General features: G+C 44.3%; 2 protein-coding genes and 1 long non-coding RNA gene across 3 annotated transcripts in view; all 3 read left to right on the forward strand.

Annotated features, from left to right (window-relative positions):
- The window catches only part of LOC115190911 (protein MTSS 1), a gene marked incomplete at its 5' end in the record, with an annotated part of 45,661 nt that extends 23,524 nt beyond the window's left edge, over positions 1 to 22,137 (forward strand). The window contains 7 exons of the mRNA XM_029748948.1: positions 1,701 to 1,798; positions 2,914 to 3,145; positions 8,329 to 8,430; positions 10,653 to 10,937; positions 11,369 to 11,626; positions 14,243 to 14,408; positions 20,039 to 22,137. Of these exons, the coding sequence (XP_029604808.1) occupies positions 1,701 to 1,798; positions 2,914 to 3,145; positions 8,329 to 8,430; positions 10,653 to 10,937; positions 11,369 to 11,626; positions 14,243 to 14,408; positions 20,039 to 20,661 (1,764 nt within the window). The remainder of the gene's footprint in view (positions 1 to 1,700; positions 1,799 to 2,913; positions 3,146 to 8,328; positions 8,431 to 10,652; positions 10,938 to 11,368; positions 11,627 to 14,242; positions 14,409 to 20,038) is intronic.
- Positions 8,661 to 9,148, forward strand: LOC115190922 (uncharacterized). The gene is made up of 2 exons (XR_003877476.1): positions 8,661 to 8,814; positions 8,947 to 9,148. It is a non-coding gene; the product is annotated as an uncharacterized LOC115190922 (long non-coding RNA).
- Positions 22,138 to 31,836: 9,699 nt separating the features above from the next.
- Positions 31,837 to 121,190, forward strand: LOC115190903 (transmembrane protein 65). The gene is made up of 8 exons (XM_029748934.1): positions 31,837 to 32,281; positions 32,499 to 32,816; positions 80,048 to 80,092; positions 82,166 to 82,233; positions 83,300 to 83,354; positions 102,407 to 102,449; positions 118,218 to 118,323; positions 120,764 to 121,190. Exons 2-8 carry the CDS (start codon positions 32,534 to 32,536, stop codon positions 120,908 to 120,910), a joined length of 747 nt encoding a protein of 248 aa, XP_029604794.1. The 5' UTR covers positions 31,837 to 32,281; positions 32,499 to 32,533; the 3' UTR covers positions 120,911 to 121,190.
- Positions 121,191 to 130,517: the final 9,327 nt, after the last annotated feature.

Genomic DNA, 130,517 nt, shown 5'->3' on the forward strand with positions numbered 1-130,517 from the left:
CCCTGACCGTATCCCTAACCCTGACCCTGACCGTATCCCTGACCCTGACCCTGACCGTATCCCTGACCCTGACCCTGACCGTATCCCTGACTCTGACCCTGACCGTATCCCTGACCCTGACCTTAACCCTGACCCTAACCTTAACCCTGACCCTGACCCTGACCGTATCCCTGACCCTAACCCTGACCCTAACCCTAACCTTAACCCTGACCTTAACCCTGACCCTGACCCTGACCGTATCCCTAACCCTGACCCTGACCGTATCCCTAACCCTGACCCTGACCCTGACCGTATCCCTAACCCTGACCCTAACCCTGACCGTATCCCTGACCCTGACCCTGACCGTATCCCTGACCCTGACCGTATCCCTAACCCCAACCCTGACCCTGAACCTAACCCTGACCCTAACCCTGACCCTGACCCTAACCCTGACCCTAACCCTAACCCTGACCCTGACCCTGACCGTATCCCTAACCCTGACCCTAACCCTGACCGTATCCCTGACCCTGACCGTATCCCTAACCCTAACCCTGACCCTGACCGTATCCCTAACCCTGACCCTAACCCTGACCCTGACCGTATCCCTAACCCTGACTGTATCCCTAACCCTGACCCTGACCGTATCCCTAACCCTGACCCTAACCCTGACCCTGACCGTATCCCTAACCCTGACCCTGACCCTGACCGTATCCCTAACCCTGACCCTAACCCTGACCCTGACCGTATCCCTAACCCTGACCCTGACCGTATCCCTAACCCTGACCGTATCCCTAACCCTGACCCTGACCGTATCCCTAACCCTGACCCTAACCCTGACCCTGACCGTATCCCTAACCCTGACCCTGACCGTATCCCTAACACTGACTGTATCCCTAACCCTGACCCTGACCCTGACCGTATCCCTAACCCTGACCCTAACCGTATCCCTGACCCTGACCGTATCCCTGACCCTGACCGTATCCCTAACCCTGACTGTATCCCTAACCCTGACCCTGACCCTGACCGTATCCCTAACCCTGACCCTGACCGTATCCCTGACCCTGACCGTATCCCTAACCCTGACCCTAACCCTGACCCTGACCGTATCCCTAACCCTGACTGTATCCCTAACCCTGACTGTATCCCTAACCCTGACCCTGACCGTATCCCTGATTCCTCAGACTACAGGGTTCCATTTCATATCTGACCCATATGTTTCCTCCTCAGACTGCAGGGTTCCATTTCATATCTGACCCATATGTTTCCTCCTCAGACTGCAGGGTTCCATTTCATATCTGACCCATATGTTTCCTCCTCAGACTACAGGGTTCCATTTCATATCTGACCCATATGTTTCCTCCTCAGACTGCAGGGTTCCATTTCATATCTGACCCATATGTTTCCTCCTCAGACTGCAGGGTTCCATTTCATATCTGACCCATATGTTTCCTCCTCAGACTGCAGGGTTCCATTTCATATCTGACCCATATGTTTCCTCCTCAGACTGCAGGGTTCCATTTCATATCTGACCCATATGTTTCCTCCTCAGACTGCAGGGTTCCATTTCATATCTGACCCATATGTTTCCTCCTCAGACTGCAGGGTTCCATTTCATATCTGACCCATATGTTTCCTCCTCAGACTGCAGGGTTCCATTTCATATCTGACCCATTTGTTTCCTCCTGAGACACTGATCTGTCATTGTTGTTCTGTCCTGTCAGGTGATTCTGGATCTGAAGGGCTCTGACTATAACTGGTCCTATCAGACTCCTCCCTCCTCCCCCAGCACCACTAGATCCAGGAAGTCCAGTATGTGCAGGTAGGTGTCCTAGGACCAGAACCGCAGCTTGTCACCTTTATCTACGCTGGGGGGGTGCCTGTTCAGAACCTTCAGATGGAAATGGGTCATCTCTAGTAGTCCCAGTATGTAGTGGTGTCTTGGACCAGAAACAGATCACATCCTGAATGTTTCACCTTAGCTGAACTGAAAAAACAACCCGAGACCCATATTCACACAGAGTCTCAGAGACAGAATGCTGATCTAGGATCCGTTTTGCCTAAACTTTACATTTTGAATAAGATGATATAGACAGTGGGGACCTGATCCTACTCTTAGATGCCCTGATGAAGACAAGCCCTGCCCCCCAGTGGTGGGTAGAGGAAGAGGAACTGCATCCTTTAGGGCAGTAATACAACATCCCAATCTCTTCACCTACTTGTTTCCTGGGGGAATTGAAAATAGTTCATTCATTTCACTCAGACTTGTAAATATATCATAGCGTGTGTTATGAATGTATACATTTCAATACAAATGTAATTGTAATTTCACACCAGCCTTCCATCTGTTTCAGTAGAATATGACCCATAATAACCCTCTCCACCTTGTGTCCTTTCATACATGGTTGTTGTTGTCGTCACACTGGTTTGGTTTGTAAAACACTTTGTGCCGTGATGCCTGCCTTGTTTTCATCTTGTGATGCATTTGAGTTGGTTGACATTTTTTTTAATTCAACTTGTAGGATCCACAGATCCTAGTTAAAATGTCACTGTTGATGGTCGGTCAATGGACCCAACGATAAAGGCACATGTCTGTATCGCCACCACAGTCCAACTCGCTTGTAGTTGCACTGAGCATGATAGACGTTGATATATTTATATTGTGGTAACGTTTATTATGATTTCATGCCTGACTGTTTTAATATTTTAATTTGATTGGTTTGTTCACAGTCACTGCCTGCTGCATTGGTTTGGAGTGTTAACCCATTCACTGTCTGTCTGTCTGTCTGTCTGTCTGTCTGTCTGTCTGTCTGTCTGTCTGTCTGTCTGTCTGTCTGTCTGTCTGTCTGTCTGTCTGTCTGTCTCTCTACCTGTCTGTCTCTCCACCTGTCTGTCTCCACCTGTCTGTCTGTCTCTCCACCCATCTCACCCTAACAGCAGTCTGAACAGCGTAAACAGTAGTGACTCTCGCTCCAGCGGCACATCCCACTCTCACTCCCCCTCCTCCTCCTCCTCCTCCTCCCACTACGGCTACCGTAGCTCCACCCTGCCCCAGCAGGCCGCGGCACGACTGTCCTCCATGTCCTCCCACGACTCAGGATTCATCTCCCAGCCAGACACCTACATCTCCAAGTCACCATCACCCATGCCCCAGGAGACACTACCGCAGGTAAGACTACACTACACTACACTACCAAGTGGTAAGACCCTACTATCTGTACACTGAACTCTATACCCTGAGATTAAACCTCCATACCTTCTGAAAGTGAATGGACAGTTTAGTTTAAGGCAGTGTCCTGTCCCAGGCTAACTGTATAGGTCAATAATAAATATATTATGATCGATGGGTCCTCAAGTGACTTTTGACCTCCTTATACATCATATATGAGAGATACTAGCCATCCCAGGTTGCTAGGATACCCTGCTCCTGAGGAGAGGGGCTGGGGGGAGGGCAGTAACTGGGCTGGCTGTTTTACAGACCACTCCTGTCACTACCTCAGCTGAACTACCAGAGTCCTGGGTAGGCAGATTATTCATCCGTCTGCTCAGCTGAACACATATTGAACACACATCCACTTCTATTTACTCAGTCAGCTACAGATAAAGTTTCCATCTGAGCCTCTCTGAGTTCCTCTCTGACTTCCTCTTTGACTTCCTCTCTGACTTCCTCTCTGACTTCCTCTCTGACTTCCTCTCTGACTTCCTCTCTGACTTCTTCTCTGAGTTCCTCTCTGACTTCTTCTCTGACTTCCTCTCTGACTTCCTCTCTGACTTCTTCTCTGACTTCCTCTCTGACTTCCTCTCTGACTTCTTCTCTGACTTCCTCTCTGACTTCCTCTCTGACTTCCTCTCTGAGTTCCTCTCTGACTTCCTCTCTGACTTCCTCTCTGAGTTCTTCTCTGACTTCCTCTCTGAGTTCCTCTCTGACTTCCTCTCTGAGTTCTTCTCTGACTTCCTCTCTGACTTCCTCTCTGAGTTCTTCTCTGACTTCCTCTCTGAGTTCCTCTCTGAGTTCCTCTCTGACTTCCTCTCTGACTTCCTCTCTGACTTCCTCTCTGAGTTCTTCTCTGACTTCCTCTCTGAGTTCCTCTCTGACTTCCTCTCTGAGTTCTTCTCTGACTTCCTCTCTGAGTTCCTCTCTGAGTTCTTCTCTGACTTCCTCTCTGAGTTCCTCTCTGACTTCCTCTCTGAGTTCTTCTCTGACTTCCTCTCTGACTTCCTCTCTGACTTCCTCTCTGAGTTCTTCTCTGACTTCCTCTCTGAGTTTCTCTCTGACTTCCTCTCTGAGTTCTTCTCTGACTTCCTCTCTGAGTTCCTCTCTGACTTCCTCTCTGAGTTCCTCTCTGAGTTCTTCTCTGACTTCCTCTCTGACTTCCTCTCTGACTTCTTCTCTGACTTCCTCTCTGACTTCCTCTCTGACTTCCTCTCTGAGTTCCTCTCTGACTTCCTCTCTGACTTCCTCTCTGAGTTCTTCTCTGACTTCCTCTCTGAGTTCCTCTCTGACTTCCTCTCTGAGTTCTTCTCTGACTTCCTCTCTGACTTCCTCTCTGAGTTCTTCTCTGACTTCCTCTCTGAGTTCCTCTCTGACTTCCTCTCTGAGTTCCTCTCTGACTTCCTCTCTGACTTCCTCTCTGACTTCCTCTCTGAGTTCTTCTCTGACTTCCTCTCTGAGTTCCTCTCTGACTTCCTCTCTGAGTTCTTCTCTGACTTCCTCTCTGAGTTCCTCTCTGAGTTCTTCTCTGACTTCCTCTCTGAGTTCCTCTCTGACTTCCTCTCTGAGTTCTTCTCTGACTTCCTCTCTGACTTCCTCTCTGACTTCCTCTCTGAGTTCTTCTCTGACTTCCTCTCTGAGTTTCTCTCTGACTTCCTCTCTGAGTTCTTCTCTGACTTCCTCTCTGAGTTCCTCTCTGACTTCCTCTCTGAGTTCCTCTCTGAGTTCTTCTCTGACTTCCTCTCTGACTTCCTCTCTGACTTCCTCTCTGACTTCCTCTCTGACTTCCTCTCTGACTTCCTCTCTGTTTGGTAACAGTACATAAGCCTTGATCAAACTCTTCTCCTACTAGTTGAAGAGTCATCTGTCTGGGTGTGGATACGCTTTCTAGATGATTGAGGATATTATACTGCTATTATAGTAGTCATTAAACCTCCTGATATTATGGTCAGGGGAGAGGTTGGTCCAGGGGGAGGCAGGTAGCCTAGTGGTTAGAGTGATGGGCCAGTAACCGAAAGGTTGCTAGATCGAATCCCCGAGCTGACAAGGTAAAAATCTGTCGTTCTGCCCCTGAACAAGGCAGTTAACCCATTGTTCCCCGGTAGGCTGTCATTGTAAATAAGAATTTGTTCTTAACTGACTTACCTAGTTAAATAAAGGTAAAATAAAAAGTGGTTTTCAGAGGGTCTAATTAACCCTTAACCCCTCAATTTAGCTTCTCACCCACCCTGCTTTGGGACAACCTTGAATAGAGGGATGGGCTTGGGACTCAGTTCTAGTTGAGGTTCATCACAAGGCCAACTTCCACTTTCTCTGTTAGGTGACTGTCAGTCTAGAGTAGAGTAGAGTTCCTCCTTCCTCTGTTAGGTGACTGTCAGTCTAGAGTAGAGTTCCTTCCTCTGTTAGGTCACTGTCAGTCTAGAGTAGAGTTCCTTCCTCTGTTAGGTGACTGTCAGTCTAGAGTAGAGTTCCTTCCTCTGTTAGGTGACTGTCAGTCTAGAGTATAGTTCCTTCCTCTGTTAGGTGACTGTCAGTCTAGAGTAGAGTTCCTTCCTCTGTTAGGTGACTGTCAGTCTAGAGTAGAGTTCCTTCCTCTGTTAGGTGACTGTCAGTCTAGAGTAGAGTTCCTTCCTCTGTTAGGTGACTGTCAGTCTAGAGTAGAGTTCCTTCCTCTGTTAGGTGACTGTCAGTCTAGAGTAGAGTTCCTTCCTCTGTTAGGTGACTGTCAGTCTAGAGTAGAGTTCCTCCTTCCTCTGTTAGGTGACTGTCAGTCTAGAGTAGAGTTCCTTCCTCTGTTAAGTGACTGTCAGTCTAGAGTAGAGTTCCTTCCTCTGTTAGGTGACTGTCAGTCTAGAGTAGAGTTCCTTCCTCTGTTAGGTGACTGTCAGTCTAGAGTAGAGTTCCTCCTTCCTCTGTTAGGTGACTGTCAGTCTAGAGTAGAGTTCCTCCTTCCTCTGTTAGGTGACTGTCAGTCTAGAGTAGAGTTCCTTCCTCTGTTAAGTGACTGTCAGTCTAGAGTAGAGTTCCTTCCTCTGTTAGGTGACTGTCAGTCTAGAGTAGAGTTCCTTCCTCTGTTAGGTGACTGTCAGTCTAGAGTAGAGTTCCTCCTTCCTCTGTTAGGTGACTGTCAGTCTAGAGTAGAGTTCCTTCCTCTGTTAAGTGACTGTCAGTCTAGAGTAGAGTTCCTTCCTCTGTTAGGTGACTGTCAGTCTAGAGTAGAGTTCCTTCCTCTGTTAGGTGACTGTCAGTCTAGAGTAGAGTTCCTTCCTCTGTTAGGTGACTGTCAGTCTAGAGTAGAGTTCCTCCTTCCTCTGTTAGGTGACTGTCAGTCTAGAGTATAGTTCCTTCCTCTGTTAGGTGACTGTCAGTCTAGAGTAGAGTTCCTTCCTCTGTTAGGTGACTGTCAGTCTAGAGTAGAGTTCCTTCCTCTGTTAGGTGACTGTCAGTCTAGAGTAGAGTTCCTCCTTCCTCTGTTAGGTGACTGTCAGTCTAGAGTAGAGTTCCTTCCTCTGTTAGGTGACTGTCAGTCTAGAGTAGAGTTCCTTCCTCTGTTAGGTGACTGTCAGTCTAGAGTAGAGTTCCTTCCTCTGTTAGGTGACTGTCAGTCTAGAGTAGAGTTCCTTCCTCTGTTAGATGACTGTCAGTCTAGAGTAGAGTTCCTTCCTCTGTTAGGTGACTGTCAGTCTAGAGTAGAGTTCCTTCCTCTGTTAGGTGACTGTCAGTCTAGAGTAGAGTTCCTTCCTCTGTTAGGTGACTGTCAGTCTAGAGTAGAGTTCCTCCTTCCTCTGTTAGGTGACTGTCAGTCTAGAGTAGAGTTCCTTCCTCTGTTAGGTGACTGTCAGTCTAGAGTAGAGTTCCTCCTTCCTCTGTTAGGTGACTGTCAGTCTAGAGTAGAGTTCCTTCCTCTGTTAGGTGACTGTCAGTCTAGAGTAGAGTTCCTTCCTCTGTTAGGTGACTGTCAGTCTAGAGTAGAGTTCCTTCCTCTGTTAGGTGACTGTCAGTCTAGAGTATAGTTCCTTCCTCTGTTAGGTGACTGTACTGAATAAGGTCTCAGAGTGACGACCACTAATGCTACCGCACCACAACTCCATTGAAAACCACCAGGACAATACTACTACTGGGCTTTCTGTGGCTAGCTTTAAACTCTTTAACCATGATGTTTAGTACCAGACTGTCTATCTGCTTCTCCCTGTGCTGTCCACAAGGACAGTTAATGCTAAATGATTCTATCCTCTGACTCACCTCTCTGCTTTGTTTCACTTCAGCTAATTTCACCCTGAATCTCAGTGCTAACTTTACTGCTGGCAGCCTTTGAACTATTGTTTTTAAAGGTGCTGCTGCAGCTCACTGACTGATTGATGCCTTCTAACGTCTTCCTGCTGTTCTCTCTTTATGTGATGGCTACGCTACACGTCTTCCTCTCCTTTATGTGTTCTATTCCTGTGTGACTGTCTGTGACTGTGTGTGACTGTGTGTGACTGTGTGTGACTGTCTGTGACTGTGTGTGACTGTGTTTGACTGTGTGTGACTGTGTTTGACTGTCTGTGACTGTGTGTGACTATGTATGACTGTGTGTGACTGTCTGTGACTGTGTGTGACTGTGTGTGACTGTCTGTGACTGTGTGTGACTGTCTGTGACTGTGTGTGACTGTCTGTGACTGTGTGTGACTGTGTTTGACTGTGTATGACTGTGTTTGACTGTCTGTGACTGTGTGTGACTATGTATGACTGTGTGTGACTGTGTTTGACTGTGTGTGACTGTGTTTGACTGTCTGTGACTGTGTGTGACTGTGTATGACTGTGTGTGACTGTGTGTGACTGTCTGTGACTGTGTGTGACTGTCTGTGACTGTGTGTGACTGTGTGTGACTGTGTGTGACTGTGTGTGACTGTCTGTGACTGTGTGTGACTGTGTGTGACTGTGTGTGACTGTCTGTGACTGTGTGTGACTGTCTGTGACTGTGTGTGACTGTGTGTGACTGTGTGTATGTTCATATCCGGTCATCTTTTAACCCTCCACTGAACTCAAACTCCTCTCTTTTTTTTTACACCAAAACTCTCTGCTCCCGTCTTGTGCGTCTTGTGCTCGTCCTCTTTCGTGTCTGTGTGTGTCTGCCTCCACCCAACCTGCTGCTCCTCCAGCCTTGCTCCAGCTCTGGCTCGTCTGAGGCCTCTGAGACCTGCCAGTCAGTCAGTGAGTGCAGCTCTCCCACCTCTGGAGGGCCTCTGGCTGCAGTTGACAAGGTGAAATACTGACTCCATCCCTCCTTTGAGAGGAAGCACCCCCTGCCCTCCCATGATAGATACCCTACCCTTCGTCCCCTTGCTGTAGCCCTTAGTCTAGAGTCTCCTCACCGGAACCATAGTGTCCACCCTCTCTACATCCCTCTACCCACCCAGGTGTTCCACCCTCTCTACATCCCTCTGTTCCACCCTCTCTACATCCCTCTACCCACCCAGGTGTTCCACCCTCTCCACATCCCTCTGTTCCGCCCTCTCCACAACCCTCTACCTACCCAGGTGTTCCACCCTCTCCACATCCCTCTACCTACCCAGGTGTTCCACCCTCTCCACATCCCTCTACCTACCCAGGTGTTCCACCCTCTCCACATCCCTCTACCCACCCAGGTGTTCCACCCTCTCCACATCCCTCTACCTACCCAGGTGTTCCACCCTCTCCACATCCCTCTACCCACCCAGGTGTTCCACCCTCTCCACATCCCTCTGTTCCACCCTCTCCACATCCCTCTACCCACCCAGGTGTTCCACCCTCTCCACATCCCTCTACCCACCCAGGTGTTCCACCCTCTCCACATCCCTCTACCCACCCAGGTGTTCCACCCTCTCCACATCCCTCTACCCACCCAGGTGTTCCACCCTCTCTACATCCCTCTACCCACCCAGGTGTTCCACCCTCTCTACATCCCTCTACCTACACATTTAACTACACATAGAAACAGACTAACTAGAAAGAACATAGAAATAGACTAACATAGAGCAGTGACCAAAAAACCCGGAAATAATAAATCAAACACCCTACTACATAAACCATCACCCCGAAACACATAAACAAAATACCCCCTGCCACGTCCTGACCAAACTACAATAGCAAATAATCTTATTACTGGTCAGGACGTGACACAATCAGGATTCATTTTCTTACTTTACTCCTTTGTTTATTTGTTCTTCAGAAATGTTGAGTTACTTGTATTTCATTCATCAACTTTTATCTTGTGTTTCTGATTGTGTTGATTTATTATCCTGACCCTATTGTGTTGGTTTATTATCCTGACCCTATTGTGTTGGTTTATTATCCTGACCCTATTGTGTTGGTTTATTATCCTGACCCTATTGTGTTGGTTTTATCCTGACCCTATTGTGTTGGTTTATTATCTGACCCTATTGTGTTGGTTATTATCCTGACCCTATTGTGTTGGTTTATTATCCTGACCCTATTGTGTTGGTTTATTATCCTGACCCTATTGTGTTGGTTTATTATCCTGACCCTATTGTGTTGGTTTATTATCCTGACCCTGTTGTATTGGTTTATTATCCTGACCCTATTGTGTTGGTTTATTATCCTGACCCTATTGTGTTGGTTTATTATCCTGACCCTATTGTGTTGGTTTATTATCCTGACCCTATTGTGTTGGTTTATTATCCTGACCCTATTGTGTTGGTTTATTATCCTGACCCTGTTGTGTTGGTTTATTATCCTGACCCTATTGTGTTGGTTTATTATCCTGACCCTATTGTGTTGGTTTATTATCCTGACCCTATTGTGTTGGTTTATTATCCTGACCCTGTTGTATTGGTTTATTATCCTGACCCTATTGTGTTGGTTTATTATCCTGACCCTATTGTGTTGGTTTATTATCCTGACCCTATTGTGTTGATTTATTATCCTGACCCTATTGTATTGGTTTATTATCCCTATTGTGTTGGTTTATTATCCTGACCCTATTGTGTTGGTTTATTATCCTGACCCTATTGTTTTGGTTTATTATCCTGACCCTATTGTATTGGTTCATTATCCTGACCCTATTGTATTGGTTTATTATCCTGACCCTATTGTTTTGGTTTATTATCCTGACCCTATTGTATTGGTTTATTATCCTGACCCTATTGTATTGGTTTATTATCCCTATTGTGTTGGTTTATTATCCCTATTGTGTTGGTTTATTATCCTGACCCTATTGTGTTGGTTTATTATCCTGACCCTATTGTGTTGGTTTATTATCCTGACCCTATTGTGTTGGTTTATTATCCTGACCCTATTGTGTTGGTTTATTATCCTGACCCTATTGTATTGGTTTATTATCCTGACCCTATTGTGTTGGTTTATTATCCTGACCCTATTGTGTTGGTTTTTATCATTTGACCAATTTCTCCAATTTTGTGTTTTCATGTTTGTTTGTTTGTTTGTTTGTTTGTTTGTGTCATTCCGTTCCCCTGCTCATGCTCAGTTGTTTAACGGGTATGACCACTACGGGGATCACCATCATTCAGACTCTTCATACCTGACGGGAGGGGGCTCAGGCCAGGGGGGGTCCTACCTGACGGGAGGGGGCTCAGGCCTGGTGGGTTCCTACCCCCTCTTCCCTCCCTCCTCCCATTCCTCCTCCATCACCTCCTCCTCCTGTCCGTCCCAGTCGTGGTCCAGGCCGGGCTCGGCCCTGCTACCTGACTACCCTCATTACTGCACCCTGGGGCCTAACATGGTCCCCACCTCTAAAGTCCCCAGTTGGAAGGTTGGTTGTTGGTTCAGTCCTCCTCATCATCATGTCCTAAAACATCAACATCTGTCATTACGTAGGACCCTCTGGATTATTAGGACGTTATTATTATGTTACAGTCAGATTGATAAATGACTGTTGGATGACTGTAGGACTATATACTACATCGCCTTCTACACCTTTCATTGGTAGATTTCAGATGTGTTCCTGGAGAAGATGTATTTGAAGATCGTGATAATAGTTCAGAATCCCCAGCTGACAGGATCTTCAGAGGCCCATGATTAAAGAACATAGCTAGGGATACCAAGCTCTGTGTGGAGGAGGTGAACTCAGCTATGTTTCTGTATCCTGTAGGACTGGGTAGAGGAGGTGAACTCAGCTATGTTTCTGTATCCTGTAGGACTGGGTAGAGGAGGTGAACTCAGCTATGTTTCTGTATCCTGTAGGACTGGGCTAAGCCAGGACCCTATGACCAGCCCATGGTGAACACCCTTAGAAGGAGGAAGGACAAGGATCCTGTACCAGCAGATACTAGCTATGTCCCACTACCACTACCTGCTGGAGTCATCCCAACACCAGGGGGCAGGAGTCTACCACCTCCTGCTGGAGTCATCCCAGCCCCAGGGGGCAGGAGTCTACTACTATCTGCTGGAGTCATCCCAGCACCAGGGGGCAGGAGTCTACCATTACCTCCACCACCCAAGGTCAGCTGGACACATGCTTTAACTTCTCAGGGCTGCCTGGGACGCTACCGTCCCACCCACGGTTCACACTATTCAACAGCCAGTGAAATATCTGGGCGCCAAATTCAAAACAACAAAATGTCATAATTCAAAGTTCTCAAACATACGACTATTTTACACCATTTTAAAGATACACTTCTCCTTGATGTAACCACGTTGTCCGATTTCAAAAAGGCTTTACGGCGAAAGCATAAAGTTAGATTATGTTAGGACAGTGAAAACACAAGAAAAACCACACAGCCATTTTCCAAGCAGGAGAGAGGTCACAAAAATTCAGCTAAAATTATGCACTAACCTTTGACGATCTTCATCAGATGACACTCCTAGGACTCAATGTTAGACAATACATGTATGTTTTGTTCGATAAAGTTCATATTTATATCCAAAAACAGCATTTTACATTGGCGCGTGATGTTCAGAAAATATTTTGCCTCCAATACTGCCGGTGAATCAGCACAACAATTTACAAAAATACTCATCATAAACGTTGATAAAATATTAAACTGTTATTCAAAGAATTATAGATGAACATCTCCTTTATGCAACCGCTGTGACAGATTTCAAGAAAGCTTCACGAGGAAAGCACACTTTGCAATAATCTGAGTACAAGACATCAAGCAATACAGATACCCGCCATTTTGGAGTCATCTGAAATCATAAATAGCATTAGAAATATTCACTTACCTTTGATGATCTTCATCAGAAGGCACTTCCAGGAATCCCAGGTCCACAATAAATGTTGCTTTGTTCGATAAAGTCCATAATTTATGTCCAAATACCTCCTTGTTGTTTGCGCGTTCAGTAAGCTACTCCAAATGTAGGAAGCGCGGCCAAAATGTCACGACGAAAAGTCAAAAAAAGTTAGATTTACGTTCGTTCAAACATGTTGTATAGCATCAATCTTTAGGGCCTTTTTAACTTAGAACTTCAATAATATTCCAACCGGACGATTCCAATGTCTTGAAAAACGTTATGGAACACAGCTAACTCTCACGTGAATGTGCGCCAATGAAGCCATGTCCTTTCCTGAGTCAACAACTTCCAACTTCCTTTGTTCGCTCCCTGTTCACCATAGAAGCCTCAAACAACTTTCTAAAGACTGTTGACATCTAGTGGAAGCCTTAGGAAGTGCAAAATGAACCCTAAGTCACTGTGTGTTAGATAGACAATGACTTAAAAAGACTACATGCATCAGATTTTCCACTTCCTGGTTGGATTTTTCTCAGGTTTTTGCCTGCCATATGAGTTCTGTTATACTCACAGACATCATTCAAACAGTTTTAGAAACTTCAGAGTGTTTTCTATCCAAATCTACTAATAATATGCATATTCTAGTGTCTGGGCCAGAGTAGTAACTAGTTTAATTTGGGTACGTTTTTCATCCGGCCGTGAAAATACTGCCCCCTAGCCCAGACAGGTTAATCTATATTTTATACAAATGTCTGAAGCAAGTCACACAATTTTTCTTGAAATGTCTAGTTTGACTGTGTGTGTGTGGTGTGTGGTGTGTGGTGTGTGTGGTGTGTGTGTGTGTGTGTGTGTGTGTGTGTGTGTGTGTGTGTGTGTGTGTGTGTGTGTGTGTGTGTGTGTGTGTGTGTGTGTGTGTGTGAGTGTGTGTGTGTGCATCTGTCCATTGTGTGATTCAATGTCTGTGATATATTTAGGTAATAAGGCACCTTGGGGGTTTGTGGTATATGGCCACTATACCACAGCTAAGCTCTGTTCTTATGCACGACGCAACGCGGAGTGCCTGGACACAGCCCTTAGCCGTGGTATATTGGCCATACACCACAAACCCTAGAGGTGCCTTATTGCTGTTATAAACTGGTTATCAACGTAATTAGAGCAGGAAAAACAAATGTTTTGTCGTACCAATGGTATACGATCTCATATACCACGGCTGTCAGCCAGTCAGCATTCAGGGTTCAAACCAACCAGTTTATAATTAAGAAATAAGGCCCGAGGAGGTGGCCAATATACCACGGCTGTCAGCCAATCAGCATTCAGGGTTCAAACCAACCCGTTTATAATTAAGAAATAAGGCCCGAGGAGGTGGCCAATATACCACGGCTGTCAGCCAATCAGCATTCAGGGTTCAAACCAACCCGTTTATAATTAAGAAATAAGGCCCGAGGAGGTGGCCAATATACCACGGCTGTCAGCCAATCAGCATTCAGGGTTCAAACCAACCCGTTTATAATTAAGAAATAAGGCCCGAGGAGGTGGCCAATATACCACGGCAAAGGGCTGTTCTTAGGCACGATGATTATAAACTGGTTACCAACGTCATTAGAGCAGTAAAACTAACATACCCGTGGTATACAGCCAATCAGAATTCAGGGCTCAAACCACCCAGTTTATATTGATTGTTTTATCTTCATGCTGCACAAAGAAGGATTACGTTTTCTAACCGTGTGTGTGTGTGTGTGTGTGTGTGTGTGTGTGTGTGTGTGTGTGTGTGTGTGTGTGTGTGTGTGTGTGTGTGTGTGTGTGTGTGTTTGTGTGTGTTTGTGTGGTGTGTGTGTGGTGTGTGTGTGTGTGTGTGTGTGTGTGGGGTGTGTGTGTGTGTGTGTTCAGGTGTGTGAGATGGAGGCCCATGAGGAGCTGGCCCTGGCCCTGTCCAGAGGTCTACAGCTGGACTCACAGACACAGCGTTCCAGTAGGGACTCTCTACACTGTTCTAGTGGCTACAGTACCCAGAGTACCACCCCATGCTGTTCAGAGGACACCATACCCTCACAAGGTTAACACACATACACACACACTGAGAAAATATGCAAAGGCATGCATGACTTGTAGCGCCATATCCTTCTGTGTAAATATGTCAGGTAAGTGTCTGGTAAAAATAGGATAAAGGTACACTAAATGACCAAAAGTATGTGGACATCTGCTCGTTGATCAATCTCTTTCCAAAATCATGGGCAATAATATGGAGTTCCCCCTCCCCCCTTGCTGCTATAACAGCCTCCAGTCTTCCGGGAAGGCATTCCACTAGATGTTGGAACATTGCTGTGGGGACTTGTTTCCATTCAGCCACAAGAACATTAGTGAGGTCGGGCACTGATGTTGGGCGATTAGGCCTGGCTCGCAGTCGACGTGGCAATTCATCCCAAAGGTGTTCGATGGGGTTGAGGTCAGGGCTCTGTGCAGGCCAGTCAAGTTCTTCCACACCAATCTTGACAAGCCATTTCTGTATGGACCTCGCTTTGTGCACAGGGGCATTGTCCTGCTGAAACAGGAAAGGCCCTTCCCCAAACTGTTGCCACAATGTTGGAAGCACAGAATTGTCTAGAATGTCATTGTATGCTGAAGAGTTAAGATTTCCCGTCACTGGAACTAAGGGGCCTAGCCCGAACCATGAAAAACAACCACAGAACATTATTCCTCCTCCACCAAACTTTACAGTTGGCATTATGCATTTGGGCAGGTAGCGTTCTCCTGGCATCCGCCAAACCCAGATTCATCCGTCAGACTGCCAGAGAATGTGTTTCCACTGCTCCAAAGTCCGATGGCGGTGAGCTTTACACCACTCCAGCCGACGCTTGGCATTGCGCATGGTGATCTTAGGCTTGTGTGCGGCTGCTCGGCCATAGAAACTAATTTCATGAAGCTCACGACGAACAGTTATTGTACTGACGTTGCTTCCAGAGGCAGTTTGGAACTCAATAGGGAGTGTTGCAACTGAGGATAGACGATTTTTACGCGCTTCAGCACTCGGGGGTCCCATTCTTTGAGGTTATGTGGCCTACCACTTCGCGACTGAGCCGTTGTTGCTCCTAGATGTTTCCACATCAGAATAACAGCACTTACAGTTGACCGGGGGCAGCTCTAGAAGGGCAGAAATTTGATGAACTGACTTGTTGGAAAGGTAGCATCCTATGACAGTGCCACATTGAAAGTCACTGAGCTCTTCAGTAAGGCCATTCTACTGCCAATGGTTGTCTATGGACTGTGTGCTCGATTTTATACACCTATCAGCAAATAATTTGTTCTTAACTGACTTGCCTAATTAAATAAAGGTTAAATAAAATTTAAATAAAAAGATATGTAATATAGATATGTAATATAGGGATGTAATATAGATATGTAATATAGATATGTAATATAGGGATGTAATGTAGATATGTAATATAAGGATGTAATGTAGATATGTAATATAGATATGTAATATAGATATGTAATGTAGATATGTAATATAAGGATGTAATTTAGATATGTAATATAGATATGTAATATAGATATGTAATATAGATATGTAATATAGGGATGTAATATAGATATGTAATGTAGATATGTAATATAGGGATGTAATATAGATATGTAATATAGGTATGTAAAATAGATATGTAATATAGGGATGTAATATAGATATGTAATATAGATATGTAATATAGGGATGTAATATAGATATGTAATATAGGGATGTAATATAGATATGTAATATAGGGATGTAATATAGATATGTAATATAGATATGTAATATAGGGATGTAATATAGATATGTAATATAGGGATGTAATATAGATATGTAATATAGATATGTAATATAGGGATGTAATATTGGGATGTAATATAGACATTTATACCATGGTGTTGTTGAATACCTGTTTCTGATTGGCTTGAAGGGCATTCTAGAGGGCATTATTTCCCTATAAAGCACGGTATATTTACACGGTAAAATTCCATGGCTTTAGTTCATTCTTACATGTTCTATGTTTGAGCTGCTTTTAAAGCAAAAGTCCAATTAAAAAAAATATTGCCTTTGTTGATATTGGATTTTCATAATGGCGAGCTAGGACTGATGGTTTGGTTAGATAAACTAGCAAGTCTGTTTGTCTGGTTACCACGGCAACTATTGTCGCTATCTAGTAAACTTGCTAGCTACTTCAGTGGATGTTGAACATATTTCTAGGGGCAAATGTGTTAAAGTATAGCCATGGTATTAAAGGAATATTCAACTAGGGGCTCTATGCGTTCTATGGAAAATAATGCAACTCCGTTCCAGATAGCAACAAAAAGTACCCCCCGCTTGTTATTTCCCGCTGTCACTACGCCCAAGGATATAAATACCTACCGCCAGCGGGCAGGCAGAGTTTACTGCTCAGGAAGTGATCTGCTTCTCTGGCGGGGTAGCCTCCAATCAGAGGACAGCTATAAGCCCTAGTGCCACCTTTCAGCTAACCACAGCCATGCACAGGCTGCAAGCTGTTTTTGTTGTGATCTATAAACCTTAACCTACATTTTTTGGTGATTTAAATTTGATTTATTTGCCAATTTCAAAACAAAACAACCACACACGAGGACGTAATGCATTAAAAATAATTGAGGATGACACACCTAACAATTGACAGTTTATAACCTACATTTTTTTCATCTGTTTTATACACTAGGCTATATTTTCTAGGCAATACCAACTGTTCCGGTTGCTTTGTTATTTTAACCTTTATTTAACTGGGCAAGTCAGTTAAACTTATTTACAATGACGGCCTACCGGGGAACAGAGGGTTAACTGCCTTGTTCAGGGGCAGAGCGACAGATTTTTACCTTGTCAGCTCGGGGATTCAATCCCAACGCTCTAACCACTAGGCTACCTGCCGCTCCTTGTTAAAGAGATGCCACTCCCTATACCGCTTCACATACTGTTGGTCACTGCCATTAAGGGGGAAATTGTCTGTGGTCATCAAGCCAATTCTAGTCTATTGTATTGAGGCCATTAATACATAGCCTACATTCCAATGTAAATGTCATTTCATGGCCTGTTTATTTCTTTCAAATCGACGCCACAGTGGCGGCAGCGTAGCCTAGTGGTCAGAGCGTTGGACTAGTAATCAGAAAGGTTGCAAGTTCAAATCCCCGAGCTGACAAGGTACAAATCTGTCGTTCTACCCCTGAACAAGGCAACACTGTTCCTAGGCCGTCATTGAAAATAAGAATTTGTTCTTAACCGACTTGCCTGGTTAAATAAAAGTCAATGTTGCAATGTGAATATCTTGCATTGCTAAACTTTAGGAATCTATAGCCATTTTGAACTGTGACCACAGATAGTGGAGGGAAAACTCTACCCTCTTTTCAGCCTCCTTTGCCAAGTAATGTTATCTGCATTAGCTATACATAGGCTGCTACAGTCTGATTTCTACTCTTCTACAACCGTATGCAATACGTACAGTAGGTGGCGCCACCTCTTAAATCCTCACAGAAGAAGCCGGAAGTCCAATGTCATCAACAGGAAGTTAGTAATCATCCTCCCTCCATCGTGGTAGTAGCTATAGAATCTGCAAGCTTGTGATGTTCTTTTTGTTTTTGATAGTCCAAGGTAAATATTTAATTTAATTACATTTTTCTTTATTTTTGTATCACTTTTTCTCCCCAATTTCGTCGTATCCAAATGGTAGTTACAGTCTTGTCCCATCGCTGCAACTCCCGTATGGACTCGGGAGAGGCGAAGGTTGAGAGCCGTGTGTCCTCCGAAACACAACCCAACCAAGCCGCACTGCTTCTTGACCCAATGCCCACTTAACCCGGAAGCCAGCCGCACCAATGTGTCGGAGGAAACACCGTACACCTGGCGACCGTGTCAGTGTGCACTGTGCCCGGCCCGCCACAGGAGTCGCTAGAGCGACTAGGACTTCCCTGCCGGCCAAACCTTCCCCTAACCTGGACGACACTGGGCCAATTGTGCGCCGCCCCATGGGTCTCCCGGTCACGGCCCGGCTGCAACAGAGCCTGGACTCGAACCAGGATCAGCTAGCACTGTGATGCAGAGCCTTAGACCACTGCACAACTCGGGAGGCCCATAAAATTACATTTTTTATGAAAAAAACATCTTATTCAATATTTTTAAGGTAGACTTATTGTTTTATTGTGCTGTTTTGTTTTATTTTTGTTTTTGTCTTAATTAGTTTGGACTCCAGGAAGAGTAGCTGCTGCCTTGGCAGGAACTAATGGGGATCCATAATAAACCCCAGGAAGAGTAGCTGCTGTCTTGGCAGGAACTAATGAGGATCCATAATAAACCCCAGGAAGAGTAGCTGCTGCCTTGGCAGGAACTAATGAGGATCCATAATAAACCCCAGGAAGAGTAGCTGCTGCCTTGGCAGGAACTAATGAGGATCCATAATAAACCCCAGGAAGAGTAGCTGCTGCCTTGGCAGGAACTAATGAGGATCCATAATAAACCCCAGGAAGAGTAGCTGCTGCCTTGGCAGGAACTAATGAGGATCCATAATAAACCCCAGGAAGAGTAGCTGCTGTCTTGGCAGGACCTAATGGGGATCCATAATAAACCCCAGGAAGAGTAGCTGCTGCCTTGGCAGGAACTAATGGGGATCCATAATAAACCCCAGGAAGAGCAGCTGCTGCCTTGGCAGGAACTAATGGGGATCCATAATAAACCCCAGGAAGAGTAGCTGCTGCCTTGACAGAAACTAATGAGGATCCATAATAAACCCCAGGAAGAGTAGCTGCTGCCTTGGCAGGAACTAATGGGGATCCATAATAAACCCCAGGAAGAGTAGCTGCTGTCTTGGCAGGAACTAATGGGGATCCATAATAAACCCCAGGAAGAGTAGCTGCTGCCTTGACAGGAACTAATGGGGATCCATAATAAACCCCAGGAAGAGTAGCTGATACCTTGACAGGAACTAATGGGGATCCTTAATAAACCCCAGGAAGAGTAGCTGCTGCCTTGACAGGAACTAATGGGGATCCATAATAAACCCCAGGAAGAGTAGCTGCTGCCTTGGCAGGAACTAATGGGGATCCATAATAAACCCCAGGAAGAGCAGCTGCTGCCTTGGCAGGAACTAATGGGGATCCATAATAAACCCCAGGAAGAGTAGCTGCTGCCTTGACAGAAACTAATGAGGATCCATAATAAACCCCAGGAAGAGTAGCTGCTGCCTTGGCAGGAACTAATGGGGATCCATAATAAACCCCAGGAAGAGTAGCTGCTGTCTTGGCAGGAACTAATGGGGATCCATAATAAACCCCAGGAAGAGTAGCTGCTGCCTTGACAGGAACTAATGGGGATCCATAATAAACCCCAGGAAGAGTAGCTGATACCTTGACAGGAACTAATGGGGATCCTTAATAAACCCCAGGAAGAGTAGCTGCTGCCTTGACAGGAACTAATGGGGATCCATAATAAACCCCAGGAAGAGTAGCTGCTGCCTTGGCAGGAACTAATGAGGATCCTTAATAAACCCCAGGAAGAGTAGCTGCTGCCTTGGCAGGAACTAATGAGGATCCATAATAAACCCCAGGAAGAGTAGCTGCTGTCTTGACAGGAACTAATGGGGATCCATAATAAATAAATACAAAATAATAGTAAATAATGTCCTAACATGCCTCTCTCTCCCTCTCTGTTTATTCCAGTGTCAGACTACGACTATTTCTCCATGGGAGGGGACCAGGAGGTTGACCAGCAGGAGTTTGACAAATCATCCACCATCCCCCGTAACAGTGACATCAGCCAGTCCTACCGTAGGATGTTCCAGTCCAAGAGACCAGCGTCCACCGCCGGCCTACCTTCTACAGCTGGCTCCGTCATCATGACCCCTGGGGTCGCCACCATCCGCCGCACGCCCTCCACCAAGCCCTCGGCCCGCCGTGGGACCACCGGCCCCATCCCCATCCGAACCCCCGTCATCCCAGTCAAGATCCCCACCGTGCCTGGCCTAGTTGGGGGAGGATTCCCTGGGGGGCTGGGGGTTCCTGGAGGACCAGGAGTAGGGGTGGAGGAACCAGAGGAGGCCCAGAGCCCTGAGTCTCCAGCCCAGGGAGAGGAGGGGGAGCTGGGTGTACTTCCCCTGGCATTCTGGAGTGGTCAAGCAACCACCAACCCTCCCCTGGCCCCTCACCAGCCTGGGGTCCAGTGTCAGGGCGAGGGGGGGTCCCTGGAGGATGGTCAGGGGGGAAACATGCTGCTGGTTATCCAGAGAGGTGTCAAGCTGAAGAGGACCAATACCAACGACCGCTCAGCACCGCGCATCGTATAAGAGGAGAGCCACCGTGGCACCATGCAGCATCAGAGGAGGGTATCCTGCCTAGCTGTACCTAGCTAGCCTACCGCCTGCCCATTGACAGGACAAACAGGACAGAACTCATGTCCACTGTGCTAAGGGGGTCTCCTGCATACTACTTACCGTCCACCTGCCTCACTGACAGACAGGACAGAACAGAACTCAACTCATGTCCATTCCAAGTGATGCTGTGTGTGGTGACAGACAGAGCTCTACACGTCGTCTCAGACGGTGCAGAAGGTGCTCTCTTGTTGGACAGACAGTGGAGCAGCACAGAGTTGTGTTAATTATGTTCTCTTTTAGTTCTGAATATGGAAATAATTATGCATGGTATTTGTATCTTTGTTGCTTCCTGGGGCCCTGTTCTGTTGACTCTAGTCCTCCCACCCCCGTTCCTCCCCTCCTCAGTTCTGTTGACTCTAGTCCTCCCACCCCCGTTCCTCCCCTCCTCAGTTCTGTTGACTCTAGTCCTCCCACCCCCGTTCCTCCCCTCCTCAGTTCTGTTGACTCTAGTCCTCCCATCCCCGTTCCTCCCCTCCTCAGTTCTGTTGACTCTAGTCCTCTCACCCCCGTTCCTCCCCTCCTCAGTTCTGTTGACTCTAGTCCTCCCACCCCCGTTCCTCCCCTCCTCAGTTCTGTTGACTCTAGTCCTCCCACCCCCGTTCCTCCCCTCCTCAGTTCTGTTGACTCTAGTCCTCCCACCCCCGTTCCTCCCCTCCTCAGTTCTGTTGACTCTAGTCCTCCCACCCCCGTTCCTCCCCCCAGTTCTGTTGACTCTAGTCCTCCCACCCCCGTTCCTCCCCCCAGTTCTGTTGACTCTAGTCCTCCCACCCCCGTTCCTCCCCCCAGTTCTGTTGACTCTAGTCCTCCCACCCCCGTTCCTCCCCTCCTCAGTTCCAAGGTGCCAAATTATTTGAAGCTATTGAAAGGACTGTTTTAGATTCATTGTGAAGATTGTGGCGTCTTAGTGACACAACTATCAGGGGCACCAAGCTGTTTGGTATGTAAACCCATTTCATATTTCAATGTCATATTTTCAGATCTACTGTACACAATAGCTGTTGTAGCAGGGTTTATGTTCTGCTCAGTGTTTCAACTGTTTTTAATAGCATGTGTTTAGCCAGTTAATCAATCATCTCTTGGTAACAACTTACTTTTACATTATACTGTACATTTCCACAATTCAGATGTGTGTCATGATGGAAGTGATAAAAGTGTCATTATTCACCAGTACAGACAATAACACTGTATAACAAAGGGACCTTTATGATGGGGGGGGTGAATGGTGTACACGGTCGGAATGGTTTTGACTACAACACAAATAAAGGTCGCGTTTCATTATGTCATGTTATTATTATAATGTTATTATTATTAGGTTTGTGATTTTGTGTTTTCTGTCCTTGACATTACTGATCAGAGACGCGTGATTAAAGCCTTACCTCTGTAAAAGTTACTCTGCTTATTCCTCCGACCACGAAGAAGAAGCAGAAGGCATAACTATCTTACAATAGGCTCACAGTGTAAAGCATTTAATATCAAGTATCCATATGCAGTGTCCTCCCTCGTGATAATTCATTGTAAATCAACAACTTTTAAATCCCTGCTTGAAGTGGATTTCAGTTGAAGCGCTGAGCCGTAGCAGCAGATGGAGACCTAGGGTGCATCCCAAATGGCATCCTCTTCCCCATATAGTGCACTAAACAAATCAATATGTAATCAAGTGTAAATACTGTATTGACAAGACAGAGCAGACCAGGAACACATTTCTATTCATTTATTCCCTCTTCAGCTCTTTATTTCTCTATTTGTGTACTCGCTGTACTCAGAACAGACCCGGTTCTGTCGCTGTACTCAGAACAGACCCGGTTCTGTCGCTGTACTCAGAACAGACCCGGTTCTGTCGCTGTACTCGGAACAGACCAGGTTCTGTCGCTGTACTCAGAACAGACCCGGTTCTGTCGCTGTACTCGGAACAGATCCGGTTCTGTCGCTGTACTCGGAACAGACCCGGTTCTGTCGCTGTACTCGGAACAGACCCGGTTCTGTCGCTGTACTCGGAACAGATCCGGTTCTGTCGCTGTACTCGGAACAGACCCGGTTCTGTCGCTGTACTCGGAACAGACCCGGTTCTGTCGCTGTACTCGGAACAGACCAGGTTCTGTCGCTGTACTCGGAACAGATCCGGTTCTGTCGCTGTACTCGGAACAGACCCGGTTCTGTCGCTGTACTCGGAACAGATCCGGTTCTGTCGCTGTACTCGGAACAGATCCGGTTCTGTCGCTGTACTCGGAACAGACCCGGTTCTGTCGCTGTACTCGGAACAGACCCGGTTCTGTCGCTGTACTCAGAACAGACCTCTACTATACTGGTTTCTCTGTTCCACTACTATACTGGTTTCTCTGTTCCTCTACTATACTGGTTTCTCTGTTCCACTACTATACTGGTTTCTCTGTTCCACTACTATACTGGTTTCTCTGTTCCACTACTATACTGGTTTCTCTGTTCCACTACTCTACTGGTTTCTCTGTTCCACTACTATACTGGTTTCTCTGTTCCTCTACTATACTGGTTTCTCTGTTCCACTACTATACTGGTTTCTCTGTTCCACTACTATACTGGTTTCTCTGTTCCACTACTATACTGGTTTCTCTGTTCCTCTACTGGTTTCTCTGTTCCTCTACTATACTGGTTTCTCTGTTCCACTACTATACTGGTTTCTCTGTTCCACTACTATACTGGTTTCTCTGTTCCTCTACTATACTGGTTTCTCTGTTCCACTACTATACTGGTATCTCTGTTCCTCTACTATACTGGTTTCTCTGTTCCACTACTATACTGGTTTCTCTGTTCCTCTACTGGTTTCTCTGTTCCTCTACTATACTGGTTTCTCTGTTCCACTACTATACTGGTTTCTCTGTTCCTCTACTGGTTTCTCTGTTCCTCTACTATACTGGTTTCTCTGTTCCACTACTATACTGGTATCTCTGTTCCACTACAATACTGGTTTCTCTGTTCCACTACTATACTGGTTTCTCTGTTCCACTACTATACTGGTTTCTCTGTTCCTCTACTATACTGGTTTCTCTGTTCCACTACTATACTGGTTTCTCTGTTCCACTACTATACTGGTATCTCTGTTCCACTACTATACTGGTTTCTCTGTTCCACTACAATACTGGTTTCTCTATTCCACTACTATACTGGTTTCTCTGTTCCACTACTATACTGGTTTCTCTGTTCCTCTACTATACTGGTTTCTCTGTTCCACTACTATACTGGTTTCTCTGTTCCACTGCTATACTGGTATCTCTGTTCCACTACTATACTGGTTTCTCTGTTCCACTAATATACTGGTTTCTCTGTTCCACTACTATACTGGTTTCTCTGTTCCACTACTATACTGGTTTCTCTGTTCCACTACTATACTGGTTTCTCTGTTCCACTACTATACTGGTTTCTCTGTTCCACTACTATACTGGTTTCTCTGTTCCACTACAATACTGGTTTCTCTATTCCACTACTATACTGGTTTCTCTGTTCCACTACTATACTGGTTTCTCTGTTCCTCTACTATACTGGTTTCTCTGTTCCACTATACTGGTTTCTCTGTTCCACTACTATACTGGTTTCTCTGTTCCACTACTATACTGGTTTCTCTGTTCCACTACTATACTGGTTTCTCTGTTCCACTACTCTACTGGTTTCTCTGTTCCACTACTATACTGGTTTCTCTGTTCCACTACTATACTGGTATCTCTGTTCCACTAATATACTGGTTTCTCTGTTCCACTACTATACTGGTTTCTCTGTTCCACTACTATACTGGTTTCTCTGTTCCACTACTATACTGGTTTCTCTGTTCCACTACTATACTGGTTTCTCTGTTCCACTACTATACTGGTTTCTCTGTTCCACTACTATACTGGTTTCTCTGTTCCACTACTATACTGGTTTCTCTGTTCCACTACTATACTGGTTTCTCTGTTCCACTACTATACTGGTTTCTCTGTTCCACTACTATACTGGTTCTCTGTTCCACTACTATACTGGTTTCTCTCTTCCACTACAATACTGGTTTCTCTATTCCACTACTATACTGGTTTCTCTGTTCCACTACTATACTGGTTTCTCTGTTCCTCTACTATACTGGTTTCTCTGTTCCACTACTATACTGGTTTCTCTGTTCCACTACTATACTGGTTTCTCTGTTCCACTACTATACTGGTATCTCTGTTCCACTACTATACTGGTTTCTCTGTTCCACTACTATACTGGTTTCTCTGTTCCACTACTATACTGGTATCTCTGTTCCTCTACTATACTGGTTTCTCTGTTCCACTACTATACTGGTTTCTCTGTTCCTCTACTATACTGGTTTCTCTGTTCCTCTACTATACTGGTTTCTCTGTTCCACTACTCTACTGGCCTCACCTTCAGTACTTCTCTTCTCTATCTACATCTATAGGTGAAGCTCTTTGCTTGCTTTTCAAAGAACCAAACTGCCTCATATGTAATATCTCCAGAACACGGACAAACTATTCATGATTACTGTACAGATCAGAAAATGCAGACCAGAGTTGGGCCGCTTCAGATTACTGGGACACAAATTACTGGGACACAGATTCCTGGGACACAGATTACTGGGACACAAATTACTGGGACACAAATTACTGGGACACAAATTACTGGGACACAGATTACTGGATCACAGATTACTGGGACACAGATTACTGGGACACAGATTACTGGGACACAGATTCCTGGGACACAGATTCCTGGGACACAAATTACTGGGACACAAATTACTGGGAGACAAATTACTGGGACACAGATTACTGGATCACAGATTACTTGGACACAGATTACTGGAACACAAATTACTGGGAAACAAATTACTGGGACACAAATTACTGGGACACAGATTACTGGGACACAGATTACTGGGAAACAGATTACTGGGACACAGATTACTGGGACACAACCAACAACAAGATCATTCTGTAAAGAGGCTTGAGGACTGGTGTTTATGTTGAAGGGAACAATGTGAACGGGAGGGTTGGGGGTCAATGCCATTTCAATTCAGGAAGTAAAGGAGTCGATCCTGACCAGCTTTTTGAGAAGTCGGGGTCCTAGTGCTACAAATGGTAAATAAAAACACAACAACTTTCCATTTGGAGTCTGTCATTTATTTTTTTACTAGGCAAGTCAGTTAAGAACAAATTCTTATTTACAATGACGGCCTACCAGGGAACAGTGGGTTAACTGCCTTGTTCAGGGGCAGAACGACAGATGTTGACCTTGTCAGCTCAGGGATTCGATCTTGCAACCTTTCGGTTACTAGTCCAACGCTCTAACCACTAGGCTACGCTGCCGCCCCAGGTGTTCATGCGTGTTTGGTTTCTACCCGTCTCTCCCTCATCTGAAGCCTGTATTCAAAGGGTGCATCCCAAATCAAATCAAAGTTTATTTGTCACGTGCGCCGAATACAACAGCTGTAGACCTTACAGTGAAATGCTTACTTACAGGCTCTAACAGATAGTACGAAAAAAGGTGTGTGTGTGTGTGTGTGTGTGTGTGTGTGTGTGTGTGTGTGTGTGTGTGTGTGTGTGTGTGTGTGTGTGTGTGTGTGTGTGTGTGTGTGTGTGTGTGTGTGTGTGTGTGTGTGTGTGTGTGTGTGTGTGTGTGTAGGTAAGTAAAGAAATAGAACAACAGTAAAAAGACATTTGAAAATAACAGTAGCAAGGCTAAATACAGACACTGGTTAGTCAGGTTTATTGAGGTAGTATGTACATGTGGGTATGGTTAAAGTGACTATGCATATATGATGAACAGAGAGTAGCAGTAGCGTAAAAGAGGGGTTGGCGGGTGGTGGGACACAATACAGATAGCCCAGTTAGCCAATGTGCGGGAGCACTGGTTGGTCGGGCCAATTGAGGTAGTATGTACATGTGGGTATGGTTAAAGTGACTATGCATATAAGATAAACAGAGAGTAGCAGCAGTGTAAAAGAGGGGTTGGGGGGGGGGCACACAAAGAAAATACTCCAGGTAACCATTGGTTACCTGTTCAGGAGTCTTGTGGCTTGGGGGTATAAACTGACTTGTTTTTGTCCTAGACTTGGCACTCCGGTACCGCTTGCCATGCGGTAGTAGAGAGAACAGTCTATGACTGGGGTGGCTGGGGTCTTTGACAATTTTTAGGGCCTTCCTCTGACACCGCCTGGTGTAGAGGTCCTGGATGGAAGACAGCTTTGCCCCAGTAATGTATTGGGCCGTACACACTACCCTCTGAAGTGCCTTGCGGTCTGAGGCCGAGCAGTTGCCGTACCAGTCAGTGATGCAACCGGGTAGGATGCTCTCGATGTTGCAGCTGTAGAACCTTTTGAGGATCTCAGGACCCATGCCAAATCTTTGTCGTTTCCTGAGGGGGAAAAGGCTTTGTCGTTCACAACTGTCTTGGTGTGTTTGGACCATTCTAGTTTGTTGTTGATGTGGACACCAAGGAATTTGAAGCTCTCAACGTGCTCCACTACAGCCCCGTTGATGAGAATGGGGGCGTGCTCGGTCCTCCTTTTCCTGTAGTCCATAATCATCTCCTTAGTCTTGGTTACGTTGGTTGTTATTCTGGCACCACCTGCCCAGGTCTCTGACCTCCTCCCTATAGGCTGTCTCGTCGATGTCGGTGATCAGGCCTACCACTGTTGTGTCGTCTGCAAACTTAATAATGGTGTTGGAGTCGTGCCTGGCCATGCAGTCGTGGGTAAACAGGGAGTACAGGAGGGGACTGAGCACGCACCCCTGGGGAGCTCCAGTGTTGAGGATCAGTGTGGCAGATGTGTTGCTACCTACCCTCACCACCTGGGGGCGGCCTGTCAGGAAGTCCAGGATCCAGTTGCAGAGGGAGGTGTTTAGTCCCAGGTTCCTTAGCTTAGTGATGAGCTTTGAGGGCACTATGGTGTTGAACGCTGAGCTGTAGTCAATGAATAGCATTCTCACATAGGTGTTCCTTTTGTCCCGGTGGGAAAGGGCAGTGTGGAGTGCAATAGAGATTGCATCATCTGTGGATCTGTTTAGGCGGTATGCAAATTGGAGTGGGTCTAGGGTTTCTGGGATAATGGTGTTGATGTGAGCCATTACCAGCCTTTCAAAGCACTTCATGGCTACAGACGTGAGTGCTACTGGTCGGTAGTCATTTAGGCAGGTTGCCTTTGTGTTCTTGGGCACAGGGACTATGGTGGTCTGCTTGAAACATGTTGGTATTACAGACTCAATCAGGGACATGTTGAAAATGTCAGTGAAGACACTTGCCAGTTGGTCAGCACATGCCAGGAGCACACGTCCTGGTAATCCGTCTGGCCCCGCAGCCTTGTGTATGTTGACCTGTTTAAACGTCTTACTCACGTCGGCTACGGAGAGCGTGATCACACAGTCGTCCGGAACAGCTGATGCTCTCGTGCATGCCTCAGTGTTGCTTGCCTCGAAGCGAGCATAGAAGTGATTTAGCTCGTCTGGTAGGCTCGTGTCACTAGGCAGCTCGCGGCTGTGCTTCCCTTTGTAGTCTGTAATAGTTTACAAGCCCTGCCACATCCGACGAGCGTCGGAGCCGGTGTAGTATGATTCAATCTTAGCCCTGTATTGACGCTTTGTCTGTTTAATGGTTCGTCGCAGGGCATATCGGGATTTCCCTGGTCAAAAGTAGTGCACTACATAGGGAATAGGGTGCCATTTGGGACGTAAACATTAGCCTGGTCATTGTGTCACCACATCATTTTGGGGTTATTGTACGTTGTGTATAAACCTTTAGTTGTAATGGTGCGGTACTTTATTTCAATGGACAGCCATATTTTGTGTCTTTCTAGATATTTAAATTCAAAGCATATCTTGATATTTTTTTAAGTTGCCAAATGTTATGTGTAAGATGATGATTATTCTAATAGTTTACGAATAATTTTGTGTTTTGCTATATGGTTAAAAGCAGATGGTCACATTATTACTAAAACCTTGTTTTCTAATGATTTAGTAGCAGAGTTGGGGTCAATTCCATTTCGATTCCAGTCATATCAGAATGTAAACCAAATTCCAATTCCAAATTGAAATGGAAGACCATTGGAATTTCAGTTTACTTCCTGAATTGACTGGAATTTAAATGGAATTGATCCCAACCCTGTTTAGTAGTTAGTACTGAGTTGACCTCTATGTTTTCCTGTTAAGTTCAGCAGCTCTACTTGCTATGATGACGTCTGTTTCTGGAACGTTTTTTTTATTCTGTGTAATTAATGAATGTTTCAGCACATATTAAATGTCAAATACTATTTGAATCTGTGTGGTGACTGACTGTGTGATTCACTTACACTGAGTGTACAAAACATTAGGGAACACCTCCCTAATATTGAGTAGCACCCCCATTTGCTCTCAGAACAGTCTCAATTCGTTGGGACATGGGACTCTATAAGGTGTCAGAAGCGTTCCACAGGGATGCTGGCCCATGTTGACTCCAGTGCTTCCCACAGTTCTTGATTCACACGGGAAACTGTTGAGTGAGTAAAAACCCAGCAGCGTTGCAGTTCTTGACACAAACCGGTGCGCCTGACACCTACTACCACTCCTCATTCAAAGGCTCTTATATCTTTTGTCTTGCCCATTAACCCTCTGAATGACACACATACACAATCCATGTCTCAATTGTCTCAAGGTTTAAAAATCCTTCTTTAACCTGTTTCCTCCCCTTCATCTACACTGATTGAAGTGGATTTAACAAGTGACATCAATAAGGGATCATAGCTTTCACCTGGATTCACCTGGTCAGTCTGTCATGGAAATGTTTTGTCCACTCAGTGTATATCCGTGTTTCAGTGGAGGCTGCTGAGGGGAGGACGGGGCTCATAATAACACCTGGAACGAAGTGAATGGAATGACATCAAACACATGGAAACCATGGAAACCATGTGTTTGATGTATTTGATGCCATTCCACTAACTCCGCTCCAGCCATTACCACGAGCCCCGTCCTCCCCACTTAAGGTTCCACCAACCCCCTGTGACGTCTCTCCTTCCCTCAACCAGCCCTTGTCCGGGTGACATTGCTCTTGATATCCACTAGGGGTAAGTCTTGTCAAGGTTTTCATTCATGGTCGACAACAGTAGTAGGACTACACTAGTATCAGATACAGTGAATGAAGCATACTATTTACAGGGTGGACATGAGTCTGCCTTTTGTCAGGAGAATAAAGGAACGCACACATAGCAGGCTCTAATAGGCTCTGCATCGAGTTAGTGACGACATCAGTCTCACAGAATGTCTCCTGTACGAGCAATGACTGTCCCTGTACTAGTGACTAACTGTCCCTGTACTAGTGACTGACTGTCCCTGTACTAGTGGCTGACTGTCCCTGTACTAGTGACTGACTGTCCCTGTACTAGTGACTGACTGTCCCTGTACTAGTGGCTGACTGTCCCTGTACTAGTGACTGACTGTCCCTGTACTAGTGACTGACTGTCCCTGTACTAGTGGCTGACTGTCCCTGTACTAGTGACTGACTGTCCCTGTACTAGTGGCTGACTGTCCCTGTACTAGTGACTGACTGTCCCTGTACTAGTGACTGACTGTCCCTGTACTAGTGACTGACTGTCCCTGTACTAGTGACTGACTGTCCCTGTACTAGTGGCTGACTGTCCCTGTACTAGTGACTGACTGTCCCTGTACTAGTGACTGACTGTCCCTGTACTAGTGGCTGACTGTCCCTGTACTAGTGACTGACTGTCCCTGTACTAGTGGCTGACTGTCCCTGTACTAGTGACTGACTGTCCCTGTACTAGTGACTGACTGTCCCTGTACTAGTGGCTGACTGTCCCTGTACTAGTGACTGACTGTCCCTGTACTAGTGACTGACTGTCCCTGTACTAGTGACTGACTGTCCCTGTACTAGTGACTGACTGCCCCTGTACTAGTGACTGACTGTCCCTGTACTAGTGACTGACTGTCCCTGTACTAGTGACTGACTGTCCCTGTACTAGTGACTGACTGTCCCTGTACTAGTGACTGACTGTCCCTGTACTAGTGACTGACTGTCCCTGTACTAGTGACTGACTGTCCCTGTACTAGTGACTGACTGTCCCTGTACTAGTGACTGACTGTCCCTGTACTAGTGACTGACTGTCCCTGTACTAGTGACTGACTGTCCCTGTACTAGTGACTGACTGTCCCTGTACTAGTGACTGACTGTCCCTGTACTAGTGGCTGACTGTCCCTGTACTAGTGGCTGACTGTCCCTGTACTAGTGACTGACTGTCCCTGTACTAGTGACTGACTGTCCCTGTACTAGTGACTGACTGTCCCTGTACTAGTGACTGACTGTCCCTGTACTAGTGACTGACTGTCCCTGTACTAGTGACTGACTGTCCCTGTACTAGTGACTGACTGTCCCTGTACTAGTGACTGACTGTCCCTGTACTAGTGACTGACTGTCCCTGTACTAGTGACTGACTGTCCCTGTACTAGTGACTGACTGTCCCTGTACTAGTGACTGACTGTCCCTGTACTAGTGACTGACTGTCCCTGTACTAGTGACTGACTGTCCCTGTACTAGTGACTGACTGTCCCTGTACTAGTGACTGACTGTCCCTGTACTAGTGACTGACTGTCCCTGTACTAGTGACTGACTGTCCCTGTACTAGTGACTGACTGTCCCTTTGGTCACTGTCTGTGGAATGATGAGCCAGATTGCGCTTTGAAGACAACTGGGAACTCGGGAAAAAGCAGGTCAAATCATGACGTCAGTGATCTTCAGGTCGGAAAGTCGAAGCTCTAGAAAGATGCCCGAATTTCCGAATGAGTTGACCATTCAAAACAATTTTAGCCTGTCGGAGCTCGTTTTTTTTCGAGTTGCCAGTTGTCTTGAACGCACTGAAGTCGGTAGTCGGAGATTTCCGAGTTCCCAGTTGTTTTGAGGCAATAAATAGATTACGGAGAGGCCACCGGTCGGACTAAAATACGTTTCCCATAATGCGGCAGCAAAAAAAGTAGTTTTTCTATAGCCCTAGTGCTCATCTGGGAAATGTAGTCACTAAAAATAGCATGTAGAACGTTCTGTAATGTCATTACATATGGAATGAAAAATACATTTCCCATGTTGTCATACATGTACTATGCTCAAATGTCCTATACAGTCGTCCTTAGGATGTCTATTGATACCTGCCGCAAATAGGCCTACAGTAGTCTATCGGTCTACTGGTACCTTCGCACTCACTGTATGAGCTGTACAAAAACGTAAGGCAAATGCCGTCATAGCTACGTATAGTTAAGCTATTCCATTGGAAAATATTTTTAGCCAAGAGAGAAGGGCGCACATCACGGGGAAGAGAGGCAGCCCATCCGACCGCAGACTGGGAAGTAGCCTCGGCGATGTTGTGGATATGAAGATGAGGAGGAATGTTTCTTGTTGACTCGCCGATTTTTCCACGAATGTGTTTTGTTGGCGAATTGTTTTCATGATCTATGAAATTCTAATAGAAGGACATATGGTTCGGAGCTGCGTTTTCCAGCCGAAAGAGATCTGATTTTTGACAGGACAGGCCGGCAGAGCATCCGCTGATCGAGAGGTCGGTTTGTGATAAGTTGCACTTTGACAGCCGGATCTGAGTCTGGGTCTACTTTGTTACTTATTGCCTATGAATGGGCTTAGCCATTCTACAGTAGCCTACTGCTGTAGAATGCATTCATACGTGAAACAGTCTAGGATGTTGTATCGTAAGTAGCCAAGCCTACTGTATTTTGCTTTACGCTTCAGTAAGCGTTAAAATTGTATTTCTATTCTAGGTTGTCGACGCCTCCACTTCCCTTTTCTCTCCACCATGCTGCCCAGTTTGCAGAGAGTCCTGCGGCCCGCCCTCATTCTGAGGTCGGGGAACATGTTGGGAAGAGTCCGCGGGTCAAACCTAGCTCCGCTACGCCAGCCTGTACCGATACTGCCCAGCCAGCAGTGCTGCGACTTGGGCACACACCCTCACAAGGACCCGATGGAGCCCTTGAACTCGCCGCAAGGAGCCAAGGATTTTATTTATAGTCTTCACCCCACCGAACGCACTACCCTGCTTAGAGAACTGCACCGGTTTGAGTCGATAGCAATAGCTCAAGGTAAGAATAAGAACAGTAGTCTACTGGAAAATGTGTCACTTCCCCGAGTTGCACAGAGAGTTTATTATAGTGTCTGGTCCTTTACGGTTCGTCCCACCCTCAGCTAAGCTGATTGGTCCAGAAACCAAAGAATGACAAAATACGTATTGTTTCAAATGTGTAGGTGTAAAAATAAATGTTTCTAGACCTATTACATTGTACTATAGGTCCATTACAAAACAATACGTTATTTCTCTATTGATATCAATACATTCTGCCCTCAAATTGTGAGATTTCTGTATCTGTAAAAGTAGTTGAGGATAGAATGCTTATACCCTTGTTGTAAGCAGTATAGTAATGTGTGTGTGTATGTGTGTGTGTGTATGTGTGTGTTAGTGTGTTAGTGTGCGATATGGAGAGAGAGGAATAGAGAGAGAGAGGGGAGAGAAGAAGAGACAGAGAGAGAGGGAAGAGAAAAACACAGGGAGAGAGGAATAGAGAGCGAGCAAGGGGAGAGAATGAGAGACACAGGGGGAGAGAGAGGGAGAGAGGGGAGAGAAAGAGAGAGACAGGGAGCGAGGGAGAGCGTGAGAGAGGGAGAGGGAAGAGAGAGAGACGGGGGAGAAAGAGAGAGACGGGGGAGAAAGAGAGAGACAGGGAGCGAGGGAGAGAGTGAGAGAGGGAGGGAAGAGAGAGAGAGGGTGGGGGGATAGAGAGAGCCAAAGTGCTAGAGAGCATCATGGTTGCAGATGATGTCTGTAATGATGAAGTGGTGTTGAGGCTGTTGAAGCACACTTCTCCTGCTCTCTCTGTTATCCATAGGGAGCAGATGTCTCCTGGGTCACATGGGGCTGAGGAGTGGGATGCTTCTGACTGTTACCCTGGCCTTAATACTTTATAATGGGCATTGTGCACTGGACTGCTGTTTCTGGAATAACCTACTGAGAGACATTTGTCCACCTGGTGTTACGGTAAACATTTGTCCACCTGGTTTGGTGTTACGGTAAACATTTGTCCACCTGGTTTGGTGTTACGGTAAACATTTGTCCACCTGGGTTTGGTGTTACGGTAAACATTTGTCCACCTGGGTTTGGTGTTACGGTAAACATTTGTCCACCTGGGTTTGGTGTTACGGTAAACATTTGTCCACCTGGTTTGGTGTTACGGTAAACATTTGTCCACCTGGTTTGGTGTTACGGTAAACATTTGTCCACCTGGGTTTGATGTTACGGTAAACATTTGTCCACCTTGTTTGATGTTACGGTCAACATTTGTCCACCTGGTTTGGTGTTACGGTAAACATTTGTCCACCTGGGTTTGATGTTACGGTAAACATTTGTCCACCTGGTTTGGTGTTACGGTAAACATTTGTCCACCTGGTTTGGTGTTACGGTAAACATTTGTCCACCTGGGTTTGATGTTACGGTAAACATTTGTCCACCTTGTTTGATGTTACGGTAAACATTTGTCCACCTGGTTTGGTGTTACGGTAAACATTTGTCCACCTGGGTTTGATGTTACGGTAAACATTTGTCCACCTGGGTTTGATGTTACGGTAAACATTTGTCCACCTGGTTTGATGTTACGGTAAACATTTGTCCACCTGGTTTGGTGTTACGGTAAACATTTGTCCACCTGGGTTTGATGTTACGGTAAACATTTGTCCACCTGGTTTGGTGTTACGGTAAACATTTGTCCACCTGGTTTGGTGTTACGGTAAACATTTGTCCATCCTGGTTTGGTGTTACGGTAAACATTTGTCCACCTGGGTTTGATGTTACGGTAAACATTTGTCCACCTGGTTTGGTGTTACGGTAAACATTTGTCCACCTGGGTTTGGCGTTACGGTAAACATTTGTCCACCTGGTTTAGTGTTACGGTAAACATTTGTCCACCTGGGTTTGGTGTTACGGTAAACATTTGTCCACCTGATTTGGTGTTACGGTAAACATTTGTCCACCTGGTTTGGTGTTACGGTAAACATTTGTCCACCTGGGTTTGGTGTTACGGTAAACATTTGTCCACCTGGTTTGGTGTTACGGTAAACATTTGTCCACCTGGTTTGGTGTTACGGTAAACATTTGTCCACCTGGTTTGGTGTTACGGTAAACATTTGTCCACCTGGGTTTGGCGTTACGGTAAACATTTGTCCACCTGGTTTAGTGTTACGGTAAACAATTGTCCACCTGGGTTTGGTGTTACGGTAAACATTTGTCCACCTGATTTGGTGTTACGGTAAACATTTGTCCACCTGGTTTGGTGTTACGGTAAACATTTGTCCACCTGGGTTTGGTGTTACGGTAAACATTTGTCCACCTGGGTTTGGTGTTACGGTAAACATTTGTCCACCTGGTTTGGTGTTACGGTAAACATTTGTCCACCTGGTTTGGTGTTACGGTAAACATTTGTCCACCTGGGTTTGGCATTACGGTAAACATTTGTCCACCTGGTTTAGTGTTACGGTAAACATTTGTCCACCTGGGTTTGGTGTTACGGTAAACATTTGTCCACCTGATTTGGTGTTACGGTAAACATTTGTCCACCTGGTTTGGTGTTACGGTAAACATTTGTCCACCTGGGTTTGGTGTTACGGTAAACATTTGTCCACCTGGTTTGGTGTTACGGTAAACATTTGTCCACCTGGGTTTGGTGTTACGGTAAACATTTGTCCACCTGGTTTGGTGTTACGGTAAACATTTGTCCACCTGGGTTTGATGTTACGGTAAACATTTGTCCACCTTGTTTGATGTTACGGTAAACATTTGTCCACCTGGTTTGGTGTTACGGTAAACATTTGTCCACCTGGGTTTGATGTTACGGTAAACATTTGTCCACCTGGTTTGGTGTTACGGTAAACATTTGTCCACCTGGTTTGGTGTTACGGTAAACATTTGTCCACCTGGGTTTGATGTTACGGTAAACATTTGTCCACCTGGTTTGATGTTACGGTAAACATTTGTCCACCTGGTTTGGTGTTACGGTAAACATTTGTCCACCTGGGTTTGATGTTACGGTAAACATTTGTCCACCTGGTTTGGTGTTACGGTAAACATTTGTCCACCTGGTTTGGTGTTACGGTAAACATTTGTCCATCCTGGTTTGGTGTTACGGTAAACATTTGTCCACCTGGGTTTGATGTTACGGTAAACATTTGTCCACCTGGTTTGGTGTTACGGTAAACATTTGTCCACCTGGGTTTGGCGTTACGGTAAACATTTGTCCACCTGGTTTAGTGTTACGGTAAACATTTGTCCACCTGGGTTTGGTGTTACGGTAAACATTTGTCCACCTGATTTGGTGTTACGGTAAACATTTGTCCACCTGGTTTGGTGTTACGGTAAACATTTGTCCACCTGATTTGGTGTTACGGTAAACATTTGTCCACCTGGTTTGGTGTTACGGTAAACATTTGTCCACCTGGGTTTGGTGTTACGGTAAACATTTGTCCACCTGGGTTTGGTGTTACGGTAAACATTTGTCCACCTGGTTTGGTGTTACGGTAAACATTTGTCCACCTGGTTTGGTGTTACGGTAAACATTTGTCCACCTGGGTTTGGCATTACGGTAAACATTTGTCCACCTGGTTTAGTGTTACGGTAAACATTTGTCCACCTGGGTTTGGTGTTACGGTAAACATTTGTCCACCTGATTTGGTGTTACGGTAAACATTTGTCCACCTGGTTTGGTGTTACGGTAAACATTTGTCCACCTGGGTTTGATGTTACGGTAAACATTTGTCCACCTTGTTTGATGTTACGGTAAACATTTGTCCACCTGGTTTGGTGTTACGGTAAACATTTGTCCACCTGGGTTTGATGTTACGGTAAACATTTGTCCACCTGGTTTGGTGTTACGGTAAACATTTGTCCACCTGGTTTGGTGTTACGGTAAACATTTGTCCACCTGGGTTTGATGTTACGGTAAACATTTGTCCACCTGGTTTGATGTTACGGTAAACATTTGTCCACCTGGTTTGGTGTTACGGTAAACATTTGTCCACCTGGGTTTGATGTTACGGTAAACATTTGTCCACCTGGTTTGGTGTTACGGTAAACATTTGTCCACCTGGTTTGGTGTTACGGTAAACATTTGTCCATCCTGGTTTGGTGTTACGGTAAACATTTGTCCACCTGGGTTTGATGTTACGGTAAACATTTGTCCACCTGGTTTGGTGTTACGGTAAACATTTGTCCACCTGGGTTTGGCGTTACGGTAAACATTTGTCCACCTGGTTTAGTGTTACGGTAAACATTTGTCCACCTGGGTTTGGTGTTACGGTAAACATTTGTCCACCTGATTTGGTGTTACGGTAAACATTTGTCCACCTGGTTTGGTGTTACGGTAAACATTTGTCCACCTGGGTTTGGTGTTACGGTAAACATTTGTCCACCTGGTTTGGTGTTACGGTAAACATTTGTCCACCTGGTTTGGTGTTACGGTAAACATTTGTCCACCTGATTTGGTGTTACGGTAAACATTTGTCCACCTGGTTTGGTGTTACGGTAAACATTTGTCCACCTGGGTTTGGTGTTACGGTAAACATTTGTCCACCTGGGTTTGGTGTTACGGTAAACATTTGTCCACCTGGTTTGGTGTTACGGTAAACATTTGTCCACCTGGTTTGGTGTTACGGTAAACATTTGTCCACCTGGGTTTGGCGTTACGGTAAACATTTGTCCACCTGGTTTAGTGTTACGGTAAACATTTGTCCACCTGGGTTTGGTGTTACGGTAAACATTTGTCCACCTGATTTGGTGTTACGGTAAACATTTGTCCACCTGGTTTGGTGTTACGGTAAACATTTGTCCACCTGGGTTTGGTGTTACGGTAAACATTTGTCCACCTGGTTTGGTGTTACGGTAAACATTTGTCCACCTGGGTTTGGTGTTACGGTAAACATTTGTCCACCTGGGTTTGGTGTTACGGTAAACATTTGTCCACCTGGTTTGGTGTTACGGTAAACATTTGTCCACCTGGTTTGGTGTTACGGTAAACATTTGTCCACCTGGGTTTGGTGTTACGGTAAACATTTGTCCACCTGGTTTGGTGTTACGGTAAACATTTGTCCACCTGGGTTTGGTGTTACGGTAAACATTTGTCCACCTGGGTTTGGTGTTACGGTAAACATTTGTCCACCTGGTTTGGTGTTACGGTAAACATTTGTCCACCTGGTTTGGTGTTACGGTAAACATTTGTCCACCTGGGTTTGGTGTTACGGTAAACATTTGTCCACCTGGGTTTGGTGTTACGGTAAACATTTGTCCACCTGGGTTTGGTGTTACGATAAACATTTGTCCACCTGGGTTTGGTGTTACGGTAAACATTTGTCCACCTGGTTTGGTGTTACGGTAAACATTTGTCCACCTGGGTTTGATGTTACGGTAAACATTTGTCCACCTGGTTTGGTGTTACGGTAAACATTTGTCCACCTGGTTTGGTGTTACGGTAAACATTTGTCCACCTGGGTTTGATGTTACGGTAAACATTTGTCCACCTGGTTTGATGTTACGGTAAACATTTGTCCACCTGGTTTGGTGTTACGGTAAACATTTGTCCACCTGGGTTTGATGTTACGGTAAACATTTGTCCACCTGGTTTGGTGTTACGGTAAACATTTGTCCACCTGGTTTGGTGTTACGGTAAACATTTGTCCATCCTGGTTTGGTGTTATGGTAAACATTTGTCCACCTGGGTTTGATGTTACGGTAAACATTTGTCCACCTGGTTTGGTGTTACGGTAAACATTTGTCCACCTGGGTTTGGCGTTACGGTAAACATTTGTCCACCTGGTTTAGTGTTACGGTAAACATTTGTCCACCTGGGTTTGGTGTTACGGTAAACATTTGTCCACCTGATTTGGTGTTACGGTAAACATTTGTCCACCTGGTTTGGTGTTACGGTAAACATTTGTCCACCTGGGTTTGGTGTTACGGTAAACATTTGTCCACCTGGTTTGGTGTTACGGTAAACATTTGTCCACCTGGTTTGGTGTTACGGTAAACATTTGTCCACCTGATTTGGTGTTACGGTAAACATTTGTCCACCTGGTTTGGTGTTACGGTAAACATTTGTCCACCTGGGTTTGGTGTTACGGTAAACATTTGTCCACCTGGGTTTGGTGTTACGGTAAACATTTGTCCACCTGGTTTGGTGTTACGGTAAACATTTGTCCACCTGGTTTGGTGTTACGGTAAACATTTGTCCACCTGGGTTTGGCGTTACGGTAAACATTTGTCCACCTGGTTTAGTGTTACGGTAAACATTTGTCCACCTGGGTTTGGGTGTTACGGTAAACATTTGTCCACCTGATTTGGTGTTACGGTAAACATTTGTCCACCTGGTTTGGTGTTACGGTAAACATTTGTCCACCTGGGTTTGGTGTTACGGTAAACATTTGTCCACCTGGTTTGGTGTTACGGTAAACATTTGTCCACCTGGGTTTGGTGTTACGGTAAACATTTGTCCACCTGGCCTGGGTTTGGTGTTACGGTAAACATTTGTCCACCTGGTTTGGTGTTACGGTAAACATTTGTCCACCTGGTTTGGTGTTACGGTAAACATTTGTCCACCTGGGTTTGGTGTTACGGTAAACATTTGTCCACCTGGTTTGGTGTTACGGTAAACATTTGTCCACCTGGGTTTGGTGTTACGGTAAACATTTGTCCACCTGGGTTTGGTGTTACGGTAAACATTTGTCCACCTGGTTTGGTGTTACGGTAAACATTTGTCCACCTGGTTTGGTGTTACGGTAAACATTTGTCCACCTGGGTTTGGTGTTACGGTAAACATTTGTCCACCTGGGTTTGGTGTTACGGTAAACATTTGTCCACCTGGGTTTGGTGTTACGGTAAACATTTGTCCACCTGGGTTTGGTGTTACGATAAACATTTGTCCACCTGGGTTTGGTGTTACGGTAAACATTTGTCCACCTGGGTTTGGTGTTACGGTAAACATTTGTATTCCTTTAGCCATAGGATGTTCTCCTATCCTTCTCACCATCAGACTCTCCTCTGTGTATATGGCTGTCTGGGTTCAAACCCGGGTCACCTGAGCACAGTAAGACTCTGGTTTGAACCCGGGTCACCTGAGCACAGTAAGACTCTGGTTTGAACCCGGATCACCTGAGCGCAGTAAGACTCTGGTTTGAACCCGGGTCACCTGAGCACAGTAAGACTCTGGTTTGAACCCGGATCACCTGAGCGCAGTAAGACTCTGGTTTGGACCCGGGTCACCTGAGCACAGTAAGACTCTGGTTTGAACCTGGATCATCTGAGCGCAGTAAGACTCTGGTTTGAACCTGGATCACCTGAGCAGAGTAAGACTCTGGTTTGAGCCCGGGTCACCTGAGCGCAGTAAGACTCTGGTTTGAACCCGGGTCACCTGAGCACAGTAAGACTCTGGTTTGAACCCGGATCACCTGAGCGCAGTAAGACTCTGGTTTGAACCCGGGTCACCTGAGCACAGTAAGACTCTGGTTTGAACCCGGATCACCTGAGCGCAGTAAGACTCTGGTTTGGACCCGGGTCACCTGAGCACAGTAAGACTCTGGTTTGAACCTGGATCATCTGAGCGCAGTAAGACTCTGGTTTGAACCTGGATCACCTGAGCGCAGTAACACTTCGCTGAGCTAAACACCGGCAAAACCTTAGGCATTACCTCAAGGAGATAACTGAAGCCTTCAGGTCCCACTGAGTCACCTCCATTACATACAGTACTGTAGGTATTTAATGTCTCCCCTCCTCCAGTCCTAGCCCAGGGTCCTAGCCCAGGGTCCTATCCCAGGGTCCTATCTCAGGGTCCCAGCCCAGGGTCCCAGCCCAGGGTCCTATCTCAGGGTCCTAGCCCAGGGTCCAAGCCCAGGGTCCTATCCCAGGGTCCTATCTCAGGGTCCTAGCCCAGGGTCCTATCTCAGGGTCCTATCTAAGGGTCCTAGCCCAGGGTCCCAGCCCAGGGTCCTATCTCAGGGTCCCAGCCCAGGGTCCTATCTCAGGGTCCTATCTCAGGGTCCTATCTCAGGGTCCTATCTCAGGGTCCTAGCCCAGGGTCCTATCTCAGGGTCCTAGCCCAGGGTCCTATCTCAGGGTCCTAGCCCAGGGTCCTATCTCAGGGTCCTATCTCAGGGTCCTAGCCCAGGGTCCTATGTCAGGGTCCTAGCCCAGGGTCCTATCTCAGGGTCCTAGCCCAGGGTCCTAGCCCAGGGTCCTAGCCCAGGGTCCTATCTCAGGGTCCTAGCCCAGGGTCCTAGCCCAGGGTTCTAGCCCAGGGTCCTATCTCAGGGTCCTAGCCCAGGGTCCTAGCCCAGGGTCCTATCCCAGGGTTCTATCCCAGGGTCCTATCCCAGGGTCTTTGCATCTTTTTGATCTGAGGTCCTCCTCACTGTTCACTGTATAAGTAGTTGCTGTCTATATCTGTGCTCTCTGAATCAGTAGAGCAGTAGTGAATGTGATAAGTATTATTTCTAGTACTGCTGACTCTCCTGATCGTAGAGGGGAAAGAACAACAGGTATTGTCTCCTCTACATGATAGTACAGGAACAGGAAGGAAGGTGTGTAGTACTCACCACTAACAGAGATTATACTGCACCCTCTATTCTCTCCATTAGGTTTATTGAGGAGGACTGAATGGGTTTCTAGACGTTCATCTGTTTTGTTGCGTTTCTGTTGAGGTTATTGTGTGTAGGGGACACATTCCCTTATGGGTCATTTAGACAACAGCTACTAAAGGACAATAGAATTGATGATGGCTCTTATGTGGTGTCAAGAGGCTCTCAGTGTTTAACATCTGTTCATAATATTACCGCGGCTAGTACGGGTCATTCTCCTGATGTCGTTATTGGCACAATGTAAGAAATCAACACTTGAAGCATATTTCTTGGACAATTGGCTCTTTTGGATGGCAATTTATTGAGAAACGTAGTGTGGAAAATTGTCACGTTTTCATTTCCCCGCTGTAAAACAATATATCGACAGATGTATCGGTAAGTTTAGTCGGGAATCGGTATCGGACCCCAAAAAAACAATCGGTCGGACTCTACGAAGGATCTTTATTGAATCTCTATAACATTGAGAATTGGCCTCCTGAGTGGCACAGCGGTCTAAGGTACTGCATCACAGTGCTTGAGGCATCACTACAGACCCGGGTTCGATCCCAGGCTGTGTTACAGCCGGCTGTGACCGGGAGACCCATGAGGCGGCGTACAATTGGCCCAGTGTCGTCTGAGTTAGGTCGTGGTTTGGCCCATCGCGCTTTAGTGACTCCTTGTGGCGGGCCGGGCACCTGCAAGCTGACCTCCGGTCACCAACTGGACGGTGTTTCCTCTGACACATTGGTGCGGCTGGCTTCCGGGTTAAGCCGAGCAGTGTGTCAAGAAGCAGGGTCGTGTTTTAGAGGACGCATGGCTCTCGACCTTCGCCTCTCCCGAGTCCGCAGGGGAGTTGCAGCGATGGGACAAGACTGTAACTACCAATTGGACATCATAAAAAAGGGGTAAAAAAATAAAAAGATTGAGAATCAATTCATTGACAATGTCTGAATCAAGACCCAATTAAGAGATCTTAAACGTTAAAAGTAGCTTCCCTAAGTAGCATGATCATTTGGTAACCTGTCAACTGACACGTCATAAAGCATTTCAATCTGCCTGGGGATGCTCAATGATGCTGCCACAATGTAGTTATTGGGCTGATGTTAAATGCCATATGGAATACAGATCTACTGCGGTATGGAAGTACCTCTCAGATCAATCTCAGGAACAGCACTTCATTCCACAGGAGCAACAGGGGTCATGTTAAACACTGTCTATTGACAAGATTCAAGGCTCTGTTTTTTTTGGCCTTGAATGAGAGGTGAACAAGAGGTTACATGGGGAAAAAGAGGTGGTAGTTATTTGTGCTATGACCTACTGGATTAACCTACAGCAACTGGCAGATATAATCTGTGTCCCAAATGGTACACTATTCTCTATATAGTGCACTACTTTTGACCTGGGCCCATAGGGTGCCATTTGGGATGCAGCTAAAGGCCTATGACCAGATGAACACAAATGAAGACTAGAGGGGATAAAGAAGGAAAAGGCTCTTCAATATTTCATCCTCCATTTGGTTTAATTACAGTCTATTGCCATGGTGCTGGGGGAGTTCCTGCTCTGAAAATAGAGTTCAAGGATGCGTCCCAAATGGCACCCTATTCCCGATATAGTGCACTACTTTAGACCTGGGCCCTATGGGACCCTATTCCCGATATAGTGCACTACTTTAGACCTGGGCCCTATGGCACCCTATTCCCTACAGTGAGGGGAAAAAGTATTTGATCCCCTGCGGATTTTGTACGTTTGCCCACTGACAAAGAAATGATCAGTCTATAATTTTAATGGTAGGTTTATTTGAACAGTGAGAGACAGGATAACAACAAAAAAATCCAGAAAAACGCATGTCAAAAATGTTATAAATTGATTTGCATTTTAATGAGGGAAATAAGTATTTGACCCCCTCTCAATCAGAAAGATTTCTGTCTCCCAGGTGTCTTTTATACAGGTAACGAGCTGAGATTAGGAGCACACTCTTAAAGGGAGTGCTCCTAATCTCAGTTTGTTACCTGTATAAAAGACACCTGTCCACAGAAGCAATCAATCAATCAGATTCCAAACTCTCCACCATGGCCAAGACCAAAGAGCTCTCCAAGGATGTCAGGGACAAGATTGTAGAGCTACACAAGGCTGGAATGAGCTACAAGACCATCGCCAAGCAGCTTGGTGAGAAGGTGACAACAGTTGGTGCGATTATTCGCAAATGGAAGAAACACAAAAGAACTGTCAATCTCCCTCGGCCTGGGGCTCCATGCAAGATCTCACCTCGTGGAGTTGCAGTGATCATGAGAACGGTGAGGAATCAGCCCAGAACTACACGGGAGGATCTTGTCAATGATCTCAAGGCAGCTGGGACCATAGTCACCAAGAAAACAATTGGTAACACACTACGCCGTGAAGGACTGAAATACTGCAGCGCTCGCAAGGTCCCCCTGCTCAAGAAAGCACATACACATGCCTGTCTGAAGTTTGCCAATGAACATCTGAATGATTCAGAGGACAACTGGGTGAAAGTGTTGTGGTCAGATGAGACCAAAATGGAGCTCTTTGACATCAACTTAACTCGCCATGTTTGGAGGAGGAGGAATGCTGCCTATGACCCCAAGAACACCATACCCACCGTCAAACATGGAGGTGGAAACATTATGCTTTGGGGGGGTTTTTCTGCTAAGGGGACAGGACAACTTCACCGCATCAAAGGGACGATGGACAGGGCCATGTACCGTCAAATCTTGGGTGAGAACCTCCTTCCCTCAGCCAGGGCATTGAAAATGGGTCGTGGATGGGTATTCCAGCATGACAATGACCCAAAACACACGGCCAAGGCAACAAAAGAGTGGCTCAAGAAGAAGCATATTAAGGTCCTGGAGTGGCCTAGCCAGTCTCCAGACCTTAATCCCATAGAAAATCTGTGGAGGGAGCTGAAGGTTCGAGTTGCCAAACGTCAGCCTCGAAACCTTAATGACTTGGAAAAGATCTGCAAAGAGGAGTAGGACAAAATCCCTCCTGAGATGTGTGCAAACCTGGTGGCCAACTACAAGAAACGTCTGACCTCTGTGATTGCCAACAAGGGTTTTGCCACCAAGTACTAAATCATGTTTTGCAGAGGGATCAAATACTTTTTTCCCTCACTGTATATAGTGCACTTCTTTAGACCTGGGCCCTATGGGCATTATATATGGAGTCAAGGGCAGGGCAGCCATTAGGGGGGGATACTAATGATTCCCAAGGGGAGTCAGTTTCCTACAGTCTTGATCCCCAAGGGGAGTCAGTTTCCTACAGTCTTCATCCCCAAGGGGAGTCAGTTTCCTACAGTCTTGATCCCCAAGGGGAGTCAGTTTCCTACAGTCTTGATCCCCAAGGGGAGTCAGTTTCCTACAGTCTTGATCCCCAAGGGGAGTCAGTTTCTTGCAGTCTTGATCCCCAAGGGGATTCAGTTTCCTACAGTCTTGATCCCCAAGGGGAGTCAGTTTCCTACAGTCTTGATCCCCAAGGGGAGTCAGTTTCCTGCAGTCTTGATCCCCAAGGGGAGTCAGTTTCCTGCAGTCTTGATCCCCAAGGGGAGTCAGTTTCCTACAGTCTTGATCCTCAAGGGGAGTCAGTTTCCTACAGTCTTGATCCTCAAGGGGAGTCAGTTTCCTACAGTCTTGATCCCCAAGGGGAGTCAGTTTCCTACAGTCTTGATCCCCAAGGGGAGTCAGTTTCCTACAGTCTTGATCCCCAAGGGGAGTCAGTTTCCTGCAGTCTTGATCCCCAAGTGGAGTCAGTTTCCTACAGTCTTGATCCCCAAGGGGAGTCAGTTTCCTACAGTCTTGATCCCCAAGGGGAGTCAGTTTCCTGCAGTCTTGATCCCCAAGTGGAGTCAGTTTCCTGCCGTCTTGATCCCCAAGAGGAGTCCGTTTTCTGGAGTCTTGATCCCCAAGGGGAGTCAGTTTCCTGCAGTCTTGATCCCCAAGGGGAGTCAGTTGACTGCGACAGTGTCACCTTCATGGTATAGGCTATAGTCCTCTAGGGCTTGTGTTACACGTACAGGCAGAAAGGGAGACAGGCAGGCAGACAGTTAGACAGAGTCATGCAGACACACAGGCAGTTAGAGAGGCGTGCAGACAGGCAAGGTGGAAGGCAGGCAGGCAAACAGGCAGACAGAGAGGTAGGCAGACAGGGAGACAGGCAGGGAGACAAGCAGGCAGAGAGGAAGACGGACAGGTAGAGAAGCAGGCAGACAGGCAGTTAGACAGAGAGGCAGAGAGACAGGCAATTAGACAGCCAGACAGGGAGAGAGGCCGATAGAGAGGGAGAGATTTAGGGAGGGAAGAAGGAAGGGAGAGATGCAGGAGGGTAGGAAGGAGGCAACATAGCACGTGGTGGAGGCACTCACAGGAGGACGCTGTCCTCTAATCACCATGGTGCCTTGTGGGGGATGGGGAAGTGGCTCAACTTTACGACCTTGATTTGCCTATCTACAGTATCACACACACACACACACACACACACACACACACACACACACACACACACACACACCCTGCCTATCTATCTATCCTGCAGCTCTAACAGGCCTTCGAGGTACCTAATGAACACAGGCACCACCAGTGCTTTCAAGGAGCTGCAGTAGTAAGCATAGCAACCCACTGTAGGCCCACTGTACCGTTACCCACAGTGGGTTTTATGCTGCTTTAAAGCTTTATGCTTCTGGGATATGTGGGAAGCTAGCGTCCCACCTCGACAACAGCCAGTTAAATTGCAGAGCGCCAAATTCAAACAACAGAAATCTCATAATTAAAATTCCTCAAACATACAAGTATTATACACCATTTTAAAGCTTAACTTCTTGTTAATCCAGCCACAGTGTCTGATTTCAAAAAGGCTTTTCGGCGAAAGCATACCATATGATTATGTTAGGTCAGCGCCTAGTCACAAAAAAACATACAGCCATTTTCCAGCCAAAGAGAGGAGTCACAAAAAGCAGAAATAGAGATAAAATTCATCACTTACCTTTGATGATCTTCATCAGAATGCACTCCCAGGAATCCCAGTTCCACAATAAATGTTTGTTTTGTTTCGATAAAGTCCATATTTATGTCCAAATACCTCCTTTTTGTTTGCGCGTTCAGTTCACTATTCCAAATGCAGAAGGCGCATGCACTAAGTCCAGGCGAAAAGTAAAAAAAGTTGCATTACAGTTTGTAGAAACATGTCAAACGATGTATAGAATCAATCTTTAGGATGTTTTTATTATAAATCTTCAATAATATTCCAACCGGACAATTCCTTTGTCTTTGGAAATGAAAAGGAACTCAGCTCGCTCTCATGGCCGCGCGCGTGACTGAGCTCATGGCATTTTTCCAGACACCTGGTTGAAACAGTTCTTATTCTCTCCCCATTCACAGTAGAAGCATGAAACAACGTTCTAAAGACTGTTGACATCTAGTGGAAGCCTTAGGAAGTGCAATATGACCCCACAGACACTGTATATTGGATAGGCAATCACTTGAAAAACTACAAACCTCAGATTTCCCACTTGCTGGTTGGATTTTTCTCAAGCTTTTGCCTGCCATATGAGTTCTGTTATACTCACAGACATAATTCAAACAGTTTTAGAAACTTCTAATTACTAATAATATGCATATCCTAGCTTCTGGGCCTGAGTAGCAGGCAGTTTACTCTTGGCACCTTATTCATCCAAGCTACTCAATACTGCCCCCAGATCCCAAAGAAGTTAAATCTACAGCAGGGTTATGACATCTTGTATTTTACTACTGCTGTGTCTGATGTATCTCACACACGTCAGTTTGCTGAGATTTACTACTGTAGGTCAGTGCACCTTAGTGCCTGGTCGCCATAGCAACACTTTGTGTTCAGTCTCACAAGTGTCAAGGTTGTTGATCATTTAAAGGTTTCTTTATGAAACCTGCAGAGATATACAGCATTTATGCTCTTTCCTTTCCCAGTTAACTTGATTTGTGTAAGAATAACAAAGTAGTCATGCATCCGTTGTTGAGGGCATCTTGATCGGTGAGGTAAAACCCTTCTCTGTAAGGGCCAATAACAGCCAGCCTTTCACTCTTCGTAACTATTGAACTTGAGAAATCATTTCTGCTCTGAATGTTGTTTCATTAAAATGCAAGTCATACACAACTCTAGACACAAATGGAAATGTTGTGATGATGTTAGTTTATGTGGTGACAACCTGAGGACAGCCATTACATGTTCAGGGTTACCAGATGGGGCGGCCAGACAGACTAATATAATAACACTTCCCCAGTCTGGACTGGAGCCATTTGTTCTTGCTGAAGAGTAAAGATGAGACATTGTACTGAAGATATTAGACAACCTGAAGAAAACAGTATTTGTCATATTGGCGTTAGTATCTTATTACCGTCCTCTCTGTTTAATTTTATTCCCTTTTCTCATCTTTCCTCTCTTCTCCTCTGACTCTATCCTTCTCTCTTCCTGTTTCTCCCTCCATCCTCTCTCTTTCCTCTCTTCTCCTCTGACTCTATCCTTCTCTCTTCCTGTTTCTCCCTCCATCCTCCCTCTTTCCTCTCTTCTCCTCTGACTCTATCCTTCTCTCTTCCTGTTTCTCCCTCCATCCTCCCTCTTTCCTCTCTTCTCCTCTGTCTCTATCCTTCTCTCTTCCTGTTTCTCCCTCCATCCTCTCTCTTTCCTCTCTTCTCCTCTGACTCTATCCTTCTCTCTTCCTGTTTCTCCCTCCATCCTCCCTCTTTCCTCTCTTCTCTGTCTCTATCCTTCTCTCTTCCTGTTTCTCCCTCCATCCTCTCTCTTTCCTCTCTTCTCCTCTGACTCTATCCTTCTCTCTTCCTGTTTCTCCCTCTATCCTCTCTTTACTTTTATTCAGCATCCGAGAAGTCTTGCTCCAGCAGTGGTTAGTGGGTCTTGCTCCAGCGGTGGTTAGTGGGTCTTGCTCCAGCAGTGGTTAGTGGGTCTTGCTCCAGCAGTGGTTAGTGGGTCTTGCTCCATCAGTGGTTAGTGGGTCTTGCTCCAGCAGTGGTTAGTGGGTCTTGCTCCAGCAGTGGTTAGTGGGTCTTGCTCCAGCAGTGGTTAGTGGGTCTTGCTCCATCAGTGGTTAGGGGTCTTGCTCCAGCAGTGGTTAGTGGGTCTTGCTCCAGCAGTGGTTAGTGGGTCTTGCTCCAGCAGTGGTTAGTGGGTCTTGCTCCAGCGGTGGTTAGTGGGTCTTGCTCCAGCGGTGGTTAGTGGGTCTTGCTCCAGCGGTGGTTAGTGGGTCTTGCTCCAGCGGTGGTTAGTGGGTCTTGCTCCAGCAGTGGTTAGTGGGTCTTGCTCCAGCAGTGGTTAGTGGGTCTTGCTCCAGCAGTGGTTAGTGGGTCTTGCTCCAGCAGTGGTTAGTGGGTCTTGCTCCAGCGGTGGTTAGTGGGTCTTGCTCCAGCGGTGGTTAGTGGGTCTTGCTCCAGCGGTGGTTAGTGGGTCTTGCTCCAGCGGTGGTTAGTGGGTCTTGCTCCAGCAGCGGTTAGTGGGTCTTGCTCCAGCAGTGGTTAGTGGGTCTTGCTCCAGCAGTGGTTAGTGGGTCTTGCTCCAGCAGTGGTTAGTGGGTCTTGCTCCAGCAGTGGTTAGTGGGTCTTGCTCCAGCAGTGGTTAGTGGGTCTTGCTCCAGCAGTGGTTAGTGGGTCTTGCTCCAGCAGTGGTTAGTGGGTCTTGCTCCAGCAGTGGTTAGTGGGTCTTGCTCCAGCAGTGGTTAGTGGGTCTTGCTCCAGCAGTGGTTAGTGGGTCTTGCTCCAGCGGTGGTTAGTGGGTCTTGCTCCAGCGGTGGTTAGTGGGTCTTGCTCCAGCGGTGGTTAGTGGGTCTTGCTCCAGCGGTGGTTAGTGGGTCTTGCTCCAGCGGTGGTTAGTGGGTCTTGCTCCAGCGGTGGTTAGTGGGTCTTGCTCCAGCGGTGGTTAGTGGGTCTTGCTCCAGCGGTGGTTAGTGGGTCTTGCTCCAGCGGTGGTTAGTGGGTCTTGCTCCAGCGGTGGTTAGTGGGTCTTGCTCCAGCGGTGGTTAGTGGGTCTTGCTCCAGCAGAGCTGTGTGTGTGATGTTAGTGGGTCTTGCTCCAGCAGAGCTGTGTCTGTGATGTTAGTGGGTCTTGCTCCAGCAGAGCTGTGTCTGTGATGTTAGTGGGTCTTGCTCCAGCAGAGCTGTGTCTGTGATGTTAGTGGGTCTTGCTCCAGCAGAGCTGTGTGTGTGATGTTAGTGGGTCTTGCTCCAGCAGAGCTGTGTGTGTGATGTTAGTGGGTCTTGCTCCAGCAGAGCTGTGTGTGTGATGTTAGTGGGTCTTGCTCCAGCAGAGCTGTGTGTGATGTTAGTGGGTCTTGCTCCAGCAGAGCTGTGTCTGTGATGTTAGTGGGTCTTGCTCCAGCAGAGCTGTGTGTGTGATGTTAGTGGGTCTTGCTCCAGCAGAGCTGTGTGTGTGATGTTAGTGGGTCTTGCTCCAGCAGAGCTGTGTGTGTGATGTTAGTGGGTCTTGCTCCAGCAGAGCTGTGTCTGTGATGTTAGTGGGTCTTGCTCCAGCAGAGCTGTGTCTGTGATGTTAGTGGGTCTTGCTCCAGCAGAGCTGTGTCTGTGATGTTAGTGGGTCTTGGCCGCCTCAGGAGGTAGTGTGGAGATAGAGAGAGGAGGGAGTGTCCTCAGAGGAGGGGGTGTGGAGGTAGAGAGAGGAGGGAGTGTCCTCAGAGGAGGGGGTGTGGAGGTAGAGAGAGGAGGGAGTGTCCTCAGAGGAGGGGGTGTGGAGGTAGAGAGAGGAGGGAGTGTCCTCAGAGGAGGGGGTGTGGAGATAGAGAGAGGAGGGAGTGTCCTCAGAGGAGGGGGTGTGGAGGTAGAGAGAGGAGGGAGTGTCCTCAGAGGAGGGGGTGTGGAGATAGAGAGAGGAGGGAGTGTCCTCAGAGGAGGGGGTGTGGAGATAGAGAGAGGAGGGAGTGTCCTCAGAGGAGGTAGAGAGAGGAGGGAGTGTCCTCAGAGGAGGGGGTGTGGAGGTAGAGAGAGGAGGGAGTGTCCTCAGAGGAGGGGGTGTGGAGGTAGAGAGAGGAGGGAGTGTCCTCAGAGGAGGGGGTGTAGAGATAGAGAGAGGAGGGAGTGTCCTCAGAGGAGGGGGTGTGGAGTTAGAGAGAGGAGGGAGTGTCCTCAGAGGAGGGGGTGTGGAGATAGAGAGAGGAGGGAGTGTCCTCAGAGGAGGTAGAGAGAGGAGGGAGTGTCCTCAGAGGAGGGGGTGTGGAGATAGAGAGAGGAGGGAGTGTCCTCAGAGGAGGTAGAGAGAGGAGGGAGTGTCCTCAGAGGAGGGGGTGTGGAGATAGAGAGAGGAGGGAGTGTCCTCAGAGGAGGTAGAGAGAGGAGGGAGTGTCCTCAGAGGAGGGGGTGTGGAGATAGAAAGAGGAGGGAGTGTCCTCAGAGGAGGTAGAGAGAGGAGGGAGTGTCCTCAGAGGAGGGGGTGTGGAGATAGAGAGAGGAGGGAGTGTCCTCAGAGGAGGTAGAGAGAGGAGGGAGTGTCCTCAGAGGAGGGGGTGTGGAGATAGAGAGAGGAGGGAGTGTCCTCAGAGGAGGTAGAGAGAGGAGGGAGTGTCCTCAGAGGAGGGGGTGTGGAGATAGAGAGAGGAGGGAGTGTCCTCAGAGGAGGTAGAGAGAGGAGGGAGTGTCCTCAGAGGAGATAGAGAGAGGAGGGAGTGTCCTCAGAGGAGGGGGTGTGGAGGTAGAGAGAGGAGGGAGTGTCCTCAGAGGAGGGGGTGTGGAGACAGAAAGAGGAGGGAGTGTCCTCAGAGGAGATAGAGAGAGGAGGGAGTGTCCTCAGACAAGGCAGAGTCTCGTTCTCTTAATTTCAATTTCGATTTAAGGGTCTTTATTAAGCAAGTGAAATAGATAATAAACAAAAGTGAAATAAACAATAAAATGAACAGTAAACATTACACACACAGAAGTTCCAAAAGAATAAAGACATTTCAAATGTCATATTATGTCTATTTGATGTGCAAATAGTTAAAGTACAAAAGGGAAAATTAATAAATATGGGTTGTATTTACGGTGGTGTTTGTTCTTCACTGGTTGCCCTTTTCTTGTGACAACAGGTCAGAAATCTTGCTGCTGTGATGCAACACTGTGGTATTTAACCCTGTAGATATGGGAGTTTATCAAAATTGGTTTTGTTTTCAAATTCTTTGTGTGTCTGTGTAATCTGAGGGAAATATGTGTCTCTAATATGGTCCTACATTTGCCAGGAGGTTAGGAAGTGCAGCTCAGTTTTTTGGCAATTTTAATAATTTTAACCGTACACTTGTTGTTTGTGTTCATGGATTTTATAATGTCGTATGTTTTCCCCCAACACCACTTTCCATCAATTTGTATCGCAGACCTTCCTGCCAAATTGAGTCTAAAGCTTTTTTTAAATCAACAAAGCATAAGAAGACTTTGCCTTTGTTTTAGTTTGTTTGTTCAATTAGGGTGTTCAGACGTGGTCTGTTGTACGGTACGCTGTTGACTCTGTTGACTTATATGCTGTTGATGTTGTTGACTTATATGCTGTTGATGTTGTTGACTTATATGCTGTTGACGCTGTTGACTTATATGCTGTTGATGTTGTTGACTTATATGTTGTTGACTTATATGCTGTTAACTTATATGCTGTTGACTCTGTTGACTTATATGCTGTTGACTTATATGCTGTTGATGTTGTTGACTTATATGCTGTTGATGTTGTTGACTTATATGCTGTTAACTTATATGCTGTTGACTCTGTTGACTTATATGCTGTTGACTTATATGCTGTTGACGCTGTTGACGCTGTTGACTTATATGCTGTTGACTCTGTTGACGCTGTTGACTTATATACTGTTGACTCTGTTGACTTATATGCTGTTGACTCTGTTGACGCTGTTGACTTATACTGTTGACTCTGTTGACTTATATACTGTTGACTCTGTTGACTTATATGCTGTTGACGCTGTTGACTCTGTTGACTTATATGCTGTTGACGCTGTTGACGCTATTGACTTATATGCTGTTGACACTGTTGACTTATATGCTGTTGACACTGTTGACTAATATGCTGTTGACTTATATACTGTTGACTCTGTTGACTTATATGCTGTTGACTCTGTTGACTCTGTTGACTTATATGCTGTTGACACTGTTGACTTATATGCTGTTGACTCTGTTGACTTATATGCTGTTGACTTATATACTGTTGACTCTGTTGACTTATATGCTGTTGACTCTGTTGACACTGTTGACTTATATGCTGTTGACACTGTTGACTTATATGCTGTTGACTTATATGCTGTTGACTCTGTTGACTTATATGCTGTTGACTCTGTTGACTTATATGCTGTTGATGTTGTTGACTTATATGCTGTTGACTCTTTTGACGCTATTGACTTATATGCTGTTGACACTGTTGACTTATATGCTGTTGACTTATATGCTGTTGATTTATATGCTGTTGACGCTGTTGACTTATATGCTGTTGATTTATATGCTGTTGACTCTGTTGATTTAAATGCTTTTGACTCTGTTGATTTATATGCTGTTGACTTATATGCTGTTGACTTATATGCTGTTGACTTATAGGCTGTTGACTTATAGGCTGTTGACTCTGTTGACTCTGTTGATTTATATGCTGTTGATTTATATGCTGTTGATTTATATGCTGTTGACTCTGTTGACTTATATGCTGTTGACGCTGTTGATTTATATGCTGTTGACTCTGTTGACTTATATGCTGTTGATTTACATGCTGTTGACTTATATGCTGTTGACTCTGACTTATATGCTGTTGACTCTGTTGATTTATATGCTGTTGACTTATATGCTGTTGACTCTGTTGATTTATATGCTGTTGACTTATATGCTGTTGATTTATATGCTGTTGACGCTGTTGATTTATATGCTGTTGACTCTGTTGACTTATATGCTGTTGACTCTGTTGACTTATATGCTGTTGACTCTGTTGACTTATATGCTGTTGACTTATATGCTGTTGACTCTGTTGATTTATATGCTGTTGACTTATATGCTGTTGACTCTGTTGACTTATATGCTGTTGACTCTGTTGATTTATATGCTGTTGACTCTGTTGATTTATATGCTGTTGACTCTGTTGACTTATATGCTGTTGACTCTGTTGATTTATATGCTGTTGATTTTAATGCTGTTGACTCTGTTGATTTATATGCTGTTGACTCTGTTGACTTATATGCTGTTGACTTATATGCTGTTGACTCTGTTGACTTATATGCTGTTGACTCTGTTGACTTATATGCTGTTGATGTTGTAGACTTATATGCTGTTGACTCTGTTGATTTATATGCTGTTGACTTATATGCTGTTGACTCTGTTGACTTATATGCTGTTGACTTATATGCTGTTGACTCTGTTGACTTATATGTTGTTGACTTATATGCTGTTCACTCTGTTGATTTATATGCTGTTGACTTATATGCTGTTGACTTATATGCTGTTGATTTATATGCTGTTGACTCTGTTGATTTATATGCTGTTGACTTATATGCTGTTGACTCTGTTGATTTATATGCTGTTGACTTATGCTGTTGATTTATATGCTGTTGACTCTGTTGATTTATATGCTGTTGACTTATATGCTGTTGACTCTGTTGATTTATATGCTGTTGACTTATGCTGTTGATTTATATGCTGTTGACTCTGTTGATTTATATGCTGTTGATTTATATGCTGTTGACTTATATGCTGTTGACTCTGTTGACTTATATGCTGTTGACTTATATGCTGTTGACTTATATGCTGTTGACTTATATGCTGTTGATTTATATGCTGTTGACTTATATGCTGTTGACGCTGTTGACTTATATGCTGTTGACTCTGTTGACTTATATGCTGTTGATGTTGTTGATTTATATGCTGTTGACTCTGTTGATTTATATGCTGTTGATTTATATGCTGTTGACTTATATGCTGTTGACTCTGTTGACTTATATGCTGTTGACTTATATGCTGTTGACTTATATGCTGTTGACTTATATGCTGTTGACTTATATGCTGTTGACTTATATGCTGTTGACTTATATGCTGTTGACTCTGTTGATTTATATGCTGTTGACTCATATCCCCTGGTTGTTATTGGGGTCAAATTTGTCTCCACTTTTATGGATTGGGGTGATCAGTCCCTGGTTCCAAATATTGGGGAAGAGACCAGAGCTGAGGATGATGTTAAAGAGTTTAAGTACCACCAATTGGAATTTGTGGTCTGGATATTTTACAATTTAATTTTGGATAGCATCAACCCCACAGGGGGGTTTGTATTTTGTCCTGTAGTTCATTCAATGTAATTGGAGAATCCAGTGGGTTCTGGTAGTCTTTAAATAGTTCAGATTTGTATTTGATCATGTATATGTTTTTGCTGTTTGTTCTTTGTGGTCCCGTGTGGATCAGTTGGTAGAGCATTGGTGTTTGCAATGCCAGGGTTGTGGGTTCGATTCCCACGGGGGACCAGAACGAAAGAAAAAAATAAATATATGAAATGTATGCATTCACTACTGTAAGTCGCTCTGGATAAGAGTGTCTGCTAAATGACGTAAATGTTATAGAGACAAAAAGATTGGATTGGAGAAGGGGTTTATCCATACATCTCTGTTTTGGATAGATAACTCTTTGTTGTTATTTGTTTAGAGTTTTCCAATCTTCCCAGAAGTGGTTAGAGTCTATGGATTCTTCAATTACATTGAGCTGATTGAGGCTTCACCATAGTGAAGGCATAGTGAAGGCATAGTGAAGGCGTAGTCTCGGGTTTTCTGGGTCTCTATGTTTGTGGTTGGACAGGTTTCTCAATTCATTTTTTGGGGTTTTGCATTCTTCATCAAACCATTTGTCATTGTTGCTCATTTTCTTAAGTTGTCTGCTTGAAATGTTTAGATTTGATAGGGAAGCTGATAGATCAAATATACTGTTTAGGTTTTCTACTGCCAAGTTTACACCTTTTGTCCAGGAAATTGTCTAGAAGGGATTGAATTTGTTGTTGCCTAATAGTTTTTTGGTAGGTTTCCACATTACTTTCCTTCCATCTATAGGATTACATAATATTATTCAGTTCCTTTGGCTTTGATGCCTCATGGTTGAGCATAGCTCTGTTCAAGTAGAGTGTGATTTTGCTGTGATCTGATAGGGGTGTCAGTTGGACAGACTGTGAACGCTGGAAGAGCTCTAGCTCTCTCTCTCTCTCTCTCTCTCTCTCTCTCTCTCTCTCTCTCTCTCATGACTGCCTGTGCTGTCTAGTTCTCTCTTCTCCCGTTGGAGTACTGCCTGCTGGCGTGAGATTGACGGCTGATCTCTGTCTCCTCTCTTCCTGAGAGTCATTATTCTAGCTAGTTGCTGGTAATCAGGGGAATATCTCAGAGATTGGTTTAGATCTATTTCCTTTGTTGTCAGTTTTATTTTGGTTCCCTGCATCACTAATTGGTGTCAGGGGGAATTGACTGTATCTCTATGCAGCACAGTACCTACTATTAGTTGACATTTTCAGTAGAAATAGACTTCTTCTTCTAGTGTTTTCTTACTTCCTTTATCTTCTTCTTTGGTGGTAGAGAAATGGGTCAAAGGCCATTTCTGCTGAAGCGTGAAGACAAGTGTGCGTCTCAAATGGCACCCTATTTCCTAGATTGTGCGAGAGTTTTGACGAGAACCTCCCAAAATTGTGCAAATTAGGGACTAGGGTGCCGTTTGAGACACAGCCAGTTCTAATATGCTCACTAGCACACTAGCACACCTGCTCATCACTACTTTGAAGGCAATGTAGGCTATTGGTATGCATTCTATATGGTATGCTAGTATGTGAAAAGAATTGTGGGTATTGAGGGTAAGCTGCTGTGGAAATACACAGTGCTGTGAATTTGGAGTGTAATACTGTTTCACTATCGTTCACAAGCTGTGCAGGAGACTTTTACTTCAGGAATATAACTTATGATTCATACAGTATATCCAACCAGGAAGTATGTCTGGTGAATGCTAAACCAAAATAAACAAGTCATGTTTACAGTGCTAAACCAAAATAAACAAGTCATGTTTACAGTGTTAAACCAAAAAAAGCAAGTCATGTTTACAGTGTTTAACCACAATAAACAAGTCATGTTTATAGTGTTTAACCACAATAAACAAGTCATGTTTACAGTGTTAAACCAAAATAAACAAGTCATATTTACAGTGTTAAACCAAAATAAACAAGTCATGTTTACAGTGTTTAACCACAATAAACAAGTCATGTTTACAGTGTTAAACCACAATAAACAAGTCATGTTTACAGTGTTTAACCACAATAAACAAGTCATGTTTACAGTGTTAAACCACAATAAACAAGTCATGTTTACAGTGTTAAACCACAATAAACAAGTCATGTTTACAGTGTTAAACCAAAATAAACAAGTCATGTTTACAGTGTTAAACCAAAATAAACATCATTTCTCGTAGTGCAAGATGTTGCTCTTCACTTAGCAATACCAGACAGCTGTTTATACAGTGTTTAACCACAATAAACAAGTCATGTTTACAGTGTTAAACCACAATAAACAAGTCATGTTTACAGTGTTAAACCAAAATAAACAAGTCATGTTTACAGTGTTAAACCAAAATAAACATCATTTCTCGTAGTGCAAGATGTTGCTCTTCACTTAGCAATACCAGACAGCTGTTTATACAGTGTTTAACCACAATAAACAAGTCATGTTTACAGTGTTAAACCACAATAAACAAGTCATGTTTACAGTGTTAAACCAAAATAAACAAGTCATGTTTACAGTGTTAAACCAAAATAAACATCATTTCTCGTAGTGCAAGATGTTGCTCTTCACTTAGCAATACCAGACAGCTGTTTATACAGTGTTTAACCACAATAAACAAGTCATGTTTACAGTGTTTAACCACAATAAACAAGTCATGTTTACAGTGTTAAACAGAAATAAACAAGTCATGTTTTACAGTGTTAAACAGAAATAAACATCATTTCTCGTAGTGCAAGATGTTGCTCTTCACTTAGCTATACCAGACAGATGGTTATACAGTGTTTAACCACAATAAACATCATTTCTCGTAGTGCAAGATGTTGCTCTTCACTTAGTTATACCAGACAGATGGTTATACAGTGTTTAACCACAATAAACATCATTTCTCGTAGTGCAAGATGTTGCTCTTCACTTAGCTATACCAGACAGATGGTTATACAGTGTTTAACCACAATAAACATCATTTCTCGTAGTGCAAGATGTTGCTCTTCACTTAGCTATACCAGACAGATGGTTATACAGTGTTTAACCACAATAAACATCATTTCTCGTAGTGCAAGATGTTGCTCTTCACTTAGCTATACCAGACAGATGGTTATACAGTGTTTAACCACAATAAACATCATTTCTCGTAGTGCAAGATGTTGCTCTTCACTTAGCTATACCAGACAGATGGTTATACAGTGTTTAACCACAATAAACATCATTTCTCGTAGTGCAAGATGTTGCTCTTCACTTAGCTATACCAGACAGATGGTTATACAGTGTTTAACCACAATAAACATCATTTCTCGTAGTGCAAGATGTTGCTCTTCACTTAGCTATACCAGACAGATGGTTATACAGTGTTTAACCACAATAAACAAGTCATGTTTACAGTGTTAAACCACAATAAACAAGTCATGTTTACAGTGTTAAACCACAATAAACAAGTCATGTTTACAGTGTTAAACCAAAATAAACAAGTCATGTTTACAGTGTTAAACCAAAATAAACATCATTTCTCGTAGTGCAAGATGTTGCTCTTCACTTAGCAATACCAGACAGCTGTTTATACAGTGTTTAACCACAATAAACAAGTCATGTTTACAGTGTTAAACCACAATAAACAAGTCATGTTTACAGTGTTAAACCAAAATAAACAAGTCATGTTTACAGTGTTAAACCAAAATAAACATCATTTCTCGTAGTGCAAGATGTTGCTCTTCACTTAGCAATACCAGACAGCTGTTTATACAGTGTTTAACCACAATAAACAAGTCATGTTTACAGTGTTAAACCACAATAAACAAGTCATGTTTACAGTGTTAAACCAAAATAAACAAGTCATGTTTACAGTGTTAAACCAAAATAAACATCATTTCTCGTAGTGCAAGATGTTGCTCTTCACTTAGCAATACCAGACAGCTGTTTATACAGTGTTTAACCACAATAAACAAGTCATGTTTACAGTGTTTAACCACAATAAACAAGTCATGTTTACAGTGTTAAACAGAAATAAACAAGTCATGTTTTACAGTGTTAAACAGAAATAAACATCATTTCTCGTAGTGCAAGATGTTGCTCTTCACTTAGCTATACCAGACAGATGGTTATACAGTGTTTAACCACAATAAACATCATTTCTCGTAGTGCAAGATGTTGCTCTTCACTTAGCTATACCAGACAGATGGTTATACAGTGTTTAACCACAATAAACATCATTTCTCGTAGTGCAAGATGTTGCTCTTCACTTAGCTATACCAGACAGATGGTTATACAGTGTTTAACCACAATAAACATCATTTCTCGTAGTGCAAGATGTTGCTCTTCACTTAGCTATACCAGACAGATGGTTATACAGTGTTTAACCACAATAAACATCATTTCTCGTAGTGCAAGATGTTGCTCTTCACTTAGCTATACCAGACAGATGGTTATACAGTGTTTAACCACAATAAACATCATTTCTCGTAGTGCAAGATGTTGCTCTTCACTTAGCTATACCAGACAGATGGTTATACAGTGTTTAACCACAATAAACATCATTTCTCGTAGTGCAAGATGTTGCTCTTCACTTAGCTATACCAGACAGATGGTTACACAGTGTTGATAAGCCAGAAGGAATTAAAGGGAAAGGGGGGGAAACCTAGTCAGTTATACAACTAAATACCTTCAACTGAAATGTGTCTTCCTCATTTAACCCTCAGAATCAGAGAGGTGCGGTGAGGCTGCCTTAATCAACATCCACGTCTTCGGGGCCCGGGGAACAGTGGGTTAACTGCCTTGTTCAGGGGAACAGTGGGTTAACTGCCTTGTTCAGGGGAACAGTGGGTTAACTGCCTTGTTCAGGGGCAGAACGACAGATTGAACATAAAGAAACACATATGTGTGGTATTAAAGGGATATGGATTTGGACCCGGGCCAATTATCCATATCCATCATTAGGTTCTTCTCCCACAAAGACGTGTTTAAGTAGCTGGTAATCAGATGAGTGAGTTTACAGCAACACTTCATTCGTACAAGATGCTGCCACTTCCTAGTTTCTGCGTCCTAAAAACCTGGAGTGTTATTTTCATTCAATAGTCCCTCGTAGTGTTTCCTTACATGGGATGTGATACATGATGTGAAAATAGGATCTAGTAAATATGTCAGATGTTGATGTATGTGGCCAGTTTTCTCCCTGCGCCTCCAATACACTGATCTGTCTAACCCCTGTTTCTGTCCGTTAATGTTGTTGACTACTCTATGTGCATTAGCATGTTATAAACTGGGTGGTTCCAGCCCTGAATGCTGATTGGCTGACAGCCGTGGTATATCAGACCGTATACCATGGGTATGACAAAACATGTATTTTTACTGCTCTAATTACGTTGATAACCAGTTTATAACAGCAATAAGGCACCTCTGGGGTTTGTGGTATATGGCCAATATACCACGGCTAAGGGCTGTGTCCAGGCACTCCGCGATGCGTCCATAATGTATCTGCATTAATAGTGGAATGATGTTTCACAATATCACTTACCCCGCCAGTGTTGTGATTGGCTGTGAAATTAATTTCTCCCGCCAGGCCCGGCTTCTGTTGTCAAAATGGGAAAACTGTTTGGACTTTATTTTATCTAGTGGAAACCGGGGCAAACAATCAACGTTATCATTTCCTGCTCGCTAAAAATCTACACAGTTCACTCACTTTCAGTTTGTGAGAAAACACCACCTGATTAGTGTAGGGAATCATTATACCATCTAAATCACAAACAATATCGTTTTTACAGATGTTTAAAACTGATGGACGAAACCGAAAGTTAAAACTGACGCACGATTCTCCACCATGTTACCAAAGACAGTACAGTATGAAGATCAGCAGGAACTGCTTCTCCAATAGGAATCCCTGATCACGCTTCTAGGCGATGTCATGGCGACGTTGGCTAGCTGAACTTCCTGCACAGAAACACGTCACCTGGTCTAACAGTCGTCTAGCGCTGAACTGAGCATGTGCAGGCCGTCAAATCAAAGGCACTCCTTTGATATAAAGTCGTTTTTGACAAATTCAAACGTGTCAGTTTGTCACTGGTTGTAGTAAGAACATGTTCAACTACGTCAGACATTGGCTCAAATCTAGGTTTTGTCTTTAGATTTCGAGAAAATGAACAACTAAGGAAGAATTTTTCACTTAATTGAATCCGTCTGTCTGCATATTTCAAGACGTCATATTGGGGTGCAGGTAGATGCCCGATCGGTTGGACGATATTCTTCTCATCGGTTATCTTTAAAAAATGGATACTTAAAAATGGAAACCAACCAATCTTCCATCGTTAAGACAATGAAAAAAATAATATGCTTCGTTATCTAAATAGTGGAAGAGCCTGGGGGCGACGGAGGGGAACAAAATGATGCAATTTGAGGAAATGTGGAGGAATGCAGTGCAGGCACTGAAGATGGGCTGAGAACAGGTGGGTCTGGGCACGACTTACAGTAGTGAATGCATACATTTCATGCATTTTTTTTTTTTTGTACTGGCCCCCCGTGGGAATCGAACCCACAACCCTGACATTGCAAACACCATGCTCTACCAACTGAGCCACAGGGAAGACATACCCAAAATTGATCTTCTCACGAAAACGTCTGTAGAGTCTGAACTGTTCTGAACCAATATGCCCTTTCCACCGAACACGATGGTGCTCTCCGTTTTGATCTACGATCCCCACAAGTGTCACGGGACTCGTCTGAAGGTAACCCGTTACTGGTTTAATTACTGCAGTGAGCTACAGTGACTTCGGAAAGTATTCAGACCTCTTGACTTTTTCCACATTTTGTTATGTTACAGCTTTATTCTAAAATTGATTAAATTGTTTTTTTTTCTTCATCAATCTACACACAATACCCCATAATGACATCACAATACCTCATAATGACATCACAATACCCCATGATGACATCACAATACCCCATAATGACATCACAATACCTCATAATGACATCACAATACCCCATGATGACATCACAATACCCCATGATGACGAAGCAAAAACAGGTTTTAAGAAACTGAAATATCCAAGTATTCAGACCCTTTACTCAGTACTTTGTTGAAGCACCTTTGGCAGCGATTACAGCCACGAGTCTTCTTGGGTATGAAGCTTGGCACACCTGTATTTGAAGAGTTCCTTCCATTCTTCTCTGCAGATCCTCTCAAGCTCTGTCAGGTTGGATGGGGAGTGTTGCTGCACAGCTATTTTCAGGTCTCTCCAGAGATGTTCGATTGAGTTCAAAACCTGGAGCAGGTTTTCATCAAGGATCTCTCTGTACTTTGCTCCATTCATCTTTCCCCCGATCCTGACTATTCTCCCAGTCCCTGCCGCAGAAAAACATCCCCACATCATGATGCTGCCACCACCATGCTTCACCGTAGTGATGGTGCCAGGTTTCCTCCAGACATGACCCTTGGCATTCAGGCCAAAGAGTTAAATCTTGGTTTCATCAGACCAGAGAATCTTGTTTCTCATTGTCGGAGAGTCTTTAGGTGCCTGTTGGCAAACTCCAAGCGGGCTGTCATGTGCCTTTCACTGAGGAGTGGCTTCCGTCTGGCCACTCTACCATAAAGGCCTGATTGGTGGAGTGCTGCAGAGATGGTTGTCCTTCTGGAAGGTTCTCCCATCTCCACAGAGGAACTCTAGAGGTCTGTCAGAGTAACCATCGAGTTCTTGGTCACCTCCCTGACCAAGGCCCTTCTCCCCTGATTGCTCAGTTTGGCTGGGCGGCCAGATCTAGGAAGGGTCTCGGTGGTTCCAAACTTCTTCCATTTAAGAATGATGGAGGCCGCTGTGTTCTTGTGTACCTTCAATGCTGCAGAAATGTTTTGGTACCCTTCCCCAAATCTGTGCCTCGACATAATCCTGTCTCGGAGCTCTACGGACAATTCCTTCAAACTCATGGCTTGGTCAACTGTGGGACCTTACATAGACAGGTATGTGCCTTTCCAAATCATGTCCAACCAGTCTGAATACTTTCCGAAGTCACTTTAAATCAGGGTCACACAGTCCCTGATAGTCTTAAACAAATCTACTTTGAAACAAAAGAAGACACCTGTACCATGTCAGATACAGAGTTGTAATGTATTACGTTTTGAGTTTGCATCCCAATATTACACTTTATATACATCGCAGAAGACTGAAATATAACAAAACTGTTTGACAGAGAAACACCAGATTTTGGGCGGCTTTTTTAAAATAATGTTTATTCATGATGAAATTATGAATAATCTAAATAACATTCCACCCATGAGGCCACTAGGTCATGTGACTGCAGGAAAGGGCTATAAAATGAATGGACGTTTGGAGGTAGTTTTGTGCCAACAAAAATAAGGGGTTAAATATGTATCCAAAAAAACGTTAATATATCCTGAGCTTTCTTATATCTCCTGGATATAGGACAGACAATTATTCCTTATTATTGTGGGACTGTTTTTCCATTTATGAATCTGTTATTCAATGTTTCTATGGGCTATAGTAGTAAAGGCTAAATTCAGTATTTTTACCAAATCTTTGTCAAGTCTTGACCAGTAATATGGGTTATTTGTTATTTTAGTTTGGTCAGGACGTGGCAGGGGGTATTTGTTTTATGTGGTTCAGGGTGTGTTTGTGTATGTGTTCATGTAGAGGGGGTATTTGGTTTATATGGTTCGGGGTGGTTGTTTATGTAGAGGGGTATTTGATTTATTAGTCCAGGGTTTTGGTTATTGTTCTATGTTAGTTTAGTTCTATGTTCAGTCTAGTCGTTTGTATTTCTATGTTTAGTTAATTGGTGTTGGGGCCTTCAGTTGGAGGCAGCTGTCTATCGTTGCCTCTGATTGAAGGTCCTATAAATAGGTATGTGTTTGTCATGGGATTTTGGGGGGAGATTGTTGCTGTGTATAGCTTTGTGCCTTACCGGCATGTTCGTTGTTGTCGTGGTTTTGTATAGGTTTTGGTTTTTCCTTCTTTATCCTTTAATAAAAGAAGATGAGTATAGATTTTCCCGCTGCGTCTTGGTCTCAACCCTACGACACCCGTGACAATCTTTTTGTAATGTTGTTTTTGGGTTACCTACAGGGGTCCTAAAATGCAAAGTCAAATAGCTAAAAGATCTATGGTATGACCATATTAAAACAATAACATATGCTAGATAATATAAGACTCTGGTAAAGTATAGAGGATGACAATGTTCATACATCAAGATGTATCATGCATTACTAGGCTATTTCACTATCTCCAGCCTGCCTATTTCACTACTATCTCCAGCCTGCCTATTTCACTACTATCTCCAGCCTGCCTATTTGCCTTTCTGACTCTTGTATAAAGCTAATCTTCCTGATGTGGTTTTGGCTTCTGTTGTTCTTTGCATTCTGCTGCCAAAACAGTGGCTGGTTTACAGGACGTTCAGGAGAATACAATGATGTTTACAATTAAATCATAAAGGCAATTTATTCTACTAGGAGCTACAAGGAATAATGACATTATAAAGGCTTATTTCCTTGCATGGTGAACTTTATGAACTTTAGACTCTCTAAACTAGTGTCTCTGTAACATTGGCTGCATCTACAATGGCCCTCTATTCTGTTAAACAGTGCGCTAGTATATAAGGATTTTGGGGGCCATTTTGGCTTTGTTTTCTGTCCTGTGTGTAGCCTGATGTAAATGATCTCTGAGAGAGGTTGCTCTGCTGCGTATTCAAGAATTAGGGCTACAGATCGCGCCAGAGAAATGTAAAGGTTATTTCCGGATTTGAGCCGAAATGTGAAGGGTTTACCGTGAATGCGGTGTCCGCTAACATGTAGGAACATTGCCTTTAAATTTCAATCACGTTGTCGCTGAACTTCCGCGATACGGATTGAAATAGAGCACTTATTCCTTGTAGGCTATTTGTTGTTTTAATCTAAAGGAAACAGACAATACTGTCCAAGCATAGCGTGGAACTGAGGAAAATGTATTTTATTTACCTTGGTTTCACAGTAACCTTATGCAGTTACTGCTAACAGGACCCACATGTTCTCCTGAACACAATACAATCGAGGCAGGATACTTGTCCACATGATTAAGTATGTATTTAATGTAGAAAAAATGACATGAACTCATTTTTGACCAAATGAGCAGTTAGTGCTTTTGTTTTGCTTGGCAGGGCAGATTACCCATCTGTCTTGCCTGTCTGGACTGGAGAGTACTGGGTGTTTATACTCTTTAAAGCTGAGGTCTGTGATAGAAGCTATAGCACCACTGGCACCCTATTCCCTATGTAGTACACTACTTTTTACCAGAGTGCTATTGGCCCTGGTCAAATGTAGTGCACTACATAGGGAATAGCGTGGTATTTGGGAGGGAATAGGGTGGTATTTGGTAGGGAATAGGGTGGTATTTGGGAGGGAATAGGGTGGTATTTGGGAGGGAATAGGGTGGTATTTGGGAGGGAATAGGGTGGTATTTGGTAGGGAATAGGGTGGTATTTGGGAGGGAATAGGGTGGTATTTGGTAGGGAATAGGGTGGTATTTGGGAGGGAATAGGGTGGTATTTGGTAGGGTATAGGGTGGTATTTGGGAGGGAATAGGGTGGTATTTGGTAGGGAATAGGGGGGTATTTGGGACACACACTAAGTCGGTTGAAGTATTACTGAGAAGTGAAAGTGTTATTTCTAACGAAGGCCAGAGCAGAGAGTGAGGAATGTGGTAGAGAATATCACAGCATCATTTAAAATGAGACAGAACATTCAGTTTATGCTTTTAAATACCACCTGGACAACTGTTGGTTGGTAGCCATGGATTCATTACAGTTGTATGTGGCAAACAAAAGGTTTGGCAAACAAAAGGTTTGGCAAACAAAAGGTTTGGCAAACAATAGGTTTGGCAAACAAAAGGTTTGGCAAACAAAAGGTTTGGCAAACAAAAGGTTTGGCAAACAATAGGTTTGGCAAACAAATGGTACAGATTGTTTTGGATTACAGTACAGAAGTGAAAATGATTTAATGTCTAATTGAAGACAAGTTGTAGCAGTTCTCTGATATGAGGTGAATGTTGAACGGCCATCATTCAGACTATAGCCCAACTAACCACTCACTGTTTAAATAGAGATGGCTTCTAAATGTACAAGTCTTATCCCTGTGGACACGAGCAGCAACTAGTTAGCCGCCTACCCACCGACTAACCCAACGGGTCCTGGTCAAAAGTAGCACACTTTATAGGGAATAGGGTGCCATTTGGGATTGACGTAGCTTTGAGGGGGTGTTACAGTGAGGTAATCAATACTTAGCTGAGGATCAATACCTGAGGTACCAGTACTATTCTGCCTGGTTCCACAGCCTCATTAACCGGTCCTAGTAGACCCAGCTATTCTGCCTGGTTCCACAACCTCATTACAGGTCCTAGTAGACCCAGCTGTTCTGCCTGGTTCCACAGCCTCATTACAGGCCCTAGTAGACCCAGCTATTCTGCCTGGTTCCACAACCTCCTTACAGGTCCTAGTAGACCCAGCTGTTCTGCCTGGTTCTACAGCCTCATTACAGGTCCTAGTAGACCCAGCTGTTCTGCCTGGTTCCACAGCCTCATTACAGGTCCTAGTAGACCCAGCTATTCTGCCTGGTTCTACAGCCTCATTAACTGGTCCTAGTAGACCCAGCTATTCTGCCTGGTTCCACAGCCTCATTACAGGTCCTAGTAGACCCAGCTATTCTGCCTGGTTCCACAGCCTCATTACAGGTCCTAGTAGACCCAGCTATTCTGCCTGGTTCCACAGCCTCATTACAGGTCCTAGTAGACCCAGCTGTTCTGCCTGGTTCCACAACCTCATTACAGGCCCTAGTAGACCCAGCTATTCTGCCTGGTTCCACAGCCTCATTACAGGTCCTAGTAGACCCAGCTGTTCTGCCTGGTTCCACAACCTCATTACAGGCCCTAGTAGACCCAGCTATTCTGCCTGGTTCCACAGCCTCATTACAGGCCCTAGTAGACCCAGCTGTTCTGCCTGGTTCTACAGCCTCATTAACCGGTCCTAGTAGACCCAGCTATTCTTCCTGGTTCCACAGCCTCATTAACTGGTCCTAGTAGACCCAGCTATTCTGCCTGGTTCTACAGCCTCATTAACTGGTCCTAGTAGACCCAGCTGTTCTGCCTGGTTCCACAGCCTCATTACAGGCCCTAGTGGACCCAGCTATTCTGCCTGGTTCCACAACCTCATTACAGGCCCTAGTAGACCCAGCTATTCTGCCTGGTTCCACAGCCTCATTACAGGTCCTAGTAGACCCAGCTGTTCTGCCTGGTTCTACAGCCTCATTAACCAGTCCTAGTAGACCCAGCTATTCTGCCTGGTTCTACAACCTCATTAACCGGCCCTAGGAGACCCAGTGGGTTGTGAACACAGCCTCATTAACAGGCCCTAGGAGACCCAGTAGGTTGTGAACACAGCCTCATTAACAGGTCCTAGGAGACCCAGTGGGTTGTGAACACAGCCTCATTAACAGACCCTAGGAGACCCAGTGGGTTGTGAACACAGCCTCATTAACAGGCCCTAGGAGACCCAGTGGGTTGTGAACACAGCCTCATTAACAGGCCCTAGGAGACCCAGTGGGTTGTGAACACAGCCTCATTAACAGGTCCTAGGGGACCCAGTGGGTTGTGAACACAGACTCATTAACAGGTCCTAGGAGACCCAGTGGGTTGTGAACACAGCCTCATTAACAGGTCCTAGGAGACCCAGTGGGTTGTAAACACAGCCTCATTAACAGGTCCTAGGAGACCCAGTGGGTTGTGAACACAGCCTCATTAACAGGTCCTAGGAGACCCAGTGGGTTGTGAACACAGCCTCATTAACAGGTCCTAGGAGACCCAGTGGGTTGTAAACACAGCCTCATTAACAGGTCCTAGGAGACCCAGTGGGTTGTGAACACAGCCTCATTAACAGGTCCTAGGAGACCCAGTGGGTTGTAAACACAGCCTCATTAACAGGTCCTAGGAGATCCAGTGGGTTGTGAACACAGCCTCATTAACAGGCCCTAGGAGACCCAGTGGGTTGTGAACACAGCCTCATTAACAGGCCCTAGGAGATCCAGTGGGTTGTGAACACAGCCTCATTAACAGGCCCTAGGAGATCCAGTGGGTTGTGAACACAGCCTCATTAACAGGCCCTAGGAGACCCAGTGGGTTGTGAACACAGCCTCATTAACAGGCCCTAGGAGACCCAGTGGGTTGTGAACACAGCCTCATTAACAGGCCCTAGGAGACCCAGTGGGTTGTGAACACAGCCTCATTAACAGGCCCTAGGAGACCCAGTGGGTTGTGAACACAGTCTCATTAACAGGTCCTAGGAGACCCAGTGGGTTGTGAACACAGCCTCATTAACAGGTCCTAGGAGATCCAGTGGGTTGTGAACACAGTGTGAGAATCTCTCATCAAATATAGGCCTGGCATTTATAAGGACAAGATTCCTCCCAATAAATGCCAACCTGCCATGTTCTCCACCCTCCTCCTCCGTAGTGTTCTCCACCCTCCCCCGTAGTGTTCTCCACCCTCCTCCGTAGTGTTCTCCACCCTCCTCCGTAGTGTTCTCCACCCTCCTCCTCCGTAGTGTTCTCCACCCTCCTCCGTAGTGTTCTCCACCCTCCTCCGTAGTGTTCTTCACCCTCCTCCGTAGTGTTCTCCACCCTCCTCCCCCGTAGTGTTCTCCACCCTCCCCCGTAGTGTGCACTGAATAATACACTAATGGTTTGTATCTGCTGTCAATGTCCTCCTCTCTCCTCAAGCACATTATGCACCATATTGATTCAATTATCAACCCATGATTTGCACAATAGCGTAGCCCGAGGTAGCTGACCCCTGACCCCACCACATAAATGATGCCTATATTTATGTCGTTATAGATCCATTACAGACCTGTCCCTCAGCTGTTTACCAAAACAAGTGGCGGGGTATCTGCTGTGTTGTTTGAATCCCAGATTGCCACTTTAAGCAGTATTGAAATGTGTTTTTCTGTTCTCCATCAGCACGATGCTTCAGGGATATGAGCCTTGTGTTATATCATCATGGTGGAAGTTAATCAGTACCATCTACCTGCTGAATACTGTGGTCTTGAGGCTGAATGAACAGGTCTCCATCGTGTTAACATTGCGTCAGCATCATGAGGTCACCTCCAGGGTAGGAAACCGTAGTAGGAGTGAACCTTGTCATTCCAAACTCAGACCAGAAACTTCATAGGATATTACACCCTGTGTGGCGGCGTGTGTGTGTGTGTGTGCGTGCGTGCGTGCGTGCGTGCGGTGTGGTGCGGTGTGGCGGCGTGTGTGTGTGTGTGTGTGTGCGTGCGTGTGTGTGTGCGTGCGTGTGTGTGTGTGTGTGTGTGTGCGTGCGTGCGTGTGTGCGTGCGTGCGTGCGTGCGGTGTGGTGTGCGTGTGTATAAAGCATACTGCCTGAATGAAATGATAATATGTGGAGAATAAAATAGAAAAGACTCACTAGTGTTTTACATTTCTGAGAAACCTTCACTAAACTAGCATATAGACATGAATTCACCCTTCACTAAACTAGCATATAGACATGAATACACCCTTCACTAAACTAGCATATAGACATGAATACACCCTTCACTAAACTAGCATATAGACATGAATACACCCTTCACTAAACTAGCATATAGACATGAATACACCCTTCACTAAACTAGCATATAGACATGAATACACCCTTCACTAAACTAGCATATAGACATGAATACACCCTTCACTAAACTAGCATATAGACATGAATACACCCTTCACTAAACTAGCATATAGACATGAATACACCCTTCACTAAACTAGCATATAGACATGAATACACCCTTCACTAAACTAGCATATAGACATGAATACACCCTTCACTAAACTAGCATATAGACATGAATACACCCTTCACTAAACTAGCATATAGACATGAATACACCCTTCACTGAACTAACACATAGACATGAATACACCCTTCACTGAACTAACACATAGACATGAATACACCCTTCACTAAACTAACACATAGACATGAATACACCCTTCACTAAACTAACACATATACATGAATACACCCTTCACTGAACTAACACATAGACATGAATACACCCTACATAGACATGAATACACCCTTCACTAAACTAGCATATAGACATGAATACACCCTTCACTAAACTAGCATATAGACATAAATACACCCTTCACTAAACTAGCATATAGACATGAATACACCCTTCACTAAACTAGCACATAGACATGAATACACCCTTCACTAAACTAGCATATAGACATGAATACACCCTTCACTAAACTAGCATATAGACATGAATACACCCTTCACTGAACTAACACATAGACATGAATACACCCTTCACTGAACTAACACATAGACATGAATACACCCTTCACTAAACTAACACATAGACATGAATACACCCTTCACTAAACTAACACATATACATGAATACACCCTTCACTGAACTAACACATAGACATGAATACACCCTACATAGACATGAATACACCCTTCACTAAACTAGCATATAGACATGAATACACCCTTCACTAAACTAGCATATAGACATGAATACACCCTTCACTAAACTAGCATATAGACATGAATACACCCTTCACTAAACTAGCATATAGACATGAATACACCCTTCACTAAACTAGCATATAGACATGAATACACCCTTCACTAAACTAGCATATAGACATGAATACACCCTTCACTAAACTAGCATATAGACATGAATACACCCTTCACTAAACTAGCATATAGACATGAATACACCCTTCACTAAACTAGCATATAGACATGAATACACCCTTCACTAAACTAGCATATAGACATGAATACACCCTTCACTAAACTAGCATATAGACATGAATACACCCTTCACTAAACTAGCATATAGACATGAATACACCCTTCACTAAACTAGCATATAGACATGAATACACCCTTCACTAAACTAGCATATAGACATGAATACACCCTTCACTAAACTAGCATATAGACATGAATACACCCTTCACTAAACTAGCATATAGACATGAATACACCCTACATAGACATTAATACACCCTTCACTAAACTAGCATATAGACATGAATACACCCTTCACTAAACTAGCATATAGACATGAATACACCCTTCACTAAACTAGCATATAGACATGAATACACCCTTCACTAAACTAGCATATAGACATGAATACACCCTTCACTAAACTAGCATATAGACATGAATACACCCTTCACTAAACTAGCATATAGACATGAATACACCCTTCACTAAACTAGCATATAGACATGAATACACCCTTCACTAAACTAGCATATAGACATGAATACACCCTTCACTAAACTAGCACATAGACATGAATACACCCTTCACTAAACTAGCATATAGACATGAATACACCCTACATAGACATTAATACACCCTTCACTAAACTAACACATAGACATGAATACACCCTTCACTAAACTAGCATATAGACATGAATACACCCTTCACTAAACTAGCATATAGACATGAATACACACTTCACTAAACTAGCATATAGACATTAATACACCCTTCACTAAACTAACACATAGACATGAATACACCCTTCACTAAACTAACACATATACATGAATACACCCTTCACTGAACTAACACATAGACATGAATACACCCTACATAGACATGAATACACCCTTCACTAAACTAGCATATAGACATGAATACACCCTTCACTAAACTAGCATATAGACATAAATACACCCTTCACTAAACTAGCATATAGACATGAATACACCCTTCACTAAACTAGCACATAGACATGAATACACCCTTCACTAAACTAGCATATAGACATGAATACACCCTTCACTAAACTAGCATATAGACATGAATACACCCTTCACTGAACTAACACATAGACATGAATACACCCTTCACTGAACTAACACATATACATGAATACACCCTTCACTGAACTAACACATAGACATGAATACACCCTACATAGACATGAATACACCCTTCACTAAACTAGCATATAGACATGAATACACCCTTCACTAAACTAGCATATAGACATGAATACACCCTTCACTAAACTAGCATATAGACATGAATACACCCTTCACTAAACTAGCATATAGACATGAATACACCCTTCACTAAACTAGCATATAGACATGAATACACCCTTCACTAAACTAGCATATAGACATGAATACACCCTTCACTAAACTAGCATATAGACATTAATACACCCTTCACTAAACTAGCATATAGACATGAATACACCCTTCACTAAACTAGCATATAGACATGAATACACCCTTCACTAAACTAGCATATAGACATGAATACACCCTTCACTAAACTAGCATATAGACATGAATACACCCTTCACTAAACTAGCATATAGACATGAATACACCCTTCACTAAACTAGCATATAGACATGAATACACCCTTCACTAAACTAGCATATAGACATGAATACACCCTTCACTAAACTAGCATATAGACATGAATACACCCTTCACTAAACTAGCATATAGACATGAATACACCCTTCACTAAACTAGCATATAGACATGAATACACCCTACATAGACATTAATACACCCTTCACTAAACTAGCATATAGACATGAATACACCCTTCACTAAACTAGCATATAGACATGAATACACCCTTCACTAAACTAGCATATAGACATGAATACACCCTTCACTAAACTAGCATATAGACATGAATACACCCTTCACTAAACTAGCATATAGACATGAATACACCCTTCACTAAACTAGCATATAGACATGAATACACCCTTCACTAAACTAGCATATAGACATGAATACACCCTTCACTAAACTAGCACATAGACATGAATACACCCTTCACTAAACTAGCATATAGACATGAATACACCCTACATAGACATTAATACACCCTTCACTAAACTAACACATAGACATGAATACACCCTTCACTAAACTAGCATATAGACATGAATACACCCTTCACTAAACTAGCATATAGACATGAATACACACTTCACTAAACTAGCATATAGACATTAATACACCCTTCACTAAACTAACACATAGACATGAATACACCCTTCACTAAACTAGCATATAGACATGAATACACCCTACATAGACATTAATACACCCTTCACTAAACTAGCATATAGACATGAATACACCCTACACTAAACTAGCATATAGACATGAATACACCCTTCACTAAACTAGCATATAGACATGAATACACCCTTCACTAAACTAGCATATAGACATGAATACACCCTTCACTAAACTAGCATATAGACATGAATACACCCTACACTAAACTAGCATATAGACATGAATACACCCTACATAGACATTAATACACCCTTCACTAAACTAGCATATAGACATGAATACACCCTACATAGACATTAATACACCCTTCACTAAACTAGCATATAGACATTAATACACCCTTCACTAAACTAGCATATAGACATGAATACACCCTACATAGACATTAATACACCCTTCACTAAACTAGCATATAGACATGAATACACCCTTCACTAAACTAGCATATAGACATGAATACACCCTTCACTAAACTAGCATATAGACATGAATACACCCTTCACTAAACTAGCATATAGACATGAATACACCCTTCACTAAACTAGCATATAGACATGAATACACCCTACACTAAACTAGCATATAGACATGAATACACCCTACACTAAACTAGCATATAGACATGAATACACCCTTCACTAAACTAGCATATAGACATGAATACACCCTTCACTAAACTAGCATATAGACATGAATACACCCTTCACTAAACTAGCATATAGACATGAATACACCCTTCACTAAACTAGCATATAGACATGAATACACCCTTCACTAAACTAGCATATAGACATGAATACACCCTTCACTAAACTAGCATATAGACATGAATACACCCTTCACTAAACTAGCATATAGACATGAATACACCCTTCACTAAACTAGCATATAGACATGAATACACCCTTCACTGAACTAACACATAGACATGAATACACCCTTCACTGAACTAACACATAGACATGAATACACCCTTCACTAAACTAACACATAGACATGAATACACCCTTCACTAAACTAACACATATACATGAATACACCCTTCACTGAACTAACACATAGACATGAATACACCCTACATAGACATGAATACACCCTTCACTAAACTAGCATATAGACATGAATACACCCTTCACTAAACTAGCATATAGACATGAATACACCCTTCACTAAACTAGCATATAGACATGAATACACCCTTCACTAAACTAGCATATAGACATGAATACACCCTTCACTAAACTAGCATATAGACATTAATACACCCTTCACTAAACTAGCATATATACATGAATACACCCTTCACTAAACTAGCATATAGACATGAATACACCCTTCACTAAACTAGCATATAGACATGAATACACCCTTCACTAAACTAGCATATAGACATGAATACACCCTTCACTAAACTAGCATATAGACATGAATACACCCTTCAATAAACTAGCATATAGACATGAATACACCCTACATAGACATTAATACACCCTTCACTAAACTAGCATATAGACATGAATACACCCTTCACTAAACTAGCATTTAGACATGAATACACCCTTCACTAAACTAGCATATAGACATGAATACACCCTTCACTAAACTAGCATATAGACATGAATACACCCTTCACTAAACTAGCATATAGACATGAATACACCCTTCACTAAACTAGCATATAGACATGAATACACCCTTCACTAAACTAGCATATAGACATGAATACACCCTTCACTAAACTAGCACATAGACATGAATACACCCTTCACTAAACTAGCATATAGACATGAATACACCCTACATAGACATTAATACACCCTTCACTAAACTAACACATAGACATGAATACACCCTTCACTAAACTAGCATATAGACATGAATACACCCTTCACTAAACTAGCATATAGACATGAATACACCCTTCACTAAACTAGCATATAGACATTAATAAACCCTTCACTAAACTAACACATAGACATGAATACACCCTTCACTAAACTAGCATATAGACATGAATACACCCTACATAGACATTAATACACCCTTCACTAAACTAGCATATAGACATGAATACACCCTACACTAAACTAGCATATAGACATGAATACACCCTTCACTAAACTAGCATATAGACATGAATACACCCTTCACTAAACTAGCATATAGACATGAATACACCCTTCACTAAACTAGCATATAGACATGAATACACCCTACACTAAACTAGCATATAGACATGAATACACCCTACATAGACATTAATACACCCTTCACTAAACTAGCATATAGACATGAATACACCCTACATAGACATTAATACACCCTTCACTAAACTAGCATATAGACATTAATACACCCTGCACTAAACTAGCATATAGACATGAATACACCCTACATAGACATTAATACACCCTTCACTAAACTAGCATATAGACATGAATACACCCTTCACTAAACTAGCATATAGACATGAATACACCCTTCACTAAACTAGCATATAGACATGAATACACCCTTCACTAAACTAGCATATAGACATGAATACACCCTTCACTAAACTAACATATCGACATGAATACACCCTACACTAAACTAGCATATAGACATGAATACACCCTACACTAAACTAGCATATAGACATGAATACACCCTTCACTAAACTAGCATATAGACATGAATACACCCTTCACTAAACTAGCATATAGACATGAATACACCCTTCACTAAACTAGCATATAGACATGAATACACCCTTCACTAAACTAGCATATAGACATGAATACACCCTTCACTAAACTAGCATATAGACATGAATACACCCTACACTAAACTAGCATATAGACATGAATACACCCTACACTAAACTAGCATATAGACATGAATACACCCTTCACTAAACTAGCATATAGACATGAATACACCCTTCACTAAACTAGCATATAGACATGAATACACCCTTCACTAAACTAGCACATAGACATGAATACACCCTTCACTAAACTAACACATAGACATGAATACACCCTTCACTAAACTAGCATATAGACATGAATACACCCTACATAGACATTAATACACCCTTCACTAAACTAGCATATAGACATGAATACACCCTACACTAAACTAGCATATAGACATGAATACACCCTTCACTAAACTAGCATATAGACATGAATACACCCTTCACTAAACTAGCATATAGACATGAATACACCCTTCACTAAACTAGCATATAGACATGAATACACCCTACACTAAACTAGCATATAGACATGAATACACCCTACATAGACATTAATACACCCTTCACTAAACTAGCATATAGACATGAATACACCCTACATAGACATTAATACACCCTTCACTAAACTAGCATATAGACATGAATACACCCTACATAGACATTAATACACCCTTCACTAAACTAGCATATAGACATGAATACACCCTACATAGACATTAATACACCCTTCACTAAACTAGCATATAGACATGAATACACCCTACATAGACATTAATACACCCTTCACTAAACTAGCATATAGACATTAATACACCCTTCACTAAACTAGCATATAGACATGAATACACCCTACATAGACATTAATACACCCTTCACTAAACTAGCATATAGACATTAATACACCCTACATAGACATTAATACACCCTTCACTAAACTAGCATATAGACATGAATACACCCTACATAGACATTAATACACCCTTCACTAAACTAGCATATAGACATTAATACACCCTTCACTAAACTAGCATATAGACATGAATACACCCTACATAGACATTAATACACCCTTCACTAAACTAGCATATAGACATGAATACACCCTTCACTAAACTAGCATATAGACATGAATACACCCTTCACTAAACTAGCATATAGACATGAATACACCCTACATAGACATTAATACACCCTTCACTAAACTAGCATATAGACATGAATACACCCTACATAGACATTAATACACCCTTCACTAAACTAGCATATAGACATGAATACACCCTACATAGACATGAATACACCCTTCACTAAACTAGCATATAGACATGAATACACCCTACATAGACATTAATACACCCTTCACTAAACTAGCATATAGACATGAATACACCCTACATAGACATTAATACACCCTTCACTAAACTAGCATATAGACATGAATACACCCTACATAGACATGAATACACCCTTCACTAAACTAGCATATAGACATGAATACACCCTACATAGACATTAATACACCCTTCACTAAACTAGCATATAGACATTAATACACCCTACATAGACATTAATACACCCTACATAGACATTAATACACCCTTCACTAAACTAGCATATAGACATGAATACACCCTACATAGACATTAATACACCCTACATAGACATTAATACACCCTTCACTAAACTAGCATATAGACATGAATACACCCTACATAGACATTAATACACCCTTCACTAAACTAGCATATAGACATGAATACACCCTACATAGACATTAATACACCCTTCACTAAACTAACACATAGACATTAATACACCCTTCACTAAACTAGCATATAGACATGAATACACCCTTCACTAAACTAACACATAGACATTAATACACCCTTCACTAAACTAGCATATAGACATTAATACACCCTTCACTAAACTAACACATAGACATTAATACACCCTTCACTAAACTAGCATATAGACATGAATACACCCTACATAGACATTAATACACCCTTCACTAAACTAACACATAGACATGAATACACCCTACATAGACATTAATACACCCTTCACTAAACTAACACATAGACATGAATACACCCTACATAGACATTAATACACCCTTCACTAAACTAACACATAGACATGAATACACCCTACATAGACATTAATACACCCTTCACTAAACTAACACATAGACATGAATACACCCTACATGGACATTAATACACCCTTCACTAAACTAACACATAGACATGAATACACCCTACATAGACATTAATACACCCTTCACTAAACTAACATATAGACATGAATACACCCTACATGGACGTTAATACACCCTTCACTAAACTAACACATAGACATGAATACACCCTACATAGACATTAATACACCCTTCACTGAACTAACACATAGACATGAATACACCCTTCACTGAACTAACACATAGACATGAATACACCCTTCACTGAACTAACACATAGACATGAATACACCCTACATATACATTAATACACCCTTCACTAAATTAGCATATAGACATGAATACACCCTACATGGACATGAATACACCCTTCACTAAACTAGCATATAGACATGAATACACCCTACATAGACATTAATACACCCTTCACTAAACTAACACATAGACATGAATACACCCTACATAGACATTAATACACCCTTCACTAAACTAACACATAGCCTCAGAGGCATAGACATGAATACACCCTTCACTGAACTAACACATAGACATGAATACACCCTTCACTGAACTAACACATAGACATGAATACACCCTTCACTGAACTAACACATAGACATGAATACACCCTTCACTAAACTAACACATAGACATGAATACACCCTTCACTAAACTAACACATATACATGAATACACCCTTCACTGAACTAACACATAGACATGAATACACCCTACATAGACATTAATACACCCTTCACTAAACTAACACATAGACATGAATACACCCTTCACTAAACTAACACATAGACATGAATACACCCTTCACTAAACTAACATTTAGCCTCAGAGGCATAGACATGAATAAACCCTACATAGACATGAATACACCCTACATAGACATGAATAAACCATACAAAGACATGAATAAACCATACATAGACATGAATAAACCCTACACTAAACTAACACATAGCCTCAAAGGCATAGACATGAATAAACCTTACATAGGCATGAATAAACCTTACATAGGCATGAATAAACGCTACATAGACATTTATTTGGGATATAGATTAATTTGAGCCAGTTTGCTACAGCAGGAAAATAATCCTGCGGCAACAGGAAATGTGAATTATAATCAAATCAAATTTTATTGGTCACACACACATATTTAGCAGATGTTATTGAGGGTGTAGTGAAATGATTATTATGTGGATTCCAACAAATTTACATTTTTGTAAGGGTTGATACATTTTTCATAAGGGTCCGAAATACATTTTTCTTAAGGGTCAAGTCTGACATTTCAAAGTGGAAATTACAAACTTTAGAAGCCTTTTTAAACCTCAAATTCACTAAATATTTTTAAATGTCCTGCATTTCAGGAAAGTTATCCTGCAACAGTGTGATCAAATGAAGATCCTACTCTCAGACTCTAAGGGCATAGAGATAATTGAATGCTGAGTATTTGTGCTCATAGTGTCAGACACTATTTTGAAAGGCAGACAGACTTAATCTGTAGGCTGGCAGACGTGGACTGGGCCCAAATGGCACCCTACTCCCTACATAGTGCACTACTTTTAACCAGAGACCTATGGGCCCTGGCCTGCAGTAGTGCACTATATAGGGAATAAGGTGCCATTTGGGACACAAGTAGTACTCCTGTGGGTCCTGGTTGGCAGAGCATGGCATTACCCTACTGGACATTTCACATACCATTAATACTCACCGTTTTGTATTTTAATGTGTTAAGAATGGGATTTCAATGTAATTCCACAGGTTGAGTTCCAAATGGCACCCTATTCCCTATGGGCCCTGGTGAAAAGTAGGGCACTTAATAGGGATAGGTTGCCATTTGGGACACAACAACAGTCCCCCTCTTTACCTGTCCCATCGGCCTGGGACACATCTGTCCCTTTGCTCCTCTGTCTCTCTGTCCCTTTGCTCCACTGTCCCTCTGTCTCTGTCCCTTTGCTCCTCTGTCTCTCTGTCTCTGTCCCTCTGCTCCTCTGTCTCTCTGTCCCTCTGCCTGGCTCCATCCCTGCTCTGTGTCCTGACTCTCAGATCCTGTCATTTCCTTCCAGACAGGACTGACTTCTTCTCCATAGTAATGACATGTCCTTCCAGACAGGACTGACTTCTTCTCCATAGTAATGACATGTCCTTCCAGACAGGACTGACTTCTTCTCCATAGTAATGACATGTCCTTCCAGACAGGACTGACTTCTTCTCCATAGTAATGACATGTCCTTCCAGACAGGACTGACTTCTTCTCCATAGTAATGACATGTCCTTCCAGACAGGACTGACTTCTTCTCCATAGTAATGTATGTTTTCTTTTTCCTCCTTCTTCAGGGGAAATGGTGATCGCCCCTCCCACATCGGCTCAGCTGAGATACGGTAAGAGAGGAAGAAAACAAAGAGAGAGATGTCTTTGAAACAGTGGAGAACGCTGGAGGATTCATATATGAAACAGTGGAGAACGCTGGAGGATTCATATATGAAACAGTGGAGAACGCTGGAGGATTCATATATGAAACAGTGGAGAACGCTGGAGGATTCATATATGAAACAGTGGAGAACGCTGGAGGATTCATATATGAAACAGTGGAGAACGCTGGAGGATTCATATATGAAACAGTGGAGAACGCTGGAGGATTCATATATGAAACAGTGGAGAAAGCTGGAGGATTCATATATGAAACAGTGGAGAACGCTGGAGGATTCATATATGAAACAGTGGAGAACGCTGGAGGATTCATATATGAAACAGTGGAGAACGCTGGAGGATTCATATATGAAACAGTGGAGAACGCTGGAGGATTCATATATGAAACAGTGGAGAAAGCTGGAGGATTCATATATGAAACAGTGGAGAACGCTGGAGGATACATATATGAAACAGTGGAGAACGCTGGAGGATTCATATATGAAACAGTGGAGAACGCTGGAGGATTCATATATGAAACAGTGGAGAACGCTGGAGGATTCATATATGAAACAGTGGAGAACGCTGGAGGATACATATATGAAACAGTGGAGAACGCTGGAGGATTCATATATGAAACAGTGGAGAACGCTGGAGGATACATATATGAAACAGTGGAGAACGCTGGAGGATTCATATATGAAACAGTGGAGAACGCTGGAGGATTCATATATGAAACAGTGGAGAACGCTGGAGGATTTATATATGAAACAGTGGAGAACGCTGGAGGATTTATATATGAAACAGTGGAGAACGCTGGAGGATTCATATATGAAACAGTGGAGAACGCTGGAGGATTCATATATGAAACAGTGGAGAACGCTGGAGGATTCATATATGAAACAGTGGAGAACGCTGGAGGATTCATATATGAAACAGTGGAGAACGCTGGAGGATTCATATATGAAACAGTGGAGAACGCTGGAGGATTCATATATGAAACAGTGGAGAACGCTGGAGGATTCATATATGAAACAGTGGAGAACGCTGGAGGATTCATATATGAAACAGTGGAGAACGCTGGAGGATTCATATATGAAACAGTGGAGAACGCTGGAGGATTCATATATGAAACAGTGGAGAAAGCTGGAGGATTCATATATGAAACAGTGGAGAACGCTGGAGGATTCATATATGAAACAGTGGAGAACGCTGGAGGATTCATATATGAAACAGTGGAGAACGCTGGAGGATTCATATATGAAACAGTGGAGAACGCTGGAGGATTCATATATGAAACAGTGGAGAACGCTGGAGGATTCATATATGAAACAGTGGAGAACGCTGGAGGATTCATATATGAAACAGTGGAGAACGCTGGAGGATTCATATATGAAACAGTGGAGAAAGCTGGAGGATTCATATATGAAACAGTGGAGAACGCTGGAGGATTCATATATGAAACAGTGGAGAACGCTGGAGGATTCATATATGAAACAGTGGAGAATGCTGGAGGATTCATATATGAAACAGTGGAGAACGCTGGAGGATTCATATATGAAACAGTGGAGAACGCTGGAGGATTCATATATGAAACAGTGGAGTCTCATCACTTTTGGCCAGATTTGTTTCCTCCCTGTCACTGTGCTCACAGACACATTCCCAGCCCACATATTCCACCAGGGCTGAACTGATGACTAGCATGCAGGATACCCGGGTTGATGACTAGAGGGGAAAAGAATTCCACATTGATGGCCAATAGGGTTAGAATGAGTTCATTCAGGTTCAAGACAGATTCCTTTGCTTTGATTAGTTGAATCAGAAGGCCAATGTTTTGCGACACCTCCCTATTTTGGTCTCGTACCAGAGAACATTTGGCCAGAAGTAGAACTGACTACAGTGGGCTGTGTTATGTAGAATTCACTTTTCTCCCCGTTTGTAACTGCCAATGTTCATCCAGGTTCACTGTGTCTCATCACTTCTTCAAGTTTCCAGTACATGTGTGGGATGTTAAATGGTATGTTGTGTGTGTTCTTCCTTTGCAGTTCTTCTACACAATGCCATTCCTTTTGTAGGATTTGGTTTTCTGGACAATGCCATCATGATTGTAGCTGTAAGTTACACCACTTTATCAAATGAATATCATGTTTAGATCTGTGTCGCTGTGGTAGCCCTCTATCCATACTGGTATTACAGTAATGCTGGATAGATTCTACAGTAATATGCTGTAGCCCTCTATCCATACTAGTATTACAGTAATGGTAGATAGATTCTACAGTAATATGCGGTAGCCCTCTATCCATACTAGTATTACAGTAATGCTAGATATATTATACAGTAATTTGCTGTAGCCCTCTATCCATACTAGTATTACAGTAATGCTAGATAGATTCTACAGTAATATGTGGTAGATCTCTATCCATACTAGTATTACAGTAATACTAGATAGATTCTACAGTAATATGCTGTAGCCCTCTATCCATGCTAGTATTACAGTAATGCTAGATAGATTCTACAGTAATATGTGGTAGATCTCTATCCATACTAGTATTATAGTCATACTAGATAGATTATACAGTAAAATGCTGTAGCCCTCTAGCCATACTGGTATTACAGTAATGCTAGATAGATTCTACAGTAATATGTGGTAGATCTCTATCCATACTAGTATTATAGTCATACTAGATAGATTCTACAGTAATATGCTGTAGCCCTCTCTCCATACTAGTATTACAGTAATGTTAGATAGAGTCTGCAATAATATGTGGTAGATCTCTATCCATACTAGTATTACAGTAATATTAGATAGATTCTACAGTAATATGTGGTAGAGATCTGTTTCATTAAGATTGAAGTGAGAATCTGGTATCTGTCATTTACTGTAACTAGAGAGTTTGTCAATTCTATTTTATCTTTTCAAAATGTTGACATTCATTTTTTGCCACTTAGCAGACTTTTATCCATATCTAACTCATTTAACCTCATTCAAATACTTTCATTCTGAGGGACACAAATAACTCATTGAAGTTGAATACAAAAGCTTAGCTTTCAGCGGTGGTTTTTCATTACAGCATGAAACACATACTATATAAACATATATCAGGTGTTTGGTTTCCCCACATGGCCTTAACAAATAACAACAGAGTATTGATGATGGTGTCTGTGTGTTTCGTTTTTAGGGCACGCAGATTGAGTTGTCCATAGGTGTGATCCTTGGGATTTCAACCATGGCAGGTATGTCGAAACCAGAAATAATCTGTGAGTCCCTTATGGGACCATGTTCCCTATGTAGTTCACTATATGGGGAATAGGGTGCCATTTGGGATGCAGACTATATACTTTGTAATGTTTTTTGTATATTTATAGTGCCTAGTGAAAGTCTACTCGCCCCTTGCACAGTTTTAAGATGACATTTCAAAAGGGATTACATTTCAAAAGGGATTACATTTCAAAAGGGATTACATTTAAAAAGGGATTACATTTAAAAAGGGATTACATTTAAAAAGGGATTACATTTGATTTTTTCCCCTACAGGTCTACACAACCTACTCCATATTTTCAAAGTGAAAAAAAGTTACGGAAAATGTTCAAAATTAGTTAAAAAAATTACCTGAAGACGTCTTGATTGCGTATGTCTTCACCCCCCAGAGGTAATACTTGGTGGAAGCACCTTTGGCAGCCATTACAGCGATGAATCATTTTTTATAATATTCTACCAACACTTAGCGCAACATACAGAGCATTAGGAAAATATTCAGACCCCTTGACTTTTTCCACATTTTGTTACGTTACAGCCTTATTCTAAAACAGTACTCCATAATGACAAAGCAAAAACATGTTTTTATAAATTTGAGCAAATTTATAGAAAATAAAAAAGTTAAATATCACATTTACTTAAGTATTCAGACCCTTTACTTAGTACTTTGTTGAAGCACCTTTGGCAGCGATTACAGCCTCGAGTCTTCTTGGGTATGACACTACAAGCTTGGCACACCTGTATTTGGGGAGTTTCTCCCATTCTTCTCTGCAGATCCTCTCAAGCTCTGTCAGGTTGGATGGGGAGTGTCGCTGCACAGCTATTTTCATCTCTCCAGAGATGTTTGATCGGGTTCAAGTCCGGGCTCTGGCTGGGCCACTCAAGGACATTCAGAGACTTGTCTCGAAGCCACTCCTGCGTTGTCTTTGCTGTGTGCTTAGGGTTGTTGTCCTGTTGGAAGATGAACCGTCACCCCCAGTCTGAGGTCCTGAGTGCTCTGGAGCAGGTTTTCATCAAGGATCTCGCTGTACTTTGCTCTGTTCATATTTCCCTTGATTGTGACTGGTCTCTCAGTCCTTGCCGCTGAAAAACATCACCACAACATGATGCTGCCACCACCATGCTTCACCGTAGTGATGGTGCCAGGTTTCCTCCAGACGTGACGCTTGGCATTCAGGCCAAAGAGTTGAATCTTGGTTTCATTAGACCAGAGAATCTTGTTTCTCATGGTCTGAGAGTCTTTTGGTGTCTTTTGGCAAACTCCAAGCAGGCTGTCGTGCATTTTACTGAGGAGTGGCTTCCGTCTGGCCACTCTACCATAAAGTCCTGATTAGTGGAGTGCTGCAGAGATGGTTGTCCTTCTGGAAGATTGTCCCATCTCCACAGAGGAACACTGGAGCTCTGTCAGAGTGACCATCGGGATCGCTCAGTTTGGCCGGGCGGCCAGCTCTCAGAAGAGTCTTGGTGGTTCCAAACTTCTTCCATTTAAGAATGATGGAGGCCGCTATGTTCTTGGGGACCTTCAATGCTGCAGAAATGTTTTGGTACCCTTCCCCAGATCTGTGCCTCAACACAATTCTGTCTTGGAGCTCTACGGACAATTCCTTCGACCTCATGGCTTGGTTTTTGCTCTGACATGCACTGTCAACTATGGGACCTTATATTGACAGGTGTGTGTCTTTCCAAATCATGTCCAATCAATTGAATTTACCACAGGTGGACTCCAATCAAGTTGTAGAAACACCTCAAGGATGATCAATGGAAACAGGATGCACCTGAACTCAATTTCGAGTCTAATAGCAAAAGGTCTGAATACTGATGTAAATAAGGTATTTCAGCTTTTTACTTTGAATAAATTAGCTTTGTCATTATGGGATATTGTGTGTAAATTGATGAGTAAAAAAACAAGGCTGTAACGTAACAAAGTGTGGAAAAAGTCAAGGGGTCTGAATACTTTCCGAATACACTGTATGTCCATTGTTTTTGTAAAAATTGCTCAAGCTCAGTAAATTTGGTTGGCAATCATTGATGGACAGCAATATTCTAACCGTGTCTCTGATTTTCAAGCAAATTTAAGTCAGGACTGAGACTGGACCACTCAGGAACAATCAACACCTATTGGAAAGCAACTCTGGTGTGTCTTTGGCATTAAAATGTCTGTTATTGTCATGCAAAAATACTTAAACTAACTTTTTTCTCTTTTTATATTTATTTTGCTCCTGACAAACTCCCCAGTCCCTGCTGGTGAGAAGCATACCCATAACATGATGCTGCCACCACATTACTTGAAAATACAGAGAATTTCACTCTGTGTTGTACTGCATTGGATTTGACCCAAACATGTAGTTTTAAATTTTGTCCAAAAAGTTTACATCTTTGCCATGGTGTCTTGTAGTATTACTTAACACCCTTGTTGTAATCAGAATGGGTGATCTGGAGTGGATTATTTAACACAGGCATCCTTCTTTTCACTTTGTCCTTACAGGCCAGTAATGTTGTTTGCAATGTTGTTGATCCCTTTTTGTATTGTCAAATATTGTGGTGGCAGAATCCTGTTATGGGTATTCTTGTCACCGGCAGGGACTGGGGAGTTTGTCAGGATCAAAATAAATATGAAAGGGACAAAGCCCAGGAAAAAAGTTAGAGGAAAACCTGCCTCAATCTTCTGAAAACCTAACCCCCCCCCCCCCCCCCCCCCGTATATAGCCTCGCTATTGCTATCTAACTGCTGCTCTAATTATTTATTACTTTTATTTCATACTTTTTTAATTTTACATTTTCTTAAAACTGCACTGTTGGTTAGGGCCTGTAAGTAAGCATTTCACTGTAAGGTGAATCTACACTTGTTGTATTCGGCGCATGTGACAAATAACATTTGATTTGATTTGCACACCTTAAATTGACTCGTAAAGCAATTATTGTGTTTCTTTGGCATAAAAAAAAACACCAGAATGTCTTTCCAAGAGGTGTTGAGTGTTCCTGAATAGTCCAGTCTCAGTCTTGACTTAAATCCGATTCAAAATCTGGTTTGAATATTGCTGTCCGTCATTGATTCCCACCAAATTTACTGAGCTTGAAACAATTTTGACAAACACAATGGATATATGTTGCCCTAAGAGTTGTACAAGGTTGGTTGAATCTTATCCACATTGATTCACAGCTGTAATGGCTGCCACAAGTGATTCCACCCAGTATTCATATGTCTTCATACTCTGGGGGAGTGAAGACATGTGCAATCAATTATCCTCATTTTCAATTTCTTAGTAAATCCATTTTTATTTTATTTTTTATTATTTCTCTATGAAAATGTGGAATGGGTTGTGTAGATCAATAGGGTTAAACATCTAATTTTATCTCTTTAGATGTAATTTTAAAGCAGGAAATGTGAAGGCTGTGCAAGGGGTTATGTAGACGTTCACTAGAGACCATCTCAATACATTACATTTCCATCTGAATGTAACTTGGCAATAGCCAATTTAATCCTACACTCAATTTCTAATTAAAGCCTTGGGTTGCCTCCAAAATGGCACCCTATCCCCTATGTAGTGCACTACTTATGACCCACAGGAGGTTGGTGGCACCTTAATTGGGGAGGACGGGGCTCGTGGTAATGACTGGTGGGGAATGAGTGGAAAGGTATCAAATACATCAAACACATGGATTGATGCCATTCCATTTACGCCATTCCAGACATTATTATGAGCCGTTCTCCCCTCAGCAGACTCCACTGTAATATGACCATAAGTAATCAGTAATATCAGTAATCCACCATATATAAATTAACTCTGACCCTAGGAGGTCCGGAGCCTGCTGCACACATCTGGTGTCCCAGGTCTAAATCAGGCCCTGATTACAGGGGAACAATGACTGGTGTCCCAGGTCTAAATCAGGCCCTGATTACAGGGGAACAATGACTGGTGTCCCAGGTCTAAATCAGTCCCTGATTACAGGGGAACAATGACTGGTGTCCCAGGTCTAAATCAGGCCCTGATTACAGGGGAACAATGACTGGTGTCCCAGGTCTAAATCAGTCCCTGATTACAGGGGAACAATGACTGGTGTCCCAGGTCTAAATCAGTCCCTGATTACAGGGGAACAATGACTGGTGTCCCAGGTCTAAATCAGTCCCTGATTACAGGGGAACAATGACTGGGGTCCCAGGTCTAAATCAGGCCATGATTACAGGGGAACAATGACTGGTGTCCCAGGTCTAAATCAGTCCCTGATTACAGGGGAACAATGACTGGTGTCCCAGGTCTAAATCAGGCCCTGATTACAGGGGAACAATGACTGGTGTCCCAGGTCTAAATCAGGCCCTGATTACAGGGGAACAATGACTGGTGTCCCAGGTCTAAATCAGTCCCTGATTACAGGGGAACAATGACTGGTGTCCCAGGTCTAAATCAGTCCCTGATTACAGGGGAACAATGACTGGTGTCCCAGGTCTAAATCAGTCTCTGATTAGAGGGCAACAATGAAAACCTGCAGTGGAACTGACTTGGAGGAACAGAGTTGAGTTTGAGGGATATAGGGAATAGGGAGCAATTTGAGACATGCATTCTCTCAGTTTGTCCCCTGGTCTGGCTAACTGTCAGAACCTGAAGAGAGAGACAGATAGAGGATGATGAGTTGTCCCCTGGTCTGGCTAACTGCCAGAACCTGAAGAGAGGGACAGATAGAGGATGATGAGTTGTCCCCTGGTCTGACTAACTGCCAGAACCTGAAGAGGGACAGATAGCGGATGATGAGTTGTCCCCTGGTCTGACTAACTGCCAGAACCTGAAGAGAGGGACAGATAGGGGCTGATGATTATTCATGTGTATGGTAATATTCCTCTTCAGTCGTCTGAATGACTACAGCGATATCCTAGCCATTCACTTTAGGACAAGAGGTGATCATTTGCATTTTAACAGAAAGATTCTGCCTTCTTGAAACCAAACGACAGAGAGACGGTGCATCCCAAATGGCACCCTGTTCCCTATACAGTGCACTGCTTTTGACCAGGACCCATAGGGTAGTGTACTATATAGGGAATTGGGTACCATTTGGGACTCATCCATAGCCTAGCTAGCTACCGTACCATAATACATCAGAGGTAAATGAGACTGTAACAGAGGAGAACATATCAGAGATAAATGAGACTTTAACAGAGGAGAACATATCAGAGATAAATTAGACTTTAACAGAGGAGAACATATCAGAGATTAATGAGACTTTAACAGAGGAGAACATATCAGAGATAAATTAGACTTTAACAGAGGAGAACATATCAGAGATAAATGAGACTTTAACAGAGGAGAACATATCAGAGATAAATGAGACTGTAACAGAGGAGAACATATCAGAGATAAATGAGACTTTAACAGAGGAGAACATATCAGAGATAAATTAGACTTTAACAGAGGAGAACATATCAGAGATAACTGAGACTTTAACAGAGGAGAACATCAGGTTGTCAGATAGAGGATGGGGATAATTCACTCTCCATACACAATATTACAGGGGAACAATGACTGGTGTCCCAGGTCTAAATCAGTCCCTGATTACAGGGGAACAATGACTGGTGTCCCAGGTCTAAATCAGGCCATGATTAGAGGGCAACAATGGAAAACATGCAGTGGAACTGACTTGGAGGAACAGAGTTGAGTTTGAGGGATATAGGGAATAGGGAGCGATTTGAGACATGCATTCTCTCAGTTTGTCCCCTGGTCTGGCTAACTGCCAGAACCTGAAGAGAGGGACAGATAGAGGATGATGAGTTGTCCCCTGGTCTGGCTAACTGCCAGAACCTGAAGAGAGGGACAGATAGAGGATGATGAGTTGTCCCCTGGTCTGGCTAACTGCCAGAACCTGAAGAGGGACAGATAGGGGATGATGAGTTGTCCCCTGGTCTGGCTAACTGCCAGAACCTGAAGAGGGACAGATAGGGGATGATGAGTTGTCCCCTGGTCTGGCTAACTGCCAGAACCTGAAGAGAGGGACAGATAGGGGCTGATGATTATTCATGTGTATGGTAATATTCCTCTTCAGTCGTCTGAATGACTACAGCGATATCCTAACCATTCACTTTAGGACAAGAGGTGATCATTTGCATTTTAACAGAAAGATTCTGCCTTCTTGAAACCAAACGACAGAGAGACAGTGCATCCCAAATGGCACCCTGTTCCCTATACAGTGCACTGCTTTTGACCAGGACCCATAGGGTAGTGTACTATATAGGGAATTGGGTACCATTTGGGACTCATCCATAGCCTAGCTAGCTACCGTACCATAATACATCAGAGGTAAATGAGACTTTAACAGAGGAGAACATATCAGAGATAAATGAGACTGTAACAGAGGAGAACATATCAGAGATAAATGAGACTTTAACAGAGGAGAACATATCAGAGATTAATGAGACTTTAACAGAGGAGAACATATCAGAGATAAATGAGACTTTAACAGAGGAGAACATATCAGAGATAAATGAGACTGTAACAGAGGAGAACATATCAGAGATAAATGAGACTTTAACAGAGGAGAACATATCAGAGATAAATTAGACTTTAACAGAGGAGAACATATCAGAGATAACTGAGACTTTAACAGAGGAGAACATCAGGTTGTCAGATAGAGGATGGGGATAATTCACTCTCCATACAGAATATTACAGGGGAACAATGACTGGTGTCCCAGGTCTAAATCAGGCCCTGATTACAGGGGAACAATGACTGGTGTCCCAGGTCTAAATCAGGCCATGATTAGAGGGCAACAATGGAAAACATGCAGTGGAACTGACTTGGAGGACCCGAGTTGAGTTTGAGGGATATAGGGAATAGGGAGCCATTTGAGACACGTGTTCTCTCAGTTTGTCCCCTGGTCTGGCTAACTGCCAGAACCTGTAGAGAGAGACAGATAGCGGATGATGAGTTGTCCCCTGGTCTGGCTAACTGCCAGAACCTGAAGAGAGGGACAGATAGAGGATGATGAGTTGTCCCCTGGTCTGGCTAACTGCCAGAACCTGAAGAGAGAGACAGATAGAGGATGATGAGTTGTCCCCTGGTCTGGCTAACTGCTAGAACCTGAAGAGAGAGACAGATAGAGGATGATGAGTTGTCCCCTGGTCTGACTAACTGCCAGAACCTGAAGAGAGGGACAGATAGAGGATGATGAGTTGTCCCCTGGTCTGGCTAACTGCCAGAACCTGAAGAGAGAGACAGATAGGGGCTGATGATTATTCATGTGTATGGTAATATTCCTCTTCAGTCGTCTGAATGACTACAGCGATATCCTAGCCATTCACTTTAGGACAAGAGGTGATCATTTGCATTTTAACAGAAAGATTCAGCCTTCTTGAAACCAAACGACAGAGAGACGGTGCATCCCAAATGGCACCCTGTTCCCTATACAGTGCACTGCTTTTGACCAGGACCCATAGGGTAGTGTACTATATAGGGAATTGGGTACCATTTGGGACTCATCCATAGCCTAGCTAGCTATCGTACCATAATACATCAGAGATAAATGAGACTTTAACAGAGGAGAACATATCAGAGGTAAATGAGACTTTAACAGAGGAGAACATATCAGAGATAAATGAGACTTTAACAGAGGAGAACATATCAGAGATAAATGAGACTTTAACAGAGGAGAACATATCAGAGATAAATGAGACTTTAACAGAGGAGAACATATCAGAGATAAATGAGACTTTAACAGAGGAGAACATCAGGTTGTCAGATAGAGGATGGGGATAATTCACTCTCCATACAGAATATAATGACAAAATGATTTTATTCTGTGTCCCTCTCCCTTCCCTTTCTCTGGCCTTGGGGAGAGGGGAGGAGAGGGGAGAGAAGGAGAGGAGAGGAGGGGGGAGGTGGAGGTGAGGGGAGAGAGGAAGAGATGAAAGGAGGGTGGAGTTGGAGATAAGGGGAGATGGGAGGAGAAAGGAAGGGAGGAGAGGGGAGGTGGAGGTAAGGGGAGAGGAGAGGAGGGGGGAGGTGGAGGTAAGGGGAGATGGGAGGAGAAGAGAGGAGAGGAGGGGAGAGAGGAAGAGAGGAGAGGAGGGGGGAGGTGGAGGTAAGGGGAGATGGGAGGAGAAGAGAGGAGAGGATGGGAGAAAGGAAGAGAGGAGAGGAGGGGGGAGGTGGAGGTGAGGGGAGATGGGAGGAGAAAGGAGGAGAGGAGGGGGGAGGTGGAGGTGAGGGGAGGAGAGGAGAGGAGGGGGGAGGTGGAGGTAAGGGGAGATGGGAGGAGAAAGGAAGAGAGGAGAGGAGGGGGGAGGTGGAGGTGAGGGGAGGAGAGGAGAGGAGGGGGGAGGTGGAGGTAAGGGGAGATGGGAGGAGAGGAGAGGAGGGGAGGGGAGAGGAGAGGAGGGGGGAGGAGGAGGTAAGGGGAGATGGGAGGAGAGGAGAGGAGGGGAGAGAGGAAGAGAGGAGAGGAGGGGGGAGGTGGAGGTAAGGGGAGATGGGAGGAGAGGAGGGGAGAGAGGAAGAGATGGGAGAGTGGTAGAACCACCAACTGTTATTGAACCAGATATCAGCACCATATAAACTGTTATTGAACCAGATATCAGCACCATATAAACTGTTATTGAACCAGATATCAGCACCACATAAACTGTTATTGAACCAGATATCAGCACCACATAAACTGTTATTGAACCAGATATCAGCACCATATAAACTGTTATTGAACCAGATATCAGCACCACATAAACTGTTATTGAACCAGATATCAGCACCATATAAACTGTTATTGAACCAGATATCAGCACCACATAAACTGTTATTGAACCAGATATCAGCACCACATAAACTGTTATTGAACCAGATATCAGCACCACATAAACTGTTATTGAACCAGATATCAGCACCATATAAACTGTTATTGAACCAGATATCAGCACCATATAAACTGTTATTGAACCAGATATCAGCACCATATAAACTGTTATTGAACCAGATATCAGCACCATATAAACTGTTATTGAACCAGATATCAGCACCATATAAACTGTTATTGAACCAGATATCAGCACCATATAAACTGTTATTGAACCAGATATCAGCACCATATAAACTGTTATTGAACCAGATATCAGCACCACATAAACTGTTATTGAACCAGATATCAGCACCACATAAACTGTTATTGAACCAGATATCAGCACCATATAAACTGTTATTGAACCAGATATCAGCACCACATAAACTGTTATTGAACCAGATATCAGCACCACATAAACTGTTTTCTGCAGAACCTGTAATATGGGCTGATATGAAGTCCATGAGACTAGCTGAGGGAAATACACACACACACACACACACACACACACACACACACACACACACACACACACACACACACACAGCTCTGTCAGCGGATTTCTTCAATCTCTTCCCATTTGTGAGCCCTGATGGAATTTGGGATGGGTACCAGCAGCAAACGAAGCTATTGACTCTGTGGAAACTGGAAACGTCTGTCAGACTGTCAGTCTATTGAATCCTGGGGTAGTTGAGGACTGCAGCATCACCTATGGCTGGCCTATGTTATGGGATAACAACATATTGAATCCTGGGGTAGTTGAGGACTGCAGTATCACCTATGGCTGGCCTATGTTATGGGATAACAACATATTGAATCCTGGGGTAGTTGAGGACTGCAGCATCACCTATGGCTGGCCTATGTTATGGGATAACAACATATTGAATCCTGGGGTAGTTGAGGACTGCAGCATCACCTATGGCTGGCCTATGTTATGGGATAACAACATACGTATTGTGATTGAGAGAATACCTAACAGAAAGCAATCTCCTTTTTTCCCTTAGATAAATTCATCTGAGCAGGAAACCTTTTGTTCTCTTGATTTTGGTTAACAAATCAAAGTTTATTTGTCACGTGCGCTGAATACAACAGGTGTAGACCTTACAGTGAAATGCTTCCTTACAGGCTCTAACCAATAGTGCAAAAAAGGTATTAGGTGAACAATAGGTAGGTAAAGAAATAAAAACAACAGTAAAAAGACAGGCTATATACAGTAGCGAGGCTATATACAGTAGCGAGACTATATACAGTAGCGAGACTATATACAGTAGCTAGGCTATATACAGTAGCGAGGCTATATACAGTAGCGAGGCTATATACAGTAGCGAGGCTATATACAGTAGCTAGGCTAAACAAGTAGCGAGGCTATAAAAGTAGCGAGACTATATAAAGTAGCGAGGCTATATACAGTAGCGAGGCTATAAAAGTAGCGAGGCTATATACAGTAGCGAGGCTATATACAGTAGCGAGACTATATACAGTAGCGAGACTATATAAAGTAGCGAGGCTATATACAGTAGCGAGGCTATATACAGTAGCGAGGCTATATACAGACACCAGTTAGCCAGGCTGATTGAGGTAGTATGTACATGTAGATGTGGTTACAGTTACAGCACATTAGCATTTCACTGGGCCATTTACTATTTTTTACCATAGTTACAATGAATTCTGATACAGTATAGTATTCCATGTGGAATAAATGAATTCACATACAGTATAGTATTCCATGTGGAGTAAATGAATTCAGATACAGTATAGTATTCCATGTGGAGTAAATGAATTCAGATACAGTATAATATTCCATGTGGAGTAAATTAATTCAGATACAGTATAGTATTCCATGTGGAGTAAATTAATTCAGATACAGTATAGTATTCCATGTGGAGGAAATGAATTCAGATACAGTATAATATTCCATGTGGAAGAAATGAATTCAGATACAGTATAGTATTCCATGTGGAGGAAATGAATTCAGATACAGTATAGTATTCCATGTGGAGGAAATTAATTCAGATACAGTATAGTATTCCATGTGGAGGAAATTAATTCAGATACAGTATTCCATGTAGAGGTGTGTCTGCTGGTCATATAGCTCTGCTGTATAATAGACTGTGAAGCCTCTCCCACTGAGATACTGCAGGGATATTTTAGGGAACAGTAGAAAGACAAGGCTGTGATGTTCTGGACCCAGAGCTCTACTATAACTAACAGCAGGCTGGACCCAGAGCTCTACTATAACTAACAGCAGGCTGGACCCAGAGCTCTACTATAACTAACAGCAGGCTGGACCCAGAGCTCTACTATAACTAACAGCAGGCTGGACCCAGAGCTCTACTATAACTAACAGCAGGCTGGACCCAGAGCTCTACTATAACTAACAGCAGGCTGGACCCAGAGCTCTATTTTAACTAACATGACCCAGAGCTCTACTATAACTAACAGGGTCCAGAGCTCTACTATAACTAACAGCAGGCTGGACCCAGAGCTCTACTGTAACTAACAGCAGGCTGGACCCAGAGCTCTACTATAACTAACAGCAGGCTGGACCCAGAGCTCTACTATAACTAACAGCAGGCTGGACCCAGAGCTCTACTATAACTAACAGCAGGCTGGACCCAGAGCTCTACTATAACTAACAGCAGGCTGGACCCAGAGCTCTACTATAACTAACAGCAGGCTGGACCCAGAGCTCTACTATAACTAACAGCAGGCTGGACCCAGAGCTCTACTATAACTAACAGCAGGCAGGACCCAGAGCTCTACTATAACTAACAGCAGGCTGGACCCAGAGCTCTACTATAACTAACAGCAGGCTGGACCCAGAGCTCTACTATAACTAACATGACCCAGAGCTCTACTATAACTAACATGACCCAGAGCTCTACTATAACTAACAGCAGGCTGGACCCAGAGCTCTACTATAACTAACAGCAGGCTGGACCCAGAGCTCTACTATAACTAACAGCAGGCTGGACCCAGAGCTCTACTATAACTAACAGCAGGCTGGACCCAGAGCTCTACTATAACTAACAGCAGGCTGGACCCAGAGCTCTATTTTAACTAACATGACCCAGAGCTCTACTATAACTAACAGGGTCCAGAGCTCTACTATAACTAACAGCAGGCTGGACCCAGAGCTCTACTGTAACTAACAGCAGGCTGGACCCAGAGCTCTACTATAACTAACAGCAGGCTGGACCCAGAGCTCTACTATAACTAACAGCAGGCTGGACCCAGAGCTCTACTATAACTAACAGCAGGCTGGACCCAGAGCTCTACTATAACTAACAGCAGGCTGGGCCCAGAGCTCTACTATAACTAACAGGGTCCAGAGCTCTACGTGTCAGCTGATCTGAGGAGAGGGAAATGGACGTGTCAGCTGATCTGAGGGGAGGGAAATGGACGTGTCAGCTGATCTGAGGAGAGGGAAATGGACGTGTCAGCTGATCTGAGGGGAGGGAAATGGACGTGTCAGCTGATCTGAGGAGAGGGAAATGGACGTGTCAGCTGATCTGAGGAGAGGGAAATGGACGTGTCAGCTGATCTGAGGGGAGGGAAATGGACGTGTCAGCTGATCTGAGGGGAGGGAAATGGACGTGTCAGCTGATCTGAGGGGAGGGAAATGGACGTGTCAGCTGATCTGAGGAGAGGGAAATGGACGTGTCAGCTGATCTGAGGGGAGGGAAATGGACGTGTCAGCTGATCTGAGGGGAGGGAAATGGACGTGTCAGCTGATCTGAGGAGAGGGAAATGGACGTGTCAGCTGATCTGAGGGGAGGGAAATGGACGTGTCAGCTGATCTGATGGGAGGGAAATGGACGTGTCAGCTGATCTGAGGGGAGGGAAATGGACGTGTCAGCTGATCTGAGGAGAGGGAAGTGGACGTGTCAGCTGATCTGAGGAGAGGGAAATGGACGTGTCAGCTGATCTGAGGAGAGGGAAATGGACGTGTCAGCTGATCTGAGGAGAGAAGAAATTGATCGAATTTCACTGAACACAGTGTTTCTTCACCCACTGTTATGAAAGTACCAGAGGGGGTAAAGGAGGAGAATATCACTAGTTTTACCGTCTGTCTGTAATCGTATTTCCTCACTGCTGTGTTTCTGAAATAAGCCTGCTGTGTTTCTAACAGTTAGAGTCTAACTGTACAGTACCGTTAGACTCTCTTAGATGTTTGTCTAACTGTTAGACAAACATCTAAGAGAGTCTAACGGTACTGTACATACCGTACAAAAACTACACCAGAGAAACAAAATGCTGAAGTAAGATTTTTGGGAGTTCTGAGTGTCTACAGGGGATTCTAAATTGGATAATGAATCATGTCTTCAGCTTTTATTGACAAATGAAGTGGAATCATCAGTCAAATCCAAGCTGAAGTTGAAGGCTTTATATTTAAACTCCAGCTGGTCATGTAACCTATTGTACTTCTCACTATGAAATTGTTCAATATGATGGATGTGGTTTTAGACTTTTATTAGGCTCTGATCTTGTTAAATATGTCTAGTACACATTCTCTCCTTCTCTCTTTGGATGGCTGCCTAAAACCTGCAGAAGCACTGCTACAGTACTGCTACAGCCTGGGCTGCATCCCAAATAGCACCCTATTCCTTATGTATTGCACTACCCTATGGGCCCTGGTTATAAGTAGTGCACTATACAGGGAATAGGGTGCCATTTGGGACAGAACCCTGAGGCTGAAATAACAGCTGACCTTGAAACAGTTGTAATTACATTGGTCCTGCTCTCTCTCTCCTCTAATAACGATTCACTATCTTCACAATTAGTTTTAGATTCAGACTACTGTAACTGCACTCTTAGATAAAAGGGATCCAAATGTGTTCTTCGACTGTCCCCATAGGCAAACCATATTTGGTTACAGGTAGAAACCTGGTTCCACATAGAACTATTTTGGGTTCCATATAGAACCTTCTGTATAAAGGGTACTACATGGAACTCAAAACATGTCTACATGGAACCAAAAGGGTTCTGCCTGGAACCAAAAAAGGTTCTCCTATGGGGACAGCTGAAGAAACCTTTTAGGTTCTAGATCCTTTTTTGGTTCTTAATCTTCAACGCCGCAATTTTGTTATGGGCCGTTCTAATTTGACATTCAGTGATTATTTTGTGTTTGATATAGAAATACATAGATTGATGTGTTAACAGGGGAATATGTTACCATTAAACAGACCCCTGTCCCTCACAGCCTACATGACTCCTGAACGACCCCGCGTTGCCATGACATTCAGACCAATGATTGTTTCAGACTAACGTCAGTCACAGTAAAACACATCAGTCCTGTGGGCTATGATTCTGTCTCTCTCAGGCTCTGGAGAGACAGAAGTGTGCATAAACTGTTTTCAGCATCAAACTAGCAGAAAGAGCAGATTAAATCCATTAACAAACCAGCTGTTCGGTAATTCACATTTAGCTCTGTCCCATCTCATTTACCATGATTTTCTCTCTGTATTAGTTCAGGTGCATTCTGTCTAATGATGAGTCAGAGACACAGCCTGCTGTCAAATGATGAGTCAGAGACACAGCCTGCTGTCTAATGATGAGTCAGAGACACAGCTGCTGTCTAATGATGAGTCAGAGACACAGCTACTGTCTAATGATGAGTCAGAGATACAGCCTGCTGTCTAATGATGAGTCAGAGACACAGCCTGCTGTCTAACGATGAGTCAGAGACACAGCCTGCTGTCTAATGATGAGTCAGAGACACAGCTACTGTGTAATGATGAGTCAGAGACACAGCCTGCTGTCTAATGATGAGTCAGAGACACAGCCTGCTGTCTAATGATGAGTCAGAGACACAGCCTGCTGTCTAATGATGAGTCAGAGACACAGCCTGCTGTCTAATGATGAGTCAGAGACACAGCCTGCTGTCTAATGATGAGTCAGAGACACAGCCTGCTGTCTAATGATGAGTCAGAGACACAGCCTGCTGTCTAATGATGAGTCAGAGACACAGCCTGCTGTCTAATGATGAGTCAGACACACAGCCTGCTGTCTAATGATGAGTCAGACACAGCCTGCTGTCTAATGATGAGTCAGACACAGCCTGCTGTCTAACGATGAGTCAGACACAGCCTGCTGTCTAACGATGAGTCAGAGACACAGCCTGCTGTCTAACGATGAGTCAGAGACACAGCCTGCTGTCTAACGATGAGTCAGAGACACAGCCTGCTGTCTAATGATGAGTCAGAGACACAGCCTGCTGTCTAATGATGAGTCAGAGACACAGCTGCTGTCTAATGATGAGTCAGAGACACAGCCTGCTGTCTAATGATGAGTCAGAGACACAGCCTGCTGTCTAATGATGAGTCAGAGACACAGCTACTGTGTAATGATGAGTCAGAGACACAGCTACTGTCTAATGATGAGTCAGAGACACAGCCTGCCGTCTAATGATGAGTCAGAGACACAGCCTGCCGTCTAATGATGAGTCAGAGACACAGCCTGCCGTCTAATGATGAGTCAGAGACACAGCCTGCCGTCTAATGATGAGTCAGAGACACAGCCTGCCGTCTAATGATGAGTCAGAGACACAGCCTGCCGTCTAATGATGAGTCAGAGACACAGCCTGCCGTCTAATGATGAGTCAGAGACACAGCCTGCCGTCTAATGATGAGTCAGAGACACAGCCTGCCGTCTAATGATGAGTCAGAGACACAGCCTGCCGTCTAATGATGAGTCAGAGACACAGCCTGCCGTCTAATGATGAGTCAGAGACACAGCCTGCCGTCTAATGATGAGTCAGAGACACAGCCTGCCGTCTAATGATGAGTCAGAGACACAGCCTGCCGTCTAATGATGAGTCAGAGACACAGCCTGCCGTCTAATGATGAGTCAGAGACACAGCCTGCCGTCTAATGATGAGTCAGAGACACAGCCTGCCGTCTAATGATGAGTCAGAGACACAGCCTGCCGTCTAATGATGAGTCAGAGACACAGCCTGCCGTCTAATGATGAGTCAGAGACACAGCCTACTGTCTAATGATGAGTCAGAGACACAGCCTGCCGTCTAATGATGAGTCAGAGACACAGCCTGCTGTCTAATGATGAGTCAGAGACACAGCCTGCTGTCTAATGATGAGTCAGACACAGCCTGCTGTCTAATGATGAATCAGACACAGCCTGCTGTCTAACGATGAGTCAGAGACACAGCCTGCTGTCTAACGATGAGTCAGAGACACAGCCTGCTGTCTAATGATGAGTCAGAGACACAGCCTGCTGTCTAATGATGAGTCAGAGACACAGCCTGCTGTCTAATGATGAGTCAGAGACACAGCTGCTGTCTAATGATGAGTCAGAGACACAGCTACTGTCTAATGATGAGTCAGAGACACAGCTACTGTCTAATGATGAGTCAGAGATACAGCCTGCTGTCTAACGATGAGTCAGAGACACAGCCTGCTGTCTAATGATGAGTCAGAGACACAGCTACTGTGTAATGATGAGTCAGAGACACAGCTACTGTCTAATGATGAGTCAGAGACACAGCCTGCTGTCTAATGATGAGTCAGAGACACAGCCTGCTGTCTAATGATGAGTCAGAGACACAGCCTGCTGTCTAATGATGAGTCAGAGACACAGCCTGCTGTCTAATGATGAGTCAGAGACACAGCCTGCTGTCTAATGATGAATCAGAGACACAGCCTGCTGTCTAACGATGAGTCAGAGACACAGCCTGCTGTCTAATGATGAGTCAGAGATACAGCCTGCTGTCTAATGATGAGTCAGAGACACAGCCTGCTGTCTAATGATGAGTCAGAGATACAGCCTGCTGTGTAATGATGAGTCAGAGATACAGCCTGCTGTCTAACGATGAGTCAGAGACACAGCCTGCTGTCTAACGATGAGTCAGAGACACAGCCTGCTGTCTAATGATGAGTCAGAGACACAGCCTGCTGTCTAATTATGAGTCAGAGATACAGCCTGCTGTCTAACGATGAGTCAGAGATACAGCCTGCCGTCTAATGATGAGTCAGAGATACAGCCTACTGTCTAATGATGAGTCAGAGATACAGCCTGCTGTCTAACGATGAGTCAGAGATACAGCCTGCTGTCTAACGATGAGTCAGAGATACAGCCTGCTGTCTAATGATGAGTCAGAGACACAGCCTGCCATCTAATGATGAGTCAGAGACACAGCCTGCCGTCTAATGATGAGTCAGAGACACAGCCTACTGTCTAATGATGAGTCAGAGATACAGCCTGCCGTCTAATGATGAGTCAGAGATACAGCCTACTGTCTAATGATGAGTCAGAGATACAGCCTGCTGTCTAATGATGAGTCAGACACAGCCTGCTGTCTAACGATGAGTCAGACACAGCCTGCTGTCTAACGATGAGTCAGAGACACAGCCTGCTGTCTAACGATGAGTCAGAGACACAGCCTGCTGTCTAATGATGAGTCAGAGACACAGCCTGCTGTCTAATGATGAGTCAGAGACACAGCCTGCTGTCTAATGATGAGTCAGAGACACAGCTGCTGTCTAATGATGAGTCAGAGACACAGCTACTGTCTAATGATGAGTCAGAGACACAGCTACTGTCTAATGATGAGTCAGAGATACAGCCTGCTGTCTAACGATGAGTCAGAGACACAGCCTGCTGTCTAATGATGAGTCAGAGACACAGCTACTGTGTAATGATGAGTCAGAGACACAGCTACTGTCTAATGATGAGTCAGAGACACAGCCTGCTGTCTAATGATGAGTCAGAGACACAGCCTGCTGTCTAATGATGAGTCAGAGACACAGCCTGCTGTCTAATGATGAGTCAGAGACACAGCCTGCTGTCTAATGATGAATCAGAGACACAGCCTGCTGTCTAACGATGAGTCAGAGACACAGCCTGCTGTCTAATGATGAGTCAGAGATACAGCCTGCTGTCTAATGATGAGTCAGAGACACAGCCTGCTGTCTAATGATGAGTCAGAGATACAGCCTGCTGTGTAATGATGAGTCAGAGATACAGCCTGCTGTCTAACGATGAGTCAGAGACACAGCCTGCTGTCTAACGATGAGTCAGAGACACAGCCTGCTGTCTAATGATGAGTCAGAGACACAGCCTGCTGTCTAATTATGAGTCAGAGATACAGCCTGCTGTCTAACGATGAGTCAGAGATACAGCCTGCCGTCTAATGATGAGTCAGAGATACAGCCTACTGTCTAATGATGAGTCAGAGATACAGCCTGCTGTCTAACGATGAGTCAGAGATACAGCCTGCTGTCTAACGATGAGTCAGAGATACAGCCTGCTGTCTAATGATGAGTCAGAGACACAGCCTGCCATCTAATGATGAGTCAGAGACACAGCCTGCCGTCTAATGATGAGTCAGAGACACAGCCTACTGTCTAATGATGAGTCAGAGATACAGCCTGCCGTCTAATGATGAGTCAGAGATACAGCCTACTGTCTAATGATGAGTCAGAGATACAGCCTGCTGTCTAATGATGAGTCAGACACAGCCTGCTGTCTAATGATGAGTCAGAGACACAGCTACTGTCTAATGATGAGTCAGAGACACAGCCTGCTGTCTAATGATGAGTCAGAGACACAGCTACTGTCTAATGATGAGTCAGAGACACAGCCTGCCGTCTAATGATGAGTCAGAGATACAGCCTACTGTCTAATGATGAGTCAGAGACACAGCCTGCTGTCTAATGATGAGTCAGAGACACAGCTACTGTCTAATGATGAGTCAGAGACACAGCCTGCCGTCTAATGATGAGTCAGAGATACAGCCTACTGTCTAATGATGAGTCAGAGACACAGCCTGCTGTCTAATGATGAGTCAGAGACACAGCTACTGTCTAATGATGAGTCAGAGACACAGCCTGCCGTCTAATGATGAGTCAGAGACACAGCCTGCTGTCTAATGATGAGTCAGAGATACAGCCTGCTGTCTAATGATGAGTCAGAGACACAGCCTGCTGTCTAACGATGAGTCATATGACTGACCCCTTACGAAGCAGCAGTTCCATTACAATCAGTCAGGTGTGAAAGAGGGTTGGTCGGTTCACACACCTTGTGTTGTTCCAGGAGCATAGTGAGAAATAACTCCATATACGACAATTAAACTCCAACTCTACACCGGGTTTTGTGTTTTAATGGATCTCATTGGAGCATACAACGACCTCTAACCTCTGACGTCATCAACCAGACCTTCACCGAGGCAGAGCCATGACCTCCCTCTCTTCTCTCTCTGCAGCTGCTGCCCTGGGAAACCTTGTGTCGGACCTGGCTGGACTCGGGTAAGAAAAGGCAGATCAAACCAATCGTCTGTTTGGGCTGATACAGCCCCTGTTGGTGTCCTATTGTAGTCACACTGTGTACAGTCCCTGTTGGTGTCCTATTGTAGTCACACTGTGTACAGTCCCTGGTGGTGTCCTATTGTAGTCACACTGTGTACAGTCCCTGGTGGTGTCCTATTGCAGTCACACTGTGTACAGTCCCTGTTGGTGTCCTATTGCAGTCACACTGTGTACAGTCCCTGTTGGTGTCCTATTGTAGTCACACTGTGTACAGTCCCTGGTGGTGTCCTATTGTAGTCACACTGTGTACAGTCCCTGTTGCTGTCCTATTGTAGTCACACTGTGTACAGTCCCTGTTGGTGTCCTATTGCAGTCACACTGTGTACAGTCCCTGTTGGTGTCCTATTGCAGTCACACTGTGTACAGTCCCTGGGGGTGTCCTATTGTAGTCACACTGTGTACAGTCCCTGTTGGTGTCCTATTGTAGTCACACTGTGTACAGTCCCTGTTAGTGTCCTATTGCAGTCACACTGTGTACAGTCCCTGTTGGTGTCCTATTGTAGTCACACTGTGTACAGTCCCTGGTGGAGTCCTATTGTAGTCACACTGTGTACAGTCCCTGGTGGAGTCCTATTGTAGTCACAATGTGTTCAGTCCCTGTTGGTGTCCTATTGCAGTCACACTGTGTACAGTCCATGTTGGAGTCCTATTGTACTTGCTATAGGAAGATGGCTACAGTACTAATGTGGTTTCTGAGAAGTCTCCAGACTTCTCCAAGCATTGTGGGAACTGATTATTTGCGGTGAACAACTGCAATAAAGACTACCTGGAATGCGCCCAATGTGCTTATAGGTAAACCTGTCAGGCTGAAACTGGAGAGAGGTTAAGGATGTCCTCTAACCTGTCAGGCTGAAACTGGAGAGGTTAAGGATGTCCTCTAACCTGTCAGGCTGAAACTGGAGAGAGGTTAAGGATGTCCTCTAACCTGTCAGGCTGAAACTGGAGAGAGGTTAAGGATGTCCTCTAACCTGTCAGGCTGAAACTGGAGAGAGGTTAAGGATGTCCTCTAACCTGTCAGGCTGAAACTGGAGAGAGGTTAAGGATGTCCTCTAACCTGTCAGGCTGAAACTGGAGAGAGGTTAAGGATGTCCTCTAACCTGTCAGGCTGAAACTGGAGAGAGGTTAAGGATGTCCTCTAACCTGTCAGGCTGAAACTGGAGAGAGGTTAAGGATGTCCTCTAACCTGTCAGGCTGAAACTGGAGAGAGGTTAAGGATGTCCTCTAACCTGTCAGGCTGAAACTGGAGAGAGGTTAAGGATGTCCTCTAACCTGTCAGGCTGAAACTGGAGAGAGGTTAAGGATGTCCTCTAACCTGTCAGGCTGAAACTGGAGAGAGGTTAAGGATGTCCTCTAACCTGTCAGGCTGAAACTGGAGAGAGGTTAAGGATGTCCTCTAACCTGTCAGGCTGAAACTGGAGAGAGGTTAAGGATGTCTTCTAACCTGTCAGGCTGAAACTGGAGAGAGGTTAAGGATGTCCTCTAACCTGTCAGGCTGAAACTGGAGAGAGGTTAAGGATGTCTTCTAACCTGTCAGGCTGAAACTGGAGAGAGGTTAAGGATGTCCTCTAACCTGTCAGGCTGAAACTGGAGAGAGGTTAAGGATGTCTTCTAACCTGTCAGGCTGAAACTGGAGAGAGGTTAAGGATGTCCTCTAACCTGTCAGGCTGAAACTGGAGAGAGGTTAAGGATGTCTTCTAACCTGTCAGGCTGAAACTGGAGAGAGGATAAGGATGTCCTCTAACCTGTCAGGCTGAAACTGGAGAGAGGTTAAGGATGTCCTCTAACCTGTCAGGCTGAAACTGGAGAGAGGTTAAGGATGTCCTCTAACCTGTCAGGCTGAAACTGGAGAGAGGTTAAGGATGTCCTCTAACCTGTCAGGCTGAAACTGGAGAGAGGTTAATGATGTCCTCTAACCTGTCAGGCTGAAACTGGAGAGAGGTTAAGGATGTCCTCTAACCTGTCAGGCTGAAACTGGAGAGAGGTTAAGGATGTCCTCTAACCTGTCAGGCTGAAACTGGAGAGAGGTTAAGGATGTCCTCTAACCTGTCAGGCTGAAACTGGAGAGAGGTTAAGGATGTCCTCTAACCTGTCAGGCTGAAACTGGAGAGAGGTTAAGGATGTCCTCTAACCTGTCAGGCTGAAACTGGAGAGAGGTTAATGATGTCCTCTAACCTGTCAGGCTGAAGTGCCAGTCTTTGGGTAAAAAAGGCCCTGGGTAGCTCTCTTTAGTGTGAGCTGCGCATGAGGATGTCTCACTGCTCTGGAGACAGTTGCTACAGAATGAATTTAGCTTGCAGAATTTAGCAGAATTTAGCTTGAGATAATGACCTCTCATAGTATCTGAGTTACACCATCTGCTTTCAACTGTCATTTATTCAATTCAAATCTCATTTTATTGGTCACATACACATGGTTAGCAGATATTGAGAGTGTAGCGAAGTGCTTGTGCTGCTAGTTCCAACAGTGCAGTAATATCTAACAAGTCATCTAACAATTCCACAACAACTACCTAATACACACTAATCTAAGTAAAGGGATGTAATAACAATATGTACATATAAATATATGGATGAGCAATGACCGACCGGCATGGACGAGATGCAATAGACGGTATAAAATACAGTATATACATCTGGGATGAGTAGTGCAAGATACGTAAACGTCATTATTAAAGTGGCATTAATAAACTGACTAGTGATCTAATTTGTTAGAGTGGCCAATGATTTCAAGTCTGTATGTAGGCAGCAGCCTCACTGTGTTAGTGATGTCTGTTTAACAGTCTGACGGCCTTGAGATAGAAGCTGTTTTTCAGTCTCTCGGTCCCAGCTTTGATGCACCTGTACTGACCTCGCCTTCTGGATGGTAGCGGGGTGAACAGGCAGTGGCTCGGGTGGTTGTTGTCCTTGATGATCTTTTTGACCTTCCTGTGACATCGGGTGTTGTAGGTGTCCTGGAGGGCAGGTAGTTTGCCCCCGGTGATGCGTTGTGCAGACCACACCACCCTCTGGAGAGCCCTGCGGTTGTGGGCGGTTGTCACGGCTGTCGAAAGGAGCAGACCAAAGTGCAGCGTGGTTGTTGTTCCACATTTTATTTAATCCGTGAAACTTTGCAAGACATAAATAACTGAATATGCCAAAACAACAAACCGTGACGCAGAGAGAAACAAACACTACTCAAAAGATAATAACCCACAAACTCCAGGAAGAAAAACCCCTACATAAATATGATCTCCAATTAGAGACAACAAGGACCAGCTGACTCCAATTGGAGATCAACACCCCCAAAAACACATAGAAATAGAAAAACTAGAACTTAAACATAGAAATACAAAACATAGAAAAACACAAAACACCCCCTGTCACGCCCTGACCTACTCTACCATAGAAAATAACCTCTTACTATGGTCAGGACGTGACAGCGGTGCAGTTGCCGTACCAGGCGGTGATACAGCCCGACAGGATGCTCTCAATTGTGCATCTGTAGAAGTTTGTGAGGGTTTTAGGTGACAAGCCAATTTTCTTCAGCCTCCTGAGGTTGAAGAGGTGCTGTTGCGCCTTCTTCACCACACTGTCTGTGTGAGTGAACCCTTTCAGGTTGTCCCTGATGTGTATGCCGAGGAACATGAAACTTTCCACCTTCTCCACTGCTGTCCCATCAATGTGGATAGGGGGGTGCTCCCTCTGCTGTTTCCTGAAGTCCACGATCATCTCCTTTGTTTTGTTGACGTTGAGTGAGAGGTTGTTTTCCTGACACCACACTCCGAGTGCCCTCCCCTCCTCCCTATAGGCTGTCTCGTCGTTGTTGGTGATCAAGCCCACTGCTGTTGTGTCATCTGCAAACTTGATGATTGAGTTGGAGGTGTGCATGGCCACGCAGTCATGGATGAACAGGGAGTACAGGAGGTGGCTGAGCACGCACCCTTGTGGGATCAGCAAAGTGGAGATGTTGTTTCCTACCTTCACCACCTGGGGGTGGCCCGTCAGGAAGTCCAGGACCCGTCAGGAAGTCCAGGATCGCACAGGGCGAGGTTGAGACTCAGGGCCTCAAGCTTAATGCTATAACTTGGAGGGTACTATGGTGTCTTACATAGGTGTTCCTCTTGTCCAGATGGGATAGGGCAGTGTGATGGCGATTGCATCGTCTGTGGACCTATTGGGGCGGTATACAAATTGCAGTGGGTCTAGGGTGACAGGTAAGGTGGAAGTGATATGATCCTTGACTAGTCTCTCAAAACACTTCACGATGACAGAAGTGAGTGCTACTGGGCGATAGTCATTCAGTTCAGTTACCTTTGTCTTCTTGTGTACAGGAACAATGGTGACAATCTTGTAGCATGTGGGGACAACAGACTGGGATAGGGAGAGATTGAATATGTCCGTAAACACACCAGCCAGCTGGTCTGAGCATGCTCTGAGGACGCGGCTAGGGATGGGCCGGCAGCCTTGCGAGGGTTACCCCGTTTCAATATCTTACTCACGTCAGCCACAGAGAAGGAGGTGGGGGTGGTGCAGTCCTTGGTAGCGGGCCGCGTCGGTGGCACTGTAATATCCTCAAAGCGGGCAAAGAAGGTGTTGAGTTTGTCTGGAAGCAAGACATCGGTGTCCGTGACGTGGCTGGTTTTCTTTTTGTAGTCCATGATTGCCTGTAGACCCTGCCACATACGTCTCGTGTCTGAATTGCGACTCCACCTTGTCCCTATACTGACATTTCGCTTGTTTGATTGTCTTGCGGAGGGTATTTTTTATGTATTTATTTCACCTTTATTTAACCAAGTAGGCAAGTTGAGAACAAGTTCTCATTTACAATTGTGACCTGGCCAAGATAAAGCAAAGCAGTTCGACACATACAACAATACAGAGTTACACATGGAGTAAAACAAACATACAGTCAATAATACAGTAGAAAAATAAGTCTATATACAATGTGAGCAAATGAGGTGAGATAAGGGAGGTAAAGGCCATGGTGGCAAAGTAAATAAAATATAGCATGTAAAACACTGGAATGGTAGATTTGTAGTAGAAGAAAGTGCAAAGTAGAAATAAATAATGGGGTGCAAAGGAGCAAAATAAATAAAATAAATAAATACAGTAGGGGAAGAGGTATAACTACACTGTTTGTATTCGGCCATATTAACAGTCATCTTTCCAATGTTAAAAGTGGTGGTTCTCGCTTTCAGTTTTGCGCGAATGCCACCATCTATCCACCGTTTCTGGTTAGGGTAGGTTTTAATAGCCACAGTGGGAACAACATCTCCTATGCACTTCCTTATTGTCACTGTCTTTGTACAAGAGCCTCCAACATCATCACAGACCAATGTTAGAACCACTGTAACAGAATCTGTTAGACAGTGACAGCCAAAGGTAGTTCCTTTCACCAGTTGCTGCGTGAGTGCTTGAGCTAATGTCCTGTCATTGTCCCTGTTTTACCCATGTGGTTTTGTACAGGAAATAATCATGACTTATCGCCAGTTAGTCATTGGTGCGGCTGGCTTCCGGGTTAAGTGGGCATTGTGTCAAGAAGCAGTGCGGCTTGGTTGGGTTGTGTTTCGGAGGAAGCACGGCTCTCGAACTTCCCCTCTCCCGAGTCCCTACAGGAGTTGCAGCAAAGAGACAAGACTGTAACTACCAATTGGATACCATGAAATTGGGGAGAAAAGGGGTAAAAAAAACACAAAGAAAACTGATCTGGGACCAGACTACAACAGATCTGGGACCAGGCTACAACAGATCTGGGACCAGGCTACAACAGATCTGGGACCAGGCTACAACAGATCTGGGACCAGGCTACAACAGATCTGAGACCAGGCTACAACAGATCTGGGACAAGGCTACAACAGATCTGGGACCAGGCTACAACAGATCTGAGACCAGGCTACAACAGATCTGGGACCAGGCTACAACAGATCTGAGACCAGGCTACAACAGATCTGGAACCAGGCTACAACAGATCTGAGACCAGGCTACAACAGATCTGGGACCAGGCTACCACAGATCTGGGACCAGGCTACAACAGATCTGGGACCAGGCTACAACAGATCTGGGACCAGGCTACCACAGATCTGGGACCAGGCTACAACAGATCTGAGACCAGGCTACAACAGATCTGGGACCAGGCTACAACAGATCTGGGACCAGGCTACAACAGATCTGAGACCAGGCTACAACAGATCTGAGACCAGGCTACAACAGATCTGGGACCAGGCTACAACAGATCTGAGACCAGGCTACAACAGATCTGGGACCAGGCTACAACAGATCTGGGACCAGGCTACAACAGATATGAGACCAGGCTACCACAGATCTGGGACCAGACTACAACAGATCTGAGACCAGGCTACAACAGATCTGAGACCAGGCTACAACAGATCTGGGACCAGGCTACAACAGATCTGAGACCAGGCTACAACAGATCTGGGACCAGGCTACAACAGATCTGGGACAAGGCTACAACAGATCTGGGACCAGGCTACAACAGATCTGGGACCAGGCTACAACAGATCTGAGACCAGGCTACAACAGATCTGAGACCAGGCTACCACAGATCTGGGACCAGGCTACAACAGATCTGAGACCAGGCTACAACAGATCTGGGACCAGGCTACCACAGATCTGGGACCAGGCTACAACAGATCTGAGACCAGGCTACCACAGATCTGGGACCAGTTTAGAGCAGATATGGGACCAGTTTAGAGCAGATATGGGACCAGTTTAGAGCAGATATGGGACCAGTCCACAACAGATCTGTTACCAGGCTACAACAGATCTGGGACCAGGCTACAACAGATCTGGGACCAGGCTACAACAGATCTGGGACCAGGCTACAACAGATCTGGGACAAGGCTACAACAGATCTGGGTCCAAGCTAGAGCTAAGCTACCTGTGACTAAATGTTTCCTATTGGCCTTGTTGTCAGCATTATGGTGAATTATAGAATAAAGTATTTGTTTTGTATTCTCTGCAGTCCTTTTTCTATGACTGGTGGCAGAGAGGATTGTAGATGTCTGCTTGTAGATGTTTGATTTCCCAGATGTCATGTAATCTACTGCTGTCTCTTTCTGACATCTGTAATTTGATGTATGAGTCATTTATTTTAACAACAGGCAGCTGCTGTGGCCGTGGCTCCAGCCTCTCCTCTGTTAGCTTGGTTTGACCTGGGGCTCCACAGCCTCTCCTCTGTTAGCTTGGTTTGACCTGGGGCTCCACAGCCTCTCCTCTGTTAGCTTGGTTTGACCTGGGGCTCCAGCCTCTCCTCTGTTAGCTTGGTTTGACCTGGGGCTCCACAGCCTCTCCTCTGTTAGCTTGGTTTGACCTGGGGCTCCAGCCTCTCCTCTGTTAGCTTGGTTTGACCTGGGGCTCCAGCCTCTCCTCTGTTAGCTTGGTTTGACCTGGGGCTCCAGCCTCTCCTCTGTTAGCTTGGTTTGACCTGGGGCTCCAGCCTCTCCTCTGTTAGCTTGGTTTGACCTGGGGCTCCAGTCTCTCCTCTGTTAGCTTGGTTTGACCTGGGGCTCCAGCCTCTCCTCTGTTAGCTTGGTTTGACCTGGGGCTCCAGTCTCTCCTCTGTTAGCTTGGTTTGACCTGGGGCTTCAGCCTCTCCTCTGTTAGCTTGGTTTGACCTGGGGCTCCACAGCCTCTCCTCTGTTAGCTTGGTTTGACCTGGGGCTTCAGCCTCTCCTCTGTTAGCTTGGTTTGACCTGGAGCTCCACAGCCTCTCCTCTGTTAGCTTGGTTTGACCTGGAGCTCCACAGCCTCTCCTCTGTTAGCTTGGTTTGACCTGGGGCTTCAGCCTCTCCTCTGTTAGCTTGGTTTGACCTGGGGCTCCACAGTCTCTCCTCTGTTAGCTTGGTTTGACCTGGGGCTCCAGTCTCTCCTCTGTTAGCTTGGTTTGACCTGGGGCTCCACAGCCTCTCCTCTGTTAGCTTGGTTTGACCTGGGGCTCCAGCCTCTCCTCTGTTAGCTTGGTTTAACCTGGGGCTCCACAGCCTCTCCTCTGTTAGCTTGGTTTGACCTGGGGCTCCAGTCTCTCCTCTGTTAGCTTGGTTTGACCTGGGGCTCCAGCCTCTCCTCTGTTAGCTTGGTTTGACCTGGGGCTCCAGTCTCTCCTCTGTTAGCTTGGTTTGACCTGGGGCTTCAGCCTCTCCTCTGTTAGCTTGGTTTGACCTGGGGCTCCACAGCCTCTCCTCTGTTAGCTTGGTTTGACCTGGGGCTTCAGCCTCTCCTCTGTTAGCTTGGTTTGACCTGGAGCTCCACAGCCTCTCCTCTGTTAGCTTGGTTTGACCTGGAGCTCCACAGCCTCTCCTCTGTTAGCTTGGTTTGACCTGGGGCTTCAGCCTCTCCTCTGTTAGCTTGGTTTGACCTGGGGCTCCAGTCTCTCCTCTGTTAGCTTGGTTTGACCTGGGGCTCCAGTCTCTCCTCTGTTAGCTTGGTTTGACCTGGGGCTCCACAGCCTCTCCTCTGTTAGCTTGGTTTGACCTGGGGCTCCAGGCTCTCCTCTGTTAGCTTGGTTTAACCTGGGGCTCCACAGTTTCTCCTCTGTTAGCTTGGTTTGACCTGGAGCTCCACAGCCTCTCCTCTGTTAGCTTGGTTTGACCTGGGGCTTCAGCCTCTCCTCTGTTAGCTTGGTTTGACCTGGGACTCCAGCCTCTCCTCTGTTAGCTTGGTTTGACCTGGGGCTCCACAGTCTCTCCTCTGTTAGCTTGGTTTGACCTGGGGCTCCAGTCTCTCCTCTGTTAGCTTGGTTTGACCTGGGGCTCCAGCCTCTCCTCTGTTAGCTTGGTTTGACCTGGGGCTCCACAGTCTCTCCTCTGTTAGCTTGGTTTGACCTGGGGCTTCAGCCTCTCCTCTGTTAGCTTGGTTTGACCTGGAGCTCCAGTCTCTCCTCTGTTAGCTTGGTTTGACCTGGGGCTCCACAGTCTCTCCTCTGTTAGCTTGGTTTGACCTGGGGCTCCACAGCCTCTCCTCTGTTAGCTTGGTTTGACCTGGGGCTCCAGCCTCTCCTCTGTTAGCTTGGTTTGACCTGGAGCTCCACAGCCTCTCCTCTGTTAGCTTGGTTTGACCTGGGGCTCCACAGTCTCTCCTCTGTTAGCTTGGTTTGACCTGGGGCTCCACAGTCTCTCCTCTGTTAGCTTGGTTTGACCTGGGGCTCCACAGTCTCTCCTCTGTTAGCTTGGTTTGACCTGGGGCTCCACAGTCTCTCCTCTGTTAGCTTGGTTTGACCTGGGGCTCCAGCCTCTCCTCTGTTAGCTTGGTTTGACCTGGAGCTCCACAGCCTCTCCTCTGTTAGCTTGGTTTGACCTGGGGCTCCACAGTCTCTGTTAGCTTGGTTTGACCTGGGGCTCCACAGTCTCTCCTCTGTTAGCTTGGTTTGACCTGGGGCTCCACAGTCTCTCCTCTGTTAGCTTGGTTTGACCTGGGGCTCCAGCCTCTGAGCATAGTTCTAATAATCTGTACACTGCAAATTAACCACAACTCAAAAAGAGATTGCATTTGAAAATAACAATAATTTATTACCTTGATTACACTGAGACAAGATGACGTTTCTATTTTTTATTTGCGAGAAAACTTAGGAACAGATTATCTCAATTAAACAAATTTTTAACTTAATTCCTATAGATTTTAGTCTTTTTTTTTTACCCAAAACTAACTGAATTGGCCAATATGGGAGTACATTCTTATGGCTTCGTCCCAAGTGGCACAGACAGCCGGCTGAGTCTGGAATGTTGTCTCTATTGGCCATTCTGGGTCAGACAAGACTCACTTCCTGTTGCCCACTTTATAGGGAATAGTGTCCTTTCAGGATTCTGCTCATGTTCCTGGGCCATCTGTACCACTGCTCTGTCTGGCACTCAGTTAGCATCATAATGGAGATAGCTGCTCTGTCTGGCACTCTGTTAGCATCATAATGGAGATAGCTGCTCTGTCTGGCACTCTGTTAGCATCATAATGGAGATAGCTGCTCTGTCTGGCACCCTGTTAGCATCGTAATGGAGACAGCTGCTCTGTCTGGCACTCTGTTAGCATCATAATGGAGATAGCTGCTCTGTCTGGCACTCTGTTAGCATCATAATGGAGATAGCTGCTCTGTCTGGCGCTCTGTTAGCATCGTAATGTAGATAGCTGCTCTGTCTGGCACTCTGTTAGCATCATAATGGAGACAGCTGCTCTGTCTGGCATTCTGTTAGCATCATAATGGAGATAGCATCCATCCAACACAGCAACTACATAACACAGTCATAGTACATAACACAGTCATAGTGCATAACACAGCAACTACATAACACAGTCATAGTACATAACACAGCAACTACATAACACAGCCATAGTACATAACACAGTCATAGTGCATAACACAGCAACTACATAACACAGTCATAGTACATAACACAGTCATAGTGCATAACACAGCAACTACATAACACAGTCATAGTACATAACACAGTCATAGTGCATAACACAGCAACTACATAACACAGTCATAGTACATAACACAGTCGTAGTACATAACACAGTCGTAGTACATAACACAGTCATAGTACATAACACAGTCGTAGTACATAACACAGTCGTAGTACATAACACAGCCATAGTACATAACACAGCCGTAGTACAAAACACAGTCATAGTACATAACACAGTCGTAGTACATAACACAGCCATAGTCAGTACATTTTTTGTCAGTAAAGAAGTGATCAGCAAAGTCAGTGCCAGTAGGAAGAGAGAATTACAATTTGTATATTTTTGTTAGTTTTTAATGGCGGGGGGAATACTGAGAGGTTTTATTGAAGATAGTCTTTGAAGAGGTAGGGTTTCCAGAAGATGGACAGGGTCTCTGCTCTCCTAGCTTCAGGGGGGAGATGGACAGGGACAGGGTCTCTGCTGTCCTAGCTTCAGGGGGGAGATGGACAGGGACTCTGCTGTCCTAGTTTCAGGGGGAAAATGGACAAGGACTCTGCTGTCCTAGCTTCAGGGGGGAAGATGGACAGGGACTCTGCTGTCCTAGCTTCAGGGGGAAGATGGACAGGGACTCTGCTGTCCTAGCTTCAGGGGGAAGATGGACAGGGACTCTGCTGTCCTAGCTTCAGGGGGAAGATGGACAGGGACTCTGCTGTCCTAGCTTCAGGGGGGAGATGGACAGGGTCTCTGCTGTCCTAGCTTCAGGGGGGAGATGGACAGGGACTCTGCTGTCCTAGCTTCAGGGGGAAGATGGACAGGGACTCTGCTGTCCTAGCTTCAGGGGGAAGATGGACAGGGTCTCTGCACTCCTAGCTTCAGGAGGAAGATGGACAGGGACTCTGCTGTCCTAGCTTCAGGGGGAAGATGGACAGGGACTCTGCTGTCCTAGCTTCAGGGGGGAGATGGACAGGGACTCTGCTGTCCTAGCTTCAGGGGGGGAAGATGGACAGGGACTCTGCTGTCCTAGCTTCAGGAGGAAGATGGACAGGGACTCTGCTGTCCTAGCTTCAGGGGGAAGATGGACAGGGACTCTGCTGTCCTAGCTTCAGGGGGAAGATGGACAGGGTCTCTGCTGTCCTAGCTTCAGGGGGGAAGATGGACAGGGTCTCTGCTGTCCTAGCTTCAGGGGGAAGATGGACAGGGACTCTGCTGTCCTAGCTTCAGGGGGGAGATGGACAGGGACTCTGCTGTCCTAGCTACAGGGGGAAGATGGACAGGGATTCTGCTGTCCTAGCTTCAGGGGGGAAGATGGACAGGGTCTCTGCTGTCCTAGCTTCAGGGGGGAGATGGACAGGGACTCTGCTGTCCTAGCTTCAGGGGGGGAGATGGACAGGGACTCTGCTGTCCTAGCTTCAGGGGGAAGATGGACAGGGACTCTGCTGTCCTAGCTTCAGGAGGAAGATGGACAGGGTCTCTGCTGTCCTGGCTTCAGGGGGAAGATGGACAGGGACAGGGTTTCTGCTGTCCTAGCTTCAGGGGGGAGATGGGCAGGGACTCTGCTGGCCTAGCTTCAGGGGGGAAGATGGACAGGGACTCTGCTGTCCTAGCTTCAGGAGGAAGATGGACAGGGACTCTGCTGTCCTAGCTTCAGGGGGAAGATGGACAGGGACTCTGCTGTCCTAGCTTCAGGGGGAAGATGGACAGGGTCTCTGCACTCCTAGCTTCAGGAGGAAGATGGACAGGGACTCTGCTGTCCTAGCTTCAGGGGGAAGATGGACAGGGACTCTGCTGTCCTAGCTTCAGGGGGGAGATGGACAGGGACTCTGCTGTCCTAGCTTCAGGGGGGGAAGATGGACAGGGACTCTGCTGTCCTAGCTTCAGGAGGAAGATGGACAGGGACTCTGCTGTCCTAGCTTCAGGGGGAAGATGGACAGGGACAGGGTTTCTGCTGTCCTAGCTTCAGGGGGGAGATGGGCAGGGACTCTGCTGGCCTAGCTTCAGGGGGGAAGATGGACAGGGACTCTGCTGTCCTAGCTTCAGGGGGAAGATGGACAGGGACTCTGCTGTCCTAGCTTCAGGAGGAAGATGGACAGGGTCTCTGCTGTCCTAGCTTCAGTAGGAAGATGGACAGGGCCTATGCTGTCCTAGCTTCAGGGGAAGATGTACAGGGACTCTGCTGTCCTAGCTTCAGGGGGAAGATGGACAGGGTCTCTGCTGTCCTAGCTTCAGGGGGGAGATGGACAGGGACTCTGCTGTCCTAGCTTCAGGGGGAAGATGGACAGGGACTCTGCTGTCCTAGCTTCAGGGGGGAGATGGACAGGGACTCTGCTTTCCTAGCTTCAGGGGGAAGATGGACAGGGTCTCTGCTGTCCTAGCTTCAGGGGGAAGATGAACAGGGACTCTGCTGTCCTAGCTTCAGGGGGAAGATGGACAGGGTCTCTGCTGTCCTAGCTTCAGGGGAAGATGGACAGAGACTCTGCTGTCCTAGCTTCAGGGGGAAGATGGACAGGGACTCTGCTGTCCTAGCTTCAGGGGGAAGATGGACAGGGACTCTGCTGTCCTGGCTTCAGGCGGAAGATGGACAGGGTCTCTGCTGTCCTAGCTTCAGGGGGAAGATGGACAGGGTCCCTGCTGTCCTAGCTTCAGGGTGAAGATGGACAGGGACAGGGTCTCTGCTGTCCTAGCTTCAGGGGGAAGATAGACAGGGTCTCTGCTGTCCTAGCTTCAGGGGGAAGATGGACAGGGACTCTGCCGTCCTAGCTTCAGGGGGAAGATGGACAGGGACTCTGCTGTCCTAGCTTCAGGGGGAAGATGGACAGGGACTCTGCTGTCCTAGCTTCAGGAGGAAGATGGACAGGGACTCTGCTGTCCTAGCTTCAGGGGGAAGATGGACAGGGACTCTGCTGTCCTAGCTTCAGGGGGGGGAGATGGACAGGGACTCTGCTGTCCTAGCTTCAGGGGGAAGATGGACAGGGACTCTGCTGTCCTAGCTTCAGGGGGAAGATGGACAGGGACTCTGCTGTCCTAGCTTCAGGGGGAAGATGGACAGGGTCTCTGCTGTCCTAGCTTCAGGGGGGAGATGGACAGGGACTCTGCTGTCCTAGCTTCAGGGGGAGATGGACAGGGTCTCTGCTGTCCTAGCTTCAGGGGGGAGATGGACAGGGACTCTGCTGTCCTAGCTTCAGGGGGAAGATGGACAGGGTCTCTGCTGTCCTAGCTTCAGGGGGGAGATGGACAGGGACTCTGCTGTCCTAGCTTCAGGGGGAGATGGACAGGGACTCTGCTGTCCTAGCTTCAGGGGGAAGATGGACAGGTTCTCTGCTGTCCTAGCTTCAGGGGGAAGATGGACAGGGACTCTGCTGTCCTAGCTTCAGGGGGAAGATGGACAGGGACCCTGCTGTCCTAGCTTCAGGGGGGAGATGGACAGGGTCTCTGCTGTCCTAGCTTCAGAGGGAAGCTCATTCCACCGTCGGAGTGCCAGGACCCAGAAGGGCTGGTGTTGAATAACAGCATGTATTTTGATTAATACATTTTTTCCCATCTTTTTATGATTCTATGCACAGATGTCTGTGCCAGAAGATTTTCTGCTGTGCATATTTACTGGTTGAATTTAATATTTCCATAATTTGTATTATGGTAATTTTGTATAACCATATATCACTCCAGCGGTGAATGGGATTTTTTTCCCTTAAAGCTCAGGACCTGTATTCATACATCTCAGAGTGCTGATCTGGGATCAGTGTTTTAGCTCATAAAGAGGGGATCTTTCCTCTAGTGATCCCTTAAAGCTCAGGACCTGTATTCATACATCTCAGAGTGCTGATCTGGGATCAGTGTTTTAGCTCATAAAGAGGGGATCTTTCCTCTAGTGATCCCTTAAAGCTCAGGACCTGTATTCATACATCTCAGAGTGCTGATCTGGGATCAGTGTTTTAGCTCATAAAGAGGGGATCTTTCCTCTAGTGATCCCTTAAAGCTCAGGACCTGTATTCATACATCTCAGACTGCTGATCTGGGATCAGTGTTTTAGCTCATAAAGAGGGGATCTTTCCTCTAGTGATCCCTTACAGCTCAGGACCTGTATTCATACATCTCAGAGTGCTGATCTGGGATCAGTGTTTTAGCTCATAAAGAGGGGCGGAGCTGTACAGAATAATGTAGGTGTAGAGGAGACAGTGTAACGCTGACCTGCCACTGTTCCTCAACAGTACAGAATAATGTAGGTGTAGAGGAGACAGTGTAACGCTGACCTGCCACTGTTCCTCAACAGTACAGAATAATGTAGGTGTAGAGGAGACAGTGTAACGCTGACCTGCCACTGTTCCTCAACAGTACAGAATAATGTAGGTGTAGAGGAGACAGTGTAATGCTGACCTGCCACTGTTCCTCAACAGTACAGAATAATGTAGGTGTAGAGGAGACAGTGTAACGCTGACCTGCCACTGTTCCTCAACAGTACAGAATAATGTAGGTGTAGAGGAGACAGTGTAACGCTGACCTGCCACTGTTCCTCAACAGTACAGAATAATGTAGGTGTAGAGGAGACAGTGTAACGCTGACCTGCCACTGTTCCTCAACAGTACAGAATAATGTAGGTGTAGAGGAGACAGTGTAACGCTGACCTGCCACTGTTCCTCAACAGTACAGAATAATGTAGGTGTAGAGGAGACAGTGTAACGCTGACCTGCCACTGTTCCTCAACAGTACAGAATAATGTAGGTGTAGAGGAGACAGTGTAACGCTGACCTGCCACTGTTCCTCAACAGTACAGAATAATGTAGGTGTAGAGGAGACAGTGTAACGCTGACCTGCCACTGTTCCTCAACAGTACAGAATAATGTAGGTGTAGAGGAGACAGTGTAACGCTGACCTGCCACTGTTCCTCAACAGTACAGAATAATGCAGATTCTGCGTGTTGACTGAGAGAATCTTCCAGGACTGAATGTGATGCTTGAGAGCCGAGCAGCATTAGTTCTGGTTTTGGGGGATTTCATCACTGGTTATTTGTAGGTATCAGATTTGGGAGAAGACGGTGCTTAAAGTGCTTGGCCTCGTGCTTGCTGCGTGTCCCCATGTGGATGGGAAGTGGGGGGAAGTGGGGGGTTTGGCTGAGAGGTACCTTTTACAAGGGTAAACACTTAGTTTTTTCCAGAACTCTCCATTTCTAACATGTACAGTATGAACACAAAAGTTAATCATGCAGCTGATCAAATGACTTCTGGTTTTACTTGTGGGTTAACAGAGATAATACATTGATGTATGTAACCAAACCTTTTTGTTTGTGCATTAAGGTTGTAACCATGGTATTTTCCTGTGTTAGCCTTGCAGGTTATGTGGAAGCCCTGGCCTGTCGTTGTGGGTTGGTGGGCCCAGACCTGAACCCCAAACAGGCTGACATGTGGCAGACAAGAGTTAGCACCCACAGTGTGAGTCTCTGTCTTATCTCTGAGAGGACGTACACACTGTCTGTCTGTCTGTCTGTCTGTCTGTCTGTCTTTCTCTCTGTCTCTCTCTCTCTCTGTCAGTCCTCTCTCTGTCAGTCCTCTCTCTGTCTCTCTCTCTCTCTGTCAGTCCTCTCTCTGTCAGTCCTCTCTCTGTCTCTCTCTCTCTGTCAGTCCTCTCTGTGTTGCTTACTTAGTGGATCTGATTGAATAGAGCCCTAAATCAGTCAGAAGTGTCCTACAGAATATGCTTTTGGTTGTGCAGCCATTTCACTGAAGACATTATTTTATTTGTGAATCCAGCAGTCAGGCTAATAAAGAAATCAAAATAAACGTTCCTTCACAGAGTCTCTACAGTTTTTAGAGTTGCGTGCAGGTTACATACTTGTAGCACTGCATAAGGGATTAGTATTAGTATTAGTGTTAGTATTAGTATTAGTATTACTATTAGTGTTAATATTACTATTAGTATTACTATTAGTGTTAATATTACTATTAGTATTAGTATTAGTATTACTATTAGTGTTAGTATTACTATTAGTATTAGTGTTAGTATTAGTATTACTATTAGTATTAGTGTTAGTGTTAGTATTACTATTAGTATTAGTATTACTATTAGTGTTAATATTACTATTAGTATTACTATTAGTGTTAATATTACTATTAGTATTAGTATTAGTATTACTATTAGTGTTAGTATTACTATTAGTATTAGTGTTAGTATTAGTATTAGTATTACTATTAGTATTAGTGTTAGTATTAGTATTACTATTAGTATTACTATTAGTGTTAGTATTAGTATTACTATCAGTATTAGTATTAGTATTACTATTAGTGTTAGTATTAGTGTTAGTATTAGTATTAGTATTACTATTAGTATTAGTGTTAGTATTAGTGTTAGTATTAGTATTAGTATTACTATTAGTGCTAGTATTACTATTAGTATTAGTGTTAGTATTAGTATTACTATTAGTATTAGTGTTAGTATCAGTATTACTATTAGTATTACTATTAGTGTTAGTATTACTATTAGTATTAGTATTAGTATTAGTGTTAGTATTAGTGTTAGTATTAGTATTAGTATTAGTATTAGTGTTAGTATTAGTATTAGTGTTAGTATTAGTATTAGTGTTAGTATTAGTATTAGTGTTAGTGTTAGTATTAGTATTAGTATTAGTGTTAGTATTAGTGTTAGTATTAGTATTAGTGTTAATATTACTACTAGTATTAGTGTTAGTATTAGTATTAGTATTAGTGTTAGTATTACTATTAGTATTAGTATTAGTGTTAGTATTAGTGTTAGTATTACTATTAGTATTAGTATTAGTATTAGTATTAGTGTTAGTATTAGTATTAGTATTAGTGTTAGTATTAGTGTTAGTATTAGTATTAGTGTTAGTATTAGTGTTAGTATTAGTATTAGTGTTAATATTACTATTAGTATTAGTGTTAGTATTAGTATTAGTATTAGTGTTAGTATTAGTATTAGTATTAGTGTTAGTATTACTATTAGTATTAGTATTACTATTAGTATTAGTGTTAGTATTAGTATTAGTATTAGTATTAGTGTTAATATTACTATTAGTATTAGTGTTAGTATTAGTATTAGTATTAGTGTTAGTATTAGTATTAGTGTTAGTATTAGTATTAGTATTAGTATAAGTGTTAGTATTACTATTAGTGTTAGTATTAGTGTTAGTATTAGTATTAGTATTAGTATTAGTGTTAGTATTAGTGTTAGTATTAGTGTTAGTATTAGTGTTAGTATTAGTGTTAGTATTAGTATTAGTATTAGTATTAGTATTAGTGTTAGTATTAGTGTTAGTGTTAGTATTACTATTAGTGTTAGTATTAGTATTAGTATTAGTGTTAGTATTAGTATTAGTATTAATATTACTATTAGTATTACAATTAGTATTAGTATTAGTATTAGTATTAGTGTTAATATTACTATTAGTATTAGTATTAGTATTAGTGTTAGTATTAGTATTAGTATTAGTATTAATATTAGTATTAGTATTAGTATTAGTATTAGTGTTACTATTACTATTAGTATTAGTTTTAGTATTAGTATTACTATTAGTATTAGTATTAATATTACTATTAGTATTACAATTAGTATTAATATTAGTATTAGTATTAGTATTAGTATTAGTGTTAATATTACTATTAGTATTAGTATTAGTGTTAGTATTAGTATTACTATTAGTATTAGTATTAATATTAGTATTAGTATTAGTATTAGTATTAGTATTAGTATTACTATTAGTTTTAGTATTAGTATTAGTATTAGTATTAGTGTTAGTATTAGTATTAGTATTACTATTAGTATTAGTATTAGTATTAGTGTTAGTATTAGTATTAGTATTAGTATTAGGCATCAGAGTAGTAATGAACGTTGTTTCTTGTTTTGTTTTGTCTTCAGGGTAAAGCCATGGGAGTTGCCATCGGCTGCATCTTAGGGATGTTCCCGCTGCTCTTCTTCAACGATGAGAAGAAGAAGGAGGTGCAAAGGGAGGGTGGAGATGGATCACTAACCTCCATCTCCACTGACAGCAGCAGCAGCAATTGAGACACCTTGACAGAAAGACTTACCTTCTCCGGAAGAGAGAGGACTTGGACTACCGCTACTTCACAACCTAACTACTGCATAATGAATAACCTCAATCTGTTTCTCCAGACAGACAGACCTTCCTAGGTAAACTAGATTACTAACACTACAGTGTAGGAAGCATGACTATTGATGTCAATTGTTGATGTCAATGTCTTAAATAGTTCCTCCTGCAACATTCGAAAGCAGTATGAAGAAAAACAAAACAACAATGATAAATACAAATGGACCACTCTTCCAACCATGTTTTCTGCTGCTTCTTTGGTTTTTTTGTTTTTTTAAGTTGGTGCAACTTTTATTTTTTGAGTTTGGTGTAACTTAGTCCTAATCAGTTAGCGGTGGCCAGGATGGATTCCTGGTGGACTACACTCAATTCAGTTCAATTGAACTTCAATATCCCTCAAGGGGGATATTCCTGCAACATGTGGAGTAAGTAATCAACATGCTGTGGGCTATTGTCTCTTTAGATTAGATGACAGTGTGAGGAGAGGACAAGGCCAGCTGCTATAGCTAGATAACACATTTACAGAAACTATTCAGTCTTCAGTTAGTATACTGGGGTTGGACCTTTCCTACTGGATTTCATTCCACCTTACTTTCCACTAGCGCTGCACTGCACAGCTGAAATATAACACGGTTCTTATTAGCAGCTTCTTCTAACGCTGACTTCATGTCACCCAGAAATCATTCTGTGCTTCATGTATTTGTATTTGAAAGTATCCATCCCTTTGTTTTGGAGGATTAGGTCTTTGAGTTTGAGTTGAGGAATTTGAGTAACTCTAAGGAGCCTGTGTAACTTGAGAGAGTTTTATATTAGTTGTCACTTTTAGATGTTTGGGACAGTGTACCCCCCGGAGAGGCTTCACTCTGTCAACGAGACCACATTTGGAAGGATGGTCCCATGAGACTATGGTTGTATGGATACCAGGGGTCAGATTTGGAAGGATGGTCCCATGAGACTAGCGTTGTATGGATACCAGGGGTCAGATTTGGAAGGATGGTCCCATGAGACTAGGGTTGTATGGATACCAGGGGTCAGATTTGGAAGGATGGTCCCATGAGACTAGCGTTGTATGGATACCAGGGGTCAGATTTGGAAGGATGGTCCCATGAGACTAGGGTTGTATGGATACCAGGGGTCAGATTTGGAAGGATGGTCCTATGAGACTAGCGTTGTATGGATACCAGGGGTCAGATTTGGAAGGATGGTCCCATGAGACTAGGGTTGTATGGATACCAGGGGTCAGATTTGGAAGGATGGTCCCATGAGACTAGCGTTGTATGGATACCAGGGGTCAGATTTGGAAGGATGGTCCCATGAGACTAGGGTTGTATGGATACCAGGGGTCAGATTTGGAAGGATGGTCCTATGAGACTAGCGTTGTATGGATACCAGGGGTCAGATTTGGAAGGATGGTCCCATGAGACTAGGGTTGTATGGATACCAGGGGTCAGATTTGGAAGGATGGTCCCATGAGACTAGCGTTGTATGGATACCAGGGGTAAGGGGTGTCACTCATTCCATGGCCCAGTGTCAGCTGGTTTTTTAAGAACAATTAAGACCTAGACAACCAGGTGAGGGGAGTTCCTAACTAACCAATGAAGACCCAGACAACCAGGTGAGGGGAGTTCCTAACTAACCAATGAAGACCCAGACAACCAGGTGAGGGGAGTTCCTAACTAACCAATGAAGACCCAGACAACCAGGTGAGGAGAGTTCCTAACTAACCAATGAAGACCTAGACAACCAGGTGAGGGGAGTTCCTAACTAACCAATGAAGACCTAGACAACCAGGTGAGAGGAGTTCCTAACTAACCAATGAAGACCTAGACAACCAGGTGAGGAGGGGAGTTCCTAACTAACCAATGAAGACCTAGACAACCAGGTGAGAGGAGTTCCTAACTAACCAATGAAGACCTAGACAACCAGGTGAGAGGAGTTCCTAACTAACCAATGAAGACCTAGACAACCAGGTGAGGAGGGGAGTTCCTAACTAATCAGTGACCTTACTTGATCAATCAAGTACAAACGAGGAGCAAAAACCCGCAGACACTCGGCCCATAGACATAGAATGGAACGAGTCTGACCACGGTGGTATAGGTGGACAGCTGTAGTTTTATTGAGTGCAGGGCACATAATCCTACCACCAGAGGGCGTTGTTGAGCCAACTCACCCAAGCATGACTGTCTGTGTGCATTATCCACATGGCTTGGCCATTGGTTGTGGAAACTCTCGTCTTCACATGCATACGCCTGTAATCTGGTCTCTTATCTGGGTATTGAGCAGTATATGGAAAGCAAGCCTACTCACAGCCTCTAGAACTCTGTTGATATCATATACACTAGGCTTCCCCATCTAGAACTCTGTTGATATCATATACACTAGGCTTCCCCATCTAGAACTCTGTTGATATCATATACACTAGGCTTCCCCATCTAGAACTCTGTTGATATCATATACACTAGGCTTCCCCTTCTAGAACTCTGTTGATATCATATACACTAGGCTTCCCCATCTAGAACTCTGTTGATATCATATACACTAGGCTTCCCCATCTAGAACTCTGTTGATATCATATACACTAGTCTTCCCCTTCTAGAACTCTGTTGATATCATATACACTAGGCTTCCCCATCTAGAACTCTGTTGATATTATATACACTAGTCTTCCCCTTCTAGAACTCTGTTGATATCATATACACTAGGCTTCCCCATCTAGAACTCTGTTGATATCATATACACTAGGCTTCCCCTTGTAGAACTCTGTTGATATCATATACACTAGGCTTCCCCATCTAGAACTCTGTTGATATCATATACACTAGGCTTCCCCTTCTAGAACTCTGTTGATATCATATACACTAGTCTTCCCCATCTAGAACTCTGTTGATATCATATACACTAGGCTTCCCCATCTAGAACTCTGTTGATATCATATACACTAGGCTTCCCCTTCTAGAACTCTGTTGATATCATATACACTAGTCTTCCCCTTCTAGAACTCTGTTGATATCATATACACTAGGCTTCCCCATCTAGAACTCTGTTGATATCATATACACTAGTCTTCCCCTTCTAGAACTCTGTTGATATCATATACAGTAGGCTTCCCCATCTAGAACTCTGTTGAGTAGCAGTACAGTCCCAGTAACCTCCACTAACAGTACAGTCCCAGTAACCTCCACTAACAGTACAGTCCCAGTAACCTCCACTAGCAGTACAGTCCCAGTAACCTCCACTAGCAGTACAGTCCCAGTAACCTCCTCTAACAGTACAGTCCCAGTAACCTCCACTAACAGTACAGTCCCAGTAACCTCCACTAACAGTACAGTCCCAGTAACCTCCACTAACAGTACAGTCCCAGTAACCTCCACTAACAGTACAGTCCCAGTAATCTCCACTAACAGTACAGTCCCAGTAACCTCCACTAACAGTACAGTCCCAGTAACCTCCACTGACAGTACAGTCCCAGTAACCTCCACTAACAGTACAGTCCCAGTAACCTCCACTAACAGTACAGTCCCAGTAACCTCCACTAACAGTACAGTCCCAGTAACCTCCACTAGCAGTACAGTCCCAGTAACCTCACTAGCAGTACAGTCCCAGTAACCTCCTCTAACAGTACAGTCCCAGTAACCTCCACTAACAGTACAGTCCCAGTAACCTCCACTAACAGTACAGTCCCAGTAACCTCCACTAACAGTACAGTCCCTAACCTCCACTAACAGTACAGTCCCAGTAATCTCCACTAACAGTACAGTCCCAGTAACCTCCACTAACAGTACAGTCCCCAGTAACCTCCCCTGACAGTACAGTCCCCAGTAACCTCCACTAACAGTACAGTCCCAGTAACCTCACTAACAGTACAGTCCCAGTAACCTCCACTAACAGTACAGTCCCAGTAACCTCCACTAGCAGTACAGTCCCAGTAACCTCCACTAACAGTACAGTCCCGTAACCTCCACTAACAGTACAGTCCCAGTAACCTCACTAACAGTACAGTCCCAGTAACCTCCACTAACAGTACAGTCCCAGTAACCTCCTCTAACAGTACAGTCCCAGTAACCTCCACTAGCAGTACAGTCCCAGTAACCTCCACTACAGTACAGTCCCAGTAACCTCCTCTAACAGTACAGTCCAGTAACCTCCACTAACAGTACAGTCCCAGTAACCTCCACTACACAGTACAGTCCAGTAACCTCCACTAACAGTACAGTCCCAGTAACTCTCACTAACAGTACAGTCCCAGTAACCTCCACTAACAGTACAGTCCCATAACCCCACTAACAGTACAGTCCCAGTAACCTCCACTAACAGTACAGTCCCAGTAACCTCCACTAGCAGTACAGTCCCAGTAACCTCCACTAGCAGTACAGTCCAGTAACCTCCACTAACAGTACAGTCCCAGTAACCTCCACTAACAGTACAGTCCCAGTAACCTCCACTAACAGTACAGTCCCAGTAACCTCCACTAGCGTACAGTCCCAGTAACCTCCACTACAGCATACAGTCCCAGTAACCTCCACTAACGTACAGTCCAGTAACCTCCACTAACAGTACAGTCCCAGTAACCTCCACTAACAGTACAGTCCCAGTAACCTCCACTAGCAGTACAGTCCCAGTAACCTCCACTAGCAGTACAGTCCCAGTAAACTCCACTAGCAGTACAGTCCCAGTAACCTCCACTAGCAGTACAGTCCCAGTAACCTCCACTGGCAGTACAGTCCCAGTAACCTCCACTAACAGTACAGTCCCAGTAACCTCCACTAACAGTACAGTCCCAGTAACCTCCACTAACAGTACAGTCCCAGTAACCTCCACTAACAGTACAGTCCCAGTAACCTCCACTAGCAGTACAGTCCCAGTAACCTCCACTAAACTAACAGTACAGTCCCAGTAACCTCCACTACAGTAACAGTCCCAGTAACCTCCACTAGCAGTACAGTCACCAGTAACCTCCACTAGCAGTACAGTCCCAGTAACCTCCACTAAACAGTACAGTCCCAGTAACCTCCACTAACAGTACAGTCCCAGGTAACCTCCACTACAGTACAGTCCAGTAACCTCCACTAGCAGTACAGTCCCAGTAACCTCCACTAGCAGTACAGTCCCAGTAACCCTCCACTACAGTACAGTCCAGTAACCTCCACTAACAGTACAGTCCCAGTAACCTCCACTAACAGTACAGTCCCAGTAACCTCCACTAACAGTACAGTCCCAGTAACCTCCACTAGCCGTACAGTCACAGTAAACCTCCACTAGCAGTACAGTCCCAGTAACCTCCACTAGCAGTACAGTCCCAGTAACCTCCACTAACAGTACAGTCCAGTAACCTCCACTAGCAGTACAGTCCCAGTAACCTCCACTACAGTACAGTCCATAACCTCCACTAGCAGTACAGTCCCAGTAACCTCCACTAACAGTACAGTCCCCAGGTAACCTCCACTAGCAGTACAGTCCCAGTAACCTCCACTAACAGACAGACCAGTAACTCCACTAACAGTACAGTCCCAGTAACCTCCACTAACAGTACAGTCCCAGTAACCTCCACTAGCAGTACAGTCCCAGTAACCTCCACTACAGTACAGTCCCAGTACCTCCACTAACAGTACAGTCCCAGTAACCTCCACTAGCAGTACAGTCCCAGTAACCTCCACTAACAGTACAGTCCCAGTAACCTCCACTAGCAGTACAGTCCCAGTAATCTCCACTAACAGTACAGTCCCAGTAACCTCCACTAACAGTACAGTCCCAGTAACCTCCACTGACAGTACAGTCCCAGTAACCTCCACTAACAGTACAGTCCCAGTAACCTCCACTAACAGTACAGTCCCAGTAACCTCCACTAACAGTACAGTCCCAGTAACCTCCACTAGCAGTACAGTCCCAGTAACCTCCACTAACAGTACAGTCCCAGTAACCTCCACTAACAGTACAGTCCCAGTAACCTCCACTAACAGTACAGTCCCAGTAACCTCCACTAACAGTACAGTCCCAGTAAACTCCACTAACAGTACAGTCCCAGTACCTCCACTAACAGTACAGTCCCAGTAATCCTCCACTAGCATACAGTCCCAGTAACCTCCACTAACAGTACAGTCCCAGTAACCTCCACTAACAGTACAGTCCCAGTAACCTCCACTAGCAGTACAGTCCCAGTAACCTCCACTAGCAGTACAGTCCCAGTAACCTCCACTAACAGTACAGTCCCAGTAACCTCCACTAACAGTACAGTCCCAGTAACCTCCACTAACAGTACAGTCCCAGTAACCTCCACTAGCAGTACAGTCCCAGTAACCTCCACTAGCAGTACAGTCCCAGTAACCTCCACTAACAGTACAGTCCCAGTAACCTCCACTAGCAGTACAGTCCCAGTAACCTCCACTAGCAGTACAGTCCCAGTAACCTCCACTAACAGTACAGTCCCAGTAACCTCCACTAGCAGTACAGTCCCAGTAACCTCCACTAGCAGTACAGTCCCAGTAACCTCCACTAGCAGTACAGTCCCAGTAACCTCCACTAACAGTACAGTCCCAGTAACCTCCACTAACAGTACAGTCCCAGTAACCTCCACTGACAGTACAGGCCCAGTAACCTCCACTAACAGTACAGGTTCATCATCTGCCTGCCTTTATATCTATGGTTTTGTCCCAAATGGCAGCCTTTTCCCTAAATAGTGCACTACTTTTTTCCAGAGCCCTATGGTGATTCATATTGATGCCTCATTCATTCACACTGAGGTTCCCTTATCTTCTCTCTGTTGCGCTCTCTCTCTCTCTGTCTCTCTCTCGCTCTCTGTTTCTCTCTCTGTCTCTCTCTGTCTCTCTCTCTGTCTCTCTCTGTTTCTCTCTCTCTCTCTCTCTGTTTCTCTCTCTCTCTCTGTTTCTCTCGCACTCTGTTTCTCTCTCTCTCCCTCTGTTTCTCTCTCTCTCTCTCTCTCTGTTTCTCTCTCTCTCTCTGTTTCTCTCGCACTCTGTTTCTCTCTCTCTCTCTGTCTCTCTGTTTCTCTCTCTGTTTCTCTCTCACTCTCTGTTTCTCTCTGTCTCTCTCTCCCTCTGTTTCTCTCTTTGTGTTTCTCTCTCTCTGTTTCTCTCTCTGTTTCTCTCTCTCTGCTTCTCTCTCTCTCTCTGTCTCTCTCGCTCTCTCTGTGTTTCCTCTCTCTGTCTCTCTAACTCTCCGTTTCTCTCTCTGTCTCTGTTTCTCTCTCTCTGTTTCTCTCTCTCTGTTTCTCTCTCTCTCTGACAGCCTCCTTCAGTGATTATTAAAGCAGTTGTATTCTGAGACAGACGGTATACTACCTTTGGGACAGATTGTTTCAGAGTTACTGTGTGAGATGAGAGAGAGGGAGAGAGAGGGGGAGAGAGAGAGATGGGGAGAGAGAGGGAGAGAGAGAGAGAGACAGAGACAGAAACAGACAGACAGAGACCATGAGAAGGCCTATAATTTAGCCACAGAGGATCAATAGCTTCTTGTTTTAATTGCCGAGCTGTGGATTGTAGCTCAATAACAAGAGGTATCCTACAGTCAGGAACGCGCGGCAAATCTGTCAGTGGGAAAAACAGCACGCAGACAAAAACAGGCCTTTCGCAATATTTCAAATACAATCGAATACAATGGCTCCTGCTGAAAACACTCTGCTGTAGGCTGCCAACATATTAGATCAACTTCCAAATATTGTTTTACAAAAGAGAGAGAAGCTTTTGGCACGAGCCCATCGCCATCACCAGCCAGTGAGCTGGTGCATCATGGGGGGCGAGTCAGTGAAACTGGAAGGCATTATTAGGACTGGTCATTTTCCTTCCTCCTATTGTAACCTACAACGTGTCTTCCACACAACCGAGGCCTAGGCTAGTGATGGAATTCAAGACAGGTGGTTTTTATTGATCTCGACATTCTCCTTTGTCAGTGTCATAGTAGCCCTGCCGTTTCCATCATTTGTGCTGTATAAAAAACAATATTCTGGCAAGCTCTCCAGTCATGTAAATAGATGTAAAATGTAAGTGAATGCCATTTATAAAAGGCCAGCATTTTCCCCGGACCCTGGGCTACTAAAAATTGTTCCCCATGTGTGCAACTTGTGTAAGTGCCTCTACTCTACTGCTATATGCCACAAAGCAAATGTGATGATATGCATTAAATTGCTTTATTATAAAGGTGATTTCTCTCTCTCCCTGCGTTCTGCTACCGGCAGAACTTCCCAGGGACACCCCTCTAGCACTCACTTTTGTTCTGGCGCCTCCCAATATACAAATTAAGCACTGGTCTGAAGATATTATTAAAAATGTTTAAAAAAGTTATTCATGTGATTTTGAAGGAAACTATTAAGCACAAAGATCTCATTAGGAAGGAAGAGTTGTATTTATCTTATCCGTTTGTGTTTGGTCATTCTTAATGAGTTTCAACTCAACAAAGGACTGATTATCATTATAGGTTCTGTAGAAGAAAACAAACTCAGTTATTGTAACACTATGATGCAGAACTGAGCATTAAAAATTTTTTTTTTGCTTTAAATTACATTTTATATTGGCATGATTTGGATTGTATTTATTTTATACAGATGTTATTATGATGTTGGATCCTAAATAGCGATTGAAGGGTCTGTGTTAAGTAGGAAAAGGTATTCAGTAATGATTTATTTTGTTACATTGTGAGGCAGATTGACCCTGAAATGCTGAATATATCCTTTGCATGTACTGTAGAATGAAGAAGCTGTACATGTTACACTGTCACAAACAACCTCCTCCATTTTGGACTTTCAGAATACGGAAAACATCTTCTCCCATCATTCCAATGGAAATGCTCTGTTTTATTTTTGGGATAACTCGATAACGCCGTAGCTGCATGCTAATCATGAAACTAATTGATCATTTTAATTGTTAGGCTGAGTGAAATGTTGGACTTTTAGTATATCTGTAAATACAACAGTAGAGCACATAACAACAGGTTTATTTGGGGGGGGGGGGACTAAGTCACTTCATTGTTTAGTAGCAATAAACATCTTCAAACTCCCTATTTGGTGTAGTAACCTGGCGGTGCCTCTGTATTCTACACAGTGAACATGTCAACCTTTTATGTTCAGACGAGTCATTTCATCATTAGATGTGTCTGTTCTTAATGTTCTCCGTTGGGCTTCATAACAGAACCACTGTTATACTTTTTTTTGGAATGTGCTGGTTGACAACAATCAATGTTGCATTTCACCAAAACACATTTTCTTTTTTGTATTTATGTTTTTATGAACTTTACTAGCTTTACTGTAAAACCATTATCCACGTTATGTTTGGGAGATACATTCCAACACAGAACACCACACAGGTCCCAGATCTGTTTGTGCTTTAGCCATAATGGCACGGAAATATCGATAGTCAGAGGAGTAGGCTAAAGAACATACAGATCTGGGACCAGGTTATAAACAAACACATTGTCTGCGCTCCAAATGGCATCCTAGTCCTTATTTAGTACACTACTTCAGAGACCTCGGGGCCACGGTCAAAAGTAAGTAGCCTTGCACAAGCCAGACGGCTCATAGGACCAGGCGCCAATCTCCTGTTTCTGTAGTGAGACAGC

The sequence above is a fragment of the Salmo trutta genome, unplaced genomic scaffold (genome assembly GCF_901001165.1).
Source record: "Salmo trutta unplaced genomic scaffold, fSalTru1.1, whole genome shotgun sequence".
Taxonomy (NCBI): Eukaryota; Metazoa; Chordata; class Actinopteri; order Salmoniformes; family Salmonidae; genus Salmo; species Salmo trutta.

Excerpts from the sequence above, each read along its gene's own strand:
- LOC115190903 (XM_029748934.1), top strand. The coding sequence starts at position 32,534 with ATGCTGCCCAGTTTGCAGAGAGTCCTGCGGCCCGCCCTCATTCTGAGG. Across the intron at positions 83,355-102,406 it reads TGGGATTTCAACCATGGCAG|CTGCTGCCCTGGGAAACCTT; the intron begins GTATGTCGAAAC and ends CTCTCTCTGCAG. Across the intron at positions 102,450-118,217 it reads TCGGACCTGGCTGGACTCGG|CCTTGCAGGTTATGTGGAAG; the intron begins GTAAGAAAAGGC and ends TTCCTGTGTTAG.